Source organism: Thunnus thynnus, chromosome 17 (genome assembly GCF_963924715.1).
Source record: "Thunnus thynnus chromosome 17, fThuThy2.1, whole genome shotgun sequence".
NCBI lineage: Eukaryota > Metazoa > Chordata > Actinopteri > Scombriformes > Scombridae > Thunnus > Thunnus thynnus.
In genome coordinates, this window is record NC_089533.1 from 29466980 (window position 1) to 29611158 (window position 144179).

Below are 144179 nucleotides of genomic sequence, written 5' to 3' on the forward strand. Positions count from 1 at the left end.
GAGTCCAGATTTAATTATTCTTTTTTGTTGTACTATTGCAGTGGTGGTGTTAATTTTTATTCGATTTTTATGAATGAATCCTCTCCTGTTTACTTTAGATTTAATTGATTTAAGTGGTTAGCAGACAGACACAGTTTCTATGGAGTTTTGGGTAGGTAACAGCTCTAACGCCTGGGACACACTGGATGCGTGATGCGCGTCGCAGAACCTCTTGCGTTTCATTTCGGGGCTGCTGCGTCGCGTCATTTAGAGATTCAAGGTCTTGCCTATTTTTTCTACGTGACGCGTGTGGTTCTCAGCAGAAATAGACAGGGAACATGATAGAAAGATAGGGCTGCCAGTGGCAGAGGCGCCACAGCAGACACGCTTCCTGTGTGGACGCTGCAAGTGTGAGAGATGCAGCAGTTCAATGACGCACACGCACTGCTGGGGTTCATGCATCCAGTGTGTCCCACGCGTAATGAAAGCGCAGAGAAGCGTGTAGGACTGCAGCTCTGCCTCCTGCTCTCAACTCTGGGTTGTCATGATTTTAGTCTGCTAAGAACCATATTTCTAGATATGAGAGCAGCTCCATCCAAAGTGGTGTGTATGCCATCTCTTCTAATCAGACCAAGTCTTCCCCAGAAAGTCTGCCAATTGTCTATGGAGCCCACATCATTTGCTGGACACCACCTCGACAGCTAGTGGTTGAATGATGACATGCCGCTATACATGTCGTCACTGGTCGGATTTGACAGGGGGCCAGAGAAAACTATGGAGTCTTTGCATATGTACTAGGGGTGTGCCCGAATACAAATGCGTTATTTGGCAAAACACTAATAGTGTTTTGTTTTTTTGTTTCTTTTACGAATATTTGTTTCATACAAATATTTTAAAATGTATTTGTTTTTGGGAAGAAAAATAACATGTCAAATACCAGTGCACAGGTCAGTTATCGCAGTCTCTGTCCTCTGCTCCACTGTCACGTCTATCAGCAGGTCTCAACGAGGGGAGTCACATCCACCTGCTACATGACGCACATTTCCTTATTTGAAAATCACTTGGGTTTGTTACCCAGAGATAAAGCTGAGCTACTGACACATGTGAAGTGCTCCCAAGGTACTCTCCATAACCTGTTGTTCTCCTTCTCCTTTCCACAAAGTTTTGTGTCCTTTGAAGTTCTTCCCTACACATCGCACAGTGCGCTGTCCCCGTGTTTTGGGTGTGTAAGTAGGTAGAAGTCTGCCTGCAATGAGGCGATGAGTTAAGTTTTAGCTCAGTAGTCAGCGCAGTCATCTATGATCTGGGAGACTCCGGTTCGAGGCCCGGTGTGGGGACCTCCTTCATAAGGTAGTTTATTCATGAACACTTATTGTAACTTTTCTAAAATTAAAAGCCTAATAAAAACAACACCAGGATTTTTAAGCCTCTTTCCACTTTTGTTTGACAACAAATACAAATAATTTTGCTGCCTCAACAAGTACAGATACAAATACAAATACTGGGCTCTCTGCACATCCCTAATATGTACACACAGACTCAACATTAATTTTAGTGACCTGCGATTGGTGTAATTGGGAGTCATTCATGCCGACATGAATAATAATCGTACCATATTTACACTTATCCTTAGCCAGCAGTTTTAAATTTGATTCTATGTCGCCTGCTCTGGCCCCAGGAATGCATTTGACTATGGTCACTGGTGTTGCTAACTTCATGTTTCTCGCTATGGAGCTGCCAATAATCAAATTGGTTTCTCAACGGGTTTGTTACTGTTTGGGGAGAACCTGTTAGAAATGTGAACTGGTTGGTGGTGAGCCATGCCTTCTGCTTAGGTCTATGCTACCTTTGGACAGTCACCCAGCGACCCTGGCTTCCTGGCTGCTCGGGAACTACCGGGGGGAGTAGGAACTACGCAAGGTCAGCCCGCACCAGCTACTTGGGGCTGGCTAACTACATAAGCTAATGATTGGTTTTCCATGGTGCAGAACCCTGCTTCCAATACACTGAGCCTCGCCTCCAACACTGCAAATAAACTACATTTATTACACGTACCATTATCACTAAAGGAGCCAGAGGAATAGCTAAACATATGACACACCGAGCAAGAGAGAGCAGGGGGGGGAGAGAGAATCCATCGCTAACTGCTTAGCTAAGTTAGCTGCTAAGCTAACTGCTGAGCTAAAATAACTAACAACTGTGGGATTAGCGAAAAAAAGTCACTAATAAAAGGAGAGAGCTAAGAGTGCTTGAGCAAAACTAGTGTAAGTTTAAATATACAGCAGGTATTTATCCACAGTAATGAGGAATATTAGCAAAATTAACTGAGTTGAGAGCAGCAAAAATGCTATCAGTAAAAACAGTCGGCAGCTGGAAATGAGACAATAGGCTTACTGCAGCACATCAGCACATCAGCACCAATCTGAGATCTGACTCAGATCTGCTATATAGAGACTGTATAGTGCAACTGGGTGAACCTGGCCTGTCCATCCAGAATGCATTTAGGATCAGCTGTCCCCATTCCTTCTCTGTCACGCCATCACTGGCTCTCACCTTTGCATATATCTTTATTTTACACCATACAACACTACACATTCAGAAACCCGTTCACCAACACTGCTGATCTACTTAGTAACCATTTCATTTTGTTAACATATTTTGTTGAAATGTCTTAAAAATAAATATGATTGATTTTCCAGTACAGTTGTATGTATTTCCCATATTTTCAGTTATTGATAATGAATATTTATTGGGTACATCTGGCCTGATGCTGACACTAGCACCCAACAGTGTTGTCATGGTGTCCTGGAGTACTAAATGAAGTACTCTAGGCACCTGTACATCACTGCAGCAAAGTGAGAAGTTAAACCACTGGAGGTCAGAAAACAGGTGATTTTCAGGGGCTGTTATGTAAGTTACTCTTTTAGTAAGGAATTGCAGGAAATGGTTTTCTGAATTAAAATTTGCATTTTTTGTCTGTACAGGGTAACCAGGACACACCGGCAACCCCGGACCCATCCATGGCCCAGGCTTACCCATCAGCCCAGTTTGCCCCCCCTCCCCAGAATGGCATTCCAGCTGAGTTCACAGCTTCACATCCCCACCCACATCCACACTCCCACCCACATCCACACCAGCACCCAGCAGCACCACAAGACTACACCGGAGTCCAGGCCTCCGTCAGTGAGCATCCACTCAACATTTACCCAACTTCGCAGAGCCACAGCGAGCAGAGTGGGTCAGACACCGGCAGTCAGACGGTCACTGGCACAGCCACAGTAAGACATCATGGGAGAAGTTAGTGTTTAAGTTGGGGATAGCTGGGTGCCAGAGTCTAATGGTTGTATCATGTTTTTCTATTATTATTTATTTTAAACCGATATTGTCCTATTTGCATGTTGTAACATGGAAAATTGATAAATTTTGTATTTAGGAGCAGTAATTGTTTGTCTTATCTCTTAATGAGCAACCATTGGGTGCAGTGCCTATAGGCAACATCTCAGAAGTCCTCTCCTGTCAAGTAGCCTCACTATGGGGTTGCAGGGCAGTACTATTTGGTGGAAGTCAACTTGTAAGGATGAATCAAACCATGTAAATAGTGTTAAAACCGTGTCTACTTTTTACAGATTTCTCATGATTTTCATAAATAACACAAAAGGTAAAATAAGTGAAGTATGCTGACAGTCATTAAGCATGGTTCATATTCTGTATATCATGTAATAGTAGCACTGGTGATGATGTGGGAGTTGTAGTTATCTGCCCGTTAATTATACTGCTACTACAAGTAGTCTGTGGCCACAAATGTTCTTATCCTCCACATGGGGGCTTAAAGGTTTGGTGAAGACTTTTCTTTTCAGGGTTGTCCCTTGCAGGGTTCTCCCTGCTTCCAGGGAAATATCAAAAATACCAGAAATGCTCTTTTTCATCTCAGCTGGCAGGAGGGCATGTTTGTATCTGTGTTTGATTGACAACAGTTCTATAAGTCATGTGCAGACAGTGTGTTGCTAGCACTGGTACTGAAGAGTAAGAACCACACCAGCATCTAACTGGACTGAAGTGACATTTAGGAACATTTACATGCTGTTTAATGTGCTGCAACTAAGCAGCTAATTAGCTATCTAGCCTGCTAGCTGATGTTAGCGGTGTACTTTTCCCCAGTGAATGTCAAATCAAGTCAATTTTATTTATATAGTGCCTAATCACAACAGAAGTTATCTCTGCATTTTTCACATAGAGCAATTCTAGACTGTTCTCTTTAATTTACAGAGACCCAACATTGCCCCATGAGTAAGCACTTGGCAGCAGCGGAAAGCTAAAAACTCCTCTTTAATGGGAAGAAACCTCAAACCAGGCTCTAGGTGGGCACCCATATGCCTTGATCGGTTGGGTTGAGAGAGAAAGAAGGAGGGGGAGAGGGGAGAGAGAGACACAGAGAAGCACAAAAACAACAATAATAAGAATAACAACAATAATAATAATAATAGAAATATGAATAATAACAATAGTAGGGGTGGGCATCAAGCAGGATCATGGCAGCAGCCTGCTATCCATAACCAGGCAGTCCACAACCATGATCCATGGAAGCCCGCTATCCATAACCAAGCAGTCCGTGACCATGATCCATAGAAACCTGTGACACGAGAAAGCACAAAACCTCCAGGGAAGAGGCCATGTTAGTAATATGCATTAATGGTACATGAATGCGTACGGATGGAGACGGGGCAGAGGAGCTCAGTGCATCATGGGAAGTCCCCCGACAGCCTAGGCCCATAGCAGTATAACTAGTATGGGTGTAACCGAATCTGTTATTCGAAAAAGAAAACCAATAGTGTTTTTTTTCTGAATATTTATTTCAAACAAATATTTTAAAAATTATTTGTTTTCAGGAAGAAAAAAAACATGTCATGTACATCACTATCTCAGTCTCTCTCCTGTGCTCCGCTGTCATGTCTATCAGCAGGTCTCAACGAGAGGAGTCACATCCACCTGCTACATGACGCACATTTCCTAATTTGGACATCACTCCCAGAGTTGGGATGATCCCCAGAGATAAAGCTGAGCTGCTGACACACGCAAAATTCTCACAAGGGACTCTCCATAACCTGTTATTCCCCTTCTCCTTTCCACAAAATTAGGTTGTAAAAAATAGGCAATAAATGCCTTTGAAATTTTTTCCTACACGTTACACACTGTGCTGTCTCTGTTATGGGTGTATAAATACCTAGAGGTCTATCTGCACTGAGGTGATGAGCTGAGTTTTGGCTCAGTGGTCAGCGCAGCCGTCTATGATCTGGGAGACTCCAGTTTGAGACATGGTGTGGAGATTAGGGATGTGCAGAGGGCCCAGTATTTGTATTTGCATCTGTATTTGTTGAAATACAAATATTTGTTATTGTATTTGAATAAAAGTGAAAAGACGATTAAAAATCCTGTTTTTGGTTTAATTGTGCTTTTAATTTTAGAAAATTTAAGTGTTACAATAAGTGTTCAAGAATAAACTACCCTATGAAGGAAGTCCCCACACCGGGTCTCAAACTAGAGTCTCCCAGATCATAGACGACTGCACTGACTACTGAGCTAAAACTTAACTCATCACCTCAATGCAGACAGACCTCTACCTATTTATACACCCATAACACAAACAGCACAGCATGTTACGTATAAGGGAGAACTTCAAAGGCAATTATTGCTTTGCACTTTTCATTTATTGCCTAGTTTTTACAACCTAACTTTGTGGAAAGGAGAAAGGGAACAACAAGTTATGGAGAGTCCCTTGTGAGCACTTTGTGTGTGCTTTATCTCTGGCAAACACCCCCAACTCCGGGAGTGATATTAAGAACTGTGTCATGTAGCAGGTGGATGTGACTCCCCTCATTGAGACCTGTTGATAGATGTGACAGCGGAGCAGAGGACAGAGACTGAGATAGCAATTTAACCAACCTGTGCGCTAATATTTGACTTTTTTTCCCCCCCTGAAAACAAATAATTTTTAAAATATTTGAATGAAAAAAAATTGTATTGGATTTGTATGCCTATTTCCACTTTTATTCAAATACAAATACAAATACAAATAATTTTGTTGCCTTAACAATATAGATACAAATACAAATACTGGGCTCTCTGCACATCCCTAATAACTAGGGGCTAGTCCAAGGCAAGCCCAGTCAGCCCTAACTATAAGCTTCATCAAAAAGGAAAGTTTTAAGCCTACTCTTAAACATAGAGAGGGTGGCTGCTATGGAATCAAATAATGGTCATAAATATTTTGAGCTTGTGAAATGGTTTGTGAATGTGTAATAAAGTTTTTCAGCTGTAGAAATATTTTGTGCATGTGTAAAAATGTTTTGAAGCTGTAGAAATATTTTGTGTATGTGTCAGAAAGTTTTGTGCACACATAATTTGCATATCTAAAAAGTTTTTGTAGCTGTAGAAATATTTGTTGTATGTGTAATTAAAATTTGTGCAGGATTTTTTTCAACAGTGAGGTTTCACAAAGTCTGAGAGACAAATTTCCTACCTGTGTGTGGGAAACTGAAGCTACAACTACAAACTGCACGTTACGAATGCAAATTTTGACCCTGTTTTGATGTGTGAATCCCAGTTGGTCAAATGCAGAGTCAGTCTGTCCAATCAGAGGGCAGATGTTTCCATTGTCTTCAAACCCCTGCAGGTCTTGAAAGATGGACAACGACTGCGTTACCTTACAATAACAGCGAACTAACTGCAAGCTAAATACACAACACATTAAATGCTTACCATTAAGTTCTACAGCATCCTCAAGTACAGTTAAACCCACCTGGGTTGCAGGAGAACTTACACCTTCGTCCATCTTTCAAGTCCTGCAGGGGGATGAACGCAACAGAACCATCTGCCCTCTGTCTGGACAGATTGACTCTGCATTTGACCAGTCAGGATTCACATGTAAAAACAAGGTCAAAATTTGTGCTCTTAACTTGCAGTTTGTAGTTGTAACTTCAGAGTTGCACAACAGTTTGTTGTCTGTCTCTCAGACTTTGTGAAACCTCACTGTTGAAAAACGTCCTGCACAAATTTTAATTACACATACACAAAATATTTCTACAGCTCCAATTCACAAGCTCAAAATATTTATGACCATTATTTGATTCCATAGTCTGCCTCCTGGACCCAAACTGGAAGATGGTTCTACAGGAGAAGAGCCTGATAGCTGTAGGCTCTTGCTTCTGCTTTTGGAGACTCTAAGAACCACAGGTAACGCTGCATTCTGGGAGTTGATTCATGTATTCCTAAAGCTCTCAGTAATAACGACTTCATGATTTTTTAATGATAAATTCTAACTATTAGAGACATCATAGCACAGAGACAGCACTGGTGAAAGTTACAGCTGATCTCCTAACTTCATCGGACAAATTACTTCTCTCTGTACTTGTCTTGTTAGATCTTAGTGCTGCATTTTGCACCACTGACCATTATATTCTATTACAGAGACTGGACCATTTCATTGGCATTAAAGGAACTGCATTAAGCTGGTTTAAATTCTATTTATCAGATTGATTTCAGTTTGTAAATATTAACGATGAATCCTCCATGCATGCAAAAGTTAGACATGAAGTTCCACAAGGTTCTTTGCTGGGACCAATACTATTCACCTTACATATGCTTCCTTTAGGTAATATTATTCGGAAGCACTGCATACATTTTCATTGTAATGCTGATGATTAATTATATTAATCAGTGAAGCCAGATGAAACCAGTCAACTAAACTCCAATCATGCCGTAAGGACATAAAGACCTGAATGACAACTACAATTTTCTGCTACTAAACTCAGACAAAACTGAAGTTATTGTGCTTGCCCTAAACACCTTAGAAACATATTATCCAATGATATAGCTACTCTAGATGGCATTGCCCTGACCTCCAGCTCCATCGTAAGGAATCTGGGAGTTGTCTTTGATTAGGATATGTCCTTTAACTCCCACATAAAACACATTTCAAGGACTGCCTTTTTTCACCTTCGCAATATTGCAAAAATCAGGGCCATCCTGTCTCAAAAAGATGCAGAAAAACTAGTTCACGCATTTGTTACTCCTAGGCTGGATTACTGTAATTCCTTATTATCAGGCTAACCTAACAAGTCTCTAAAGACTTTCCAGCTGGTCCAGAATGCAGCTGCACATGTGCTGACAAAAACTAGGAAAAGAGATCATATTTCTCCAATTTTAGCTTTGCTGCACTGGCTTGCTGTAAAATCCAAAATAGAACTTAAAATCCTTCTCCTTACCAACAAAGCCCTTAATGGTATTGTACCCAAAAGAGCTGGTAGTACCCTATCACCACCGCCGTCTCTGTGCTATGATACGCCCTAAATCCTCACTGAAAGATCCTCAAATAAACTATCGTTATGTAGAAAGTCACACAACTGATTGGCTAAAATACCTGAATCAAGAGTAGGCTTTTTAAGAAGAGGTTTAATTACAGCTAATTTTAAGAACTGTGATACATAGCCTGTTACTAAAGACAGATTGATCATATCTAGTAAAGAAGTGCTAACTAAGGGTAAGACTTCCTTAAGCAGCCTAGTTGGGATGGGGTCTAAGAGACAGGTTGATGGTTTAGATGAAGAAATCATTGAAGTTAGTTCAGGAAGGTGGATTGGAGAAAAACAGTCTAAATATATATCAGGTTTTACAGCTGTTTCTATGGTTCATGTGTTTTGGGGATAAATCAGTGCCTGTTGAGGGCAGGAGGTGGTGAATTTTGTCTCTAATAGTTAGAATTTTATCATTAAAGAAGCTCATGAAGTCGTTACTACTGAGAGCTATAGGAATACATGGATCAATAGAGTTATGACTCTTTGTCAACCTGGCCAAAGTGCTGAAAAGGAACCTAGGGCTGTTTTTATTCTCCTCTATTAATGATGAGTAATAGGCAGCTCTGGCATTACAGAGGGCCTTCTTATATGTCTTAAGACTATCCTGCCAGATTAAGCGAGATTCTTCCAGTTTGGTGGAATGCCATATCCTTTCAAATTTTCACTGTTTGCTTTAATTTGCGGGTTTGGGAGTCATACCATGGAGCTAACCTTTTATTATCTTCTTTTTAAAGGGGCAATGAAGTTGAATGTCATTCGCAGTGACCCTGCGCACTATCAACAAGATGATCAATTTGGGAAGGAATAAACTTTGCATGAGAGTCCTCTGTTGTATTGGCACTGTATTGTATTTTGTATATTGTATTGCATTGTAGTCAATGCTAATGGAATTGCTTCCTTAAATTTAGCTACAGCACTCTCAAATAGACATCTAGTGAAGAATTTTTTTCTAATGGCATGCAGTGCAGTGGTAGGAATACAGAAGTTACTACGTAATGGGATTAAAATAGGATTTTGTGGAAAGACTATTAAATGTTCAGTTGAACTAAACTCCAAGCATGCCGTAAGGACATAAAAACTTGGATGACCTGCAATTTTCTGTTACTAAACTCAGACAAAATTGAAAGTTATTGTGCTTGGCCCTAAACACTTCAGAAACACATTATCTAATGATATAGTTACTCTGGATGGCATTATCCTGGCCTCCAGCACCACTGTAAAGAATCTGGGAGTTATCTTTGATCAGGATATGTCCTTCAGCTCCCACATAAAACACATTTCAAGGACTGCCTTTTTTTCACCTACGTAATATTGCAAAAATCAGGACCATCCTGTCTCAAAGATATAGGAAAACTAGTCCATGCATTTGTTACTTCTAGGCTGGATTATTGCAATTCCTTATTAACAGGCTGTCCTAACAAGTCCCTAAAGACTCTCCAGCTGGTCCAGAATGCAGCTGCAGGTGTACTGACAAAAACTAGGAAAGGAGATCATATTTCTCCAATTTTAGCTTCGCTGCACTGGCTTCCTGTAAAATCCAGTTAGCATAGTTAGCATAAGAGTGCTCTGTTGTATTGAGACATGGCATTGAATTCAATGCTGTTGGAATCACTTTCTTAAATTTAGCTACAGCACTATCAGATAGACATCTAGTGAATACATTTTTGTCTAATGGCATGTATTCCAGTAATAAGAATTCAAAAGTTATCAAGTAATGGTCTAATAAAATAGGATTTTGTGGGAATGCCATATATCAGAACAAGGTCGAGGGTGTGGTGATGTGATGAGTGTACAGTGATGAGTGTATTTACACTCTGAGAGAAGCCAATTGAGTCTAATAATGAGATAAACACAGTGCTAAGGCTGTCATTATTAATGTCCACATGAATATTAAAGCCACCTACTGTAATTACTTTATCTGTACAAAGGACTAAGTTTGATAAAAACTTCAAAGTAAAAGAGTAAAATTCAGAGTATTGGCCTACTTTCATACCGCAAATAAACTGCATCAGTCCAGCTAGAACCAGACAGAGACCCACCTTTTCAGGTCTCACAGGTTTGGTCCGCACCGGGATTTGAAAACTCAGGTTGTTTTAAATTCAGTGTAAAAAGTTAAAATATCATTCTCATCATACAATGTTCAATTCTCAGTGTAATCTTGTAAACCTTACTTCTTCTGGTGCACTATTGTTCATTGGTACGGTCTAGACCTGCTCTATGTGAGAAGTGCCCTGAGATTACTTTTGTTGTGATTTGGCGCTATATAAATAAAAATTGATTGATTGATTGATTGATTGATTGATTGATTGATTGATTGGGAAATATGATATGGGGTTTGCTTGATAGTCAGCAACAGTGGCTGCTGATATTATGTCATGTTTCTCAACAGTCAGTGGATTACATCTTACTCACTTCTAAAGACATGCAAATCAATCCCTGTTTGAAATATGTCCTATTTAAACCGTAATCACCTGATTATTCCAACATCACCAGTTACAGTATGAGGAAGATCAAGCTGTCAGTGTAGATTCAGGTGATGATGAAATCCACACAAAGCTCTTACAGCCCCTTCCATTGTATTTTCTACGACTGAATAAGAAAACTAAAAAACAGACCCTCCAGTGTTATTTTCTGAGTGTTATCTGATTATCACTCATACACTACAGCTCACCGAAAACAATTGCCACTGATCTCTGGAGCCATTTTTGAGTCACTGTTCTAACAGAATTCATATGATTTTTAATGCTGCATACAGTATGTGTGCACCCTTGCAGGTGACAAATTCTGCTAGTTATTTATTCTAAGGATTTACAACTCAGTTCATTTTCATAAATATTTATAACAGCACTGGCCTTAAGTGTCATAAAAAATGTATTATTTTGCATAGTAATACTGTTTTCCCTTAGCATTGCAAAAATCACTTAGCTTTCTTTTTTTTTTTTTTTTTTGGTTGGACTTTCAAACTTGATTTACCCATGCAGTATTTATCTGAATCAAAAATTAAGCTCCATGGATAACTGCATGTCTGGGGAAACCTGATTATAGCAGTAATTACAAACTAGCAACTTGACACCACTCTGTTTAAGTCAGTATATAGCAAATAGCAATCTGATGAGACATCCCTCATAGGGTTGTTTGTATGATCCTAATTGCTCATAACACACAGTGAATGAAAGAATGTAAATACAGTTATTGTGGGAAGATAGTTAAAGAATGGTACAGCTTGAGCACATATCATACACCTGTTTAGTGTTGCTGTTGTGATACCAACAGGAGAAACTATAAATCAAATGTGACCCAGCCCAGCTTGGAACAGCAGGGCTGCACCTCAAAACACCAGATATAATTTAAGGATGATATAAGTAAGAAGCCAACAACACCTGGGATTAATTCAGAGCCCTAGGGCCCTAGAGGGCTCGCGTCACTTAAAAATTGGGGGAGCAGAATTGCAAACCAGGCAGGAGTCTAAAACTCAGTTTGAATCAGATTTAATACAATTTTAAAATGAATACAAAGGATGGTACCACCCAAGATAAAACAGTAAGCCACTAAGTGAATAAATAATAGTATGAGTAGATCACTAAGGAATAAATACATATAATGTATAAATAAAGATGTAATAAAGTTAATCTAAAAAATGCTGCTTAACAGCAAGGTTAAAACCCATTAAAAAAGTCCAAGGTCAGTCCAACGACTCCTCTTCCATGTCCACGTCCATGTCCTCCCACACTGGCTGCCAAGCTGCTCCAACCCCGTAGGATGGTTTTCCTTTGCTACAGCTGATCAACTGCCGAGTGAAGCTGTGTTGGTGGACACTGGCTGCTGCACATAGTCCCATGGCAACTCCTGGGTCACTGGCTGGTGACTGCCGGACCGCCCCACACTCTGTCGCTGGGCTTTTCTCCGGACTAGCCAGTCTGCTTGTGTGTTTTGTGTCTTGTCGTTCCTCAGCCCTCTCTGTATGAGAAGCGCCCTAAACAATTGTGTGCAGTGCTGCCACACCTGTCGCTCATTCTTCAATTAGTGGCATGACGGGAGATATGTCTCTTCCAGGATCATTACTTCCCTGTTCGGTTTATCGTGCCAAGTTCAATACTTGAAACACACACACATTAAAAACATGCCTAAAGAAGTAATAGTTAACACAGCAAACCAAGTAAAAGGTGTCAATCAACACATGCAAAGTGAAATAAAAACACAGCATATGGATAAAAACTTTCAAAAAGTATTTTCTGACCCTGTCACAACCCCCCCCCCCCCCCCCCCCCCCCCCCCCCCCCCCCCGCTGCTGTCTGACCTTGACGAGAAATATAGTAAATCATAGGCACTTGAATCCTATCTTCTTCCCTTTGCTTGGCTACAGGGGTCTGAATCTGAGGGGCTGTGCAAAGTTTAAGGGCATTCCTGTGTAAAACATTCTCTTTGCCTCCTCTTTCTGGCTTTACCTTGTAGAGTAGACCTGTTCCCCCACTATCTCTAGTATTATTTGTCGTTCTGGGTCCCAGTTCCCATGCATTTTCCCTTGGCCTTGCCTGTTCCTGTTGTGCTCCCAAACTCTTTCACCTATGAGCAATGGTGTTGCACGTGGTCATAGCACTGTTTTGCCTGCTCAGCTGCCTTTCTTGTCTTCTTACGGGCTAGGCATAGGTTAGTTTTTGGTGCTGGACATGAACCCAGCTACCAAGGTCACCAGTCAGCCTGGTGTCCATTGCTTCCGACCCAACATCAACAGGCAGCCTCAAGTGCCGCCAAAACATGAGGTCGGAAGGAGTGAACCCTGTGGCACTATAAACTGTGTTGTTGTAAGCTTGTAACAGCTCAGGTAAGTGTTCAGGCCACCGGTGCTGTTTTTCTGCCTCCAGGGTGCATAGCATATTCAGCAGTGTCTGATTCATTTGCTCTACTTGGCCATTACCAACTGGATGGTATGGGGTAGTGCAGCTTATTGAGATACCATGCAAGTCACAAAGTTGTTTCATCAAATCAGATTCCAAATTTGGGCCTTGGTCTGAATGGAATGGGGCTGGGCAACTGAATGTTTGAATGATATGGGACTAAACTGTACGTAGGGTAGCCTTTGCAGTTTGGTCACGTATTGGCACAGCCCAGGCGTAACGGGTGAACTTTTCTGTCATTACTAGAATGTTCTGGTAGGTAACACTTGGCCTACTGAAGGAAAGGAAGTCTAGTGCCATTACCTCCAAGGGGTATGTAACATCAGTGGGAGTTAAAGAGGCCCGGGGTTCAGCTGGGTCTTTCTGAAGACTACAGGTGACACACCCAGATTGAAACCCCCGTACCTACTTGTCCATGTCTGTCCAGAAGAAGTGCCATCTCAGGCTGGTCAGTGTCCTCCCTGCTCCTGCATGAGCAGCAGCCTCATGATGCCATTGCCACACCTCTAGACACCTGGAAGCGGGACACACAATCTGAAACTGTAACTCATATGTATTAGGGTCAGTTATTCTACAGCACAGGACTCCTCCCTGGATACACAGTCTCTTGTATTGTCTCACCAGTCCAACCGCGCTGGTGGATAGCATTTTTTTGACACACTGACCAACTAAGGGGGCGGGAGGCTTACTTCTTGTCATTTGGGATGCCCACCGGCAGTGCATTTAGGGAGTGGGTGATTTTTGCAAATCCAGAGACAAAGCATCTGTAATAATCAGCTAGATCCAAGAATGGTTTAGTTGTTTTGCTGTTATGGGAACTGGCCAATCAGTAACAGCAGACACTTTATCTGATTTGATTTATTTATTTGTTGAATGGGTCAGTGTGCAGTTTGAAACATTAAAGATGCACTGCACCAGAGTTAGCTTGAAGCTAATTTGCATCTGTAGTCCCCGACAAAAAACATACAACAGCACAACAACAAACAGTAAAAAGCAACCCTCACCCCCCACCCAAAAAAAAGCAAAAAAAAAACACACAGAACACACCATACAAAATACAAACTAGAAAGCTACACACAACACATCACATACACCCACAATGTCAATTAGAAGTAATGTAAACTAAACTCAGTTGTGTGACTCATTGGTCATACAGCTGACTACAGTTCTTCATATCATCAGGTAGGGCATTCCACTGAGTTGTGGTTTTCACAGAGAAAGCTGACCTCCTAAATGCAATGCAACAAAATGGTATGGTACAATCTTTTAAAGAGGAAATTCTGGAGGATCTAATAGGATTTACTGACACAAAGTCACATAGTGGAGGTGCCAAACCATTTAAAATTTTATAAACTAGGCACAAATTTGAGAGTAATCTAAGATTCTCAAAGTTCAGTAAATTGTATTTCTCCAGTACCCTACAGTGATGGAAATGCATTGGCTTTTTGTCCAGAGTTTTTAAAGTTTGTTTGTATAAGGACTCAAGAGGTTTTATGGCTGTTTCTCCAGCCTGCCCCCAACATGCATAAATATCTTGGCTGCGTCCAAAGAGAGACAGTTTCTAATATGTTAACATGTTTCTTAAAGTTCACATTTGGATCCAGTGTCACACCAAGATATCTAAAATCAGTAACTATGTCAATTTTTTCACCTTTTATGAAAATATCAGCATTAGGAGGTTGTACCATAGTCTTAGAGAAAAACATACCCTTTTGTCTTGTTTACATTTAGACTCAGACATGATTGATCAAGCCAATGTGTGATCCTTTCCAATGCAATTGTTAGCTTAGAAGCAGCTAACTCGGCTGTTTTTGCATGTGTGTACACCATGGTGTCATCTGCATACATTTGTAGCTCTGCATCATGACATTGATGGGGGAGATCATTAATATATAAGCTAAATAATAGGGGACCTAACACTGACCCTTGTGGAACACCCATTGTGCACTTCATGTTACTGGACAGTGTGTCACCAACTTTAACACATTGTCTCCTATTAGATAAATATGAAGACATCCATGCCAGACGAGAAGTTAAATTTAGAGAGTTTTGATATTAAAACATCATGATTGACTGTGTAAAATGCTTTACGCAGATCTTTACAGCACCAACTACTCCTCCTTTGTCAAGTCTTGATTTAATTTGCTCTATTAAGTGCAAGGTAGCAGTTTCCGTGGAACGATTTGATTGAAAGCCAAATTGCATACAATGTAGACCAAAATTACTTGTATTAAGAAATGTTGTCAGTTGTTTGACAATGTTCTCAGTGACCTTTGAGAGTACTGGCAGTATACTTATTGGTCTGTAGTTACTGGCCTCAAGGCGGTCTCCAGATTTAAAAATAGGCGTGACAATGGCACATTTCCAGTCATCAGGAAAAGGGCTGTGTTTAAAAGACAAGTTAATTAAACGAGCAATAGGGGGAGTTAAAATATCTTTGTGTGATTTGACAAACTTAGCTCCAGATCAAGAGCTTCTCTGAGCTCTTGGATAACTTTGTTCCTTAAACCTTCATAAATCAGCATGTCAGTGTCTCTTCTAGTTTTAATTGCCTTCCTTAGTGCAACATCTCTAGATTTCATTATTTTCCACAAATTTTCATTAAGCCACGGTAAATTGTTTTTATTTTTAGATTTTATCTGTATCCTCACATTAAATCTTTCCCTCACAGAGTTGATTCTATGAGTAAAAGTATCACAGCCATAGTCCAGATCATCAGAGGACAGTACATCATCCTGGCCTAGCCCCACTGCTTGGGCCTCAGCAGCAGGGGCAACTTGTTTAAAGCTGGCAAGGGCTCCAAGTGGTTTTTACAGAACCTAGCAACATGGCCTGCTTTTTTACAACATCTGCAAATGGGCTTACCATCAGCGTCCCAGGCATTAGAGGAAGATGAGGGCACATACATGCATTGCAGCTGATATTGGATGGTGGCTCCATGTGGGGGACTCCTGGGTTTCAGCTCCCTGATTAGTTCCTGAATTCAATCTTTTAGCTGATCTTTTAGCTCAGTCAAGTAAATGATAAAAAAATTACACAAACTATAAAGTAGTTGTGCACACACAGTTTTCTTGTGTAATGAGCAGCGTTGGGATGCATTCACACTCAGTTTTACCTCCAAATAAAGTGAGTTCCACAATCTGGATGAAGTGGCTTGTTTACAACCTGTCAGATTATCTGTCTCACTCATATTGACTGCTCATGTCTCTTGCCCCATCTCACTTTATTGTAGCAATGTCATCGCATTTCCAGATCTCGATACAAATAATGGACAAAGTACAAAAATACGACTTAAGATGTAATCAACCACAATGATTCTTTAAGGACCTTATGAATTCTGTTGATATTGCGTTCTAGTGTGTTCCCAAACAAATTTTGCACTCACCACAAACCAACTGGTACACGTGAACCAGGGGCAGTTGCTCACTTTGCCCAGTTTAAATCCAGCCTTGCCAGTCATCAGCTGAAGACCAGTGTACATAAACACCTGCTAGTATACAGTAGATCTAAATTAAGAGGCATCCTTATTTATTTATTATATATTAAAATTAACATGTTATGAGATTTCAAAATAGATAGATAACAAATAGGACCTGATTTCACCTTCAACACCACAGCCCCATTGTTGAGTTTTACAGTAGTTAGTGGTTAGTGGTTACAGTTTAAAGCTGGCAATCAGTTATCAGCAGTGTGTTTCAGAGCTGGAAAATCACATTTCCAGCTCTGCTTTAATCTTTGAAAACTTTCATAATCGGCTTTATCAGAAATAGAGGTCTTTTTATGTATTGGGTGCTGTGAGTGTTGTTTGAGGATTCCTTTGCTGCAAGTAATTCTACCAGAGGAAAGAATGAGAGAAAGAAAGCATGTTGGCAGCAAAAAGAAGGCATACTGTACATCTGTAAGCCTCATTACTTCTCTCTCCAAGTCTGTCTGCTGCACTTCTTCCCCCACATCATCAAACCTCTCTCTCACTGCTTTATTTTTCTTTTCTTTTCCTTTTCTGTTAGCCACGTCTACTCTCTCTTTGGGTGTTTCTCCCCTGCATGCTTCAGCTGTTTGCCCCAACAGTAAATTTTATCCCCAAGATACCAAAACACAGACAGAGGATAATGACAACAGCTATCATATTTGGTCATCTTATGTACTACATACTTATGAGACATCTAACTGGGATGCACTTGTTTTTCAAATGCACCACAGTACAGGACAGAATCATCACAATAAATACAGCATAGAAAGGACTAGAGAGCATGACTAAACTTAAGGCTGAATGTTTAGAAAATATCTAAACAATATACATTTTTTTCTGACCTATACTGTGATTATGATTTTCTATAAATTAAACTCCAGATATATTACAAATATATTTGTGGGCAATTGATTCTATCTTCAATAAAACATTAAACTAGAGGTATAATTAAAATGACTCAATAGTTTTCAAATGTAATTATACTACTCAAAATTGATGATATTGATAAGTTACTTGTGCAGTTATAATAATGTGATACAACTAGCTAATGGTGGGTTGTGTATGTCGATTAAGTCTCACTACTCTGTTGATTCTTTTTAACAACAAAATACAAATATCTTTTCAAACCTCAACATGATGCAGAGGCAGAGGGCATTTTCAGTACCTTTTTTTATTTTCTTTGTCTAATTATAACTGTGGCTCATGTAATGTGAAAATTGTACTCTCATGATTAATCTTTCAGGCATAACTCAACTCCATGCAAAAAAAATGGGAATCCAATTTATCTACAAAGTACACAAAGAAAAATAATAATAGAAAGAATTCCAACAATTAGTGTAAATAGCTTGTTGGCTGATAATTCAATATTCTTGTTAATCTCCTATTAGTGGAATGGTACTGAAATATCATTTTATAAGTTTGTGTTGGCAAAGGAAAAAAACTAAAGCTTTGTATTTACCATCCATTTGAATTATTCACCTCATTCTATTATTTATGTTTTGAATTAAATATTGCCTGCAACAAGTTTATGTTCCTGGGATTCCATAATCGTATTGGCCATGAATGTAACAGCTTATGAGTAGCTTTCAGAATTTTGCAGTGTGCTGTGGATATTTGTAGTGGTTGATTTTGAATGACTTGTACTCACTTTTGTAAAAATTTTGCACATCAAGCACATTTTGTTGTCAAAGAAATGAAAAAAGTGGAATACCACTGCATTACGAGTGTTTAGAAAAAGTGAACTCGAGACTGGGAAAAGTTAAAACCAATTGTAAAAGGCTGAAAATGCATGGACTTATTTCCATAATGTTTTGCAGTTGGAGGTGGAAATTGACATCTCTCAGCCTCTCTCTCTCAGTCATGCAAGTGTGTGTACATCCACTAAGAATGACCTCATCTGGTTGGAGTGTTTATAGAGCGACGTCAGCCTCCCCTCACTCTGAGCCCCACACTGTGTGCACTGAGAGAGAGACCTTGGAAACAGGAGAGAGCAAATGGATTTTTATAAACTTGCGATGGAACTACATCATTTATGTACATGTCAAACATAACTAATGTTTCTGAAGCACATAAAACTGACAGACGGAGCTGAGAGACAAAGTGTGAGAAAAAAAAAAAGGCAGGAAAAGTAATAAGAAAGTCATTTTTATGTTGGAGACTGAAATTCTCCATAAATTAATGTATTTGTGGCCAATTTTATATTATGATGCATCCAGCCCAGCGGTGTCAGATGTGATTATTCTGACTCCTGGTCAAAGACCTTTGACCTCTTCCGTGTCAATGCTGTGACCAATTTTAGTCTAGTTTATATATACCATACATATTGTTGTATAATATATTGTTTCTTGTTAAATAATTTTATATCACCATAATTGTTATGTGACCACCTGTTATCACGACCTAAATTACATACTTACTTTAGTTTTTATCACATGACATGACAACTGAGCAGCTCCATCCTCTGAGGAGAGCCATGAGATGTGGTTGCAAACTCCAGAAAGTAAGTTGGACCTCATGTTCAGACTTCATTTTTCAAGCTGCTGTTTGTGAGGTAAAGAATGAATCTGAACCCCAAACTACTCCTAATGGCTGTGTCAGCACCCTGTGTGGTAGCTTGCTGCCATCCATGTGTGAGTGAGTGGGTGAATGTGGTTTGTAGTGTAAACGCGCATTGAGTGGTCGGTCTTACTCTTGCCACTGGGCATTGCATATATACTAAGAACACATGGCACGCATAAATGCAGACAATTGGCACAGCCAATACTGTTTTCTGAATATAATGTTATCATAAATGATAAAATCAATGACCAAAACTACGGGACACTTTGTCTTATGACCAAATACATGGAAAACTGAGGACATTCCCATCAGCCTCTGCTGTAGGCTTGTTGAGTGGTAATTACCAAATGTTAGCATGCTATTGCTAAACTAAGACTGGGAACTCTCAGTTTTTCTTCCTCTGTTTTTCTACTTTTTTCTGTCTCCTTACAACAGGTTCTAGAGAAAAGAATGACTTAAAATACAAGCTTTTTATGAAAAAACAGCCTCTTCACAAAACCACATTGTAACCACAGGTTACATTATATTGTAACTGGCCATCATTTCTCTTTGATATCTCCAGTGTGTCAGAAAACAATCTACATTCAGCCTGGCCTTCACATATCAGTTTCTGGTGCCAAAAGGGATGAGATAAGATGCTTTGTCTCCCTGTTTGTTTGTTTTATTTCTTCGCTGTGAGTGTAGGCGGATGTCGCCGCCGAGGAGCTCTGCACAGATGGCAGTCGCTGCTGTGTGTGTGTACATCCCTTTCCATATGTGCCGGTATATACCTAGGCGTTGCGTGGAAGACTTGCAGTCTGTTGGTCTTATGCTGCTTCTTTTCCAGCTTACACACACACACACACACACACACACACACACACACACACTCACTCACACACTCACACACACACACTCTCACTCACACACACACACACACACACACTCTCTCTCTCTCTCTCACACACACACACAGACACACACACACACAAGTAGGCTGTATTTTTAGCTGGCTTAGAGCCTGGGACTGTTTCTGAGCAAGAGACAGAGAAAGATAGAAAAGAAAGAAAGAAAGAAAGAAAGAAAAAGGAGGAATGGGAAACATTGTCTTCCTTATAGGATTGTAAATTTAGTGTAGCACTTTCCATGCTCAGTACATTTATTATTCAACCTAAGAAGGATGGAAACATGATCACTAGAAACCCCCAAATAATGTCACACTGTGTGTTGATTAAAACACCTCTTTGGACAAACCCCATTTTGACTGTTTTGGGTATTTGTATTAGATTGAATTGTAGCCTACCTAATATTTAATATACCTCTGTCTCTAAAAGGGGATATTAATTTTTGAACAAGAAGACTCGTTTGTAGATTTGATATACCTCTCATTTCTTGTTTTTGCTATAGAACACTTGTTTTGAAAGGTGCTATATACTGTATATATAAAATTATTTTTATTATATTGTTATTGATACACATGATTTGAAAAAGCATCTCTGAAGCCAGAAAAGAGACACACAAACAGTTATTGTAACACACACACACACACACACACACACAGCGTAATAGGAGACTGTAGAGTCCTCTGTTGTATTTAACAGCCATTGATCTCACTCACACTGAGAGCTAAAGGACAAACACAGACTGCTGCTGGTACTCTGTATATGTGTGCATGAGCATCTATTATGTCTCTGTGTTTGCATATTTTAACTCTTTCCTTTTCAAACTCCTTTTTCATCTCAATTGCTATTTATAACTTCTGCCTAATTCATGGGCTCCATGGATCAGTGGCCTGATACTGTGTTCCCACAGTTATGTGAGTTATTCATGTAAGAACTGACCAAACATTAAAGACCAACACACCCCTTTCACATAATCAAAAATATATTCAAACAGCTTTGGAACATCAGTGAAACTGAAGGGACCCTGGACAAGAGACTGTAGGAACATCAGAAACAGAGCTGACATCACAACCTCAAACTGAGCCAAGTTCATGACAACTGAGCATTCCCTAATAAAGACAGCAAGATTCAGTTTAAAGCTCCAGTGAAAGCTTAAAAGGGGACCTTGGTTTTGTTGTATTTGCAGATGAGAAAGCTTACTGCAGTAGGGACTCCTTTTGGTTAGTTTAGGCACTTGCATGGAGGGGAGCTGACTTAGAAGGTAATGTCACGTGGTGATGTTTTAAATAATGTCAGATATACAGAAAATATACTGATGGTTACTTTTCAAGCAAACATCATAGTTTCATGCAAGAGGATGTCAAGCATTCACGGCTGCTGGAATTGCCTTTGTACATATTTTATTTAGATACTTTATTGTGTTTTCCAGCAGACAGATGATGCTGCCCAGCCAGACAGTCAGCCACCAACACAGACTGTACCTGAAAGCACAGACAGCAAGGCCCAACCCAAGAGACTTCATGTCTCCAACATCCCCTTCAGGTTCAGAGACCCAGACCTCAGGCAAATGTTCGGCGTAAGTACAACAATATCTGACATACATGACATCTGTGAAATTTAAGACAGTTCGGGTCAGTGTTTTTATAATGAATTTTTAGAGCAGATGCTGGTCTAATGTATGCCTGTTTCACCCTGGGGGCTCCAATGAGAAGCAATGATGACATGGACACAGAATATGCCATTCAACTGTTTACTGAAGTTGAGCTTATGATATGGTTTCTGCAATACAGGCATAACAATAGAACAGAAATTAAATATACAGCCAACAGTGTGATAGAACATATTAATTCTGCTGTCAATGAATATTGCAGCTATTATATGTAAGTCACTATGAGTAATTACTAACACAATATCAAGAAATGTTTCCCTTCAATACAATTAAACAATGTATTTCAATACAAATGAATAGTGTACTTTGACAATGCAAATGAACTGGGTAGTTAACATGCAGCTTGCTGACTAGTTTATTTGTAGCCGGAATATAATGTCTACCAACGTAATTCACAATTATCTGTGATAATACTCCACAATCTAAATTTGAAGCACAATATATGAGCTATACACCATGAATTGTGTAAGAAGTTAACAGGTAAGAACAATTAGCAGCACTTACTTCTCTCATGCATGCATACCATGACTCAACTCAGAAGAAGGCTACTACAGTATGCCGGCAACACAGCTCAGGACCCAGGTAGGACCCAACAGCGGGGTAGGCTGCCCTAACTATGCCTGACCGGGGAATTTTGTACAGCTGTTCCCACATGAGTTAAGCTCATGTGCAACAATTAAATTCCCTAAGGTGATGCAGCTTTAGTATCTTCATCTGGAATGGATGGGAGTCGAATGAGATGAGCAACAGGCCGGAGGTAACTGTGGTTCTGGACCTTCATTTCAGCAGATCTGATGTGTCCATCTGCGCTTGGTATGAGTTTAACAATCCTGCCTACTGGCCAATGTGCACGTGGCAGTTGTGGGTCCGATATCATAACCACAGAATCCAAAGTAAGTCATCAACCTGTCATTGCCACTTGGAGCGACCTTGCAATGCAGGGAGATAGTGGCGTGTGAAGTGGGACCAGAAGTGGTCAGAGATGGTCTGGCTATGGTGCCAATGGCGTCTGGTCAGTGGCTCCGGTACATAGGCGACTTGAGGTAGTGTGGCATCCCGCGGCCCCATGAGGAGCATATTGGGTGTCACCAGGTCCACATTGGTGATGTCTGAGGATGTGTACCCCAGGGGCTTGGCATTCAGGATGTACTCAGCCTCCACCAAAACCATGAACATCTTCCGAAACCAACTGACTTCCAATGACCACTCGGAGAGCATTCTTAACTGATCTAATCTCGCGCTCCCATGCGCCACCGAAATGAGGAGCATTAGGTGGATTAAGCTTGAAGGTGATCTGATGGTCTGCTATTTGTCACAGTCTGTAGCTCTGTGGCTGCATAGGGCTCTCTCAGCTTTCTCTCCACACCATGGAAATTTGTTCCCTGATAAGAGAGAATTCCAGATAGCTGCCCTCACCTGACTGTGAACCTCTGTAAGGCCAGCAAGAAAGTGTTGACATCTAGACTGTTAAAGAGGTCTAGGTGTACGCAGCTGGTGGTGAGGCATTTAAAAATGACTCCCCATCATTTCTCCGTGCAGTGGCCCAACTTGACCATGAATGGCCCAAAACAATCAACGCTGGTGGAAAAGAAGAGGGGCTGATAGAGCCTTAGGCGAGCTGGTGTCAAGACGGCCATGATAGGTGTCACAGGCTTAGCCCTCCATCGCTGGCATTTTGCACAGGTTCTTTGGTATTGCTTAATTGCCTGTCTGCCCCACAGGACCCAATACTGTCATTGCATCTTGGCAGAAACCCTGTCAGGATCCAGATGGAGAAGGAGCTCATTAAACTCCCTAATGAGTAGTCTGGTGCTGGCATGATGGGGATCCAAGACGACCGGATGAATGTCAATTGTGCTTGGACCTTCCATGCTTCTGAGCCTACCACCTACTTGGATCAGACCTGAGGCCTTGTCAAATTCGGGCATGAGAGCAGCAAGATGATTGCTGGGTGAGACTGGCTTCCCAGCTGCAAGGGCTTTCATCTCCTCGGGGAAACAGTCCTCCTGACAGCTTCTTAAGAGTAAAGCCTCAGCCTCTCTCTCAGTCTGTCTTTGGAGCATGGTCATCTGAAGCCACCTTCCTGTGGAGGATGTGCAAGGTAGTCGCCACCAGTGCCTTCCAGGAGATGAACTGTGTGACATCTGGCAGGCTAGGATTGGCCTGTTGCACAGCAACACCACAGCACAGCAGATTTGGGGATTGCTGGCCACTGCTCTGGTGTGCTGTAAAGGAAGGGAGGCCCCTGATTCCATGGGCTTTACCTGGCCAGGTCTGCCAAGCATTTCCCTCTACTAATGTCATCTGCTGGATTATCAGATGAATCCACATATCTCCAGGAACACAGGTCAGTCAACGCCTGCACCTTTGCTGCCTTTGTCCCAACAAAAACCTTGAACCGTCAAGAATCAGTAACCACGTCAGGAAGGTGGTCGAGTCAGTCCACATAGTAGTCTGTCGGATGAGTAGAGTAAGCTCCTTGGCTGGCAAGTTGGGCTCCCGTCAATGCTGCACAGAGCTCTAAGCGTGGAATTGACAGTTGATGCCTGGGGGCCACTCTGGATCATGCCATGACAAAGGCGGTATGGATGATGTCTTGTGCTTCACAACAACATAGGCCACTGAACCATAGGCTACTTCAGAGGCATCACAGAAGATGTGGCACTCATACACTGCCTCTTTAGTGTCCATCTCCAAGGGAACATAACACCGGGGAAATGTGATGCTACTGAGATTGGAGACCTCTTGCTCCGATGCTGTCCAGGCTTGCAGAAAGTCAACAGGGAGGTTCGGGTCATCCCAGTTCCTCTGCTTGCTCCAGAGTTTCTGCACAATCACCTTCACTTGAGTAGTGAAAGTAACTAGCAGTTGCAGTGGATCACAATGGGTAGCTAGGACCATATATATGTTCCTAATTGTTGGGGTGTGCTGATCTTGAGGTTTGTGCTTGTAGCCCAGCACATCTGTGGGATAGTGCCACTTTAATCCTAGAGCTGGCTCCTGTGGGTCGGTGTGAGTGAGCCACAACTATGTTTGCAGAACATGCAGCTGTTGGGAGATGCTCCACAATGGCAGGCCAATTACTGGCCCACTGCTGAATCTCGAAACCACCTGCAGCCAGCAGTTCTTGCATTTTGTCTATGAGATGTTGAGCAGACTGAGCTGATGTCAGGCTCTGCAGACAATTGTCCACATAAAAGCACTACTCCACTGACTGCAGTATGTCCTTGTTTCCAGCTCACATGCTTTTGGACAGCAACAATTGCACAACATGGGCTGCAGGTGGTGCCAAATGGTAAAATCTGCCATTCATAGATGTCTGGTGGGTCTTCTCTCCATATGTTCCTCCATATAAATCATTGTAAGGGCCTATCCTCATGCAACAGCCTGACCTGGTGGAACATGGCCTTAATGTCGCCACTGATGGTGACTGAATGCTGCCGGAACCACAGGAGCACTTCCAGTAAAGATGGGCCAAGGATAGGTCCTGGGAGTAGCTGCTGGTTCAGAGAGGTACCCTGATGTACGAAGGAACAATTAAACACCAGACAATCTTTGTCATTATGGCTGATGAGGTTATGTGGCAAGTACCATGCTTCCCCTGTGTTTTCTGCAACCCCATTATCAATCTTTGTCACATACCCTGCCTCGACACAGCCACTTTCCAGTACTTCTGAGGTTCGGCATCAGTGCTTCCTTTGAAGCCCTTAAGGATGATGCATCTTGGATCCGGAGGGGGGAGGATTGTCACTCTTTCGGTCTTGGCCTCCAGGGTTCCCACCGCTTCCTGGTCTTGCCAAGATCTTGTTACCAGTTTATCACTTCGATATGGCAGCATATCCAACCGCCACAGGCATTCTACATGTTGGTAGATGTATTCTACATGTTGGTAGATGTCGTCACTGGTTGTTGGACCAACTGCAGCCCACAGACACTGCTGTGCTCGAACCTGATACTGCGGGAGTCCATCCGGTCCCTGGAGGGCCCAGCCGAGCTGAGTATGCACTGTTGCTGGTCCACCAGCGGGGCCTAGACGGACAGGCTCTGGGGCTGTAATCAGGTTAGCATGGTCTGATCCAACCAATAGCAGTGGGTGTGCCCTGGCGAAGGAATACAGTGGAAGGGTTAGGGTTAAGGTTAGGAGCTATACACTATGAATTGTGTAAGAAGTTAACAGGTAAGAACAATTAGCAACACTCACTTCTCTCATGCACACATACCATGACTCAACTCAGAACGAGGCTACCACAATGTGCCGGCAACACAGCTCAGGACCTAGGTAGGACCCAACAGCAAGGTAGGCTGCCCTAATTATGCCTGACTGTGGAATCTGGTACAATTTTAATTAACAGAAAAGAGAAGTAAAGAAGTGAGGTTTTAATTTTCTGTTGAATCATCTACTTCTTGAGTATAACAATAACCAATATCCTTACAAACTAAATATGTCAGGAGATTTAAAAATTGATCACTAACCATTGTCTTTTTTACAGCAATTTGGCAAAATCTTAGATGTGGAAATCATCTTCAATGAGCGTGGTTCTAAGGTATGTGGTGCTTTTTCCAAGCATGCCTCTAAATTCAGTTTTTCTGAATGCTTTTATGGTAACAGCTTCAAACATATCTATCATTCAACACTCTGGTTTAAATTTAGACATAGTTCTGCTTTTTTGTGTGTAAACCTAGACCTGTCTCTCAATGTACTTTTAGTAACACAGGAACCACAAAGAAAAATGTTCCTTTAAAGCCTCTCTATTAGTTGAGCAAAACTGAGCAAATTATGAATTTTAACTCCCATTACATCCCATTCCATTACAATCAGACTACACCATTTCAGTAGGGCTTAGATAAATACATTTCAGTACAACTGTACCATCACTGTAATGTATATTTTATGTAAAACCAAAGTTAATATCATACACCATACTTCAGTGGTAGGCAGATAGTGGCCCGTGGGCCAAATCTGGCCCCCTGATGATTGACTTTCATAGTTTACATCAAAACTTTTACACAATTTTTCACAAATCTACTGTTGATTAAAAATAAACACAAGGCTCCTGCCTCCCAAGTATTGTAAAAATAACTGTTACTTCTAATACCGCCCTGAGGAGATCCACGTCCTGTGATGACCAGCCAGCCTCACCCTGCTTGCAGGCCCTCACCTCTCTGAAAACATTGCAGTCAGTTTTAAAGTAGGCATTATTTTGATAAACTAAATAGTTTATTTATCAACAATATTAAAACAAATCAACACTCAATTTAAAAGGAAAATTGTAATAGCTGTCTACTCCAGGTTTACATAAATCAGCTCCATAAGCATCCTTGATAAACTGACCAGAGCAGCAACATTTTGACCATACACGGCTAAATGTAGACTTTGAACTGGGACAACACTTGGCCCATGATTGATGCCTTTCACAAGTCCATGAGAACACAAGAACAGACAATAATGTAGCAGCATTTTAGTGTTACAAAACAAAACGCTGAGCTACGGAGCAACACGATATGTACTCAATATGTCAGTGATATACTCAATGATAAACTGTAAACATTAACAAGGGACAACATGATTTTGATATTACTGACGGCACTGCAGATTGATGTTCAAAGTTAATGAAGTATATTTCCTCTCTATTTCATTACCAAACCAGTGGGTCATAGTTAATAAATACTGGTATATTAAAACGTCCTCTCCTCCTCTGACCAGACATCATGTTTTATACTGAGCTTGACTATTGTTTATTGAAGATGAAGTTCAATTTAAAGTTCTTAAATTCCTTTGAGCTGTTTAGAAAGATTATTTTCTGTTTTTCTGCTGACATGCATTGCTTCTCATTAAAACCGTAGTCTGTTTTTTTTTTTTTTTATTGATGATGCCAAGCCATAAAGAAGTTCATTTTCCTTCCACTCTTTTGGTAGATTTAATTTCCTCTTTTATGACTTCATCAGAGGAATGTATTTGCCAGACCACCTTGCAAGAGGAACATTTCAGTACTTGATTTATTACTAACTACAGTACATTCTATGAAATTGTCAAAACCCCTGCTGTAACATTATTATTATTATTATTATTATTATTATTATTATTATTATTATTATTATTATTATTATATGTGATTGACCCTCGAGGCCTGAAGGCTCTATCCTGTTCTTAATTGGATTTAGGAAAATGTGCACTCCAACAATCCCAGATAAACCTTGTTAACTGAGCCAAGCAACTTCTATGTCTCTTGTCCAAGTATGTTTTTTATAGTAAGTGTTGAAACAGTGAAATAACGGGATCCTCAAGTGGTAAGAATGCAAAAGTACAGCAAAAGACTCAATCTTGAAGCATGATATCTTGTATGTAGGCCTCAAGTGCATATTTGAAACCCATGAGCAGGGTTCCCATTTCAAAAAGAGTCATCCAGAGACTGAGCTTTTAGCCAACTCACTAACTTAAATTTCCAAATGCCAAATAAACATTCACTAACTAAAAATAAGAAGGCTGCTTTTTTTTTTTTTACTTCTGTCTGAAATTAATGACTAATTATTATGAATGAGTGGTATGTCTGCTACCATTAAAGTGCAGATTAAACTTCCCAACAGCTGCAAGGGACTGCATGATGTAAATGGTATCTGCACATTTCTGCAAGGGGACTGTACACCCAGACAATCATTTTAACATGTCTGCTTAGTGTAGTATCCGTGTTTGCATCCATTTTGGTCTGTATCTGCCCTTAACATTTCAACTGCATATGTGCCAAACTAGAATGGAAAGCTTGGCAGGCAAAGAGCAGTAACAGAACCATAAGGGGCAGGGCTTTGCAAGGGGTCAATTTCTTCTCATTAATGAATTTGCTGTTTTTCCAGACCTGTTATATTATTGGATAGGAGCTGATATTGGATATTAAGTCAGAAGTAGTAAATGTTTTTGTTTCTTTGTCTACTGTGCTCCTATGGAAACAAGCCATTGCTCACTGTAATGTTGAGTATAATATGTACAAAATAATCTGCATGTTGTTCTTGCCTCTTTCCGTCCTGCATGCAGGGTTTCGGGTTCGTAACATTCGAACATAGTGTGGACGCCGACAGGGCCAGAGAGAAATTACACGGCACCGTGGTAGAAGGCCGTAAAATAGAGGTGCATGTTCTCAAATATTTCTTTCAACTTTTTCCTTCTCCCCGTTCTCTTGTTCCGCTTTGTGTGTTTGTATATGTGTGTTTGTGTATATATGTATTTGTGTATGTGAGCGTTTGACAGCCTACCACCACATTCCATTGTGCTGTCTTTCCCATTACATCAAATAGTCAAGTCATCAAAGCCTCATTATGTTCCTTTCCTTAACCCAAACAAAAATAAATGTTGACATATAAGTAGCCTAACATTACTGTGTGTGAGAGACCTTGCTCGTTTTATATTTTGTTTGTTTACTTTGTTGTTACTTTTTTTGTTTTACTTGATTTTGTACTGAAAAGAACACTGGCCTCACCAAATAGTTAAAAGTGAAAATCCACACACAACCCAGGTATCACAGATATATTTATATTTGTGTTTAGAAAGGTGCAAAGATTGCTTTGGATTTTGGTCATAAATGTTCAAAAGCAAAGATGTTCTTATGTTTATAAAGAAAAGAGCTTTCCCCCCAGAAAAAAGTCCTCAATTCTTGCTTATCCATGGACAGAGGAAGTACTTAGGAATTTGAGGACACCTGGAGAGTGAAATGCAAGGTTCACAACTAACCTGATTCAGTGGCATGACCTTACCTAGGTGCTATTTCAGTTTCTTGTGTCCACTCAGAAACAGCAGCTAGACACCAACCTTGAAGCATAACTCTGTCCATTTTTCACCTGACTTTCAACATAATGATTTTAATTCCTTGAATTGTGACTTGTATGCAGAGCTTTAAACACCCAACAGAGTCCATATTATCTTTTTTCCAACTGTGAACCATATTGTTGAGTCTATACTAAAATATGGGCAATGTGGACTTTACCACATGGGCTGCAGCTGTAATGTGAATCACATAAATCTCTGATGGTTGGGCAGAATCAACACTGTTTAACAATCACAAGTTGGGGATTTTTTGAACCACCTTTGGGTTTACTTCCATTTATTGCATTTTTCTATCGTTGACCCTTCATAACATTCAATGTGTAAATCTGTTGTACCTACAGATAGATTGATAATAATTTGTTACTATGATTGTACCCTGACAAAGGCTCTCCCTGGCAACACAGCAAGTCTCCTACATCTATCCATCCAACCTTTTTTCACCACTTATCCTGGTGGCTGTGGCAGTGGGCTAAGCAAGGTAGCCCAGACATGTTTCTTCCTAGTCATTTCCTTCAGCTCCTCCTGAGGGAACTTGAGGCATTTCTAGGCCAGATGATATATATATTCCCTCCAGGCTGTTCTGAATGCCCCCACAATACCTCAACAGAAAGCAAGAAAGGTGAGGAAGAATCCTAAGCACAGTGCCAAAACACTTCCACTGGCTTCTTTTGATGTTAAAGAATAGTGGTTCTACTCTGATCTCCTGCCGGGTGTCTGAGTTCCTCACTCTATGTCTAAGGGTCAGCCTAGCCATCCCACAAAGAACACCCATTTTGGTTGCTTGTATCCAGAATCTAATTCTTGTGGTCATTACCCAAAGCTCATGACCATAGTTCTTGCAAAGTTCTAATTATTTTAAGGTTGACTGGATGTTGCATAATACTCCCTTGGCCCCAATGACATTGGATATAGATTGACTGGTAAAGCCAGAGGTTCGCCTTCAGTCTCAGCTCCCTTTTCACTACAACAGTTTGATACAGTGTCCACATTAAAATGGATGCTGCACCGATCCATCAGTCGATCTTGTGTTCCATCTTGCCCTCACTTGTTAACAAGACCCCACTTGTACTGTCCATCACTTGGGACAGTGACTCTCCTCCTGCCATATTTGAGTAGCAAACAAAAAGCAGCCAAGGTTCCTACCACGCCTTCTTCTATATTATAACTTTCATGCCACTTTGTGGTTCATATCCTACATACTTAATAATCAAAACAGCAGTCTCTGCTGAAAACTTCACCTACACATTTCCAGGTTGCTCATAAGAAATTGCCACTTCTAGCAATACTGGAGTCAAGTCAAGTATTTGGATATCACATACTCTATAATCTCACAAAGGGCCTTACAGGTCAACAAAAGCACCTGCTCCAGGTGACTCTCTAAAAACAATTTGTTATCACCAGCCATTCTGAGGGCCCAAGCAACCTTGTGGGTTCACACAGGTAACATATTCTACCTCACCCCCTGTGCCTGCTCCCTCAACGAATTCTGTTTCTTTCTGAATGACCTTGCAAACACAGGGATGAACGCATCTGCATTCGCAACATACAAACAATCCGCATGATGACATAGTCACCTTGCTTGCATCTTGGCCTCTGCTCTTTTTCAGTCATTTCTGACACATGGCTTTGGTCCTTTGTTTCTTCTATTCCATCAAATCAATGGAAGGATCCTATCAACACCCATTGTGAGTAGTTCTTCCAGGCTTTCTCATTAATGTACCTCATGCTGGTCCTGTTTTCTTTCCCTCAACACTACTCCTGTCCTTCTCAACAACCTAATGTTTATCTTGTGGCTCTTGCAGCTCATAGCCCTTATTCATTAGCCACTACACCACTATCTATTCAATTGCTGTGGTGCAAAATGTTTTTGCAATTGACCAAATCTCTCCTCTTTTGGCTGCACTACACATTCTTTTTGGTTTTATGTAGACCATACAAAGCTACTCCAGCCCTTCACATCCTTGTTGCACATCAACCAAGGTCAGACCAATAAGGCCACAATTTACCATCATGATCTAAAGAACTCATATCAGCAAAATTCACTTTGACAGTCCCCTTCAGTCACAGTATGCTCAGTATTTCCAGACCCATTGAAGAGCCAAAAGCTAAACTGGGCAATTATTTCTCCACCAACCTTGACACTTCAAAAGTACAGACTCCCGCTCTGTGAAGCTTCAATAAGTTAAAGTAAGGAAGATACTGGATTCTAAGGTTTAGTCCAAGGTCTACTACCTTCTCTTTTCATTTCAAACATCCCTTTTCTTCCCACATACTGCACCACCAAATACACACAACTTTACCCGTGTCACTCTTCTGCCTTGAGGAATCTCACATATCCAAAACCATTCAAATGCAGCATTGTGTTTCAACATGGATCTTACATTTGTAATAACAACAATTTCCTTTAAGTTTATAATATCTTCTAATCGAACTTGACTCTGGAGTTTTGACATCTTTGCTTCATCTGACTCTGATGGCCAGCTCTAAACTCAAAATCCATGTCAACCCTCATCGGTGTCAACTCCTCTCAGCCTACATTCCCCCTGTCCAACTGTCAACAATGTACTCCACATCTTTTATCTGTATCTTTTATCTTATTGAGTGGCTTTCCTATTGAATCAACACCATGATCAGACAGCTACAGAATTTTGCACCAGTACATGTAGCAAGGCAGAGAAAGTAGTGTGGCAATGACAATAGATTAGGAAGTGGTAAATTGTCCATATAGCATCAAAGATTAACATGATTTTAGATTATATTCATTTACCAACAAGTCCTCCAACTTAAACAACAAAACTACTAAACTAATGTTGTTTGTAACTGCCCTTTAGAAAGACACCATTTGTCAGTGCCTTACAAAGCCGTTACAGCCATGGTTGAAAAATAAATCGATGATACATGATGTGACAACACTATGGTTAAGGTCTGGTTAGGATTAGGCACAAACATGATTTGGTCAGCTTTAGGGACAGATCATTGTTTAGGTGTGCTTTGTTAAGATTAGGGTTAGGGTTAAAATTACTACTTTGGTAAGGTTAGGGGACCTTTGTCATCATGGTTACTATAGTTACCATGTAATTAAAGTTAGGGGATGGGTATAGTCATGGTTAATAAAAAAATGTTGACTAGTCATTGGAAACAGGAAACAAACAGCAGTCTTTTGTTGACCAATCCATCGAACCCAGCCTCCTGCCTATGGAGACTTTGTCACTCAGTAATATTGTAATAAATCATTTGAGACATTTTTGGTCCAAATCAACCACTATGATGAATGAAGACAAGACAAAATGGCTTGAGTTATGCTTTAAGAAACTGGCTAACTGCTTGTATAGAGAGAGCTGAAAGAGAGAGTTTGTGCAATGGAATGATTGCAAAGTTTTCTTGGCCACCTGAGTAAGATGCTGCTTATTCCTTTCTCATCCCCTCCTCCCCCCACCATCCTTCCAATGGTAGCTTGTTTAGGGCCCCATCCAACACAGTTACAACGGTAACAGTACACAAACAAGTGGGCGGGGCCAAAAGGTTTGGGAATGGTAAGTGTGGGCGAGCAAGCCATTCTGCCAGCATTTCCTCTCTCTCTTCCTCTCTCTTTGGAACGTTTTCAACGCTAAAACTCACGTGATATTTCTTTTTGAATTGTGGTTGAGTTGATGCTGTATAATGACATACATATTTTATTGCGTGTCGGCGTGCGTGTCCATTCACTAAGTGTTCTCTTGAAGCGTGTGCGAGCGATACTGATTGAGATATGAATTAGTTTGCACATCTATCTGAGACTGTTGGAAACCCATTTATTAATTTGTTTTATTTTATTTTGGAAGACAATGCACCCTTATTTTAATTTACCCTGTTAGCCATTGTTTGAATTTGGAATGATTTGATTGGTTGATTGATTGACTTGGTTGATTGATTTCAGTACATCTGTTTTCTTTGGTTGTTTTTTAATCTTAATAATTATTCTTGCAATGAATCAGAGAGGCTGTTGTCCAAATGTGAATGCTTTGTGTTGCTTTCGTCACAACAGTTCTTCTCGCGTTTTAAGGTTGACTGGATGTTGCATAATGCTCCCAACATATTATATTCTCCCTTGTCCCCAATGACATTTTCTTTGTGTGTTTTTAACTCCTCCTTCTCCTCCCCACCGCATGCATCTATACATTTACAAAACATTTTGCCATGTGCATCTGTTGTTTCTTTACTTTTGTCTGTATATGTTATTGAAATGTCACTGTAATTGGGGAGAGCATGCTGGAAAACGTCGTAAGATAGAAAATATGCAAATGATAAAGACAACTGATTTGTTTTGGATGTGTTTTTTTCAGTGTTTCTGAATGCAATTTTGAAAACATACAAATGACATGAGTGTTTGTCATGTACAGTGTACTGCCTCTGTTTTGGAACATTTCCTTTGTTTATAACATTAGGAGACTATGCATGCAGATTTACTCTTACAAGTACAGCACTTACTACTGATGTATAAATGTCATAAGTCATGGAGCTCTCTCTTTACCTGCTGTAGGTCAACAATGCAACTGCCCGAGTAATGACAAATAAGAAGACTGTCAATCCCTATGCAAATGGTAAGGCCAAGTCTGTATCTTTATCAATGTGAGCATGTTGCCATGCTAGCATTAGCATTTAGCTCAAAGCACTGCTGTGCCTAAGTACAGCCTTATAGAGCTGCTAGCATGACCACAGACTCTTGTCTTGTTGAGAATTAACCCAAAACAGGGAGTAAACATCAGGATATTACATTGAATTTTTTAATCTGTCTCTCGCAAGCCCTTCAACTCTATATAAGTGTAAATTAAATCACTGGTGTATCCCCCTATAACCAAGTGCATTGAGTTGCCTGGTCTTACAGATATGTTCTGTATAAATGTTTTGTTGTTATGTAATTAGAACATATAATCCAAGTACATTAGTTTGCTGTATATGAATGTAATTTGTAGCAGACAATGAAAATTATCTTGGCAACTGACATGTCAAGGAGGTATAAGCTCAAAAATAAAAAGGCTTTGTTCTCTCATTAAAATTTCATGTGACCTTACTGTTATCAGAACATAATGGGCATATAAACTAACGACAATAAAAAAAATGTTCCCTGTTCTGTCTGTCTCCCTCCCTCTCTGTCTTTTTCTTTGTCTTGCTGTCTGTCTTTTTTCAGGCTGGAAGTTAAATCCAGTGGTCAGCGCTGTCTATAGCCCAGAATTCTATGCAGGTAGGAGGACATGCCCTTCTCCATCTGTCACCATCTCCTTTGTCGTTATCTTCCTCCTCCTTATTCTTTTTGTTCTTCAGTTTCTTCGACGTCTTCATTTTCTCCTCCCCCTCCCCCTCATTTTAACCTCTGTCACCTCTCCCTCCTCTGCTGCTTTCCTTCCAAGCAACATGCAACCAGGCAAAGTCTGTTTATAGCCTGAGAACTATGCTGAGTCGCACAAACCCAACAAGAAACTGTCATCTCTGCTGCAAAACAAACACACATTCTGCAACCCCCACTGCCACCCACAAGCCACCTTTAATCTCGGCCATCCCCACATTCACCTCGCCCAACCCCCAACTTGCATTCTGTCATTAACTATGGCCATTAAAGAGAAAAAAACCTGGATTTTGTGATAAGAGGAACAAAGACAGATATAAGAGTGTAGCAGGGGAGAAGAGGAGTGAAGGAAAGTAAAGGACAAGAGAGAGGGAAACCTAATTGTCCATTTCTGCAAGGACATTAAAAGGTATGAAATATATTTTGCAAATTAAAATCAATATTTTCAATTTCTCCAGACAGTTGTTTGCCTAATTCACCCCCACATTCTTTTAATTACAAAATAGCTTTGTATTGATTTACCTTTGTCTCACCTTTCAAGTACCCAAAATACCATTGAGGCGTGTGTTTTGTGTGTATGTGCACATGTGCAAATAGTGTACAAGCTTTCCAGGCTTCTTGTGCATTAGATATTTCAGCTATTAAGTTATTAATAAGCCATGATTGCAGCCACACACGACAGAGGACAGGAGCTGTTCTTGTGGTTAATTGATTCAGATGTTTTGATAGCAACAGATTAAGATTCACAAGGCACTATGGAAGAATTTCTATGGAAGAATGAATTTCTTGGTCTATTGTCAGCTCTCTGTTGGAATAACACTTTTATATACACACACACATATATATACATATATATATATATATATATATATATATATATATATATATATATATACACATATATATATACACATTTAATTTAACAAACAAAGGTTATTTAATTTAACAAACAAAGGTTATGATATTGTAACCCTCGTTCTATAAGCACAGGCAGAGCCCTCTACTGGACTCTATGGGTAATACTCTCCTCCAATGACATGCGCACAATTGCCCACTGAAATTTGCATGTACGTAGCTGGCCAATCAGGACACACCTACCGATTCTGTGTGTCCCAAACAATATATAAGGTAGCTCCTCACGGCAGTTCCCATCCTGAAACCACTTCAGCTGACAGTGTGGGAAAGGCAGCGTCCAGAGGGCTCCGCTTGTGCTTAACAAGGGTTACAATATCGTAACCTTCATTCTATCTCACACAGGCTCTGCACTCTACTGGACTATATGGGTACAGTAGGTGGAGCCCGATGAATGTTCCTGCCGCAACATTTCATCGGACTGCCTCACTGAGCCTGACTGGCTGTAGGTTAGTCACTGTGGCCTTTCTACTACTTTATAATCCCTGCCACTCAAACAGAGCAGTAGGGGGCCTTACCCAGCCCGGTTAACATGAATATGAACTGGGTGTAGCCTCACAGGGGTCACAATCATACAACAGACACCCTGCACACCCCGTTCTTCGAGTTATTTTGCATCATGGATAAATGTAGGCGTATAATTGCCCAGGGTAGGGGGGATGGAGGGTCAGGTGTGCCACAGATGACACTCATACCACCCTTTTAACAAGTCCTGAGTCGCACCTGCAAGCATGACGTAGTCTGTCATGTCCAAGAGATAAAACCTTATGAACGGACAAGGCCTAGTCCAAGACACTGCCATGCATATGTCCTCAACACTTACTATGCCATGTGTGGAATGTGCTCGGACCACAGTGAAGGGCGTAAGCTTGGGAGAGACACTCACAAAGCCAACTAATTAGGCACTTCTTGGAGAGGGCTTTACTGGCCACTCCCTCTCTATAGGACATGAACAGCTGTTCAGTGCACTGAAAGGGGGCCATGTGTTCATCATAACATGCCAATGCACGTGCTGGGCACAAAAGGTGCAGTTTTGCCTCCCTGGCATCCCCATGCAGTGAGGGACAAACTGCCTGTAGCTGAACAGTTCTCAACCTAAATGAACTCCTTCTGTTCTTAGGAACAAAGGAGGCGTTTGGTCTGAGAGTAGCACCACTGTGGTCCCTACAAAGCAGCAAACAACTGGGGTGAACTGACAGGGTGTACAATTCACTCTATTAATTGAGGTAGTACAAGCAGAAAATCTGTCTTGACTGACAATGCCTTCAGAGAGGAGCACTCCAGAGGCTCCAAGGAATCAGTCACCAAGGCCTCGAGCGCCAAGACTCAAGCACCAGACATGCATCACTGGCTGTTGTCTCTTAACCCCCTGTAAGAAACATTTCACTGCGCATGTCAGGGGGTCCAGTCTCATTTCCTCGCACCAGCATTGAAATCCTCACCACTCAGCTTTGTTGCAAGCAATGGTGGATCCTGCTCTCGCTGCTTGTATGGTCTGCACCACCTGTGCAGACAGTCCAGCCCACATCAGCCTGTCCCTCTCAGGAGCCAAGCCTGGAGAAGTTGGCCCAATGTGGGCAGCATGCCTATCGAGCCCGCCTCCTGGGACAGAGCCCCCCACACATGGGGAAGGGACCGGGGCTGGGCTGCCAACATCTGGGTCATCTCCATGTGCCAGAGCACCAAGCGGCAGTCTGGGACTATCAGTCTCTCTTGTCTCTCTCTCTCCAGCAGATGGGGAATGAGACAAAGAGGAGGAAAGGTGTAAAGCAATCTCCTTGGCCATGGTGCATGTGCAAACACATCCACACCAAGTGTGGATCATCCTGCGACAACAGGGAGAATCAGAGTGGGCAGTGGGTGTTGTTTCAACTGGTGAACAGGTCCACTTCCGCTCTCCCAAAACTGGTTCCAAATCTGCTGCACCACCTCAGGGTGCAGCCGGTGCCCCTGTTCTCCTGACCCGGAATGTGGAGGGTTCTCAGACACAGGTGGTTTTCTGAGGCCCACACCAACAGGTTCTCTGCAGAATGGATTCTGCCCTGTCTGTTGATGTAGGCAACTGTGGTGCGGCTGTCTGTTCTTACTTACATGTCTCCCCTGAATCAGAGTCATGAATGTGTTGGAGAACCAAGAGCACTGGAGGAGGTTGATGTGTCATTTTTCCCCTGAAGGCCACACACCACCTATGACTCTCCCCAAACAGGTGCCCCCCCCCCACCCTGCCAGGGACACATCTGTGAATACCACTATGTAGGAGGTCACTCAACCCAGTGGTGTTCCCATAAACAGATAATGTGGGAACCCCCTATAACACAGGTCCTTCTGCACTGATGGGTGGTCAGCTGGGGGACAGCAGCCAGGAATCTGTGATATTCCAATTCAGCCCTCTGTGGGGTGGGTGTCCTCTCTGGCTAGAAGAAGACGCAAGTGACAGATGACGGCCCAGCTGCGCCTTCTCCTCTTTCAGCCTCTTGAAGCACTGAGTAGGAGAAGACATGGACCTTAAGAGCCTGTCTGGAGCTATGGGAGCTCCCAGGAGGTCGTCTCTGTCTTTCCTATGTAGGGCGGTGAGTCCCAGCCACACGTGATATGAGCCCACTGTGGCAAGCAACATCACCCACCCTGCGGCAGTAGCAACACTAGAATCAGGTTATTAATCTGGCTAATGGTGCGTCATAAATGTACGTCATTTTAAGTTTTCAGTACACAACAAATGACAGAAGGGGGCAGGGGGACAGAAGTGTTAATATTTGTTCTGAACAGTCACACTTGAAGGTGTCAAAGTGAGGGACAAGATGCGATGACTTGTATAAACGAGGATAACAGCTTACACTTTGGACAGTCTCTCCTTGAAGGCATTCATGGTGTTGCATTTGATTGTACACCGGATGGGACTTGGGTGAAGAATAAAAAAGAAAGCTCAAGAAAGAAGTTAAAATCCTAATTTCACATCTCTGCACACCTGGCCAATTGCTGAGTGACTTCGTGTGATTGTCAGATTGTGAGAGGGATTTCAATCTAACCCTACAGATGCGACTGGATCACTCAGAAGTGGGTGTGGTTTTGCCAATGCAATGAGAGTTGTGGACTGGTAACCTACACACACACCTTCCTCACCCATTGTGAGATCAGGAGGATGAGGACGAAAGAGAAATAAATACATTAGATCTCAGTCACATTCTTTGGAATTGAAAACCCACATTTTTGCCCACTGATAACTGATGATATATGATATTGCTCTGCTCGCTACCAGGTCAAGTGTGATTTTATCCAGTTGTATGCAAAAGTTTGGGCACCCCTTGACAAATTATATACCTTTTATGGTATAAATTGAACGAAACATTCGTGCAAACACTCAGCAACCATGGGTTCCTCTAAGCAGCTGTGTAAGACTCTGAAAATGAAACTTATTGATGCCCACAATGCAGGTGAAGGCTACAAGAGGATAGCAAAGTGTTGTCAGCTTGCCGTTTCCACAGTGCAAAATGTAATTAAGAGATGGCAGTTTAGGGGAATCGTGGAGGTCAAGATGAGATCTGGAGGACCAAGAAAAATCTCAAGATATACTCCTATGCTGGTCAGAAAGGCAAATCAAAACCCCCGTTTGACTGCAAAAAACGTGCAGGAAGATTTCACTGAATACCAGCAAATTATGCAAGCAAACATCACACCATCTGTAAAAAAGCTGAAGCTGAAAAGAGGATGGCTTCTACAACAGGATAATGATCCTAAACATACCTCAAAATCCCCCATGGACTACCTTAAGAGATGCAAGCTGAAGGTTTTGGAATGGCCCTTGCAGTCCCCTAACTTAAACATAATTGAAAATCTGTGGGTAGAGCTGTGCATTCAAGACCGACCAAGAATATTGCAGAACTAGAGGACTTTTACAAGGAAGAATGGGAGGAAATCCCAAATACAAGAATTGAAAGACTTTGCGCTCACTACAAAAAGCTTTTGCAAGCTGTGATATCTGCCAGAGGGGGTGTTACTAACCACTGACTATGTAGGGTGCCCAAACTTTTGCACATGCCAAAATGATGTTTTTATTTATTTATTTGTTCAATTTATGACATAAAAAGAAAATATGCATTAACAATCAATCAATCAATCAATTTTCATTTATATAGCACCAAATCACAACAAAAGTCATCTCAAGAAGAGAAACCTCAAGCAGAACCCAGGGTTTCCTGCAAGATGAGAAAGCACAAAATACTCTGGGGAAGAAGCCAAGTTAGTAACATGCATTGATGGTACATGAATGCATACAGATGGAGAGGAGGAGGAGGAGAGAGGAGCTCAGTGCATCATGGGAAGTTCCCCGGCAGTCTAGGCGCATAGCAGCATAACTAAGGGCTGATCCAAGGCGAGCCTGGCCAGCCCTAACTATAAGCTTTATCAAAAAGGCAAGTTTTAAGCCTACTCTTAAACATAGAGAGGGTGTCTGCCCCCCAGACCGAATCTGGAAGATGGTTCCACACGAGAGGAGCCAGATAGCTGAGGGCTCTGCCTCCTATTCTACTTTTAAAGACTGTAGGAACCACCAGTAAGCCTGCATTCTGGGAGCGCAGTGGTCCAGTGGGGTAATACGGTACTATGAGCTCTTCATGACATGATGGTGCCTGACTATTAAGGGCTTTCTAAGTTAGGAGAAGGATTTTAAATTCTATTCTAGATTTTACAGGAAGCCAATGTAGCGAAGCTACAATGGGTTTTTGTTAGTACATGTGCAGCTCATTCTGGACCAGCTGGAGAGTCTTTAGAGACTTGTTAGGGCAGCCTGATAATAAGGAATTACAGTAATCCAGCCTAGGAGTAACAAATGCGTGAACTAGTTTTTCTGCATCTTTTTGAGACAAGATGTGCCTGATTTTTGCAATATTGCAAAGGTGAAAAAAGGCAGTCCTTGAAATTTGTTTTATGTGGGAGTTAAAGGACATATCCTAATCAAAGATAACTCCCAGATTCCTTACAGTGGTGCTGGAGGCTAGGGTAATGCCATCCAGAGTAGCTATATCATTAGATAATGTGTTTTGTTTAGAGCCATGCACAATAACTTCAGTTTTATCTGAGTTTAGTAGTAGAAAATTGCAGGTCATCCAGGTCTTCATGTCCTTAGGGCATGCTTGGAGTTTGTTTAACTGATTGGTTTCATCAGGCTTCATTGATAAATATAATTGGATTCAATATAATTTGCATAACAATCAAAATTTATGGAGTGTTTCCTAATAATAATACCTAAAGGAAGCATATACAAGGTGAATAGGATTGGTCCAAGCACAGAACCTTGTGGAACTCTGTGTCTAACTTTTGCCTTCATGGAGGATTCATCATTAACGTGTACAAACTGAAATCGGTCTGATAAATAGGACTTAAACCAGTTTAATGCAGTTCCTTTCATGCCAATTAAATGTTCCAGTCTCTGTAATAGGATGTGATGGTCAATTGTGTCGAATGTGGCACTAAGATCTAACAAGACAAGTATGGAGAGAAATCCTTTGTCCGATGCAGTTAGGAGGTCGTTTGTGACTCTCACCTGTGCTGTCGCTGTGCTATGATACGCTCTAAATCCTGACTGAAAATCCTCAAATAAACTACTGTTATGTAGAAAGTCACATAACTGATTAGAGACTGCTTTCTCAAGGATCTTAGAGAGAAATGGAAGGTTAGATATAGGTCTATAATTAGCTAAAATGCCTGAATCAAGAGAAGGATTCTTACAGCTACTTTAAAAGACTGTGGTACATAGCCTGTTACTAAAGATTCTGGGAGCGCAGTGGTCCAGTGGGGTAATACGGTACTATGAGCTCTTCATGACATGATGGTGCCTGACTATTAAGGGCTTTCTAAGTTAGGAGAAGGATTTTAAATTCTATTCTAGATTTTACAGGAAGCCAATGTAGCGAAGCTACAATGGGTTTTTGTTAGTACATGTGCAGCTCATTCTGGACCAGCTGGAGAGTCTTTAGAGACTTGTTAGGGCAGCCTGATAATAAGGAATTACAGTAATCCAGCCTAGGAGTAACAAATGCGTGAACTAGTTTTTCTGCATCTTTTTGAGACAAGATGTGCCTGATTTTTGCAATATTGCAAAGGTGAAAAAAGGCAGTCCTTGAAATTTGTTTTATGTGGGAGTTAAAGGACATATCCTAATCAAAGATAACTCCCAGATTCCTTACAGTGGTGCTGGAGGCTAGGGTAATGCCATCCAGAGTAGCTATATCATTAGATAATGTGTTTTGTTTAGAGCCATGCACAATAACTTCAGTTTTATCTGAGTTTAGTAGTAGAAAATTGCAGGTCATCCAGGTCTTCATGTCCTTAGGGCATGCTTGGAGTTTGTTTAACTGATTGGTTTCATCAGGCTTCATTGATAAATATAATTGGATTCAATATAATTTGCATAACAATCAAAATTTATGGAGTGTTTCCTAATAATAATACCTAAAGGAAGCATATACAAGGTGAATAGGATTGGTCCAAGCACAGAACCTTGTGGAACTCTGTGTCTAACTTTTGCCTTCATGGAGGATTCATCATTAACGTGTACAAACTGAAATCGGTCTGATAAATAGGACTTAAACCAGTTTAATGCAGTTCCTTTCATGCCAATTAAATGTTCCAGTCTCTGTAATAGGATGTGATGGTCAATTGTGTCGAATGTGGCACTAAGATCTAACAAGACAAGTATGGAGAGAAATCCTTTGTCCGATGCAGTTAGGAGGTCGTTTGTGACTCTCACCTGTGCTGTCGCTGTGCTATGATACACTCTAAATCCTGACTGAAAATCCTCAAATAAACTACTGTTATGTAGAAAGTCACATAACTGATTAGAGACTGCTTTCTCAAGGATCTTAGAGAGAAATGGAAGGTTAGATATAGGTCTATAATTAGCTAAAATGCCTGAATCAAGAGAAGGATTCTTACAGCTACTTTAAAAGACTGTGGTACATAGCCTGTTACTAAAGACAGACTGATCATATCTAGTAAAGAAGCACTAACTAACTAACTAAGAGTAAGGCTTCCTTAAGCAACCTAGTTGGGATGGGGTCTAAGAGACAGGTTGATGGTTTAGCTGAATAAATCATCGAAGTTAGTTCAGGAAAGTCGACTGGAGAAAAAGAGTCCAAATATATGTCAGGTTTTACAACTGTTTCTAAGGTTCCTGTGTTTGGGGATAAATCAGTGCCTGTTGAGGGTAGGAGGTGGTGAATTTCATCTCTAATAGTTAGAATTCTATCATTAAAGAAGCTCATAAAGTCTTTACTACTGAGAGCTACATGAATACATGGATCAATAGAGTTATGACTCTTTGTCAGCCTGGCCAAAGTGCTGAAAAGGAACCTAGGGCTGTTTTTATTCTCCTCTATTAATGCTGAGTAATAGGTGGCTCTGGCATTACAGAGGGCCTTCCTTTATGTTTTAAGACTATCTTGCCAGACTAAGCAAGATTCTTCCAGTTTGGTGGAATGCCATATCCTTTCAAATTTTCACTGTTTGCTTTAATTTGCGGGTTTGGGAGTCATACCATGGAGCTAACCTTTTATTATCTTCTTTTTAAAGGGGCAATGAAGTCGAATGTCATTCGCAGTGACCCTGCGCACTATCAACAAGATGATCAATTTGGGAGGGACTAAATTTAACATAAGAGTCCTCTGTAGTTTTGGGACATGGCATTGAATTCAGTACTGATGGAATTGCTTCCTTAAATTTAGCTACAGCACTATCAGATAGACATCTAGTGAGGACATTTTTGTCTAATGATGTGTAATCCAGTAATGGGAATTCAAAAGTTATTAAGTAATGGTCTGATAAAATAGGATTTTGTGGAAAAATTATTAAATGTTCAATTTCAATCCCATAAGTCAGAACAAGGTCAAGGCTGTGGTTAAGACAGTGAGTGGGTTTATTTACACACTGAGAGAAGCCAATTGATTCTAATAATGAGATAAATGCAGTGCCAAGACTATCATTATCGACGTCCACATGAATATTAAAATCACCTACTATAATTACTTGATCTGTACTAAGGGCTAAGTTTGATAGAAACTCTGAGAATTCAGATAAGAATTCAGAGTATGGGCCAGGAGGACCGTACACTATAACAAATAGAAGTGGCTGTAAAGTTGTCCAGGTTGGGTGAGAGAGACTAAGAATAAGGCTTTCAAATGAGTTATGATTAAATTTAGGTCTAGGGTTGATGCTTAGGCTTGAATTGAAAATGGCTGCAAATCCACCTCCTCGGCCAGTGTCTTGAGGAATGCGAATGGTAATATGACTGGGGAGTGGATTCATGACACAGCCAGGTTTCAGTAAGACAAAATAAATCAATATGATGATCTGAGATTAAATCATTTACTAATACGGCTTTAGATGACAGAGATCTAATGTTCAAGAGTCCACATTTAATTCTCTTATTTTGTTGTACTATTGCAGTAGTGGTTTTAATTTTTATTAGATTTTTATGAATGAATCCTCTTCTGTTTACTTTGGATTTAATTGATTTAAGTGGTCAGGGGACAGACACAGTTTCTATTTGGTTTTGAGTGGGTAACTGCTCTAACGGAAGCACAGAGAAGCGTGTAAGACTGCAGCTCTGCCTCCTGGTCTCAACTCTGGGTTGTCATGGTTTTGGTCTACAAATAAACTCAGCCATATTTCTAGATATGAGAGCAGCTCCATCCAAAGTGGGATGTATGCCGTCTCTCCTAATCAGACCAGGTCTTCCCCAGAAAGTCTGCCAATTACCTATGAAGCCCACATCATTTGCAGGACACCACCTCGACAGCCAGCGGTTGAATTGTGACATGCGACTATATGTGATGTCATCACTGCTCAGATTTGGCAGGGGCCTAGAGAAAACTACAGAGTCTGACATTGTATTTGCATATGTACACACCGACTCAACATTGATTTTAGTTACCTCAGATTGGCGTAATTGGGAGTCGTTACCGCCAACGTGAATAACAATTGTCCCATATTTACGTTTATCTTTAGCCAGCAGTTTTAAACTTGATTCTTGCTCTGGCCCCAGGAATACATTTAACTATGGCTGCTGGTGTCACTAACTTCACGTTTCTGACTATGGAGCTGCCAATAGTCAGAGTTGGTTTCTCAGCAGGTATGTTGCTGAGTGGGGAGAACCTGTTAGAAACATGAACTGGTTGGTGGTGAACCATGGGCTTCTGCTTAGGGCTGTACTTCCTTCGGACAGTCACTCAGCCACCCTGGCTTCCCGGCTGCTTGGGAACTACTGGGGGAGTAGGAGCTACGTTAGGTCGGCCCACACCGGATACTGGGGGCTGGCAAACTACATTAGCTACTAATTGGTTTTCCATGGTGCGAATTTACGCTTCAAATTCACTGAGCCTCGCCTCCAACACTGCAAATAAACTATATTTATTACATGTACCATTTTCACTAAAGGAGGCAGAGATATAACTAAACATTTGACAGGAGAGTGAGAGGGAGAGAGAGAAGCCATTGCAAACTGTTTCACTAGGTTTAGCTGTTAAGCTAACTGCTGAGCTAAAGATAACTAACAACTGTGGGATTAGCAAGAAAAGTCGGTAAAGGAAGGAGAGAGCTAAGAGTGCTTGAGCAGAACTAGCGTATGTTTAAATATACAGCAGGTATTTATCTACAGTAGTGAGAAATATACCAAAGTTAACTGAGCTGGGAGCAGCAAAAACAGTAACCACAGTCAGCAACTGGAAATGACACAATACGCTTACCGTAGCACGTCAGCATGTCAGCACCCCATTATTGTTTTCAGAAAATATTGAAAATATTCTGCTTTTTTCCATATCCTAGAGAGATTGTTTACATCTTTTCAATTAAAAAATCACCAAAATATGTTATTTGCAATCTTTGTTACTGTGTGACATGACGTGTGTGTGTTTTTTTTTTTTTTTTCTTTTTCTTTTTTTGTATACGCATCATTTGATGATGTATTCCGATTGATTGGTTCTGCAGACACATTAGCAGCAGTTAAACTGTGAGATTGATGACCAAAGATTTTACCACATTTGTCTGACCATTGTTAACTTTCATCTCAACAGCCCAACATCACACAGTGTAAGGGACCTTTAGACAGAAAAAATTATTCTGATGTGTATCTTGACTTGCAATTTGCTTATAAATCCTTGTGACTTCACTTGGTCTTGTCCTAAAGGGTTTGAGACTTGATTTGGGATTTGCCCCAAAAGATGTAAAAACAGCTCTTTTATCAACTCAGTAATGTAATTAATGCTGGTCTTTTTGCCAGCATAGTAGGCAGTAGCACAGGCCTGTAGTAAATATGGACAGACTTGACTCTTTAGTGTGAACGTAAACGCTGCTAATCCTTAGTAAATATTATCCCAGGTGTTATACAAGTTCTAATGATTGCAAATTGTTCTGTGTATGCCAAGTACTCCCTTTCATTTAGGTTGCATCAAAAGCAGAGTAGAATAGTGTTAGGAAGAGTCATTAGTGTGACTTGCAGGGTCACCAGGCCACTGGGTCATAAAATCAAGGTGACAAAAGATGAATAGGAACAATTACCAGCCTTACTCCTCTCCTTGTCTCTCTTTGAGAAACTCTTATCCTTTGGCTCAAACCTTCCATTTTTCATCAGGTCAATGAATGATTCACTGTTTCTATTTGCATTTTATTAGATCCCCTTTTTGAAGAGATGTATAATTAGGGTTGGAAATGGCACCTCGATCTCTTTCTCAACCTTCAGTCACCCCAGCTCTCAAATTAAGCTTTGTGTCAGTCAACCCCCATTAAGATTAATTATAAGTTAATAACAATACCACTGCAATAGCTCCATTCCATTGCCACTCTCACTCTTTATTATTTCTTTCTTTCTCATCACATCTTTTCCACAACTGGAAATTGGATAACATTTTAGACATTCTCTCTAGGATTCAAATGCCAACTACAGGTGTACAGTTCTTTATGCTATAACATGCACTCTACCTCAATAACCTGCCTTAAGTGGACATTTTGTGTTCTTTGGTGGGGTGTGGGGTGTGACATCAGGGCAGATGTGCATCATTTGCTGTTCTGTGTCTCCAGTACCAGGTTTTCCCTACCCAGCAGCCAGTGCAGCAGCAGCATATAGAGGTGCCCACCTACGAGGTCGAGGACGAACCGTCTACAACACATTCAGGGCGGCTGCTCCGCCGCCCCACATCCCAGCTTACGGAGGGTGAGCATTCTTTCTCACACTGTCTTATTCTGCATCTTTCGTCTTTCCTTTTCTCCTTTCTTTATCCAATGACAAGTCTTGAATCTCTGTGCTCAGAGTCAGCGAAGCGGTGCATGCCAGCCTCGCCTCAGAGCGATATCACACTCCCCCACTTTCATAGCATGCTGAATTAGCCAACAGGCATGCTACAAGACATGTGCCTTTGCACGGACCCATGGGAGATGACTGTCAATTTGGCCTTGTACTGTGGTGTCACTGAGCAAGGGTGTGTTCATGATGGAATGGGAGGTCCTCCACTTTGTATCCACTTCTAGAGTTTACGCAGCTGGCAAAAAAAAAGAAAAACAAAAAGCCATCTTCCTAGCCCCAGCAGCAGCTCTGGCTGACCCTTCGTAGCTTAATGTTCTGGAGAAAAGCCAAGGAGAGCTGTGTATTGTGGGCAGTCAGATCTGATTTGCCATTATTCTGTTGGTTCTTTTTTATTTATTTTGCTCTTTATGACTGCAAGCAAATGGACACTAAGGAGGCTGGCAAGGGAGTCTGTTTAAGGATGGATGCAGTAACTGCTGTAACTGCTTGTGAATGAGGAGAGAGTTCAAAGTGACCAACGAGCATCATATCTTTCTCATTACAAAGTTTGAATGCAACATCTGAATGCATTGCTGTAGCTAGCTAACAACTGGGATTTTTAATAATATAATATTAATATATATAATAATGTTAAGGATTTTAATATTTAACTTATTTTAAAAAGTTCTGACAATTTTCCTTCAACATTTTTTATTCCCAAGAAAAACAACGTTCAAGCTTAAAGGATAGTGTTGGATTTTCTTACATCATCTTAAAAAACTCCCATACTCAAATGTGTGGTTAGTTTTGGTTTCATTACATTTCAAATAAATATGAACTTAAGAAGTAAGATTTATAAATGCATTTCGCAAATAAAAAACATTAGTCCACAAATATGATATTGTACAATGTCTCAAGCAATTTAAAACATTTGATTTTGCATTTACATATCTATTTACAAAAAATTACAAAAATCCTCAAGTAAATGCTGATTGTTTCATACTTTCCAAGCATCTGTACTGTATTTACCATTTATTTTTTAAGATGAAAATAATATTTATAATACTCATTTGAGACATTTGTAATTCAAAACATATGTTCATATGTGAATCAGGTATTTCATGTACAAGATGCACAACACTTATACTTTACATGTGAATTTTTGAAGCTTTCAGTGAATCCTCACAGAAAAGCTGGTTCAAATGATGAGTCTCAAATAATAGTGGCCAACATGAACCGATAAAGGCCAGTTGCTATCACCAGTATTGCTTACCAGGACATTTGAATGGAATGGAGCCATTGTTAAAGTCATCAGTTCCACTCGTGCTTTTGCAGGTAGTCATCATGTCTGTTGTGAAAAAGACTATTCAATCAGTACAACTGACTCATGTCATATTCCAACCCTGTCTCATAGTAATTATGTTTATATACAACTAACTTGCAACAGCAAATACATTTTGTAGCAAACATAATGCCGGCTGGATTACGTTTTCTCGTAACATAATGAGGAAATGTTGTTAATTAACATATCTGGCAAGTCACAAAAATATTGAATGCACCATACAGTGTTAAGTTTTCCACCAAAATATCCGATCTTGCAGTACAATATGTAGGAACATCCACATTTATGTAAAAAAATTGTCTTTTTTTTTTTTTTTTATCAATCTCTCATCTGAAGTAGTGTGTTACAATACAGGGATCTAATTCTCTGCTTTAGATTAAAGCAACAGACAACAACATATTGGTAAATGCATATTTATTGAACTAAAATGGTTAACAGTGAATAAATGAGGTATTAATGCAAACAGATAAATGAATGATCAACCAGAATGAATGTAATATGTTATAAATGGTGTATTAGGAGTTATGAATGGCTGATGAATGGCTGGTGAAATGTGAATGAATAATAGCATAATTACCAGAGAATTAGTTGAGGCTGAGGTAGTTTAACTAACCAACTTCTCTTAAAATTTACTGGAGAATTCAATTCAAATGACACCAACTCTTAATCACAGAAGCAGGTGGAGATCAGGAGATGTCATATTTTTTCATAGAGGGGATCTTTGGGTGAACTGTTAACCCAGTAGGCTGTTTGCTGCCTCAGGGTTGTTGAGAAATCAGCTGTTTCAGCAGGTGTGGGGTTTCCCAGCGGAGTTTCTGCTCATGAGCGTGGAGGGCTTTAAGTCAAAGTGTTTTAACAGTTTCTTTAGGTGATTCGCTGAATCACCACAGGGTTTGACCGTTAGACGGAGGAGACAGTCTGATCTGATATGGTTGTCTCTGGCAACAGCGTTGAAGATGTCTTGATCCATGGAGAGCGAGTTGTTTTGCTTTGAAGCCTCTGGACTGACTATGCTGACTTTCTTACTAAATAACCAAAATAAAACTATACTTTAAGACATTAAGCATGAAAGGCTTTCAACGTAAAGTTTGTTTCACTGAAGTTACAATACTGTACGTAGCTTAAAAGAAAAAAAAGTTTGCTTAGGAGATCACGTGATACAAAAGAAAAAAGTACAGAGAAGTTAAAGGGACTTGACGTGCGTCTCCTTTGAGATACAAAAAGGAAGAAGTGCACAAAGCCTTGGGCAGAGGCCTTTTTTATTCTGGCCTGCAGCAGGGGCGTGTTATGGGTGGAGATGGATTTTGTCCTGTGCAAAACAGAAAATCATTTGTCTGAGAGAAAACACATGATCTCTCTGACTTGATTACAAGAGATTAAATTTAAATTAAATCTTACATGTTTCACCATGGTCATTCACATTTAAAGATGAATTGCATTGTTCAATACATTACTCAAATGTTCAGAGACACACATCTATAATGCAATCACTATCACAATACCTGAATTGAATCCCCTGATTGGATTATACAATAATTATAATGCAATCTTTGTTGACTATACTTCTATTAACATATTCTCATACACAAAGGTTAAACAGCAATTCATACAGTCTAATGAAAACATGCTATAGTTGTTTTACAAACCTACTAATGTTAACTAAATTCTGTTTTATAACTATTAATGGTAATTCTTCACTTATCAAACTAATCCTTTATACACATCAAATTTCTACTAAGTTATATAGAGTTTAATAGCAATTTAGTGGATATCATCATCAAAAAACATACTGTATTTGCAGAGGCCTCTTCTTCAGTGTTCAAAGCTGTATAAAACTTAACCACTGGATGGCACTTGTGGTACATGTAGTGTATGATAATTCAATCTAAGTATTAGGGGTGTGTCCGAATTCAAATACGTTATTTGGCAAAGCACAAATAGTGGGTTTTTAATTTATTTCGTATAAATATTTTTAAAATTATTTGTTTTCAGGAAGAAAAAAAAAAAAGTCAAATACCAGTGCGCAGGTAAGTTACATCACTATCTCAGTCTCTCTTCTCTGCTCTGCTGTTACGTCTATCAGCAGGTCTCAACCAGGGGAGTCACATCCACCTGCTACATGATGCACATTTCCTTATTTGGACATTATTCCTGGAGTTGGGGGTGTTCCCCAGAGATAAAGCTGAGCTACTGTCACACGCAAAGTGCTCTCAAGGGACTCTCCATAACCTTTTGCTCCCTTTCTCCTTTCCACAAAGTTAGGTTTTAAAAAAAAGGCAATAAATGAAAAGTGCAAAGCACTAATCACCCTTGAAGGTCTTCCGTACATGTTACACACTATCTTTGTGTTATGGGTGTATAAATAAGTAGAGGTCTGTTTGCATATTTGCGATGCACTTGGTTTTAGTTCAGTAGTCAGCACAGTCGTCTATGATCTGGAAGACTTGAGATTGAGACCCGGAGTGAGGACCTTTGAAAGTTTATTCATGAACGTTTTATTGTCCTAAAATTAAGAGCGTAATAAAAACAAAAACTGGATTTGTACACCTATTTCCACCTTTTTTCGAATACAAATACAAACATGAATATTTTTTCTGCCTCAACAAATATAGATACAAATACAAATACTGGGCTCTCTGCACATCCCTGCTAAATATGTGTATCTCAGATATACTTTATCACAGAGATTTCAGAGTTAGTTAGTTAGTTAGTTTGTGACCAATAATATATAGGTTACAGGATGGTTATATATTTTGTAAACACTGAATCAAACTTCTGGCAAGCCAAGCCTTCCCTTAATTTACGACTTACATCTGGCAAATGTCCTTATCTGAAGTCACACCAGAGTGAAAAACAAATGGAGGAGGTTAATCGTGTTGGTGTGTGTGGGTGTGTGTGTGTTTGTGTGTAGGCATGGTTAGAGGGAGGGAGATAGAGAATTTGATCCCAACTCATCAAAACAAACTGATTAGGTTAAATTGTGGTAAAACAGTCTCTCTTTTTTTCAGTGAATGTCCTTTAATCCAGTGTTTCCTGAGATTTGAGTTGCCAAAGAATGTAGTTGTTTTTAGTTTGTGTCACAAATTTCCTTTTCCCTGACACAGTTGGGGAGTCTCTGGAGGTAAAATGGGAGGAGTTTGTCCTGTGACCGTCCTGTGAAGAGTCAAAACTGACACTTTAATGTGGAGAAAGGACTCTCAGTTTACCTTTGAAGGCATATCCAAACCGAAGTTGAATATACATCCATATTCTTGAGGTGAGAGGTTATCATTGATTAAGCCCAGACCTCCTTTGGGCTTTCACAGAAATTGGAAGAAAACAAAAGGGAGGTGTGCTGTGTCCCCCACAAATATCTGCTGGTAGTGACTACTGCATTATCAAACCTTTTCATGGACACTGACATGTTCAGACACTGGCAGTAAGTTGGTTAAGGTTATGGAAAGATTATGGTCTATGTTTAATATAGAAAAAGTCCACAGCAACTTGAATCATAACCTTTTTTTAATATTTAACCTTAACAAAAATGCTTTTGTTGCCTAAAACTAACCACACATAGGACTCAGGAAGTGAACCTTGGTCTCTGGCATCAATGCCCTGCATTTTATATGCCCCTGATGCACTCCAACCTCCTCCCTGTGACTCTGCTGTGGTATATAAATGAGCCTCTGATTGTTATCCAGGCAGTGATTGTGTTTCCTGGAACAATGTAATTAGAAAAAACAATTTAGTAATATATAAATATAATTTGTAGGAGTCAGGGTTGATATTTTCTGCTTTGCTCCTCTCAGATTAACTGTTAACTCTTCTTAACAGTTTTCATTATCTAATTCTTTATCAGTTATTCTACTTTGACGTTTTGTCAATCGCTGTTAATTAAGGGTCAGTGAAACTTAACACTTCCTGCAGATGTTTCAAACTAAAAGCGTACCAGGAAAGGGACGGCTTCTTCCATTTGATGTGCTGGATGGTTGTTTCATGTGAAACCTCTGTGCAGAAAGTACTGACTGTCACTGACAGTATCTTACCGCTGAACAAAAAAACGGCAAAGTGGAACTGACTGAAATGAATCAGTAGGTGAATTTTAATTGTTAAAAGAGAAAGTGAGAGCAGCAAAGTGGTAAGTATAATATGACTGTTGCTGTCCTGACATTGATGTAGAAATGTATGCTGACAAATGGAACAATTGTTGCATTAGCAGCAAAGAGCATAAACCACACATTAAACAGAAGCAGAAAGAACATGAAGGCTTCTTACTAAAATATGAAATAAACTTTCGAATAAAGGCTGTCTTCTCTCTTAAGGCAGATGCTACTATTTGATAATGTAGGGAAAATTATTTAGTAGTTTTTCAAATGGAAAAAAAAATATATAATACACCCTTTATCCAATACAGATAGTATAGAGATGTGTGGGTGCTTTTGAAACAAGTCCTGTTTTCCAAAGACTCTTGGAATGAACAGTAGATCCACTCACCAACAACACAGTCACAGTGGCAGCAGAAGAAACATCACACAGGATGAGGAGGTTAGGTGTTTGGGTGAACACTCGAGCATGGTCTTGACAGAGAGATATGTGTTGCAGATTGTACTGTCTTTAATGCTGCTGCACCACTTAATTGCCCTGGTGGCAGTCATATTGTGATTTATTAATGTGGACCATGATGTATTTTTATTAAAACTGTCTGTCTCAAGTGGCGAGGAGCAGACTCCAAATAAATCCTCTGACACAGCTAGGAAACCAAATTTGTTCTGTGTGTGTGTATGTTTTCATAAAGTGTTCTTCCATGCCCATTTAAATGGGCCTGACATGACAGCCTATAGTATCAATAAGCCAATATATACATATAGCTGTGCTGCAGTCCTGCGGAATACATTTCAATGAGTGAAACAGCTCTCTGGACCACCCTCACATTTGAGAAGTTATTGATTATCAGAGATAGCACAATCGGTGGGAAACCAGTCTAATGGCTGTTGAAATTGGAAGCTCGGTCCTCTGAGGAGCTCTTCATGTTAAATGGAGCTCCATCATAATGCACTACTGACAGCAACATCCTGCTCATTTTATTGGAGGCCATATGAGGAATGCTTTGTCTCTCTCACACACACAAACATGCATACACTGCACAGAGAGGGATGTTTTTAATCTCAGCATTAATGTCATATAGTGCTTTCATATCACGAGACAAGGGATTCAGCTGCAGACCAGAGGACAAGGAAGAAGAAACACACTTATTACGAAATTATGATTAGATGACTCATCATGCATTATCTCAGCAACTTTATCTCCAATAGTTGTGTTAAGGTGAGGTGCCAGGTGTTTACAGTCCAGGATTTTGTTATTGTGCTCTCAGCTCACTGCTGATGTTTTGAAACTTTTTCAAGTTTAGAAATTGTTTGACACAAGAAGATCATTTGAAGATCAGTGTTTTTGGACCTTGACCCATACTAGACTAAAGTCAGGATATCTCAGCCTCTCTTAGATCAATTTTAAACATTATTGTCTGTTTCAAGTCCTCCAACTTTATAGAAGTGCTTCTCTGAGGTACCCCTCCTTAAAGTTCCTGAAAATGTATTTTATCAATCAGTTTCTTAATATGAGTCATGGGGTTTTTCATGGAGATATTATTTTCTGTCAAATTAAGAATAGTTTTGATTATATCACATGACAGATTTCTGTATTTGTGTTTTTCGCTGAGCTGTTCTCACTGGTTTTACGTGGGAAGGGTTTAGTTGGAAAAAGTGTGAGTCCTGAAAGGGGACTTTCATACACCAATCAGGATGGATTAACATTTGAATCAAAATCTGTTGACAGTTGGTGGGTTGTTTGTTTTTGTTTGTTTGTTTTTGTGATAAATATCTGAATAAATCTTAATTGATTATTTGATTCACTCATAAATATGTTATGAAGAAAAACTTTACCTCTTCTTTGCCCCTACCCAACATCCTCAAAATGCTTGTGGAAAATGGTATGCTGAATTACTCATTATGAGGAACAAATACATTGACTAAATACATTGCAAACAGAATTAATTAAAGCCATGGTTAAGCTATGATAAAGCTATGATTTTGAGTTTGATACAATTATCAATATAATGCAAGGATTTTTTCCCTATTTATTTGTAGTGGCATCAGGTCATCATGCTAAAAAAATCACGGAACACTTTATTTTCCTTTTCATACAAAACTCAGTATAAACCTGCTGCTACTGATTAGCTGAATAATAACTCTAAACAAAACCCGGTGAGAACCTTTAGGACCTTCCCAGCCTCCTTGCCCAGCCATCTGAGAGCGGAGGGGGTTGCCTGCTGTATTTCCCCTTTGCCTCTGTCCCTCTTATGTCTATTTATTTTTTGGTTGTCTTTTGGATTGTGGAGATGGGGGTTGGTTGGTAGCTAGCCCAGTGCCTGCATGTCAACATGCACTAATATGGATGTTTTTGTTTTATTGTGTGTTTGTTTGTCTGTTTGTTTGTTTGTGTTTGCATCCTCTGCAGTGTTGTTTACCAGGATGGATTTTATGGTGCAGATATTTATGTAAGTATTATTTACTGGTATGACATTGCATGCTACATGATCTCTGGTCTCTGCCCTGTTGCTACGCACATGCAAGCCCCAACCCTCCATACTCATACACGGCTTCACCTCCAGCTGGCAGATAGCTGGACATGTCACAGCCTGGAGTTCAGCACATCGTCCCTGCAAAGAGTAGACTAGACATCTACAGACAATGTGAGCAAGACACAAGAGCTGCACTCTAACCAAGAGGAAAATTTAAAAAAAAGTTCTTTACAGGTGCAAAACATGTAAATGTAGAAACACAGATAGCACTGGAACAACCACCACTGGGGTGAGAAAATGAAGAGACTTTAAAAGTGGAAAAATTCCTTGGAAGCAATCCTTGCTGTCAAATTTTCAGTTCAGTAAATAGAAAGGGGCACTATATTCAGGCTTTTACTTCAACGCACTGTGTGCAAACCATTCACTCATGTCTTTGGTGCAGTGCATTGTAATATGAAAGATAACTGGCAAACTTACAAATCTTGATGAAGATAAAGCAGAGAAAAGTGTGTGAGAGAATGCATTATTTGAATGTGCAAAAGTTAACTGCAATAATCTGGAAACATGTCCCAGTCTTGTGCTTGTATGAGAATAATGGTGTGAATAATAATGAAATAATGACATGATAACAATGTGGCTCTGAGACCGCAATGCATGTAACATTTGAATATACAAAAATGAAATTACTTAATGCAAAGATAGAAAAAAACTTGCAAAAACTGGTAGTAGCTACTTGTATATCTAAGCAACTAAGTAAATACAAGGAAAAATAAAATATTGCAGTGTAGATTAAATGGCTAGCATGTATTTTATTATTATTTTAAAATCCATTAATCTTTTACAAAATAATCTTGACACACAGTTTACTAGCTTTATCCCCCAGAGTAGAACCAATGGTCATATTTGGGATGGGTATGATTAAAAAAATAGAACTATAATTTTGCACTTTTATTCTGAAAGTTAATAATAATAATTAAAGTGTACTAATATTTGTTTAATGTATTTAAAGTCCATCTTTTGCTGCAGCAGACCAAAACATTTCTACCTTGAGAAAATTATCAAACATATTTGACATGTTTTGGTTTCTTGATGGCTCCCCCTAGTTTTATATTAATTCAAGGGAATACTGTTCTTCATCTACATAGATAGAACTTGTTTTTATACAGCCAATCAAATTGTTGCATAAACCAGTAATGTGGCGTTACACTGAGCCTGATAGCACCCTGGTACACAACACAATAGCCACAGACTCTGAACAACAACCTACGTTACCTTTCCTACTAAAGTCTCCTTCTTATCTAATTTACAAATATGAACATGTCTTGTCCTACACCTTAGCTTGTTGAACGAACCACCAAACAAACATTCACTGAGGAAAAGTACACCGCTAACGTCAGTTAGCAGCTAGCCAATTGGCTTTTCAGCTGCAGCACATTAAACAGCATGTAAATGACCTGCAAATCTTACTTTGGTCCAGGTGCTGGTGTGGTTCTTACTCTTGAATACCACTGCTAACAACACACTGGCTGCACATGACTTGTAGCTACAGTAATTTGTTAACTTTGTCTTTCCTTCTGCACAGTGTAACACTGACACTCTGGCAGCCTGCCAGCTGCTGTCAATCAAACACAGACATGCCAATCCAGCTGCTGTCAATCAAATGCAGATACTGACACGCCCCTTCATCTGCTGTCAATCAAACACAGATACTGACATGCCCCTCCAGCCACTTCATACGAATAGGAGGATTTAATTTGTTCAAAGACCCTTTTTCTTCCATTTAATAATGAAAAAAACATTAACAATACATTTAAAAAAACATGCTGACTTTACATGATTTCAGTTGGACTTTAAAGACATAAAGATACAAAGTAAGATGGATTAGGGTTAGGTTCATGAGAATGGTGGAAAAAAATAGGTTGGTAAACTCGGCATTAGAGCAACGTTATCTTATCTATCTATCTAATTTAACTGTATATGAACATTCACATCTCTCTACCCACATCTTTGTCACTGTATGCCTTTGATTTTGGAAAATGTATTAATTTTCACATTATTAGGTCTTTCTTTTAAAAAAATTTAAAAAAAAGTTTTACTGCCTACCCACAAGGACTTTTTTAAACACAAAAAACAGTAACTTAAGTGTTGAAAGACATTTGAAATCTGTATCAAACACATTCTAGTTCATAGTAAGTTCATTTTTAAATTTAAAAAAAAAAACACCAAAAAATAGTACACTTGACTGCTGACCATTTGGCAAATCATAAAGTAGTCATCTTTTGTTTTTGTCATTATCTGTTTGTTTTCCTGGCAGTGTAGTTGACTGCTGTCTGCATCACAGCTGAATTTAGGCTTACAACCATGGAAACACATTGAATCTCCTGTATGAATGAATGAATGAATTGATCTCCTGAATGTTTACATATTAGGAGAATTTAAGGAAAACAAGTATTGCTAATAAATAGATAATTAAAAAGTGCTGCTTATGACAATTTATGTGGGCATGAATGATTTACAATGCATGCTGTGCTAATGTTTATGATAACTTTATTATATCATGGATTTATATACTGGTTTTCAAGGTTTTATAGTTAGAACAAACACAAAATACATATTATATAAACTTAGCACAAAAAGTAAGGAAATTTGTGTTTGGTAGATTATTTCTTTGTTGTAACAATGCTTCTTGGCAATAACTTATATACCGTTGGAAAGCCTGTTTATTTCCCTTTTAAATGGTGCCACATTTGTAAGGAACATGCATTTGTGGGATGAGCAGCAGAGCTGAGTATGTGGGTTGTGTCCATGAAAAATTTGCCAAATCTTCTCTGCCATTGTCAAACAGCTTATTCTACCATTGACTCTTGTTTAATGTTTGGTGGATCGGATGATTAAGGTTTGAAGAAACAAGACATATTGGCATTTTAACAATTTATTCATTTAACAAACAGGAGACTCCGTAGCATGTGATAGAACCATACACAGCCACAACAGCCTGGCACCTCCTCCTCATGCTGGTCACCAACCTGGTCACACACTGAACACTTGTGGGATCAGCTTGGGCGTGCTCTTCGTGCCAGAGTGACCAACACAACCACGTTTGCTGACTTGCAACAAATGCTGGTTGAAGAGTGGGATGCCATCCCACAGCAGAGTGTGATCAGGCTGGTGACCAGCATGAGGAGGAGGTGCCATGCTGTTGTGGCTGTGTATGGTTCTTCCACATGCTACGGAGTCTCCTGTTTGTTAAATGAATGAATTGTTAAATTGCCAATATGTCTTGTTTCTTCAAACTTCGATCATCCAATCCACCAAACACCAAACAAGAGTCAATGGCAGAATAAGCTGTTTGGCATTGGCAGAGAAGATTTGGCATATTTTTCATGGGCGCAACCCACATACTCAGCTCTGCTGCTCAACTCACAAATGCATGTTCCTTACAAATGTGGCACCATTTAAAAGGGAAATAAACAGGCCTTCCAACGGTATAAGATTTATTGCCAAGAAGCATTGTTACAACAAAGAAATAATCTACCAAACACAAATTTCCTTACTTTTTGTGCTAAGTTTACATTATAAAAAAAAAAAATGAGGTCCAGTAACAACAAAGTGAATCATTCAGACACTTTTAACCTGCTCATGACCTGTCATTTAAGTGGAGTCTGTCCAGGATGGTGCCATGAAAAAGAAATCAGCCACACTTACCAAAATAGTTTCTGCTGAACTGTACTGAGCTCACTGTGTGAAACACGTCCATGGTGTTCATTGTAATGGCTTGCTCTCTAATTGTTTATTTGTAAACCAGCACTGCCTGCACTGTGACAGAAACACCATCAGAAAGGTGAAACGACAACATGATTAAGAAAATGAAGAGCAGAGATGCATAAAACATGCAGCATCACTGGTTTAGTCTTTTAACTCTAATTTTAAAAAAAGGATTTTACGTAAGCAGTATGTAGCCTACTTACTGCAGTGAACAGTTGAACCACAAACACCTATATGGTGGAGGCTTCAGGGAGATGCAGATTAATGATGCTGTGTGTGTGTGTGTGCATGTGTGCGTGTGTGTTTGTGGAGGAGGTGCTTCGACTGCTCCCATAACATTCAACCTCCTTGCCTCCCCATTAGCCCCATGCCCCTGCCACAGGGATTGATTGCCACGCTGCAATCAGACCATGTAATATTCATTAGCAAAGGGATCAAGAGCCCCTGTTGCTGTGTTTATGTTTATTGAAGAAGCGATACTTTAGGTGTGTGTTCGGTAAATTCATCCAAATAGCAGATTAGATGAGCTAGAAAAGAGCTTGGCCATGCCAGAGAGACCTGTGCTGTGGAAAATGTTGAAGAAAAAAAAGGAAGATTAGAGTCACATCTTCCTTCATGTTAACCTGTTGTCTTAATAAATGCACTATAATGTATTTTTCTACAGCACTTTTTTCATCACTGCAACAACAGAGTCATGTCATTCTCACCAGTCTCTAACAGAAAGACCGATTACATCCACTAATTAATTCCACTTTGTCATTTTTTGATTGCTGTTAAGGTACCGTTAATGACACATAAGACTTAGTCATAGCCCCGAAGATACAAAAGGAAAATCTGCTTGATTAATAAACACCTTGTCTCAATACTAGATGCCCTTATTGCGACATAGACAGCATCATCTTAAAAAATAAAGGAAAAGGCAGTATGGGGTACTTATAACAGACAGCACTGTACACCAAACAGTATGACAATGTGAAATTGGCATAGTTTGGAAATGTAGTTTAGTCATTAGTATGACTACACTTGCATTTACACAGAGTTGCTACTCATGACAATAACACACTTTTTCCCATTATTTACTTTAGACCTGGTGTCAATCGGATATGCAGCTATGTAATGCCATCTGGAATCCACCAAAACAGGTTCTTACAGCTGGAGGACAAATACTAGACAGAGGCAAGAAAGAAAAGTTTGTGTTCTACATGACCCATCTTGACTCCAATTATATTATACATGTATTATTCCACAAAGTGACAGCCAATGGTTCCAGGAAGAGAGCAAATATAAGGGTGATAAAGGTGACTCAACTTGAAAGGAGAGAACATTATCCTGTTGGTCAGAGCAGTGGCCTGTGGATCTAAGCATGTTAGTTTAACACATTACCTTAATGGTGGACCAAACCTAAACCTCTAATGTAAAGAATGGAAATGACAGCTCCAATGCCTTCTCAGCACCCAAAGAGAGACAACTACAGGATCTACATCATTCTTCGTTTTCCATATAACATGCAACATTTTCTGTATTTGATCACACACACAATGCCACACTTTGAATGTTTTATTCATGCTGGAGAAGCTGTGTGAATCCCATCCAAACCTTCCTGCCACAACAGATAAATACAGACAAAATACTATAGGACACTACACAATATTATAAGAAATTACCCTGAAAGCTTGTGCTGCTTACAATAATTTTAGTAGAGAAAAGAAAATGGTGGATGACAGGGACTGGGAGAGGTGGAGTGTGACAACAGTACAAATATACCTCAGCCAACTGAAGGTTGGGGTGCTGCAGCACCCTCAGCACCTGTACATCCTGCAGCTATATGCATGGTGCTTTAATATTAAAAATCTTTTAGCAGGGACATACTGTCACCCTTTCCAGTTGGCTTTTAATGAGATAGGAGTAAAAGTAGATCAGACCTTAAAAACAAAGATCTTGATAAATATTTTAAAAGCAATAGAGCCCGCTTTACTCATTTAATCTTATATGTGAAGGAAAATATATATAAACAAGCTGTTAAACATCAAACTTTATTTGTATAATAACTTTAATACAGATTAGTGCAATTCAAAGTGATTTACAGCTGATAATAAGACAGTAAAACAAATTCTGAATAATGCACACAATAAATAAAAATGAAAATAATGAAAATATAATAAAACCAGTGAAACAGATTAAACAATAAAATAAGACAATATGAAATAAAATAGAGTTTTTGTCCTGTACTTTGGAATAACTAAAAGACTTGTGCCAGGGGACCTGAGGGGCCATACTGGTTCATACATTGCAAGAATGTCAGAAAAGGTGGACAAATCAAAGAATTTTGAAATCAATCCCAAAACTGACAGGCAACCAGTGTTTCAGAGAAAGAAAAAGCTGCACTTTAGCGATATTTTCCAGATGAAAAAGGCAGATTTGAGACATACCCCACAAGCCCTAACGTTTAGTTCTGAGTTAAACTGGCTCAGGGTAAGTCCTGGAGACATACTAGAGACACCAAGATCTTCCCAAATCTAAGTCCCCACCACCCAACCACAGAAACACCCAATGGCACTGGCATCCAGAAACTGGCCAGTCTATTCCAAGCATATCAAAGACCAGCAGCAGCTCCTCTGTATACCTTCTGTACACAAAAAAAATATTTGGTGAAAATTGACCTACTTATGAGGAATATAGTATTCCATAGAACATGTTGTCAAGTTAATGAGCTCTCCCTAGATCACTTAAGTGAAACACATCAATTCATAGTGTAGTGCGATGTGGCTATCTAATGGCTTTTAACATTGAGTTTCATTTATGGTATCTTAACGATGGAAATAAAGTGGAATCAAGTGGAAATAATTAGTAATGAAAACAGTAGTGGTATGAAAAAGAGAAACTTGGAGTGGTGGAGTGGTGAGTATGACATGACTCTGTTGTAGACGGAATAAGTGCTGTGGAAATGTGCATTATGCTGAATTTTCCATGTGAGTCATTATAGCACAGGTAATTCCAACACCCATCATGTTTTTTACCTTGCTTTTATTATTAGGAACATGCCTTAAATGAATTATGTTGGCCAGAAGACTCAGACATTATTTGATCACTAGCTTTGATGTAGGTTAAAGTTGGGAATGTTGTCTGTAGTCATTGAGAACTGCAGTGTTGTGCAATTAGGCATTGCCACAGCATGAGTGTAGGCCTGCAGCTTTGTTGCCAAAAATATTGAAAGTCAAGGAAGATGGAAGGACAGAGAGGAAGAGGAGTCCTGCTCACCCTTTATTTCCTTCAATGAATCAGCAAATGTGATGGATAGCAACATTCCCTGCATGAGATTGTGTGTTGAGTGGCCAAACCTTGACCATATGCACATATACACCGACTGTTACTCTCCTTTCCAAACACAGTGCACACACACACTCACACATGCATGCACGCAGAGCTGCAGGGTTGCCATTAGTCACTCAGTCAGGAGTGACAGTACACAGTGGCTGGTGACTAACACGGGCCAACCTGTTCATCTTCCTGCCATGGCCCATCATCACACATACTAAGTATCAGTTACTCACCGCCACAGTTTATAGTGATAATAATACATTGCTGATGTCAGGACAGACATTCTCTCTCAGTCGTAGAGCGTGGAAGGGTGGAAGGTGAAATGATGTGAGAAGTGCTGGAGTTGTCAGTGAGCTTGGAAGAAAGAAAAATGGCTTTTGTTTCATGATAAATTAAAGCAGTGGCTCTAGACTGCTGGCTTTCAGTGAAAACAGAATGACTACAACGCTGTGATGCCCAATATACAGATGTTGCCATCTAGATATACATTTTAAAAAGACTCAGACATGATTAAAACTCATTGTTAACTATGCTCCACATTGCAAAAGTAGTGGATGGGAAAAATAATAAAATAATGTAGCTTATATTAAAGTCTTACCCATGGTGGCAGAGAGAGCTCAATACACTGCAACAAACTCAAGCAAATAGACAAAACACATTCACTCAAGTCTCGCTATGAAGTCCTGAGTCAAGTCCCAAATCAAGTAGTGATGGGTGGACCGTTTCTTTAAACAGAATTAGTTCCTTTGAGCTGATACATGTAAATGTATTGAACCTTTCGAGTTTTGATACTTTTTGCAGAATATGGCGTCAGTTTCACACTCTGTTATAGTAAATGCACGTTCGACACCTAGTGCTGCCTGCCCCACAAAACTTCTCATCAATGCATTACCAGCCATCATGTACAAATTCACATTAATAAAAATGAAATATTCATCCTATTTGTATGTGGGTAAGCTATGTAAGCTCCAGGGCAGCCAACTTTTTACGTCAGCTTGGAGTGAGATTTGTTCCCATGGGGAAGATAATTCCCCTCATGATAAAATAAGCATTAGCAATTCCTGGTAAATTGCTGTTGTATTGTATTTATTGTGACAATGTACAGTTTTAAACCTAAATGTTAACATTTGATGCACTGCACTAGAGTTAGCTTAAAGCTAATTTTCATCTGCAGTCCCTTACAATTAAAACATATAACAGCACAATAACATACAATACAAAGTAAAAACCACACAGGACACATTGTACAAAATACAAAGCTACACGCAACAGCACATCACATACACCCCCAATGTCAATTAGAAATTAATAATGTAAACTGGTCAAATTAAAAACAAGATTATTTGAGAAGATCATGAGATTAAATTTAGATTCAGTGGTTACAGAGCTCAGTAATTTTTAGCAGATTTTTTAATTTGGCTTTGAATGTATTCATTGAACTATAGTTCTTCATATCATCAGGTAGGGCATTCCACTGGGTTGTTGCTTTCACAGAGAAAGCTGACTGTCCAAATGCAGTGCAATGAAATGGTATGGTACAATCTTGTATAGAAGATATTCTAGAGGATCTACTAGAACTTACTGAGCGAGTGTGCACAAAGTCACATAGTGGAGGAGGGGCCAAACCATTTACAATTGTATAAACTAGGCACAAATTTGAGAATAATCTAAAATTCTCAAAGCTCAGTAAATTGTATTTCTCTAGTACCCTACAGTGATGGAAATGCATTGGCTTTTTGTCCAGAGTTTTTAGAGTTTGTTTGTATAAGGACTCAAGAGCTTTTATGGCTGTTTCTCCAGCCTTCCCCCAACATGTGATGCAATAAGACATATAGGAAAGAATCATAGCATGCATGAATATCTTGGCTGCGTCCAGAGAGAGACAGTTTCTAATGTCTAAAATTTGATAAGTTGTACTTTATGGTTTTAATAATTTTCAACATGTTTCTTTAAGTTCAAATTTGGATCCAGTGTCACACCAAGATATTTAAAATAAAGATTGGCCCACTTAGCCTCTCTCTGGTCTTATGAACCAACACCATTTTCATAAGACTTTTTCTCTTTGCTATTTTGTGTTTATTGGGTAGCATTTTTGATATACACTCCAGATATTATACATATTTTTCTTCAAAACATAGGATAAGAAAGATCTATGCTCCTCACTAAGTCACTCCCATCATCCGACACTCCCCACTTTAGTCTCTCAGGTCTATCCAAATCGTAATATCTGAATACATTTTCATTTTAATACAGACCTAGAACCCGTTTAGCTCTGACAAACTACAGCCACTCAATATAAAGAAAGAATAAATTAAATAGATAAAAAAACGTTTATAAGCCAACCAGATGTGGTCAGGTTTTAAATGTGTAGGTCAACATTAGCCTACTATGTCCTAATCAATCAGTATGTTTACATTCACTGTAGTAACCTAGTTACTGTAAATCCTTGTGTACATGCAACAAGTCAGTAATGAGATTTCTCCATTAAACCTGACCTTATTCTGGAAGTGTGGCTCACTGATTTAAACACAATACAAAAAGTCAGAGAGCAGCATCTTCTCTCACTAATAATAATTAGTGAGAGAAGATCCTGCTTTCTGACTTTTTGTGTTGTGTTTTTGGTATGAGTGTCTGTGTCAGAGCAGACTGATAGCACAGTGAGAGGAGGACAGACAGAGCAGAGCTTTCTGTACAACGTGAAAGTATCCCAATTTAACAAATATTTAAATGTGCAGTGCTGGAAACAAACTTATTTAGACTTCTACAGGCTGCTTTGTGTTTGTTTCATTGTTAGTCAGACTTTAGATTAACTTATTTTAAATATGAGGATGCATCGCTTTGTGTAATGATCTCTGCTTTCATCCAGCTGCTCTGCTGTTACTTTTTCTGTCTGCAGTCTTTTATCCTGCACACGGTCCCATGCAAAAAGCCAATACATTACAGAGAAACAGAGAAAGCAGTTCTCCAGGAGGAAAGTGCTGTCTTAATCTTGTTATGCTCTGCGCCTCAGCATGTCTGAACTTGAAAAAAAAAACAGCGGTTCCTTCGCTTAAACATCACAAGGAAGCAAAGACAAAAAGTTAGCATGAGAAAAGGCATGTGTGGCATGAGATCGTGAGATCTGTGTCAATTGCGTGAGTCTCATGCTCAATGCGTGAGAGTTGGCTCAATATGATGTTACAGAAATGTCACTGACCAACAATCTGGCATTCTTTTTGAGGGGCAAGTAGCAGACATCCTAGTTCGAGAGAACTGTTCATTTGGTCTTGTTCAGTGAGTGTAGCTGCCAGGCTGTCTGGACTCGATTTAGATTTGATTGCTTCTAGTTCACTCATACGTCCCAGTTCAAGTGAACGTTTCATTTGATCTTGTTTAGTGAGTAGGTGCCAGGCTGTCTCAACTTGAGTCACTCATTGACGTCCTTGTTCGAAACCATTCAATTCAATTCAATTTTATTTATACAGCACCAAATGACAACAAAAGTCATCTCAGGGCACTTTTCACATGGAGCAGGTCTAGACCATGATTCCTACTCATTCACTGGTTTCCCTGCTTCCTATCTTTTGAGCAACTGCACCACTGTATCAGGCAGTGTGAGCAGCATGAGTGGGAAAAGTCAGGGATTCAGGAGCACTCGGTACAATCAACAGGCTGACCCTGTACATTAAAAAGAGTGAACAGTAAAAAGAGTGGTTCAAAAAGATTTGTTTGTTCATTTTTGCCCATCACTAAAGTCAAGACCAACAAGACCAAAGTCAAATTTTGTTTCACACTGTTTCAAGTCCTAAACAAGTCCTCCATTTATTATAAATGTTAGAGTAACAGTTAATTTAATAAATTTACAAAAATTATCAATGCTTTTTAAAGTTTTTGTTCATTACTTTCAAATACACTTTACAACATTTGAAAGCAAATTGATCCACTGTAGCCTACCATGGTACAGTATCTTATAACCCATTTACACCTGGTATTAAAATGTGATCTGTTTCTGGATACATTATCTGAATAAGAAAACATGCATGTTAATGCAAGCTGTAAATGCACTCAGAGAGCATTGTGATCCGAATGCAATCAAATCAGCCAGACAACATCTGGAGGTGCCATTTCATAAAGAAACTGCTCGCACAATGATAAAAAATCAATAATTTATTTTATGTGTAAAAAATGACAGTTAAAAAATGTGACAAAAAGTGAATATTTTGGTCTAAGAACTATTGTCAGCACAACTTACATACCACATGATTCTACACTGTAAAAAAGAAAATTCATAAAAAAACGGTAAAAAGTCTGGCAGCAGTGCCAAACACTTACCGTCAAATAACAGTAAAAAACCTTTAGTTTTTAAAAAAAAATATGGATATTTGGACCTTCTCTGCATTTTTACAGTCGAACCATTGTAAAATAAAAATAAAATCTCATTACAAAACATCGCTAGAATGTTAAACAAATGTATAAATCTGCATACAAAATGAAAAAGACTGCAGAAATACCTGAAAATGACCTAATTTAAATGAAGACTCTTGTTTTCATGCAGTAATCTTTGGTAAATTCATAGGATTATTCAAACCATCCACAAGAACTCCCCATCAAAGTACAGATTTCTGGATGTAAAACAAAGAAAAATTATGTAAAATTACATTCTAATTCTCTTTAACACCCATAAATGGTATCTTGAGAGTTTTAGGCATTTATTTTATGTGATTATCCAATCTATTTACAGTAAATCCCTGGTAAATGTTGGTTTTACACTGTACAAAAAAATAAGATCATGTGATAATAGTTAACAAAAACATGATTTTAATAATCATTACTTTATATGAACATTATTTGACAGTAATAACAAGCAACTCTCCAGTATATTTACAGGCTTTTCTCATAAATGTATGGGGTATACATTATATAAACATTTTTCGACAGTAATTAAAATAAACTCTCTAATATATTTACAGGATTTTCCCATTAATGTATTGGGTTTACTTTATATAAACATTATTTGATAGTATTTAAAAGCAACTATCCAATATATTTACATACATTCCTCATTAATGTATGAGGTTAACTTTGTATAAACATTATTTGAAAGTAATTACAAGCAGCTCTCCAATATATTTACAGGCTTTTCCCATAAATGTATGGGGTTTACTTTATATAAACATTATGTTTGTATAAACATTTGACAATAATTGCAAGAAACTCCTCAATATATCTACAGACATTTCACATCAATGTATGGGGTTCTGAATATACAAAAACGAGTGGGGCTGTGTAAAAGTACCTTTATATCAACTTCTTTCACACTGAATCATTATATACATTTCTCTACTGCCATTTTACAATCCATTCAATGCAGATCCCTATTTGAGATGTATGAGATTTCAAGATGTTTAATAACCAGAATGTATCATAATATTACCTTTTACTGCTTGCTTTACAAAGTAATTCACTATTTTTAGTGTTATCCTTAAAGTTTCAGAATTAATGAACCAATAAACAGCCATATTGAATTATAATGTGGGTCTGAAGCTGATCAACCCAATAAGATCTCAAACAGAGTACTTACTAGAATGTATTTATTTTTCTCATTCAGATTACTTCAACAGACATCAGTGGAAGCAAAAACAGTTTTGTACATTGTATCAGTGTAATGTCTTACATGTTGCATTATAGAAAAAGGGAAACTATGGCCAATTTAGAAATTCATACATGTTATTCGCATGCTCTAAGATGGTTCAAAATGTTAGTGAACATGAACAAATCTCTCCCAAATCCAAAAACTATTTTGCTAGAATTCAAATTTGTGATGTCATCTGATAATGTCTGGAGCTTTTCCAAAAACAATGAATTGAGAAAGATGTGATAGGTGACACTGAGAACACCCAGGGGGATGTTCTGTATACAGAATACAGTAAGGTTGGGCTGATGGGCAATGCCATTGTCCATCGCCAATGGCTGAAGGTCATCAACCCCTGAGCCTCCACCATCGTAACATTGTGATTTAAAAGCCCCCCATTGTCTGTCCATTTTTTGTGTAGATTAAATTACTCATATTGGCTTTTTACTCACAGAGCTTTTATTTCACTTACAGTAACGCAACAACTGTAGTTGTCATCAACTCAAGTACTTCATGTGGTTCACTGTCTCTCCTCTGCTCCACTCAGAGGACACACTCTCACAGATGCAAGGATCGCTCAGCCCCACCTGCGGTGAAACAGGGGGGAGGAGAGAAACTTAGTGCAACCATAAATGACAGCAAAATGCAGTTATTTATCCTACCCAATATCATTGTCCATCACGATGTTTCACTGTGGACATCATTATATGTCAATTCTGTAGACATCGCCCAACCCTAGTATACAGGTAGATTTTCTGTTTCAGATATGAAAGGTTATTATAGAATAAAGCTTATTTGGGTATTTAAAATGTACTACAAAATTAGTTTCACATTCATCATCTAGGAAGCAGCTCCAGACTTTATTCTGGATGGCATCACAAATTTGAGTCTTAAGTCTCTGGTTTGTGGCTTTGGGAGAAAGTAGTTCATGTTCACAAATATCAGAAGTGGGAGTAAGTTACATATGTGCAAGTCAAAAGCAAGTCTCAAGTCTTAACCTTAAAGGCTCAAGTAAGTCCCAAGTCACTGTGTTTAGACTCAAGTAAGCCAAGTCAAGTCACTGCTAAACATCAAGCAAGACAAGTCAATTAGTCACAAGTCAAGTCACCATGAAAGAAGACAAAGACAAAGGGGTACGATGGCAAGCCATGTCATAAGAAAACTGCACGTTAGTTAGTCTCTAACACTAGGGATGACTATTATTAGGATTCATAAATACCACTTATGCACCTTGATTAGGGGTATAATGATTCTCCAAATCCATGGTTCGGTTCATACCTTGTTTTTTGTTGTTGTTGTTTTTTTTTGGTGGGTGGGGGTGGGGGGTGGGGGGGGTTAAATCAACTACAATTTGGAATGTCAACATAATACTTAAGAACATTATGCAGGTTAATTAACTTTATAGATTAATTTAAATTAATTAACCAAGTAAACAAAAATAAATAATCCGATCTAACATGTTTTCCAGGATCTAGTGTTCATAATTTTGTATTTTATGCAGTATTAATGTTTGTGGATATGTTGTATGACTTCTGCCACCAGGCTGTGCCTTTGAGTAAGGTGAGAGTTTTGAAGCAGAAGTAGTAGAAGAAGAGGAACTTCCTCCAGTTGCAGTAGTTAGCACAAAGCTAGTGGGTTTTAACAGCAGCAAAAATATGCTGGTCGACTGTAAGCTACATATCATGATTCGTTGTGGTTGTAAAGTGCGCCAATAAAAAAAACTTCAAGTTATACTACAGCCCAGCATCAGCCTGAGTCTCTGCCTGCAACACATGACTATTTTGGTATATTTACTCGCCAAGTGGAAAATCTACCCGCATTTGGCGCTTGCACAACGAAACAGTATTCTATCTGATGATTACTTTTTTCCTGCTGTGGATTGTATAGATTAATACATCCATTAATTTAGAACACTGAAATTGTTCAAACGTCAAGCATCATCAAGGAAAGATACCATCTTGTTTGCCTGATCTTGAAGGATTGCATTTGTCACACAGTTGATTAGAGAGAAGGAGAGACCATTCTGCTGTGGTTGAGTTACATTGACTTTGAACTAGTGAGGGACTGCAGCAGAATACTGAAGCTCTGTCATGAAAAGCTGTCAATTCATAAGCTGTCTTGTCTAAATCAGAAACGGTCTGGTAATATTAAGCTCAAGAGAAAGGTACGGGAAACTGCTTTCAACAAGCTTTCAGCTCAATCTTGTCTTGCATCATGTTCTAGGTCCTGCTAGACATTGTCTTTAAAGCCTGGGTCGCGCACACTACACTAGAAGCCACCCTATCATGTCTCAAAACGTTAACTGTTCGTGCTCAATATCTAAAATAATGCAAATAGGCAATTCAGCTAAAAAAAACTGTCAAGTCTTTTCGAGTCATCTGCCTCAAGTCAAAGTCAAGTGGAGTCCTCAAATTTGCGACTTGCGTCCAGTCATGCAATTTGAGTCTCCCACCCCTGACAAATATTGACTAAACTTTCCTTGGCCATGGAAATAGGGGCTAAATTCAAAAACAAGAGCTAAATTCTTTCCAGAAACAAATAAGCTAATACATAATCAGTATTAACATACAGATGTGAATCTGCATGCTAAAAAAAGTCTCAAGTTCACATGGCAGATTGAAAGTCACCCACTTCCTTTCAGAATTCCAACGATGGCTATGATCCTCTGCAATAAGCTTCAGCAAGCCTTGTCCTGAGAATACAAAAATAGAAAATATTTATCATGCTCTCAAAAGTGCCTGCACACTAACAGGTGGCAATGTTGTTGCCTGTATTTTCAATGTAGCTCTTTTAGTGCAGGGACATTAAAGGTTTAAAAAGGTCTGAAATTAAGGTTGGGGCCAGATCAACTTGTTCTTAAAATGTGATCAACAAAATCTTAAAACCATTTGTAAAACTGACTGGTATCCTGTGTTGGGATGCTTAATTTGGAGTGATGTAGTAGTCTCTATTTGGAACCAGTTAAAACCAACTTCAGTTTTTGACTTGCAATACAGTGATTGAATTATGCAGAATATACAGTTTAAAATAAAAAACAACAAATATACACATTATATATAAAATAACATGATTAATCCCTATCATCAATACAATTCTCAAAATTGCTGATCATCTAGCCTATGGACAGAAACTGAAATCTTGGTGCAGATGGCCAAAATTAGTTTAACATAATTATGTATGGATTTCTGTATTGTGAATATGTAATTTATTTATGTAGCAGTCAAAGTATGTATATCCATGCTTCACTGACGTGCAGCTTTGGGAGAAAATAGACTTGAAGCTTAAAAGAAGAGAGCAGCAGAATAGAAGGTCCATCTCCTGTGCAGCATATGTGCTAGGGCTGTCACTTTCTCCCAAAATAAAGTTTGAATGAATTCACAGTGCTATGGAATTCATTCAAATTATATAGAACATTAGCATTATGTAATTTATAGGCAAAAAATAGGAAGTTAGGTGAGGTTGTGTAGCTGCCGGTGCTCTGATTCTTTAGCCTTGCTTGGGTGAGAAGCCAACAGGTGACTCCATTTGTTGTTATAGTAACGTTACTGTAAAGTAGTTGCTTCATACAAAGTTGGCAGACAGCCTTATCTTTATCGATAATTTTGCCAATGATAGAGTAAAATCCAAAATGCTTACACACAGCGCTTCTGAGGTGCATTAGTGTTGACATGATATGAGTTTCCTCTAGTTTCCATCACGCTCTCTCTACCTAGGCCTATGTCATGCAATAATTCCAACATGACAGTGCGGTTTAGCCACTGATCTATATAATGAGTGAGCTAGTGCACTCACCTGGTAAACAGATAGTAGGCCTGAGTCATGCAGTGTAGCACCCAGAAGCAGTTCCTTAAGCTCCACTTGGCTTTCCCCTGGCTGAGAATGCCCTCCTGCAGGGTGGTGAGGCTGGGTATGACCATGGGGATGTTGAGGCCCAGAACCTTCCAATAACCATGCAGGACGTATGTGAAGGCTGTGCCTGGGAAAACCATGCCAGAAACAACTCAGCAAGAGGCTGGGGGATGCAAAGTTCAAATAATTATCATGATTTAAATACTTATTTTATCAATAAATTTGTGATACATTGATATACTAACATTACATTAAAACATACGTATTTTGAGGTGTTCTATTATTTTCCAAATGTATCACAACTGTATTTCTAACTCTAACCCCAACTATGGATTGTTTCAGCTTTTGCCATCTGGTAAACGGTACTGTAGCCTCAAAGCCCAGACCAGCAGGCTGCGAGACAGTTTTTTCCACCAGACAACCGGGCTTATGAAAAATGAACACTAATTGCCTGTCTGCACATTACACACACACACACACTCAAACAGCAGTTTACACACACTTCACTATACATATCACTACCACACTGTAAATCTTACTGCATTGTGTTTCTTTTTTAAATGTTATATTGCTGTTACTGTGCTGCTATATTGCTATTTTATTGTTATTATTGCTAGTTGTTGCTGCTGCAAAGTCGAGGAACACAGACACCAACACTAACTTCGCTGGTAGGCGGTGGGTTACTGGTAACGTATTTACTAGCAGTAAACAGGAGCAGCTGGGTGGTCTAATGTTTCTTTTATTAATAGTGTTAACGTTAGTAATTTATCAAGCTAACTGGCTAAACTCATTAACACTAGCATACTAGCTGACACTCAAAGTCTTTCTCAGGTCACAACTTGCCACAGCCTTTTATTTAATGTTTGCAGGACAGCATAGGAGCTTAAACATATAATTGGTCAACTGACAAATGTAACTTATTTAACCTTACTATGACTGATGTGAGATTCTTATTGAAGGCTAACCTTAATAGCTTCATTAGGACTGGCATAACGTTATGTTATCTGACGCCACACAGACTTGCTTAATGCATATGAAAAGCAAATGCTAACAATAGTACTGCTGACTCCACATACATTTTAAAATTCTGACACTTATGCATCATCAACACTTTAGTTATGTCAAGTTGTAGTTAACTTAGCATTGCTATCTTACTTTCCTTTTCTGCTGCCCTTGGTGTTAGCTCAACTCATGACAAGTTCAGTTGATATCGCTCTTTATATGAAACTTCATATGAGGAAAAACAAAATGATTATCTTACCTTTAGTGAAAGCTGAATGTGAATCATCATCCTCAAAATCAACAGGCATGGGAAATGACTTGTGTTACTTTACGCAGAGAAATTGTCTCCCTGTAGTCTCTGCACTTATTCAGCTTATACTGCCTCTGCTTTTTGCTCTTTATTCCCTTCGACCTGTAGAAATGTTGGGGTGACCTAATGATTTGAGGGAGCAGTAGGACTGCAATGAGGGCTTTGAATTTTGTTGAACATAGACTGACTGTTTGGGTCTTAATATTTAGAGAAGAAAAATTAGATCTACAAATGATTGCACCATTAGGAAAAAACACATGGATGCTACATATGCAATTTCAAATTGTGGTCTAACATAATATATTGGGAGACAGCTTCCAAAATTTTTAAAGTGGATTTATAGCCTTTACTATAGCACTTCAGTTTTTGAAATGAAATTACTTATCTTTTTTAAAATAAGCATGTGTTACACATGTCAATATGTATGATAACAAAAAACACAGTCAAGGCAGCATCTCACAAAAATGACAAATGAAGTCATCAGCCCTCACAAATAAGTGTATATGACTTTTTTAATGATGCACAGCAGCAAAAAACAGACACATTTCAGCCCTAGGCTTTCTTCAGCGTTACTGAAACAATTGTCGGTGTGACCCCAATTTAACAGCAGCCAGGAACTTGCTGGTGATTACTTATTTTGCAAGCTGGATTCGCAAGATCTCAACATCACGAAAGAATCCATCATGTCAGGCTTCAAGTTATGCGCTTGTATCCGAACCACCGATGGTTCGGACCAATCAACATCACGAACCCAGCTGCCTCACAAAGTAAGATGGTGATAGACGGTGACAGACAGATGGTTCATCCAATCACCTGCCAAGTATTTTTTGCCCCGCCCTTTTCCAAACACTTTCCATGGACTACTTCGCAGATGGTTCTGTTTAATAAACCATCTGGTGCATCAGGTCAGGTGATTACAACCAGCTGCTATAAATCATCCAAACAGGTATCATCAAAAAATAAGTACTAATAAAAAAATAAGAAGAAGAAAATTTAAGACTATTTAAGCCATCCAAGGGGATATATCACATTATGTGATTGCAACAACCAGATAGTGATCAGTGATTTACAAACAAACAATAAAAGTAGCATGGAAGTGAACATATGTAACCTCATCATGTTCAGAATCTCCATAGAAAATAGCCTGCAATTGCATGTACATAAATACGAACAAACAAGAGACAAATATTAATCAGAAGAATATGAGTAAGAAAAATAGTAATAAAAAAAATTAATAGGAAGAAATATAACATATTCGGTGATTACAACAGCCAGATGAGAGACCAATATCCCTAAATCCCCTAAATATCCCTCTGAAGAAGAGTGTCGGATAGATATATTGGATAGTTGATTGTAATTACTGTCAAATACTGTTTATATACAGTAAATCTCATACATTGATTGGAAAAGTCTGTAGATATATTGGATAGTAATGATTATTAAAAATATGTTTTTGTAAGCCATTTTTACATGATCCTATTTTTTTGTACAGTATAAAACCAATATTTACCAGGAATTTACTGTAAATAGATGAGATAATCACATACAATTAAAGCCTAAAGCTCTCAAGATACCATTAATGAGTGTTAAAGGAGGGTAATTTGAATATAATTTTACATAACTTTTTTGTGTTTTACATCCAGAAATCTGTGCCTTTATGTGGCGTTCTCAATGATAAATTGGATAATTCTATAAATTTACAAAAGACTACTGTATAAAACAAGCCTTTATTTATATGAGGTAATTTTAAGATATTTCTTCAATGTTTTTCTTTTTTGTGTGCAGGTTTATACATTTGTTTAACATTCTAGCAATATTTTATAATGATTTTTTTTTTTTAAAATTATTTTACAACAGTTGGACTGTAAAAATGCAGATAATGTCTACAGTTAGTATCTGTATTTTTTTTTTTAAATCTCTGTAGAATAACGAAAGGTTTTTTTCACTGTTATTTGATGGTAACTGTTTGGCAACTTTTGTTGCCAGACTTTTTACTGTTTTTTTACTTTTTATTTTATTTTATTTTATTTTATTTTTTTACATTTTTTTTACATTAAATTTAAAGTTTTGTTGTAAAAAAAAATAGTCTATCAAACTAACAGCAACAGTCAATTCAGGAAGAGAGAGTGTTTTATATGAGCTAATCAGGTACCATGGTGTGGTCCTTGGTGTGGTCACACGTGTATCGCGATTTACAATGTACTTGTATCATAAACATACACACAGACAAAGCATACACATGTCTACACATGGACATACATGCGTCCCATACTGTTCTTAAACTGTGGGGGTGGTTTGACTCATATTGTGACATTGTGATTGGATCTAAGCAGGTGTAAATGCAATCAATACAGTTGGATTACATTATTAGGTGTAAATGGGGCCTTATTCCAATGACACAGTTACAACTATATGTAATTTCTGAGCTGAATGTTTTTCCGTTGATTTCCGTTCCCCAGAAATACTAAAATAAATAAGCACACAACCTAAAAATCTATAGCTTACTTTCCAGCATTTTTGAAGAGTAGTCGTCTTCAACAAATCACATGTGCTGGTGTGTTCATCCTTTTCTATTGGCCATAGGAAACTTCTATGTGTCTGATATGAAGCATATCTTTATTTGTTTGTGTCTCCTATATTTACTGTGTGTTTCTATTTGCCATGTATGTGTTTTGTGCATAAATATGTTTCTGATGTTTTCTCTATTTGCTTGCTTTTGTCCAGTTTTAGCGTGTTGAGCTCTCTTGGGCAGCACACTTATCGACAGTAAGGCAGCTAGTGGTTCTTTATAATGATAACATGCAATGCACCATTCAGTGTTTTTTTAACATCTGAAAGAAAAAGCAATGCTGGAAAGGCTTAAAACAACACTGACTTATTCTCAGTTTATTATGTTGAATGTGTTACACATCTAGTAGAAACAGATACCTAGATTCTGAGTTTAGGATGCATATTGGGATTTTTGATGAATATCATTTTCCAAGAACACATGCAGAAACATAATGATGCAGTTCCACTGAAATAAATGACAAACAAGTAGGAAAATTCATCTACCAGGTTTATTTCCCCAAATTATTTTGGCTACATAAAAATTAATGTACAAAATTAAAAAATAATACTGCTAATAATAAAACAAAAACAAAAAGTAGCCACTTTTTAGAAATAAATTCTGATTTCTGAATGAAAATTCTGAATGAATTCTGATTTTCATAAGTACAGTGGAAGTCTTGGGTGCTATTTTTTCAAACACAGCTTTTCAAACTGAATTAATCTTATCCAATGAGGTACAACATATTAAAATAGCTATAAATACATTTAGTAAGCATATAAAGTAGGTATTGACACAGCATATTCAAATTAATTTCTATCTTATAAACACACACAAAGCTCAAGCTCATTACCTTATTCCAGTCGTGTTTTACAATCAACATTACAAATGATATTATTCTTACCAATGATCAAAAAATAAATAAATAAAAACGAATAAAATAATCAATATTATAACCGGTTTTAGCAACATTAACTTATTGTACCCAATGAACACCATCTCAGCACCATACTGTAGGTGCAAACCAGGTTTGAAACTTCTCTACCAATTCAGTGCCTCAGGAATGTGTTGCAACTGAATTGGAATGAAAGCATGTGGGTTTGTCAGTTTTGCCAGCAGCTGATTTCACTTCCAACCACATCTACAGTTTGTCTCCAACCGTGTATTCACCTCTGGCTTCACAAGATTATGCAGTAGCACAAAAACAAAGTACAGCATTAAAAGATTCCAATCAACACTCTGTGAGATTCACAAAGGTATGACTTCTTGCGGGGCTACCAGAGTTCATGTTATTGTACCCACCCACTGAGCCTCTTTTTCATTTGCTCTGCTAAATCACTGTTTATTGTCTTATTCTTTAGTCTTCCCTACTCAAACCCCTTTTTCTTTACAGCCCTCTTCTACAATTCTGTACACACTGACACACATCTTACTGAGCACCTTGTCTTTAAGTGAAGTACTGCTGCCAACACCACAATTCAGACCCCCAGAAACTGTTTTGTTTGTCTTACTATGAGGCTAACAGCAGATCAGTCAGTAAGGCTCTAACACAGGGCCATATTATTGAGAACACTGAGGCCATATCTGCTATATTTTGTCTGAGAATTTGTGGGGGTTATATTCTGCAATTAAAAATGTTAATATGGTGAGTAGCTTATAGGCTGATTCCCAGTTTTTAGGCTCATTGTTGTGTATTTAGCCTTACAGAAAAACACATGTGAATCTATCATACATATATAACACATACATCATATAACACATTTCACATGATAATAACATGGAAAATCACATTTTGGTTGATGTGGTTTATGACATGTGCACTGGCATTTCAAATGTGATGAATTCACATACTTTATATGCATGATGTTTTTCAACATCTCACATGTAAAATACAATATTTCACATATGATATGTATGTGAAATGTGCATGAATTTGACGTGTGCTGTTTTTGTAAGTTTGAACTTTGACTACTTTAAGGCCAACATACAGACAGGTGACAAATTAAAGGAAAAACAGGCCTGAATACTTGACATTTTGCTGGCATGGTTTGGGTCCACTTGTCCCCTTAGAGGGAAGGGTCACCGCAAATCAATACAAAGTTGTTCTGAGTGATCACCTTTATCCTATGATGAAACATTTCTATCCTGATGGGAGTGGTCTCTTCCAGGATGATAATGTCCCAATTCATAGGGCACAAGGGGTCACTGAATGGTTTGATGAGTATGAAAATGATGGGAATCACTTGCTATTGCCTTCACAGTCACCAGACCAATTGAACATTAGACAGTGCTCTCCACCACCATCATCAAAACACCAAATGAGGGAATATCTTTTTGAAGAATGATGTCCCTCAGGCTTGGCATTGATTCTACAAGTCACTGGAACCCTTCTGGAGGGATGAAGGGACCAGGCATTCAGGCCTGTACCAGTTTTTCCTTTGTCACCCGTCTGTATAAAAATGAATAAACAATATTAAGAGTTAGTATCACTCCTCCAGAACTGCATGGCTGTCAAGCAGCTTTATATTAGGGAATAAAATTTATAGAAAATATGAGTAAGACAGCTAAGGGGGTGGGGGGGGTCATCTGTCATGGGACAGATCTTAAAATGATATCTATTTTTGGTAATGTCAGACACAAAAAAATGGTAATGTTTAGACACAAAACAGTGTTAATCAAGGTTTAGTGATATTGGTATTTCTGTTTTAGAGAAGAGTATTATTAACAGTGAATCTTTACTCTCTCTCTCTCGTGTGTGTGTGTGTGTGTGTGTGTGTGTGTGTGTGTGTGTGTATGTGTGTGTGTGTGTGTGTATTTTCAGGGTGGTTACGCTGCCTACAGATATGCCCAGCCTACTGCTGCCACAGCTGCTGCATACAGTGACAGGTAAGACACTGTGGGCCCTATTTTAATGATGCATTTAGTGTGTGTCCAAATCCACTTTTGCTAGTTTAACAGTGTAAAAAATGGTTGCAGCACCAGACACATGATTAAAATGGGTTGTCTGTAGTCTCGTAATTAATCATGGGTATGTTTTGGGCGTAACATGCAATAAACCAATCAGAGTGTCATCTATTTGCTATTATAATGGCACATTTGCCAAGTAGAAAGAAGGAGCGCCTCTCTTCAGAGGAAACGGATCTGCTCATGCGCAAAGTGAAAGGGTATGATCCATTGCGAGCACACTGGCCCCTGCTGCTCCTAGACCCTCCTGTGGCCAGCCTCAGACCACTAGTTTAAGATCCTGTTCATTAATTTGTTGCAAATTTATTTTTGTTTGTTTTTTGAATAGGTTTATTTTTTAATTACAGCTTTGGTGCTCCTTAAAATCGTTTTGTTCAGTCATGGAGTAACAGGTCAAATCAGCAGGGTTTTAATTGCTGAAAGTATGGAAACCTGATCACTGTACTCTCAAAAATGTTAAAGAATATTTGTTAAATATTGCTCAAAAATTAAATCATTAATTTTATGTTCATCTAAAAATCATCATACACAGTTGTCGGGACTTGATCAGCTCTCCAAGATGCTGATCCTGCTGCTGGCAGCAGCTTGGAGCTGTCCAGAGTTCTTTAGTTTAATCATTTATTTCCCTTTGTGTTCCTCATGTCATCATGTATTGATGTATCAGGAAAGTCAATCCGTGTCTGATCCCTTGTTGAAATCCTTTTGCTGGGTCTTGACAGGCACCCTCACCCTGACGGCTCTGTTTAAATACCTACGTGTATTGCCATGATTTGGTTTTGATAAATATTATGACTAACCATTATGACATGTATTTTTAAAAATATGTTAACGTACACAATAACAATCTTTCACATTATAATCCTTTTATTTTAATCTTTTGTATGTTTGTGCACTGCTGCAGGTTTGTGTGTGTGTAACAAGCAGCCTGCACGTGCATTCTACACCCGCCTATGTAGGTGCATATTACTGTCTTGATAATGCACCCTTAAAATAACAGTGAAACACTGTGCCATTGACGTCAGACCAGGTTTTTGTTGGTCAACTGTGCATTTGCTTTCCGCTGCCTCAAGATAGCAATGCACCAACAATACGCCTGACCACACCTCATTTTAAGACCAACACGCCCATGGGTGTTCAGATGGGGGCAAGTGCATTTGCTATTCAAACAACGTGGGCACTGGACAGGAAAACGACAACTGCATCAGTCTTAAACTAGCAAAGACGCGCTGCGCTTGGCACCGCTTTGCGCCAGGTGAAAGATAGGGCCCTAAGTGTAACTGGCACATTAGGAGATGCACAATTCATGATGTTTTATGTTCAAGACAGGATACAATGACCTATGGACAGTCACATAAAGTGTCAAGTCAAGTCAAGTCAATTTTATGTATATAGCGCCAAATCTCAACAGAAGTTATCTCAGGGCACTTTTAGAGCTGGTCTAGATGATATTCTTTAGGTCTTTATGTCCTCAAGGCATGCTTGAAGTTTAGTTAACTGAGTGGTTTCATCTGGCTCCACTGATAAATATAATTGGTTATTATCTGCATAACAATGAAAATTTATGGAGTGTTTCCTAATAATATTACCTAAAGGAAGCATATATAAGGTGAATAGTATTGGTCCAAGCACAGAACCTTGTGGAGCTCCATGTCTAACTTTTGCATGCATGGAGGATTCATCATTAACATGTACAAATTGAAATCAATCTGATAAATAGGATTTAAACCAGCTTAATGCAGTTCCTTTAATTCCGATTAAATAATCCAGTCTCTGTAATGGGATGTGATGGTCAGTGGTGTCAAATGCACTACTAAGATCTAACAAGACAAGTACAGAGAAAAGTCCTTTGTTCGATGCAATTAGGAGGTCATTTGTAACTTTCACCAGTGCCGTCTCTGTGTCTCTAAATCCTGACTGAAAAATTGATTACTTATCACTTATTGAATTAATTACAGCTACTTTAAAGGACTGCAGTACATAGCCTGTTACTAAAGACACACTGATCATATCTAGTAAAGAAGTGCTAACTAAGGGTAAAGAATCTAACTATATAAGGGGAACAGATGAGAAAGAAATTATTGACACTGTTAAAAATCTTGAGAGTAAGAAGTCCACAGAATGGAATGGAATTGACATGTCCACGGTTAAAATGTTATTGAATGCATTGCAAAACCTCCGACTCATATATGTAACCAGTCTCTACAAGCAAGAAAAATGAAAACAGCCAAAGTCATACCAATATATAAGCCTGAAGACAGACATGTACTATAAAACTACAGACCTGTTTCCTTGCTTCCATAGTTCTCAAAAATACTGGAAAAAATATTCTATACAAGATTAGATGACTTCATCACAAAATATAATGTACTGTGTGAACAGCAATATGGATTTAGAGCTAATAGGACAACTTCATTTGCACTTACAGAATTTGTAGAAGAAACAGCAATGGCAATAGAAAATAAAGAATATGCAGCAGGGGTATGTCTGGATCTCAAAGAAGCATTTGACACAGTAGACCATGACTTATTATAGAAAAAAATACAAAGACATAGAATTAGAGGGATAGTACTCTCTTGGCTAAGCAGTTACCTAGAGAATCAATACGTTCAGATACAAAATTTCAAATCACAATTACTGACGGTTACTTGTAGGGTTCCTCAGGGCTCAGAGTTGGGACCATTGTTGTTTATTTTACATAAATAACATATGGGAAGTGTCCAAAACACTGAAAACTATTCTATTTGCAGATGATGCAAGTTTCTTTGTTGTTGGGACAACTTGGATCAACTTTTGGATACCGTGGAAAAGGAACTGAAAAAGCTAAAGAGTTGGTTTGATGCAAATAAACTAACACTGAATTTAAGTAAAACGAAATTTATAATCTTTGGTAATCATTCAAATAACTCAAATAGGAAACTCATGATAAATAATGTAGAAATCAAAAGAGTGACTGAAATTAAATTTCTTGGAGTGATAATAGATAAGTTATGCTGGAAGCCACATATTAATTATATTAATGTTAAAATAGCAAAATCAGTTGTGATACTATATAAAGCCAAAGATCTTTTAAATCAAGCTTTGTTACACACCTTATACTGCTCCTTTATACTCCCATATATAACTTACTGTGTGGAATTGTGGGGAAGTACAGTGGAAACGGCCTATAATGATCACAGTTACAGTGATCAGCCGCTTATATGGATCAAAAAGCCCAGGACATAATCATTCCTATACAAATACTGTTTAAATAATTTGCTTAGAGTAATCAAGTAGTCCACTTACAGTGTTCATTTTGGGTCTTTTCATACATGAAAACATATGGAAAAAATTTTTGATACTGCGGTAATTTTCTTTTTACCTTACTCCCATGATAAACGTATGATGTGTATTTAGCAGCTGCAGCTCCATTATAAGGCATTGCAGCGCACCTCCAGACAACTTTGCAGAGGTGTGTGGGTGTGTTTATTTGTAACCGCTGTGAAACAATCAGAAAATAACCTTTTATTCCTCTCATCTTCTCCCTAGCTTGCGCAACCACTGCTTTTCTCTCTCTCTCTCTCTCTCTCTTTTTTTCTCTGGTCTTTTTTAAAATGAGTTGGGAAGCCGTCAGCGAAGCCAAAGCAAAGCCTATAGCTACTGACACGTGCGAAGTGCTACCAAGGAACTCTCTATAACCTGTTGTTCCCCTTCTCCTTACCGCAAAGTTTGGTTATAAAAAATAGGCAGTAAATGAAAAGTGCAAAGCAAGAATCACCTTTGAAGTTGCTCTCTATATATTACATGTGTGCTGTCTCTGTTTTATGGGTGTATAAATAAGTCTTTCTGCACATTGGCAATGCACTCTGTTTAGCTCAGTACTCAGCACAGTCATCTATGATCTGGGAGACTTGAGTTTGAGACCCAGTGTGGGGACCTCCTTCGTAAGACAGTTTATTCATAAATACTTATTTTAACATTTAAATATCCTAAAATTAAAAGCATAATAAAACAAAAACTGGATTTTTATACCTTTTTCCACTTTTATTTGAATACAAATACAAATATAAATAATTTTTCTGCCTTGACAAATATAAATACAAATACAAATATTGGGCTCTCTGCACATCCCTAGTTTCTAGAGCTGAAGTGAAATTTGAGGGTGTTTTATCTCCCTTATGCCCTTCCCCATTTTATTAATAATAAATATATTCATAACACAATGAATAATTTGTGTTAAATTAGTAAGCACTGGTGTGTAATGTTAGTTTATAATTCCATGGAACTTGCAGATGTCTGTACTTTTGGATTTATTATTCATCTTCCGCCTCACTTTCCCCAACTTCCCCAAGTTTTTTTCTGAGTTGAGTTTGGATTAACAATCTTGGATGGCAGAGACACCATCCATCTAATTCAAGAGCAGGGTGTAAAATTATTATAAAGATGGCTTTGGCTCTAGACAATAGAGCAGCTAATATTTTTGCAGAGAAAGTAGGTATACAGTAGGTCCACTTGAAAAGAAGCGATCATGCTCATGAATGATGACACTGGCTCTATTTGCCGAGAGTGAATTAAGGCAGAGCCGAGATTAGAAGTGGAGAGGATTTATTCCTCTGCCTCAGTGCTTTTATTCAGAACAGACGGCAGAAAGTGATACATGAGCAAAAGAAAAAGAGGTTAAGCCAGTGGTCCTTGCCATCTTAAACCATTTTATGTCACAGACTCAAATTGACATAAATCTAGGTAACATGAGCAATAATTAGAGAAACGGTAATTGAGTAAATGATTCGCATTCTAATCATATAAAAACTTGGAATGCTCTATATTTGGCAGTTTTGGCTTTGTAATGCATGCATTATATAATTCACAATAATTTATAACTTGTACATGTCATTATAATGGCCTTACAGTATGTGAAATTGTTCCTTGTGCAAGACAGACAAATTTGGAAATTGAGCGGAGTTTTTACTGCAGAAGGCTAGAATATAAAAGAGAGTGAATTTGGCTCTGTATCTGTTTATACAACAAATTTAATCTATATCTCATAATTGCAGATTTATGCAGAGTTGATCATTGTGTTGTAGTGAGCATTTCAATATTTAAATACTGTTTGACTTGTACACAGGCACTAAGTTAAAATACAATAAGATAAAAGGTGAACAGACCTCTATAGGCCTTAAAGGGCAAAAATCTTGTTTTTACTGACTCGCAGTGGTTTAACTTCTCAGCTTGCTGCAGTGATGTACAAGTGTACTTCAGGGTATGTCAGGACACCATAACATCACTGTTGGGTGAGGCTACAGGTGCAACACAGCACACTTCTGACGACACCCCTCAGTGATACTGGGCTTTTATATTTTTATGGTGCATGAATTTTTATTTTGGGGGGAAAAAAATATTTCACCCCATTTTTTGGGAGCTTGGGGGTCCCTGATAATATATCCATCATAAAATTTGTTGACCAGATATGTACTATAAGGGTACTCAAACACCAAGGGCCCTATTTTAACGATCTAGGGCGCATGGTCTGAAGCGCATGGCGCAAGTGCACTTAGGGTGTATCCAAATCCACTTTTTCTATTTTAACGGCAGAAAAATGGTCGATGCGCCAAGCGCATGGTTCAAAGAGGTTGTCCATAGTCTCCTAATTATTCATGAGTGTGTTTTTGGCGTAACATGCAATCAACCAATCACAGTAGTGTCATTTACCATTCCCTTTAAGAGCCAGGTGCGCTTGCACCTTGGCGGATTGCTATTTTGACGGCGCATTTGCCAAGTAGTACGAGGGAGCGCTTCTCTGCAGAGGAAACGGATCTGCTCGTGCGCAAATGGAAAGGGCACGATCCATAATGAGCACACTGCTGCTCCTGGACCCTCCTGTGGTCAGCCACAGACCACCAGTTTAAGATCCTGTTCATTAATTTGTTGCAAATTAATCTTCGTTTGGTTTTTGAAAAGGTTTATTTTTTTAAATTACAGCTTTGGTTTCTTTAAAATCGGTTTGTTCAGTCATGGAGTGGCAGGTCAAATCAGCGGGGTTTTAATTGCTGAAAGTATGGAAACCTGATCACTGTAATCTCAAAAATGTTAAAGAATATTTGTTAAATATTGTTCAAAAATTAAATCATTAATTTTAATCATGTAAAGAATCATCAACACAGTTATCAGGACTTGATCAGCTCTCCAAGAGCTGGCAGCAGCTAGAAGCTGTGCAGATTTATTTCCTTCGTTAGTTTAATCATTGTTTTCACCTCATTTCTTCCCTCATGTGTTCCTCATGTCATCATGTATTGATGCAGCAGGAAAGTCGATGTGTCCGATCCATTGTTGTTACTGCGATTACTTAATTCTGATAAATATTATGACTAAGCATTATGATATGTATTTTTTTAAATATATTAATATACACAATAATAATCTTTCACATTGTAATCCTTTTATTTGTTACCTTTTACATGTTTGTGCGCTGCTGCGCGTCCTGTGTGTGTAACAAGCAGAGTGTTTGTTGTGAACCTGCCTGTGTAGGCGCACATTACTGTCCTGATAATGCACCCTTAAAATAACAGTGAAACACTGCGCCATTGACTTTAGACCAGGTTTTTGTTGGTCAATAGCACATTCACTCTCTGCTGCCTCAAGATAGCAATGCGCCAACAATGCGCCTGACCACACCTTACTTTTAGACCAACACGCCCATGGGCGCGCTGATGGGCACAAGTGTCATTGCTATTTTAACAACATGGGCGCTGGACGGGAAAATGACAACTGCAGCGGTCTTAAAATAGCAAAGAGACTTGCGCTGTGCTTAGCACCGCTCTGCGCCGGGCGTAAGATAGGGCCCCAAGGGTTTCTATAGTACATTCGATAAGTGGAATAAGGAGAAAACAATCATTCTGACAAACATCAATCACAAATGGTTTCAATAAATCACAATATGAAGCTTTAATGTCAAAACATCGAACAAATGTGTGTCTGTGGAGGGGTTAGCCTGTGTGTGTAGGTATTTGTGCGAGTGTGTGTGTTGGCATCATGGGTTGTTCTCCACCGGGGTATGCATGGAACATTATCCTCTGGTACATCATCAACATCTTCATCCACAGACTCAGTCTCATTATCACTTGTACACACACACACACACACACACACACACACACACACACACACGTTACTCAGGGCTGCAGGAGATAGAATCGGTCGTCCACTAAGAAGGTCAGTAGTTTGATCCCCAACTCCTCCTGTCTGCATGTCGAAGTGTCTTTGGTCAAGATACTGAACCCCAAATTGCTCATAATGGTTGTGCCATCACCATGAGTGGTAGCTTGCCGCCATCAGTGTGTGAGTGTGTGTGTAAATGGGCAGAAAGTTATCAGCAGAAACATTGTAAAGTGCTTTAGATAAAAGTGCAATATAAGCAGCCATTTACCATTTACCATTACTCTACTGACTGACCCCTGACCTCGTACCTGTGTCTCAAACCTGATTCTGGCATCCACATCCACAGTAGATAGTAAACTAAATGACTATAGTGATAACTATTCATCCCAGCATATCTCCACACATGATATTGCCCTCACAAGAGTGGTCTAATTGCACAATATTGCCCTGAGGCAACAAATGAAAAAACACTGTTTTGGTATATAAATAAATAAATAAACAAACAAACAATGGAAACAGAATACAACACTAATAAAATAAAATACAGCAGTCTGGTATTATTAGAATTAATTAGGTCATTCAATTTGTTGCTAAAAGATGATGGTAGAGAAAGTGGCAAGAACATTTATATAACACATATCTGATTAAAATGTATGTCATATACAGAAACAATGACAGAGGACAGAGGCCTTTTTAAAGTATGGATCAAATGACTGTGTAATATGAGAGGGACTTGCAGTCATCATGTGGACACAACCTTGACTCCAACGGGATGATAATGTTACCCTGTGTTTGCTAGATGCGTCACTGGGCAATTGTTTACTAACATATTCAACAGAACTTCATGAGGTGATAATATATCAGTGTTTTCATTGTGTTCTGCTGTCCTCAAATGGCACAAGAAATCAATTAAGGCAGGTTTAAATGAGCCCTGAGCAAGAGCTTACAAGAGGGCCGTTTGTATGTTTCACCGAGGTCTGCGGTGGCATTGAGGGCTTGCTTATGTACCTCTGTAGCCTTGATGTGACCATCTGTGCAGGGCCACACTGGCACCATGTGGGTCATGTTCAAGCCATGAGGGTGACAGAGGGGAAGTAACAACAGCTGCTTTCATGAGCCCTGACCAGAGCCAGTCTGCCTCATGTAGCATACAAACCAATGCAAATGCAGTGCAGTCACTCATGCAGATATGCTCATGCAAGCAAATTATGAGCATTCACAAATTACTGTACACATGCACATGAACAAGCATCAACTTTTTAGCCCTTTTCCACAGCAGAAGCTTTTCCAGGAATTTGAGAATTAGGTACTCACTGCATTTTAACACATTATGTAATATCTTTAAGTCATGTATTTGGATGTCTTGATTTCATTAAAAAGAATGCTCCTACCAACCTTTTATCTTGACCTTTAAAAAGACAGGCACTTATACCAACACATACACACCTCACCTCAAAGACTTCCACCCAAAACAAGTGCTGACAGTGTTGTGAATCTTATCTTTGAAAACATTTGGCTTTCTTCCTGGTCAATCCAGATATCTTAACACCTCTTTAGCTAGTCGAGAGAATAAAGTGAGATAGCTGGAGAGACATGGAGACATGAAATACAAGTAGTAGCCCTGTCAACCCTGTTCATTTTGCCTTAACTCTATCTGCTGAGAGTGAGATGAGATAATTGGTATTAAACTCATGTCTGTGTGTTATGTATGGAGTGAAGTCAGAAGGTGGTTAGCGTAGCTTAGTATAAAGACTGCAAGCAGGGGGTAACAGCTAGCCTAGCTCTATCCAAAGTTCAAAACCTACCAACACCTCTAAAGCTTACTTATTAACAAGGTGTATCTTGCTTGTTTAATCACAACACAAGTATTGGTGTTGGTAGGTACTGTAAAAATCCACAGTTTGTGGATTTAAGAGGGAGTTATATGCTATAAATTGCCAGCATGGCTAGCAAAGAGGAAAGCCAATCATGTAATCCTTTCACCGTCTGTACAAAGTGTCCCAACAGCCCGGCATGTTCCCCTTCAGGATGAATTGTAATTGTTTGGTGATTTAATCATGAACCATCAAAGTGTTGAGCTGGACCCTTCAAGTCCCAACATGTTCTGCTTGTCTAACAGGGAAATTCCTCCAAAATGAAAATATAGGGTATTATTCTGTAAATTATCAAGGAAAATTAAATTTTAAGGTCATGAAACATGTTATGTACTTTAAATGGTTGAAAGAAAATATATGTTTATTTTTGGAAATCTTTCTTTCTAAATTTTCTCTCTATCCCAAAACCATGTGCATCTGACCAAGCTCCCAACCATTTTGTAGAGCTGTTGAAAATGTTGTTTCCCTGTTTATCTTTTCACCTCAGGGTCATTTTAAAATGCATTTGACTCAAATTGCATTTGAATGAGTGTTGTAGTTTCAGCTTACCACACACTCTCTCACATATGCACTGTCACACACACACACAAACACACTCACACACACACACACACACACACACACACACACTGATGATGTTAGGCTCTGCACTGTGAGATAAGATAGGTCAAATGCGGTGCTGAACTGAGTGTGGGTGTTGAGAGGGCTGCATGGTGAATAGCAATGTCCAAAACTAATCGGGATTAACTTCTAATCGCTTCAACCACTGGGCTGCTATGCAAATCAGCTCAATTATGGGCACAGGCCCTGGCCCCTGATTGGTCCTTATCATGAATGGGCTAGGACAGAGAAGGGAGGAAGGGATGAGGGGTGGACTGGTTGGCCACACCATGGCTGCTCACTAGGAATAAACACTGGTGCCATCTATTTCTGGTTGAAAATAGAAAACTTATTTGCTCCCTATTACTTGATTGTTCTATTTTTATTGTGTTTTGTGGTTGTTATGTCTTTCTCTGTTCTGTGTGAACTGTTATTCTTGGTTAATTTTCCCTTAGTGTTTCCTTGACTATTTTATCACAATCATTGACATAGTAACATTGAAAGGGTCTCTATACAGGAAGTGGACACAAAACGGTGAATAAAATATTGGTCCACTCAACACTGGTCCAAACATATCTCAAGGTTGCAGTGGATAATAATGTTGTAATTTCTAATGAGTTCAATATTTCTCCGACAGACCAAAAAGCACACTTGTACATGCATTCACACTCATATTCATGCACACACACATGCATGCACACAAAGAAAAAAGTTCCAATATAACTGGCTGACTCTCTGTGGGAGAATGACCCCTTTTGATTTCAACCTTTAATGGGCTTTCCTCTTCCACCAAAAAATTAATTGAACAATTATTACAATTGACAAAAATATAATACTGATGGTAGGTCACATTTTTGAGATACAAAATCAAAATTATGATACAGAAAGTCATAAAGACTGTAAACTATCATGACTATACAGTATCTCATCATTTTGAGGTAGTCAGAATTTTTACTAACAGTGTCATAATTTTGGCTTTTTCTCAAAGTTATCACATATATTTCCCAATTTTAACTTTAAAAGTCTAAAATTTAACTCATGTAATAAGTATTCCTTAATACCCCACAATTAGAATCTCATAATTTTTCAGTAATTTTCAATTACTAATATTTCCAGATATTGATTCAGAAAGTCATCATTTTGACTAAGTTTCTTGTAATTATCAGTTAGTATCTAATTTAGACTGTTAACCATAAGCCTCTGATGAGCAAATTAACTATACAGTATACAAGTATGTGCTGGCCAAAAAGACAAAACATCTCTGCAGAGCTTCAGTGTTAGATAATCATTCTTGGTGACTTTGGCACTATCATTATGAATTTTATATTTATCCTAATGTCTTTTCATTGATATAGTTCAATATTGAATTGTCTTTGTTCAAATAAGGTGTAAGCTATCTACAGAGTCAACACAACAGCAACAATTATGGACCAAACTGTGGAACATTTGTATTGTTTTCTCAAAAGCATTCAATAACTATAGCCTTCAAATTACCTGAATACTTTTTTCACTCAGACAAACAAAACTCTGTGGATCTGCAGCACTTTCTACAAATGTGTAATGTTGAAATACATCTATATTCAGCCAACCCCACACTAAACAAGACTAGGTCAAAACTTTGTATATGGCTGGACCATATATAAAAAAGTGTTACCATGGTTACTGAGCTGGGACTCATATAAGCCGCAGAGATGGAACGGAACTGTCACTTAAATTAGCGAGGCTTATTGAAATAATCAATCAATCTTTATTTATATAGCGCCATATCACAACAGAAGTCATCTCAAGGCACTTTTCACATAGAGCAGGTCAAGACCGTACCGTAAATAAGCCAGGCTATCCCATTAGCCAGCTTGATGGAACACCCCCCCAGATCAGTTCATCGGATCATGTTCTCACCGGGATGACAACATGTTGACCAGCTGATCATCTCAGGAGTCAGGCTGCTAGCTGCTGAGATGACCGGCTGGTCTCACCCGGCCAGTGGCTCTGAAACAGACCCCAAAACATCAGAGCAAATATACAAATAGGTGTTATTTGGCTAAACTGACCACATATTGGGAATCTAAATGGTTACTTTCTCACCTTAAAAATATTAAAAGAAGACATATTAACAGTCCTACAGCGAACATTACAACAGCTCAATCTCCACCATCACTGCTGGTTTGTGCAAAATGCATTCTGGGATACTTAGCTTCAGCCACCTTCGGCCGACCAATAGTGTCATTTCATCGCTCAGCCAGTTAGGCAGACATTCGCATCTGGGGCTGGCCCTGCTGTTGCAGACCAGCCAAAAAAAAGACAAACTGTCAGAAATAAAGTCCATTAAAAGTTTGTTTACATAATATACACATTTCTAACACTGTCAACAATTAAAAAACAACTTATACACAATAAAAAAGGGATTTCACTTCACAGACTGCCATAAAAAGATAATCATGTGTTGCCTGTTGTTAGTGTTTTTATCTCTGTGTTCTGATTGACATGAGTTATTGTGTTAGTGTGTGCTGGAAGGCTTTGCTTTTGAATGTCAAATGAACTACTGTGCCCAGCAGTTTGTTGGTAAAGTTGACAGTGTGTTTTGAAAATGTGGACTCAGTATTGAGCCATGCATGGAAATGCGAGGATGTAATTTGACCTAATCATCTTTTGTTATCTTGTGTGTTTCTACAGTTACGGACGAGTATATGCTGCCGACCCCTACAACCACACACTCACTCCAGCAGCCACATACAGCGTTGGTGCCATGGTAAGACTATCATGCCTGCCACATGTCGCTGTTTTTCGTCCTGTATCATCAAAGTGTGTCCCCAAAATACATGTTGAACTTGAGCTGCTCTTTTGCTGTGCATGTCATGTCTTCTATTCATATTTACATTTATTAGAGCTGCACTAGGTGCACAGACAGGAGAGGAGTAAGAATAATTAAGGCTAACTGACCAATTATCACATTTTGTATTGTTAACGAGGGCAATGGTAACATAACCCTGATAATTAACTCTAGTAGCTGAGTTTAGGTGACCATATCCATATTAAAACATTATAAAGCAGGCCTTTCATATTATCACAGTAAGGGTAGCCCTATCAAGTCATACCGTGGTAACCAACATATTTTCATAATTAACTCAATATCTTCCCCTAACACAGTACTATCTGACACTTCACTTTGACCCTGTAGGCACCGTAGGGCTTAACATACTTAGAGTACGTTGGAACTGACCAAGTGGAGAGTACGGCCTCCATTGAGTTTTGTTCGGGGTGGGTCAATCATCCACCCAGCTGGATGTGCCTGGAAAACCTCTAAAGGGAGAGGGCATCCGGGAGTCTTCATCACATATCTAAATCACCTCAACTGACTAATTTCAATGCAAATGGAGCAGCACTTGTACTTAGAGCTCCTTCCCTGTCCTTTACAATGAGCCAGGCCACTCTGCAAGGAAAATCATGACCACAGGTGAGCGTTCAAATGTAAATATACCAGTACGTTGAAAGTTTTGCCTTCTGGTTCAACTCAGTCTTCACTATAGCAGACCAGTACAGCTTTCACATTACTGCTGATGCCACACCAACCTGCTAGTCAACCTTGTGTACCAACCTATCCTCACTTGTGAAGGATGGACCCTGACACTGAAAGAGTTATATCATCTACAAAAAGAAGAGATCCAATCCTGAAGTCACCTTTTCCATTCCCCAGCTGTGCCTTGCGAATCTGTCCATGAAAATCACAAACAGAATCAATGAGAAGATTCAACCCTGGCAGAACGCATGCCCCACAGGGATCATGTTTTACTTTTTGCTTAGAATATGGACACAGCGCTCACTCCTATTATACAAGGCCCAGATGGCACATAGCAATGGCCCTGGCAGCCCATACTCTCAAAGCAGAGACACAGGGGCACACCCTACTCTAAGTCTACAAAGCACATGTAGACCGAATGAGCAAACTCTCATGAACCCTTTAGTATCCTTAAAGGAGTAAAGAGCTGGTCCACTGGTCCATGACTAGAATGGAATCCACATAGCTTCTTCCCTGAAACAATAGGTTAGAGTCTCCTTTACAGCACTCTGGTACGGGCTAGGATACCACACTACCCAGCCTCCTTTGCTGGGTAGTGTGATATCCCGATAATTGGAGCACACCCTTGGAGCACACTGCAATACTCTTCACTGAGCTTTCTGAGTTTCTAAAAAGAAAAACCCATTGGTCTGTGCCCAGTTTGCTCATTTTGTTAATTCATCCATTAGCATTGGGATATGATTGCATTTTATGGAATTTGAATACAGTATATCATATAATTGGCTTATCAAATCTGAATCTTCTCAACCGCATTACTGAATCTAATTAGTTTTAAAGACAACTTAAACAAAAAGATCTGTAGTCACTGCATTGAATGGCAGCCTAATCGATATTTACAACTTGTCGTTACATCCTAAAATTGAGGTGAGCAGCATGAGACATGATATATGACAAATCTAAACTTAAGGAACATGTTAACCAAGCAGCAATGACTGAGTGCTGCATCCAAAACTAAGATGTACCTCTTTACCACCTTCATCTCCTGCAGATCCTAAAAATGGGATTTGGTTCATAGATGTCACCACTCCAGATTCTCTCAAAAATCCATCAGCTATCCCAGTCTTCCACTTGAGGTCACCAAGGTGTGACACTGCCTAGTGCAGCTTTTAAATTAGGGGTGGTGCTGAATCCAAATACGTTATTTGGCAAAGCACAAATAGTGTTTTTTTTATGAGCATTTATTTCATACAAATATTTTTAAAATTATTTGTTTTTGGGAAGAAAAAAAAACATGTCAAATACCAGCATGCAGATTGGTTGCCTCACTGTCTTTCCTCTTCTCTGATGTTACATCTCTCAGCAGGTGTCAACTAGGGGAGTTATATCCACCTGCTACATGATGCACATTTACTAATTTGGACATCACTCCCGGAGTTGGGGGTGTTCGCCAGACATAAAGCTGAGCTACTGACACATGCAAAGTGCTCCCAAGGACTCTCCATAATCTGTTAGTCCCCTTCTCCTTTCCACAGTTAGGTTGCAAAAAGTAGGCAATAAATCAAAAGTGCAAAGCAATAATCACCTTTGAAGTTTCCCCCTACATGTTACACAGTGTGCTGTCTCTGTGTTGTGGGTGTATAAAAAGGTAGAGGTCTGTCTGCAATGAGGCGATGAGGAAAGTTTTAGCTCAGTGGTCAGCACAGTCATCTATGATCTGGGAGACTCCAGTTCGAGACCCAGTGTGGGGACCTCCTTCACAAGGTAGTTTATTCATGAACACTTATTGTAACACATTAATTTTCTAAAATGAAAAGCATTATAAAAGTAATAAAAACAAAAACAGGATTTTTAAACCTCTTTCCACTTTTATTCAAATACAAATACAAATACAAATAATTTTGCTGCCTCAACAAATATAGATACAAATACAAATACTGGGCTCTCTGCACGTGCCGAGTGGGGACCTCCTTCGTAAGATAGTTTATTCAAAAGCACTTATTTTAACACTTTAATATTCTAAAATTAAAAGTGTAATGAATACAAAAACATGATTTTTATGCCTATTTCCACTTTTATTTAAATACAAATACAAATAATTGTTCAAGGAGACTAGGGAAGTATTTTATTTGCTCTTTGCTAGTAATGTGGGTTTGAGATGCACTGCATTATCACATTTTTTGTTAATGTGGACCTAAGATACTTTGCATGTTTACGCCTTTGTGCTTATGCTGTCAAATGTTCCCCTGACTCCCAATAAGGCTGGTTTAAGAGACCAGATCTTTATTTGTATTTACACACAAAAGTAAGATAGGAGATTCTATAATATGGGCTTAAAGTAAAAACCACATCACTTCAAGCTTTTTGACCAATTAGCATGACAATTAGCATGACATTGGCATCTACTCATCACTAAAGGATAAGTTCAGATCCTTTCAAGTCTGTCTTAATGTAAAAGATGTACATCTTTCAATGTACATCTCATATGTACATTGAAAGAGTGTCGCTGTAATCATTCCTCCATACTAGCTATGAAGTAATCCCTTCCCTGGTGCTACTCCACTGTAATAGATTTATTTATGTACATATTTATTGGGACCATGTACAGTGTTAAACATAAATGTTACCATTTGAAGTACTGTACCAGAGTTAGTTTATAGCTAATTTTAATCTGCAGTCCCTTAGGCAGGTCACAATTAAAACATATAACAGTGTGAGACAACACACAGTCCTCATTTTGGATTTGGCAAAACAGATACAACAACAGATCTTATTTCTTTAAAGAAGAGTTAGTCCACTGTCAAAAACAGCAGAAGCAATACATACAAATATAATTAAAATGAATGTTGGATTAGACTTTCTTTTGGCAGATTAAGATTATGAGAACGTTGATTTGGATCAGAAACAGAACAATGTGATCAAGACATATCTATTTTTGACTGAGGTCTTTGACTTACCAAAAAGGAATGACATATTGGGCTTCTGGGCCTGTCTCTGGGGTGACCCGTTTTTTAATCCATCCATTAGTGTTGGAGTTCCATAGCATCTCATGGAATCTGAATTCAGTATTGCATCTAAGTCAATTTAGCTCAACATTTTCAAGTACAAAGTAAGAAGAAACAGTTTTGAGTGGCAGCGTAACTCATATTCACAACATTTGGTTATAACCACAAAAAGTAGTGAGCAGCATAAGTTATGAAATTTATTTCACACATTGTAAAAACAGGTGTAGCCCACTAACTGCACTTACTTTTCACAAGCTACTTGCTCCAAGCTAGCTCCCCAAACCTGACTTTGATGTGACACAATCAACTAGATCATTTCTGTATAGAAGAGTCACCACTTCCTTGGTCTTGTTGAACAAACTAAAACACAACAAACGTGTGCTGGTTGAGTAATGTAACCCAGTGGTGTTTCTTTTTCCTCACAAATGATCTTTACCTGAGTACAGACACTGGCTTACAGAGAGCATATTGACCAGAGAACAGACAAAAGTATAATTTTATCAACTGCAAACTGGATCCTAATATAAATAGAGCTGACTGTCAAAACCCAACCAAACCATCCATACCTAAGAATATCTGCTATGGCTCAGCAAGAAAACATTGTCCATGGAAACACAAAGAGAGGCAAAGTCACCCACTTGATTTGTCTAACTCACACTACTGGAGCTTCATATTAAGCTTTTAAAGAGGACTATGGATTTTATGCTCCATCTTTTACAGTTGAGAGACTTTAGGAAGCGATCACTTCACAGCCAGTATGGACAGGAGGAGTGATTACAGCAACCAATAAGTCTTTCAAAGTACCTAGGTTATGTGAGTATTGTATTAATACAGACAAAACAAAATCCAATCATACATTACATTTAAACATTTGTGCCAGCTATAATTAGTTTTGTCATTGTGTATTTCTTGAAAAATCTTTGAAAATGGTACTTTCATCATGTGCAGGACTATAGAATGCCAACTTAAACACCTTAAAAGATAGCTCAGTAAGTGTGACATCAATCAGCATTATAAATAAAGGAATTAGAAAAAAATATATTTGGCTGCCATTTTGTCTTTGACATAGGTAAAGAAGATTAGAAAGGAAGTATCCATTGAATAGACCTACCCTAGAGTAATTTTATTTTGGAAATTAGTCTTTTAGGTCATACAGTGGAAACCAGTGCATTGCTACTCACACCCATAAATTAAATTTGACCAACTGCACTTCACAATCTCCACATACTCTTCCTTCATCTCCTCCATACTGCCCCCCTCCCCCACTCCAACCTCTTCAGTCACTGTGCATGAGCTTTTCTGCAGCGCTGACATCTCCTCACTTAAACTTAATTGAATTTGTCTGTGCTGCTAACGGCAGTCCAAATGCCACATTAATCCTGCCTGTAAAAGGTGATGAATGTCTTCATGCCTTGGCAGCCCAGTCCATGTTAGTTATTACATTTCTAATTTGGTGGATACCACCTCACCCCACACTCCCTGGTAATGAAATAATTAGTCATTTTGATAATTAAATCCCTTGTGGTGCTGCAGCCACAGGGAGGAGGCGAGGGCGGGAAGAAATGAGTAAGAGTGCTGGGCGGACTGGAGGGAAAGATTGTCGAAACACACTGATTAGTCGCAAACACCAACCTCCAAACTGAATCAAAATCAGGCTACTGTGTAATTAACAAATTGTATAATGCATGTTTGCCAACAATAGAAAAGTACTAGCGTCAAATAGCATTCAAAGTCTTAGTTAAATATTAATACAATAAAACAATAGATAATGTTAAAAGTGCCACACCGCATTTTAAAAGTGCTTCATTCCTCCTGCCACCATATGCCACTGCAACAAACAAAAACTATGGTTAATAGTTATGATGACATTGACATACATATATGTATACAGTAGTGAAACAACCATCAGTCACCTCCTCTACATGGATGACATCAAGCTGTATGCCAGGAATGAGCGTGACAGTGACTCACTGATCCACCTCACCAGGATCTAGAGCAACGACATCGGAATGTCATTCAGACTAGATAAGTGTGGTCGGATGGTATTCAAGAGAGGGAAGATGATCAGAACCAAGGGGGTTGAACTACCAGAAGGCAGCATTGCAGATGTTCAGGACAGCTACAAATACCTTGGGATCCTGCAGGCAAATGGGAACCATGAGGGAGAGTAAGGCAGGTCCTGAAAAGTCGGCTGGATGGGAAGAACAAGATACCCCGCTGGTATAATAAGCTGGCCAAAGGAGGAGATAGAGGCCACTGATATCAAGACAAAGAAGCTCCTCACAATGCATGGAGGGTTTCATCCCAAGTCCAGCACCCTGAGACTGTACACTAAGCAGAACAAGGGAGGCCAAGGACTGGTGAGCGTCAGAGCCACTGTCCAGGACAAAACAGCCAAGATCCAGGAATACATCAGGAAGATGGCCCCCAAAGATGAACTGCTAAGTGAATACCTCAAGCAGCAGAAACCCGATGATGCAGAGGAGGAGAAGGAATCATCATGGAGGGACAACCCCCTACACGGCATGTACCACCGACAAGTAGAAGAAGTGGCTGATATCTAGAAATCCTACCAGTGGCTGGAAAAGGCTGGGCTGAAGGACAGCACAGAAGCACCAATCATGGCAGCACAAGAACAGGCACTTAGTACAAGATCAATAGAGGCAGGGATCTACCGCACCAGACAGGACCCCAGGTGCAGGCTATGCAAAGGTGCTCCTGAGACAGTTCAGCACATAATAGTAGGGTGTAAGATGCAGGCAGGAACAACGTACATGGAATGCCATAACCAAGTGGCTGGCATAGTGTACAGGAACATCTGCACTGAGTATGGGCTGGAAGTCCCAAGGTCAGAATGGAAGACACCTCCTAAGGTGGTTGAGAATGACCAAGCTAAGATCCTGTGGGCCTTCCAGATCCAGACTGACAAGCTGGTGATGGCTAACCAACCAGACAACATGTTGATCGACAAACAACAGTGGTGATAGATGTAGCAATCCCAAGCAATAGCAACATCAGGAAGAAGGAACACTAGAAGCATACCAAGGGCTGAAAGAGGAGCTAGAAAAGATGTGGGGAGTAAAGGCAAAAGTGGTGCCAGTGGTAATCAGAGTACTGGGGGCTGTAAGCCACAAACTGGGAGAGTGGTTCCAGCAGATTCCAGGTACAACATCTGAGGTCTCTGTCCAGAAGAGCGCAGCCCTAGGAACAGCTAAGATACTGCACAGAACCCTCAAACTCCCAGGCCTCTGGTAGAGGACCTGAACTTGAGGAAGACACACCACCACCCCCATGGGAGGGGGGTAAGAGAGGAAATTTTTTCAATAAATCTACTTAGGCTAAACTACATTGGCTGTCACCACTGGCAGTTTCATCTGAATGTCATGTCCTGCCGACCTTCTTGCTTGTCTTGCTCTGCTAGTCTTTCAAATAACCACTAAATTAGCAGCAACCCAAAAACACCTTCTCAATAACTGCTGTTTCATGGAGTTGGGTCCAGAACACCAAGAAGTCTCAACAGTGTGTTCCAGAAGCACCCACCTCTTTACCTGCTGCAACACACTCTCCGTACCTGCAACCACACACTGCACCCTGAAGCAAGTCAACACTGTTCTGCATCAGTCCCTGAGATGCACACTACCTGTGCTAGGAAAAGCTACCAGAAAAGGCTTTTACAGAAGACAAGAGCATTTCCTAAATGTTCAAAAGGACTAAATGCTAAAATTCAACAAGTCCTTAAAATTAAATGATAAAATACATTGCTTGCCCGTGCACTCCCGAACAACACATAAGCATTGATCTGACATCCCTATTGATGGGACATCAATTTTCTGTGCCCTCCAGAATAGAATAGCATAGAAAGCCTTTATTGTCATTGTATTGTAGATACATCAAAATTAGGAGAAAACCATTTCAAAGATAAGAAAGTTTGATAATCTGAGGACCCGTTGGGATATTTTTGTTAGGTTAAGGCACAAAAACCTAACTTGATTATGTTGAGGGAAAGATCCTGGTTTGGGTTAACCTCATTAAAGGTAGGGGACCTTTGTTTGCATGGTTACGTGGACACAGTAATAAATTCTTGGTGGTCAGAGAACAATTATGGTCATGGTTAAAATAAACTACAGAGGTCTTATCTACTTGAATGTAAACATATGTTTGTTTTGGGGCATTAGCTCAAACAACTTGCTGTCGTTTTCCTTGGGAGGTCAGTCTCCAAAATCTCCATCACCTCCAACCAGTGAAAGATTTTGTCAGTCCTGCTTCACATTCTGCTTAAAATCACCCATTGATTACATTTTTTGTTTCATCATTTACTCCACTTTTTCATGGTTGTATTGACTGGATTTCTTTCATATAGCTGTTGGCATGTACCCCTGGCATGAAGCGTCTCGCTGTGCTTGCTGCATGATGGTTGCTCCGGTCATGGGTCTTTTTCATCCCCCATGGGTTTGCACTGGAATAACGGTAATGTAATGTTGAAACTCTAGTTGTAGTTGGTGCTGGACTGAGGGGGCTAACAAGGATTTATGTGTGTTTGTGTGTCTGTGGGTGTGTGTGTGTGTCTGTGTACATTGGTGTTCCTATGAATATGTTGCAATCTCTCGTGGGTATATGCCTATGTGTGTGTTGTGGTGTTTGTCGGTGCATATATGTGTGTGTTTCAGAATGCGTTCACCCCGCTGACAGATGCCAAAACTCGGAGCCATGCTGACGATGTGGGGTTGGTGCTCTCCTCTCTCCAGGCTAGTATATACCGGGGAGGCTACAGCCGCTTCGCACCCTATTAGCAACACCTCCAACCTATACTCAACCTTCCAACAGGACAGAAAGAAAGTGCGTGTGAGTGTGAGTGTGTGAGTGAATGAGAATGACAAAGAGAGGAGAGGAACTAGCTATCATAGGAGAGACGTTACTGAGGCGTGGGTATTGCAATACATGCAGTTTGTGCATCATTTCAGCATCTCCTAAGAGAGAAGTACAAAAAAAAGGATCAAGAATAAAATGACAGCTGATATTTTTCATCTTATACCTCAGATATTTTGTGCTGTGTATTTTGATATTGTGGGTTTTTAATTTCTAAAGATTTAAACATAGATTATCAGCTGTAGAGGTTTTTCCATGGTACTAATAGAGAGCTGCTAGAGTTAGGACAATTAGGACACAAAGGAAATATTTATCAGATTCAAATTGTTAGGGCTTGTATAGAACTCCAACCCTGTAAGATAGGACATAGTCACATTTTGGGGTTTTTATGTTTTGTAAGAGTGTTGAAGTGACTATGCTAGTCAAGTGATGTTTTTCTTCTCTCAGATTCCTTTGGCACTTCCTCTGTCAGTTTAGCAATGATAGATTTTTTTTCTTGGTTTTGGTAGGATTAAAGAAGCCTTGGAAAACATGGAGATTTTAAAGGGCAGGGTGGGATGACTTAGAGAAGCTAAGTTAGAGCAGCCAGGATTGCCATTTTTTAAGTCAGTTATCTGGAGATCATGACTTTCTTATGTGGTTATTTTGAGAACAAACTGTTTACTTGTGACTACAACTTAACACAACATCTCAAGTTCTCAAAATCTGTTTTAGTTGTGCTCATTTTGCCAAACCAGTATTCTAAGATAACAATCCTGCTTTTTTTGGTACTCTGGTACTGATTTTTAAAACCACATTACATTCATCAAGTGGACACAAACACGACTTCAAATGAATGTTAATGTTGCTCTGTATCTGCTGAATGTGTAAATACACAACTGTTAGCTCACTTTTGTAACTTAAAATAAGGTGATGTCAGATTTCAGCTTGTTTTCCTGCCCCCAAGTGACAAACTAAGAAAAGAACTGCTTATTGCATTAGAACAATGTGAAAATACTCACTTGCAAGTAAAGGTTCCACATTCCAAATGTTACTGAAGCAAAAGTACAAGTAACAAAAGTAAATATACTCATTAAGCAGAATGTCTCCTGAGTGTCATATTATAAAATACTGGGATTAATATCACTGATGCATAAGTATTAATATGGAATTAATATTTCAGATGAATAAACATGTCAGCAACATTTTAATATGTAGCTCTTGGAGGTGGAGTTAATTTATACAGTGTTGGGTTGTTCAATCAACAACACTGCCTCATATGTTTTGTAAGTAAAATTTAAATATGCAAAGTAACTAGAGCTGTCACTGCAGCACTTGCATAAATGTATTTAGTTACTCTACACCACCACAGATTGCACTGTGTGCATTGTAAGGTTTTCTTGTTTCTCTAATGATGGCATCTGCGCTCGTTAGTCAGTCATTTTGGGCTAATTAAGTCATGATACCAAGATAATATGGGGACAGTAGCTGTAAGCAATCCCAGCTGCTCTCAGCTTCCATAGATATGCATAGGTGTGTAGTTTAGTTTAGTTTTAGGGAGAGAATGATGTGAGTCAGCACGTTATTCAGGCTGTAGATGTATTGACTAAATAATGTGGTTATATCTTACATCACTTCAAGCCAAAGGTTCGGATTGACATATCTGGTGTGTTTATGTGTATAGTCAAGATTGTAAAATAGATATGAACTATGAGATAGGGGAAAAAAGGATTGCCATGGCAACTAAACTGTTCAACCATTTAATTGCTTAGTCCACATGCAGAGATATGGAAAAGAATTAGGGCCATATGAAAAAATAATAATTCTGAGTAAAAGGCAGAATTCTGGAGAAAAAGGTCAGACTTTACTCACAGAAATCTGACTACAATTTAATGTTTTGTGGCACTAATTCTCTTCTGTTCTGAGTAGTGTTGGTCGTCCAGACATAGATGTTTTTTTATATAAACTTCCAATATATTCATTGGTATAATTGATGATTTTTATATTACAGGAGAGATTTAAAAAAATATATATAGCAGTGGCCAAAGCTACTATGTCTATTTTATCTTTTTGTTAATTTGGTTTTGCCTTTTTTTCTTTCATAATTAAAATTTAAGGGGGGTAAAGTATAATAATCCAACAATGTATTATATTTGAACTGTGCAGTGAAGATGTTCTCTTATATGAAATACACAATGGTATAATGTTTTAGATTTAGACACGTAGATCAGTTGTTAGGGCGAGCTATCTCATTTTCTATCAAATCATTCTGATTTTTATTAACTCTTTACAAATAATGTAATCACTATGTAGATACTCTCATTCACCTTTTTTTGTCAATTGTACCATTTTGCACATGCAACTTGTAATTTTCACATAAACCTGAGACATATCAGTGCTGTAGTTGTAATTTTTCTTCTAAACTTTTTTTTTATCAGTTCTGCAACTTCTGATTCTTTTTCTTTCCTCTCATGTCATTCTTAATGTGACATTCTTTTTGTTGTTTTCTAGAACTCAACCTTTACTCTTTGAAAACTAACTGTTTGAATATTACAATATTAAATAAATATGAGAAATAAAGGATTTGTGAACAGGCTAATGTATGATGTAAATAGAAGTTAATGGAATAAATCTGTAGTGTATTTGAAAAGCACTACATGGGCAACAGGAGCTCGGCTACGGCTGCATTGCAAGTCAGCCTACGGGCCGCTTCCTGTGCCACATTCTGTTTACAACTATTCCCAATTAGTGGTGTCGTTACATATCTCCCTTTTTGTATTTATAACAAATTAGATAGGAAAAACTCTCAGATGCATCACATTATTTAAAAAAAAGGCAGCAGTAAGAGCCTCTGGGCAGTTTGGCTCAGCTGGTTCAAACTTTCGTCTGTGTGCTGTGTGTGAAGACCATCGGTCAGACTGGCCGACTCTTAGTCTTCACTTTGCTGAATGTCTGACTCCGCAACTACTTTATACAAGCACTGCTTCCAGTAGGTGTTGTGGTTCAAAACAAGGCTTCCTACCCCATCATTGTATGTGCATGTACTATGGTTCTTCCACTTATCAATAACCATCAATAAAGTTTTGTTTTCTCAAGTTCTTCTTGTTTGTGTACTCTTTTAAAAGTTATTTTTAGGGTAAAGAAAGGTTAGCTAGCTAGCCCGGTAGCATTTTGTTTCTCTTGGTATTACCAGCTAACCTCAATACTGTATGTCCTGGACCTGTCCAATTTCTGGGGACCTCTAAGTAAGTCTGATTTGATCTATGTGTTATTTTTGATTTTTTGTTTTGTCAGCAAGTTCCATGAAAAGACCAAAAAAAACAAGTCTTAGTGTTAGTCCGTCTCTCAATACTTTCTGACTTCCCTACCCTGTTTGTGACTCAGCTCCAAGTCTAATGGTTCCTACCAAGTGGCAACTACCACGACTTGACGCTGAAGCCAATGTGGAAGTCCCTTATAGTGCAATACCACCGATGGCCACTAGATGCTGGCTCTAGCTGACTCACATTCAAAAAATGTCAACTCCTCTCTAGAAACACCAAGTCAGTCATTTTTGTTAACATGTCAACAAGAACAAATTCAGGCCCTCTAATAAGTATGTTGGTGGTCATTTTTGAAATTGTTGCTCTATTAACAAGATTTGAAGACTTACAGTAGCTTTGATGTCTGCCATGTGGGCGTTGATTGACAGCTGTGATTGATAGTTGGCCTACCTGCTGCTCTCCTGGCTCTGGGACTCACACTGAGTTGCACTATAGTCGCAGTATTTCATTAAGTTTAGTGTTACTTGATCATGATACCTGTCCTGCTAGCATCATTTAAAGTAGCATCAGTTAAAGTAGCTATCATTAGCCCAAGTAAGCTTGTGTTGGCTTCAGTCCGAACTAGCGGGGCGTGTTTCCAGAGCGTGAAAGGCAATACCCCACACTATTTGAAAGGTCCTGACTCCAAACAGAAAAGATGGAGCCAAGCATCCATAACTGCAGCTCTTGGCTTCAAACCGGCTCCAATGCAAACTCGTGGGTGATGTCACACTGTCATAGCCTGCTTCATCCATCTTTATATACAGGCTATGGTTCCTACTGAACCAATTTTTATTTAAAGCTGCAATCAGCAATGAATGGGCCTTTGCACCTCATGCGTGTTGAAGACAGTGTGGGACCGTTGGGCCCCTGGCACTTTCATGCTAAGGCCCTAATAATAACAATAATAATAATAATAATAATAATAATAATAATCTTTACAAAAACAATAGGTTCCTTGCACTTTCAGTGCCGGGGACCGTTCGTGCTCGGGCCCCAATAATAATATTTACTTTAATTACAAGAGGGCCTTCGCACCATGCAGTGCTTGGGCCCTAATAATTCCCTCAGTTACGAGAGGGCCTTCGCACCATGCAGTGCTCAGGCCACACTTTCAGTGCCAGAGCCAGTTGGGCCCCTGGCACTTTCGTGCTCGGGCCCTAAAAATAACTAAAATATATGGTTTAGTTTTTCTTTAAAAAGGTTCAGTAATTTCCTAAAGCAACAGGTCACTGTAGTTTTAAGCATACATTACTCAAACAGGAGAAAATAGTGCATTTGTAGGGGTGGATGAATTCACATTTGGTGTTGTTTAGTGAGTATTTCCGACAGTAGGTGAGTCTAAATAAACTACAGTGTATGTGTTCATGGTTATGAAAGAACATGTCACCCAGTGCAATAATGTGGCTCACTGATATGTTTTTCATACTTTTGGACAACAACAGAGGTCTATGGCACAGAGACAAGATGACAAGGTATATCAGGCTTTGGATATGCACACAATACTTGTTAGTAGATCAACAATGTTGATCTACTAACAATTGCAGCCTAGTCTCCTGAGATTGAGCCTCATAGTAGAGCATGAAGGCTTGGGCTCATATTGTGCCTCAAAGCAACAATCACTTTTGACATTTAACCTTTTCCTTAACTAAGCAGTCTTTGTTGCCTCACCTGGGCAGCAGCCCAAGAGTGATATGAGGGCTGGAGGTCACGTTCTCATTGTTTCTGTTGGGAATTGGGGGTTTTAGAAACCTGGGGGGAGTTTACATTCTAGAAGCTGAGCATGTACACAGATATGAATGACTTCAGTTTTTTAAGTTGCATGCCTAAGACTCTCTTCAATGTTGATTTTTGTTTGTAATTACTGTGTTAAAATCTGGACTTTTTGTATTTGTTTCAACCCCTGATGTTGTATATTAAAATAAAATTGACTTTTAATTTAGAATTTAGTTTTGATGTCTCTTGTGCACATTGTATACTCTACATTAGACTATATGAATAATTTTGTTCATGATAAATGTTTTCATGTCTTTAAAGGTTAGAGGTACACTATTTTCAATGTGTTTTGATGAATACATTTCCTTGTTGCTGTGCTTTTAATACATTCATTGAGCAAATGGTTTCCCAACCTCCAGTGCACCATCAGACAAAATGAAGGAGGGACAGCAGCCATTATTCATCATTTCATCTCGTTGGAAGTGAAGTACTTTGGGATCAAGTGAAATATGCATGTCGTCCCTGCTTTCTAATAGAAGCAAAGAGAAGAATTACTCTCGAACTCAATGTGATTATAGTAATTAGAAAATTTTTGCCATGGGGTTAGGCTGAAAGATAAGCAATATAAATGTTTAAATTTGATGAAGTGTTCATATTACAGAAGGTAATTATGTCTCGCTAGTGTAAGAACAGGTGATCAATAATTAATGCATAGCAGGTCACATGTCATGGAGATATTATTCAAACTGCGTATTAATTCTGCAATTCAGGTTGAAAATGTTAAGAGAGACAGAGACAGTTTTTCTTCACTTCTTCCTCTCTGATAAGAGACACAGAGCTTCTCTGGGATTTGACTTTATTATTGTTTCTCATACATGTACATAGTACATAACATCAACTATGTAATGACTGTGTGCATGCAAAGCCTTGCCTATAATCATAAACGTGAAGTATATATTTTTATTCTATTCTGCAGCAATCTGCCCACAATAGCATAGTGTTTATTTAAACTTTTTAAACATTTTCATTTTTACTTTGTACATGAAAAAATTTACTGACTGATTTAGTACACTGGATTTTTATATTGTGACATGACATTATACGGTATTATTATTATATGGTATTATGTCTTTAAACACTAATATAAATATCTTTGAATTAAAACATACAGTAAGTCTTATTTTTGGGTCCTTTAATGTCCCTGAAAAACAACTATTATGGGTTATGGTAGTAATGTAATGAGACAGTAGACGTACCAATATTTGTTTAAGATTTTAATAAAGAATCATAATATGATCAAAGGAGAGCAGAGTGGCCAAAAACCGAACACCGGTAAAGGTACTATTAATGTACAGATGGGTGACAAATTAAAGGAAAAACTGGTACAGGTCTGAGTGCTTGACCCCTACAGTGAGGGGATCCGGTGACTCTGTTATGCATTGGGGGGCATTTTGCTGGCATATTTGGGTCCATTTGTGCCCTTAGAGGGAAGGGTCACTGCAAATCAATACAAAGTTGTTGTGAGTCATCACCTATCCTGTGATGAAACATTTCTATCCTGATGGGAGTGGTCTCTTCCAAGATGACAATGTCCCAATTCACAGGGCATGAGGGGTCACTAAATGGTTTGATGAATATGAAAATTATGTGAATCATACTCTATGGCCTTCGCAGTCAGCAGATCTCAACCCAATTGAACACCTATGTGAGATTTTGGACTGATGCATTAGCTTTTTGTCCAGAGTTTTTAGAGTTTGTTTGTATAAGGACTCAAGAGGTTTTATGGCTGTTTCTCCAGCCTGCCCCCAACATGTAACTCTGTACCAGAGTTATCTTATAGCTAATTTTCATCTGCAGTCCCTTAGGCAGGTTACAGTTAAAACATATAACAGCACAATAGCAAACAGTACCAAGCAAAAAATGATGGGAGTGAAACACCAAATAGCAAGAATGGTGTTACTCAGCCTTGGCATTGATTCAACAAGTCTCTGGAACTCTTATGGAGGGATGAACACCATTTTTCAAAAAGATATGTGCTCATTTGCTGTTTTGATGATGGTGGTGGAGAGCACTGTCCAACATATGATAGCATATGATTCACATCATTTTCATACTCATCAAACCATTCAGTGACCCCTGGTGCCCTGTGAACTGGGGCACTGTCATCCTGGAAGAGACCACTCCCATTTTTTGCTTTGTACTGTTCGCTATTGTGCTGTTATATGTTTTAATTGTGACCTGCCTAAGGGACTGCAGATGAAAATTAGCTATAAGATAACTCTGGTACAGAGTTACATGTTGGGGGCAGGCTGGAGAAACAGCCGTAAAACCTCTTGAGTCCTTACACAAACAAACTCTAAAAACTCTGGACAAAAAGCCAATGCATTTCCATCACTGTAGGGTACTGGAGAAATACAATTTACTGAGCTTTTACAATTTTAGATTATTCTCAAATTTGTGCCTGGTTTATAAAATTTTTAATGGTTTGGCCCCTCCTCCACTATGTGACTTTGTGTACACTCGCTCAGTAAGTTCTATTAGATCCTCCAGAGTATCCTCTATACAAGATTGTACCATACCATTTCGTTGCACTGCATTTGGACAGTCAGCTTTCTCTGTGAAAGCCACAACTCAGTGGAATGCCCTACCTGATGATATGAAGAACTATAGGTCTATCAATACATTTAAGGCCAAACTAAAAAAATTACTAAATTATTGATTTCTAATTGACATTGTGGGTGTATGTGATGTGCTGTTGTGTGTAGCTTTGTATTTTGTATTTTGTATGGTGTGTTCTGTTCTGTGTTTTTTGTTTTGTTTTGGGGTTTTTTGTTTGTTTTTTTTTTTTTGTTTTGGTTTTTTTGGGGGTTTTTTTTGTTTGTTTGTTTTTTTGGGTTGTTTTTTTTTTCTTTTTTTGCTTTGTACTGTTTGTTGTTGTGCTGTTGTATGTTTTGATTGTGGGGGACTACGGATGCAAATTAGCTTCAAGCTAACTCCGGTGCAGTGCATCTTGAATGTTTAAAACTGCACACTGTCCCAATCAATAAATCAAATCAAAGTACATAAAATGGTAACATTTATGTTTAACACTGTGCATGGTCCTGATAAATACATAAATAATAAATCAGGATAGAAATGTTTCATCATAGGATAAAGGTGATCACTCAGAACAACTTTGTATTGACTTGCAGTGACCCTTCCCCGAAGGGGACAAGTGGACCCAAACCATGCCACCTAAAGCATAACAGATCCACCGGATCCCCTCACTGTAGGGGTCAAGTATTCAGGCCTGTACCAGTTTTTCCTTTAATTTGTCACCTGTCTATATATTATGAAGAACTCCAGCAGAAATCAATTCGTCAAAATAATTATCTGAGCATGAGGTGAAAGTATCTACTGGAAAAAGTATGATTTTAAAAAAGTAAAGTTTAATGATCAGATAATCAGTTAGACAATTAGATACAGTATATATCAGACGAAATTCTCATCATCTTGATCTCTTAAGTATAACCACAAAAAAGTCCCAAGTAAATTGTTAAAATAATGTCCTGAGAGGACAACTGTCATTTGGCAGAAAATATTGGGTATTCTGAGGCAGTAAGTAATCATTTAATTAAGTTATTCAGAAAGAATCTGGACATGTTACACTGCAGTACTGCAGTTCAGTTTGGCAGAAAGTTTGTCCCTTCTGCCATAGCAGCACTGAACAAACCTCACTGACACAGTTTATAGATCATACACTTGTATATGTGTTGGGAAACAGGCAGGCGAATGAATGTTATGTGTTTATGTATATCAGTATGTTTCGGTGTGGCTATCTGTGTTTCTGTGAGGAATATGTACAGGTGGTGAAAACAAATTTCTTGCAGGACAATAAATCTCAGATCAATTTAAACCAAAGTAAATATTAATTTATTGTAGGAAACATTAATGTCTATAACAGATGCTTTCTACGAAATGAATCTGAAACTACAGAAATATATATATATATATATATATATATATATATATATATACATATATATATATATACATATATGTGTGTGTTTTTTTACAGGTTTTTTACAAGCCCAACCTTCCACCATTTGTGGTTTATGGTGTGTTTTGGAGTTGATTTGCTAGTCCCCTCTCACTATAGTCTCACATGAGACCAGACAGGCTTAGGGTCATGTACAAGCTGTCTCGGCACGTAAAGACCAACCAACCCCTGCTACTGTGTAATGAAAGCTGCAACCAGTACAAGCAGTATATCTATTGCAAGCATTTCATACCAGCAGCGCCAGACAGCTGTCATGGCAGCAACTTCATTGAAAGGCACAAGACCGGAGAGGATGGGGGACTTTTGTCAATGGCCTATGTTCCTTAGGGAATACAAAGGCCTAAACTAAGCTAAACCCAGTATTTCTTCCCTAGAATTTTGTTCCTGGCAGTGTGGAGAGGGCTTGGAGCAGAATTTAGCCATGTTGGGAAATAAAGTTTACAGAGAGTGTCAGTTGAACCATTAAAGGTGCAGTGTGTAAGATTTAGTGAGGATGCAGATTGCAACAAACTGAATCTCCCCCACCCCCAATCCTTTGTTCTGTATTCTCTTTCACTCTGATATTCCAGGTTTGTTTTTGCCTGTACGATCCTAGAATAAAGACGTTATTATAATATATATCATTATATATATATATTATAAGCCAACATTTAGCAAACCTTCACGCAATAATACTGTTATGTAATCTTGACCCCTTCCACTATGTAGTTCACTCATGTTTATGTCTATAATCCGTAGAGGCTGCTTGAGGGTTACACAGTGATAGCCAGTGTTCAGACAGAGCCTTATGGCTGGCTCAGTGTGTACATGCAGGTTATGATATTCAGTGCTGTAGCTCTATCCAGTGGTCAAACAGGTTCATTACAAACACTGATCCTTAAACTACAACAGTTATGTGAGGTTCAGAATTGTGTATCACCTTGATGTTGGATTAAATCTTGTCCCCTCAGTGAGTACTAAAGGACCAGCATAATCACTAGAGGATCCAAAAGAAACCCTCACTTGGAAGAGATGATGCAGAATTTTGTGAAAGGTGGTGTGAAATCCTAAACCACTGTGCTCTGGATTTAATGCTCCTTACATCACCAAAAAAATAATCTATCATGTGTAAACAAATGTTGTAGAACTCCAAAAAAGATATAGAGCACTCTTTAAATAAGAGTAACTAAATGAACTACAGACAAACATACAAACAAAAATTCAGAAGTCCCACTCCGAACTCCTTTCAATTCCAGATGCAGAAGTTTAAAAGAGAGATGACTGACTACAAGGAACAGAGGATTTAAACCTGGCTAAAAGAAAAATCACAGCACTCCCATCAGTGCAAGCAGAGAACTCCTGAAAACATTATTACATCAGTGTCAGAAGACTCCTAAGCCACCACCTCTTTGTCTTGGAACTCAACAAAGCCCAAGCTTTTCGCAAGAACTAGAAGAAGACACACACAAAAAAGACATGTAGAAGAGAGAAAAAAAAGGGACAAGATCTAAACGGGTAAATCCATCTCCTTTTTAAGGTTATCCTGTACAAGATGTATTTTACCACCAAGTGCAATCAGATGCAAAAGCTGAAGTGTTGAACAAAGGTTTAATATGTGCGTTGAGAGTTGATCTTTTTTCAGACAAAAGTGGAGTTGTACAAATTCCTGAGAAATGTAAAATTGAAAAGCTTCTTTTGTGCAAATGAATCTTTACAGCCAAATTCTGGACTAAGAAAATTTAAACTAAAAATGCATTTTGTCCCTATAACAAACAATGCCTCTGGCAACAGCTTTAAAAAATAGTCAAAAATGATAAATTTTTCCACCCTATCTCAAACTTCACTTTACTTGAAAAGTGGACAAGTGGACAGCACAAGAGTATAAATAAATTTTCAATAGAAACCCTGGGACACCATTATTCTATGCATTACTTAAAGGCATACTATGTAAGATTTGTCAGTTGCTGTTTTTAAATACAACATTCAAATTTAGCCCCTCCTCCCTGTGGGAAGGTGCACTGGATTTGGTGTGAATGCAGCCAAAGCGCACGCTTCATCCTGTCCCCTGTGGCTTCTCTGCTCTGTGTTAGTGTGTGTGTGTGTATGTGTGTATGTGTGTGTATGTGTAGCTCAGCCCTGCCCTTGGTCAAACAGTCACAGACCAAATAGACACATGATCCTGTTCACACCAGGCATTAACATGTGTCCCGGGTGATCCGATCACAAGTGGACAGCTCTAAATACAGGTGTGAATGCACCCAAGACACACTGAGGACGCATTGAGATCTGATCATTCAGACCACATTTGGTCAGCAGTGTGTACGCAATGAGTCCTGAGCCACATTGAAGGACCACCTAATCAAGTGACATCCTCTGTGTAAGTGAAGGTACATACTCATTCACACACCAACAACATCATATTAAAATGCAAAACAAGAAGAAACCACAACAGGCAAAATGGATACTCCAGCAATATTTTTAAATATCTGGCATACTAAGCACGGGAAATGCAAACAACGCATTTGGTCTTTGCAAATGGAAATGATGTACATGTTTATTTGCATATAAAGTGGAGAAGTGAGATGCGATCACAGGTTGTCACACGAGACGCATGTGGAGACTGTTGTGGAAATTTTCCATTGTTGCTCAAGAACCACACAGAGACATAAAGAAATCATTAAACATTGTTACTTGTTCAAGCAGTTGTAGACACTGTACAATCCCTCACACCATCAGTAACAATAATACAAATGTCCAAACACAAACAAAAATACAATCATCTTGTATTTTTGGAGAGAAAGCATGTTGTTCAGCTGGCCCTTTCCCTAAAGCCAGCCCTTTCTCTAAAGATCGTGAACCCAAACTAGACAGCTTTATACCTCTCCAGAAGCAAAGCTAAAAACAGTCTGGTCCCTAAATGGACACTTCCACAATCTGTTACACCTTCTTACAAACAAGTATGGTCATACAATCTAACAGACCTCATGGTCAATCCACAACTTCAAACATGGCAATCCTTCAACTTTAGCTTGTCTACGTACCTCCACACAGTCTATAAAACAGTAGGCTTAAGACAAAGATAACACCAGAGGTCAGCAAGCAATCCTTAGAAAGAAACAGGTTCAAGAGTTCAATTAGCCTAGGAGTAGGATTTCTTCATCAACATGTATACCCAAAATGACAATGACATTACATCACATTCAGTTGATAACAAACATTGACCCCTTAGTTTGAAAACATCTGTAACATATATACAAAAGATTTATAAAATGATAACCTACTATTCAATTTTCTGTCACATGACGCATACTAATGCCAGGTGTGAACTGACGTACCTAGGGCTGTCCACTTGGGATCAGATCACCTAAGATGCATGCTAATGCTAGGTGTGAACAGGGCCATAAGTTCTCTTTAGACATACATGACAATGAAAGAAGAGGAGAGAGACAGAGACAGCGATGTAACCTTGTTGCTACGTTTTTATAGAGTCTCGACCTCACACCCTCTGCGCTGTAATTGGCTGGGGGCTACACACCCACTGCCCAAAGGCTGACACCCAGAAGTGCCCCAAACGCAGCAAAATGATAAGAAAATAAGAAAACACAGGCAGAGGGCAGGGTCTCTGCAGATAAATACACTGCCACACACTTCAAGTGTGTCATAAGTGATGATTGAGAAGGATTACTTTTGGATGAGTCTGTACATTGTTTTGTTTTGTTTTGTTTTTTTAGGGAAATCCTACATAGTATGCCTTTAAGATGCACACATTACTGTTAGACCCACCACACAGACCAATTGTTTCTGGGATTGGTTCCATAATCGAGATATCACGATTTCTTGATCACAATTTACATCCCTTAGTTAAAAATCTCCCATCAGTCTCTGAAAGATACAATTGACTTCTGCCATTAGATTAATTTGAATTAATTATTATTAGATCACTGGGATGCTGCTGATGATTGCCAGGCTGCTGCTAACGCCACCATTTCACAACATCCCCATAAGCCTCTGACAATGCTAATAATCAGAGACTTGATTATCAGAAATGTGAGAGTTAGAGAGGCCCATACTCTGTTTTCCTAGTGCCAAAGTGCTTGCCACCCTGAAGTAAATAACATTATCATTCATGTCTGCACTAATGACATTCCTAAGCAGCACTCCAAACTGTTTAAGCGTGATTTCATCCACCTGTCTAACAAATCAAACCATTCAAAAAAATCCATATTTCTGGACCAATCCCCAGATATGGCAGCGGAATGCTTCAGCAGGCTGATGAGGCTGAACACCTGGCTGTCCTCTGCTAGTGATGCTCTCAGTGTTTAACATCTTCTGGTAACAGGGGGAACTTTTTGGCCCAGATGGAACAAAGATGGAGTTTGGATGCTATCTGCCAATTTAGCAAATGGAGTCCACCGTTCAGGCGCTCCTCACAAAAACCAATCATGCCACCCCACAACTTCGGGGTGACTGATGTTCCTCAGGTCCCAGTCCCTATCTTTTTGGTTCCACATCTGACACTGGTAACTTTTCCATCAGACCCAGACCAGACACAGACATTTTCAACATCCCTGTGATAATCATTTCACTAACTGAGACCACAACGAGAACATTAGATTTCAATAGTTTAATTGAGATAATGAAAGAGAGCTGATATGTTGATGGATGGGTTGGAGAACCTGATGAAGGATTAGGGATGGAGGGATGAAGTGATGGGGGGAGGAAAGGGGTGAGGTGTGAGAGTTGAGGAACATAGAATGGAGGGTTGAGGGACGATGATGGATGTATGGTATGTCGACTGGACGACGACTGTCGACAGTAGGGAGGTAGGAGGGAACAGGGGGGAGAGGTTGAGACTCTGAGTGGGGGAACTGTCTCTCCAGTCCATCGCCTGGATAGAGCCCCCTGTTTCTGTGTTAAAACAGAGGAGAGAGGATGGTTGATGAAAAGAGAGGGGTTAGGGTGGGAGGGACTTGCAACTGAGACGAGGGGAGAAGAACGGATGGGGTGTACCTAAATACTTTATAGTACGGAAGTGGGATGTGTACTCGGCGTGGTCTCTGTTCCCGAACCTTGTTTATAAATCTATAAACTTCATTTATTGGTACCATATGAGATTTGCAGTCAAACAATCTGGTGCGTGTCCCAGGAACCTCATTACTGTTCAGCCTCAAAATCGCCTGAAGCCAGCTCTTTCTACAGAGCTGACATGAGCAAAAAAAATTATATGTCAAGGCCACGTTCGACTACATTGTGTGCACGAAATAGCATTCACTAACCAAGACCATGCCAAAAACAATATGGATTTCGTTGTTTAATTGAGATAATGGAAGAGAGCTGAGATGTTGATGGATGGGTTGGAGAACCTGATGAAGGGATTAGGGATGGAGAAATGAAGTGATGGGTGGAGGAAAGGGTGAGGGTCGAGGGATGAGGGGTGTGGGTCGAGGATGATGGGATGGAGGGTTGAAGGGATGGTGGTCGAGAGTCGACGATGACTGTATGGTATTTTGTCAATTAGACGATAACGGCTGATGGTGGGAAGGTAGGATGGGACAAGGGTGAAGGTCGAGACTCTGAGTGGGGGAGCTGTCTCGTCAGTCCATCAGCTGGAAAGAGCCCCCTGTTCCTGTGTTCAAACAAAGGAGAGAGAATGATTAATAAAAGGGGTTAGGGTGGCAGGGACTTGGAAACTGAGACAAGAGGGGAGAGGAACGGATAAGGTGTGCCAAAATACTCTGTTGTGCGCAAATTGGAGGCGAGGCATGGTCTTTGTTCCTGAACTTTGTTTATAAATCTTTAAACTTAATTTCTGTGCGCACAAGATATAATTTGTTCCCACATTTTGATTATTTCATACAAGATAAGTGTATATACAGAGAGCCTGCACAACAGAGCAGCCTTTCTACCGGGGCCATGAAGTGCAGTGCACCCACTGCACTTTATTAAGTTTTAATATTTTTTCAAACAAGAAAGTGACCATGTAGATTCCCGATATGTGGTCAGTTTATACAAATATTGCCTATTTCTAAATCTGCTTCAATGTTTTCAGAGATGTGAGGAGCTGCTGTCCGGGTGAGACCAGCCAGTCACCTTGCAGCAGTAGCCCAAGTGCTGCGTCTTCATCCTGGGGGAAACATGATCCGATGAACTGATCTGTGCAGTTCTTTGGTGATTTACTGCTGGCTCTAATCTCTCTGCAGCATTTTTATATATGATATGATTCCTTTTGGAAGATAAATTTTATTCTCACAGATGAAATCAGAAATTGTAAATGCCTAGGTTGTCTGAATTTAGACGGAAGAATCATGTTTTTACTGGACAGAACAACAACACTGCCTCTCAGGTTCTATATGTGGTGACATCTGGAAATTTCAATAAACATAAATCTATATTAAATTCCATTTTATTTCCTTAAGCGTCCTCCCGTCATCGTAAGTTTGTACTCCTGAGTCAAACTTGCCTAGTCCTCAACACACCTGACTGTACTGTGACAAAATAATCTCAACTCAAAGCTCCACTAACACTTTACCTCACAAAAAAGTAACCTCACTGACAGACAAATGCAGTAAATTGTGGAATTCAGTCTTTAATATAGCTATAATAAAAACCCAAACTGTTATGTAGCTTAATAAAATAAAACAGAATATAATATAGACTGATCTGTTCATTTTAATATATTTGTATTTATTAAAATGTGGTGATATCTGTAGCTACATATAAAGCCAGCAGTGCTAGAATGAGTTTTGAAGTAGGGGGACATCCAGCTTTAGAAAACATGATAGTCATGATGGGGCCGACGTTATTTCAGCTATAACTCTAACTTAGCCTATCTCACCTCATAAATAGACTCATACTTTAGTAATTAATGTTACACAACAGTGTTTGCATTGCAATGTGTCTCAAGAATAAAACATGAGACGCTACTTTTGTTGAAAAGAAAGTTGGAAAAGAGACTATGATAAGCCCTGCATGCCTGACATAAAAAGCTAGAATATCAAGTTATAACCCACCAGTCTGATGTGCGTAGATGTGTGTGTGTGTGTGTGTGTGTGGTTATTCTGCAGAAGCCAGGGGCCCGATGCATAAAACTCTGTGTAGATTCATGACTAAAACTGTGTGTTTGCACAAAGCAGAAATATGCAGACACATTCTTTTCATCAGATTTATAAAGCTGTGCATACACATGGTTCTGTTTTATAAATCTCAGTCATTGAGGAACTGGGCACACGTGCACGAGCCTCAATTCCACTCCCACAGTGAGCCATAAATGGATGAAGATGCCCTGAACCAGCTGTTTTCTTATCAACGTGATGCCTGCTCCACCAGTCTGTACAGCTGTCAATGAAAGAAACAGAAAATAAAATGTGCCATTTCACCGATTATGTTGCACCGGTGAGGTTCTTCAACAGCAGAACAGCTGTAACTACGCGCAACCATAACGCCAATTAAAAGGCGCATTTATTAAGGTAACCTTGATTGATTACTTTGTGTGATTAATTTTATCATTTTAATTTACACAGGAGTCAACATTTTAGTTTGCTTTTAATCTTTTAATTTTATCCTTACTTATATCACACCTTGTAAAGTCAGTTTAGATATGAGCCGCTGAAAATATGATTACATTTCTGAGATATCATTGCCGATGATGGTTTACAGCTCCATGGGATGAATTGACCATATGGACACTATAAGGACCATGCGTAATGGTCACACTTAATGACAACTGTTCTGCTGTTGGAGAACTTCGCCGGTGCAACACAATCAGTGAAAGGGCGCATTTTTTTCCTGTTTCTTTCATTGACAGTTTCACTTTACATTCAGACAAACTAATGTGGCTGCTACAACTGCTGATTTCATCTGTGAGACCAACATTTATCTTCCAAAAGGAATTATACCATCTCTCTATATAAAGCAAGGAATCTCTGTCTGTCTGTATGCATATATGTGGGATTGTCCTTCGCATATCTCAAGAACTGACAACCCAGAGTTGAGACCAGGAGGCAGAGCTACAGTACTACATGCTTCTCTGCGCTTCCATTAGAGCAGTAACCCACCCAAAACCACATAGAGACTGTGTCTGTCCCCTGACCACTTAAATCAATTAAATCCAAAGTAAACAGAAGAGGATTCATTCATAAAAAAATTAATAAAAATTAAAACCACTACTGCAATAGTACAACAAAATAAGAGAATTAAATGTGGACTCTTGAACATTAGATCTCTGTCATCTAAAGCCGTATTAGTAAACGATTTAATCTCAGATCATCATACTGACTTATTTTGTCTTAGTGAAACCTGGCTGTGTCATGAAGAACATGTTAGCCTAAATATATCCCCTCCCCCCAGTCATATTAATACTCACATTCCTCGAGACACTGGCCGAGGAGGTGGAGTTGCAGCCATTTTGAATTCAAGCCTAATCATCAACCCTAGACCTAAATTTAATCATAATTCATTTGAAATTGTTCTTAGTCTCTCTCACCCAACCTGGAAAACTTTACAGCCACTTCTATTTGTTATAGTGTACCATCCTCCTGGTCCGTACTTTGAATTCTTATTTGAATTCTCAGAGTTTTTATCAAACTTAGTCCTTAGTGCAGATAAATTAATTATAGTAGGTGATTTTAATATTCATGTGGACGTCGATAATGATAGTCTCATCACGGCCTTTATCTCATTGTTAGACTCAATTGGCTTCTCTTACTGTGTAAATAATCCCACTCACCCTTGACCTTGTTCTGATTTATGGGATTGAAATTGAACATTTAATAATTTTTCCACAAAATCCTATTTTATCAGACCATTACCTAATAACTTTTGAATTCCTATTACTGGCTTACACATCATTAGACAAAAATGTCTTCACTAGATGTCTATCTGATAGTGCTGTAGCTACATTTAAGGAAGCAATTCCATCAGTACTGAATTCAATGCCATGTCTCAATACTACAGAGGACTCTTATGTTAACTTTAGTCCCTCCCAGATTGATAATCTTGTTGATAGTGCTGCAGGCTCATTGCGAATAACACTCGACTCCATCACCCCTTTAAAAAGGAAGATAATAAAACATAAGAGGTTAGCTCCATGGTATAACTCCGAAACCCGCAAATTAAAGCAAACATTGTGAAAAGGATCTGGCGTTCCACCAAACTGGAAGAATATAGCTTAGTCTGGCAGGATAGTCTTAAAACATATAGGAAGGCCCTCTGTAATGCCAGAGCTACCTATTACTCAGCATTAATAGAAGAGAATAAAAACAGCCCTAGGTTCCTTTTCAGCACTTTGGCCAGGCTGACAAAGAGTCATAACGCTATTGATCCATGTATTCCTATAGCTCTCAGTAGTAACGATTTTATGAGCTTCTTTGATGATAACATTCTAACTATTAGAGACAAAATTCATCACCTCCTGCTCTCAATAGGCACCAATTTCTCCCCAAACACAGGCACCTTAGAAACAGCTGTAAATCCTGACAAATATTTGGACTGTTTTTCTCCAGTTGACTTTTCTGAACTAACTTCAATGATTTCAGATATACCATTAATCTGTCTCTTAGACCCCATCCCAACTAGGTTATTTAAGGAAGCCTTACCCTTAGTTAGCTCTTCTTTACTAGATATGATCAATCTGTCTTTAGTAACAGGCTATGTGCAACAGTCTTTTAAAGTAGCTGTAATTAAACCTCTTCTTAAGAAGCCTACTCTTGACTCAGGTATTTTAACTAATTATAGACCTATGCAATTTTCTACTACTAAACTCAGAGAAAACTGAAATTATCGTGCTTGGCCCTAAACACCTTAGAAACACATTATCTAATGATATAACTACTCTGGATGGCATTACCCAGGCCTCCAGCTCCACCATAAGGAATCTGGGAGTTATCTTTGATCAGGATATGTTTTTTAACTCCCTCATAAATCAAATTTCAAGGACTGCCTTTTTTCATTTACATAATATCGCAAAAATCAGGCATATCCTGTCCCAGAAAGATGCAGAAAAACTAGTCCACGCATTTGTTACTTCTAGGCTGGACTATTGCAACTCGTTATTATCAGGCTGCCCTACCACGTCTCTAAAGACTCTCCAGCTGGTCCAGAATGCAGCTGCATGTGTACTGACTAAAACTAGAGAAAGAGATTACATTTCTCCCATTTTAGCTTTGCTACATTGGCGTCCTGTAAAATCTAGAATAGAATTTAAAATCCTTCTCCTAACTTACAAAGCCCTTAATGGTCAGGCACCATCATGTCTTGAAGAGCTCATAGTACCGTATTATCCCACTAGAACACTGCGCTCCCAGGATGCAGGCTTACTGGTGGTTCCTACAGTCTTTAAAAGTAGAATGGAAGGCAGAGCCTTAAGCTATCAGGCTCCTCTCCTGTGGAACCATCTTCCAGATTCAGTCTAGGGGGCAGACACCCTCTCTACGTTTAAGAGTAAGCTTAAAACTTTCCTTTTTGATAAAGCTTATAGTTAGGGCCGGCCAGGCTCGCCTTGGACTAGCCCTTAGTTATGCTGCTATAGGCCTAGACTGCTGGGGGACTTCCCATGATGCACTGAGCTCCTCTCTCCTCCTCCTCCTCTCCATCTCTATGCATTCATGTACCATTAATGCATGTTGTTAACTTGGCTTCTTCCCCAGAGTTTTTTGTGCCTTCTCATCTTGTAGGAAACCCTGGGTTGCAGGCCAAGCCTTTGCAGTCCTTCACAGTCCTGTTCAAGTCCTTCCCCGGCTATTACTATTGCTGCTGTTATTGTTATTGTTATGATTGCTGTTATTCTGTCCGACCCCCTCCTCCCCCTCCACCTCCCCCTTTCCCTCCCCCCTCTTTCTCTCTCTCTCTCAACCCAACCGGTCAAGGCAGATCGCCGCCCACCAAGAGCCGGGTTCAGCTTGAGGTTTCTACCCGTTAAAGGAGAGTTTTTCCTTACCGCTGTTGCCAAGTGCTTGCTCATGGGGGAATTGTTGGGTCTCTGTAAATTAAGGAGTATGATCTAGACCTGCTCTATGTGAAAAGTGCTGTGAGATGACTTTTTGTTGTGATTGGGCGATATATAAATAAAAATTGAATTGAATTGAATTGAACTGTTTATCCAATCTAATTCCTACCTGGTAGGTGGATTGCTGGGGAAACAGGGAAATGCAATGTTGATGTATGAACTTCTTTGGATGAGTGGTTCTCAAGAAATATATAAAAATACCTCATAAATAACGTTGATTTGCTTCTTTTGCCCATGGAGTCAGTGAGCAGAAATACGGTCAGCGGCATTGTACCATTGCAACCTACATTGTGGTCAGAGGGGTTAAAGAGATGTTAAAGACGTGAAAATGTTTAAGAGACTTTAGCTCTACTTTTGAAGTGTGTAATGTTACTGTGAACGAAACCTGGCATGTACTTTCAAGACTTAGTGCTGGATGTCTCAGGCACGATCAGAAATATATAAACATACCTCATAAACAACGTTGCTTCTACAACGTTGATTTGCTGCTTCCCCTGCCTGTTAAGTTAATGAAATACAGACAGCGCCACCCTGCCATTTCAACCCACATTGTGGTCAGAGGTGGGATTACATCCATAGTGATTAGAACTACCATAGAAATTGAATTGAAAAAGTTTAGAGAGTTAAGCTCCAAATCCAGTTCTTCACATGCAGGAACTTTGTACTGTAGGATTATTAATACTTAATTGAATTACTTAATTCATTGTGGGCACTACCTCCTTTTTGGTTAGGATTTGTTAGTGTCAGGAGAGAGCATTAACCCTTGTTCAGTTTAATCAATGAATCACTCATAATTGTAAATTCTTGTCCCAAACAGTGACCTCTGTTTTCTGCAGCTCAAAGAAACAACCAAACACTTTTAGGATAAATAAAAGCATTAATTAATAGCTTGAGGATACATGATAAAGCACGAGATAATATACAGACAATAATAAATAAAAAGAAAGTAAAATAAATAAATAAATAAATAAGGTCTATAAAAGGTAATAAAAATAATAAAGAAAATCATTCAGCAAGAATAGCTTGAAGTGTGTGACTTGAGGCTTAACGTATTGCAATGGGGAAAGCTAAGGATAAGCTAATTCAACCTCTCTAAAGAAATGATCTTTAAATTTTAAAGTTATTCGACATCAACACTTGATCAGAAAGTTATGTTATGCCTTACTGTTGAGGTGTTTCATCGTGATAGAGGTGTCATCTCGGCAGGTCCAGTGTCGTTTGGTGCAGCATCACCAGTGGTGCTTGGCTGTTACAGAGCCCGGATCAGCCTTCAGCCTGTGGGTGCATCTTTGTATGTGCTTAGGTGTTGAACACTGGTAAAAGCCATTCAGGCTGCTCTGAAAGAGTCTTTAAACTGGCTTAACTTCTAGTTTGCAGTATTGCTCTCCGAAAGCAGGTAGATGTCCAGTTCCAAGCGTTGCTTTCTTCTCCAGGAGTTTAAGTTGAGGATTCAGGCTTTGGTTGGCTTGTAGTAACTTGAGTTGAGTGTCAAATAAAGTTTAATCTGACTACGCTCAAATCTTCAGTGGTGTTTACTTCAAAGTAAAATACTGTACATGTTTACTTCAAAATTAAAATACTGTATGTGGAAATACGAGACTTAATGTTACAAATAAAACAAACAAATTAACTTGTTGCAATAAAAGATTACATACGGATATACTTGGTTGAAATACACATACAAGAGATGTCTTAAGAATTTTCTCAAATTCTTAGAGGTCAGCTCAAAGAGGAATCTCTTTGAGGCTCTTTTTTAAGTCAGCAGAGTTTGTGTGTGTTTCAAAGGTTTTTGTGCCGAATTGTTGATGAATATTCAATTTCTTTGTTCTCGGGAGCTAAAGGTGTGGCTGGTGTTTTCAGCCTGCATGTCCTGAAGTAAAAGAATTTTGGGGAAGTCTAATTCTGAGATTTTACACTCAAGTCACTTCAAGTCACTATGGCCTAGTATTTCACATTAAAGCTGTAAAATAAATTATTTTCATATGTTCAAGCATATCATGATATTTTCTGATTAATAATGGTCCTGTCAGCTTGAATCATGTTTGTAAAACCATTCAAGAAAACAGTGAAGCAGTTTACATATGTTTCATAACAAGTCTAAGCATGCAACCTTCATTGATTCAACTTAAACTATTTACATATCTCAAACCATCTACACTGAAATAAAGTTTAATACTATAGTGAAATGAACTAAAGTTAGGCAACACTTATGTGATTAGATTACATTCAGAAACATATTTAAATATAAGTTCAACATAACTGTCACTTCATAATATAAAAGCATTCAATGTGACTATTGTTTAACAATAAAAGAAAACTTGAAACTGAAATCCTTCAAACATTATATCTTTACATTCCTATTACTTCAGAAAATTCACTCTTTTAATACAACTACTTATCTAATTTAATTATTAAAATATGATTGACTATGAGTTTAACAGATCAAAAGTTAAACACTTCAGTGATTTTAAAATGCAAATACATGGTTACCAAACATTCACTAGAAATGCATTTCCTGTGTTTAAGTGCATTAGGCCACGCCTTCAAAACTTTGCTAACCAATAACAGACAAACCATAAGTGATATCCAAAAACAAATGAATAAGTTTTGTTTGGGGTCTTCTAAATATTTATATCTAAATATATTTATATATATATAAATATATTTAGATCTAAATATATAATTTGTACCAAGTTTTGTGAAGATTGGATGAAATGTGTGCCAACAGAAGCAAAACATGTTTATGAAAAAAATCCAAAATGGCGGAAAACTTTTAAGGCACAAATGGGCGTGGCCTATATAAGTCTCATCAGCATCATCCACGGAACATGCTGACCAAATATTTTTTTAATAAGACTTAGCGTTCATGAGTTATTAGCCAAAACGCAAAACATTTAATAACTGACCACATGGTGGCGCTATTGGTACCATATTTTAATATGTTAAGCATTTTCAAATGGGACACCTGCACCTCAAATATGAATAGTCAAGCACTTTTCATTTTTGAGATATATTATATTTGTATTTCTTTAGTAGATAGTCACACAACTATGAAAGTTATACCATTCGTCTTGTATTTACATGACAAATAACATGATATAAGTTGCATAATGATTAGACATTTAATTTACATGAATTTCAGGTGTGGCTCAGATTTGTAGGGAGGCTTCACAAAGTCTTCAGGAATGTGAGTTAGTTTATGGCTTTGGTCTGTTGAGATAAGAGAGAGGAGTTGTTTTTCTCCGGTCCAAATGGCCTCAGGGTCAGTTTATGCGTTTAGTTTAGGCCATAAATTTTGGATGTTTGATCAGAAATAATTTCTTAGGAGGTCTTTCTGAGTCTGTTGAGCATCACTGATCAACCCCCACTTAGAGAGTTACAAAGGTCAGTTCTGCAGGCTGAGGGTCCACTCTTACTAATTTAGGAATCCAGGCGAGTCTGTCTATTCTTCTTAGGAATCAAAGATTAGTTTAACAACAATTAAAGAACAAGTGGTTGTCCTCCTACAGTATGTATGTTCTAGACATGAATTTATTTCCTTGAAAATTGATCTGGGGCATAATAATTCAGTAATAGTAACTGGTGTCTACAGACCTCCCTCTGCCCCTCCGGAAGCCCTAGAAAAATTGAAAGAGTGAATTAATTGCACCATTGATTGATCATGAGATGATTATCCTTGGTGATCTCAATTTAGAATGGCTTACCTTGGCATCTTATAAAGAACTTTTTTACAGTCTAAATTTCACACAGCTTGTTTCATACCTCACTCGCCCCAACCTGAAGGATTCCTCCAAGTCAAGCTTAATTAACTTAATATTAGCAAACAGACGAGAGAAATATCCTGCCTGTTGTGTTTTTGAACTTGGTGTAACTGACCATTGCCTGATTGTATGCATTAGAAATGTAAAACTAAGGAAAACTAATTCACACATAGTGGTCAAAAGAAAGTTAAAAAACATAATGACCAGGGGCCAGATGCATAAACGATACGTATGCACAAAAAACATGCATACACCATTTCCCACATATAAACTGGTATTAATAAACACAGAATGTGCGATGAGAATGTGCGCACCTCATGCATTCTTCAGACCAGGTGTACACATGTTTTTCTAAAGCGATCTGAGGGTGATATGATGAGGTGGAGATTAAATATAAGGTGAGAGAAAGAGTCTTTCAGTGAAACATTGTTTAGGTTGATAACCAGCTGCGTGATTTGGGTCTTTTTTTTGTGTGTGTGTGTTTACACAGAGATTTGTAAAATGCCAATCAAAGGCACATTTATAAATGTAACATTGATTAATTACTTTTTTGTGATTAATTTTTATCATTCTTTTAATATACAAAGGAGTCAACATTTTATTTTGCTGATAATATATTTATATATATATATATATTTATCCTTAGTTGTGTCACACTAAGTCAGTTAAGATATGAGCACTACAAACTAACAATGACGATGGTTTACAGGACGATTCTTTACAGTTCCCTGTGGTGAATTAATGATATGGACGGTGTAAAGAGCCACAAAGCTGTGCATAATGGTTGCATTTAATGATAGCTGGTCTGCTGTTGGCCATCGGTGGCACGTCTTCTTTCCAGATGTACAGACTGGTGGAGCAGGCAGCAAATTTATATGAAAACAGCTGGTTCTGGGCATGTCTTCATCCATTTAGGGTTAATTGTGGGAGTGGAAAAGAGGCTTGCGCACATGCGCCCAGTTCCTCAGTGACTGAGATTTATAAAACAGAACCATGCGTACGCACAGCTTTATAAATCTGATGAAAAGAATGCATGTGCATATTTCTGGCTTTGTGTGTACACACAGTTTAAGTCATGAATGCATCTGGCCCCAAGCCTTTCTACGTGACCTTTACTCCAGTCCAATCACTGACACTCTCAAAATCCCTGATCCTGAACTAGCTTTAAGTTATTTTACGAATGTTTTTAACTCAGTTCTAGATAAGTGTGCACCTTTTAAAACAGTGGCGGCTGGTGACTCAAAAAATTGGGGAGGACAGGAAGAAAACCAACATGGAATCTTATAACAAACTGCATCAAACTATATCATTGTCCCCCACCTGATGAAATCGGAGGGGTGGGGGGACAATTTTATATGCCAATAAAACAATTTGCTTTCAAAAACAAAAATCCCTGAGTGGTGAAAAGGCTGCTTCTTTATTTAGCATATACATATTGTTTCTAAACAAAGAAGTGCTCATTTTGGCCATGAAGTGGTTCATGATGTGTCATTCTGCCAACAAAGTGAAATTCAAATTCATAGTGTTGTTGTATTGTGACTCCAGATTTATGTTCTCATCCAAAAGAGACAACATATCACACGATTTACATGTATTTCCTTTGTATTTTCTTAGTATACAGAAATATATAAAGTACCACAAAGTTTATAATCTGATACAGGTTCAGATCAGTGCTGGATACTAGAAAGACTGAACACTAAAAACATTCATAGATCTAAAAGTTTAGGTTCACATCAGAAAGTATTAATGCATGTATCAAATACATGACTTACACACTCTTATCTATATAAAAAATATAGCCTACAAAGCTGACATGTTAACACTTGTTATTCTAGTTACTTTAAGCTTATTACTCAATATACGACTCAGCTTAAAAACAAACTGAAGAAATTGTCACAACAAGCAGCCAGACCTCATGCACACTCATTCACAAATCACACAATATCAACAGGTTACTGAAGAACCACTCAGTTAAAAACTGGATCAATCCCACATGAATGAGTGAGTCCAGACAGCTCACTGTAACTTCAACAAGCAAACTACCCACAGCACATTATATGATTTCTGCTGCATTCTTGTTAAGGAGATAAATTCACACAACAGCCACAGAGACATTTAACCATCAGAGATGAAATCAGCAACCAAAGAGACAGAGAGAGAGAAGCTTTATCTGATTCACGTTATCTGACATCTTCTTCTTTCTATCATGGAGATGAAGTACCCATGTCATAACGTCCATTTGTGGCTGTTGGTCATCTTGTTTGTTAGTTAACAGAACTTTGTGGCTGCTGGTTAACCAGTCTGATATCATTAGCAACAATGACAAACAAGCTAACTCTCCTGGTTGTTTCTCCGGTTGCTTCTCTCTCCAGCCTCCCCGGCGGCATCCTGCTGCTGCTGCGCTGCACAGTCCAGGTCCATCCAGCTTAACAACAGTCCCTAACAGTTCTTCCATCGATGTATAAAGAGTCCTTCAGGCTGCTACAACAAGCTAACTGTTGGCTAACGGAAGCAGCTATTTACTGCTCCATAAAAGAAGTGAAACATGATTTCTTTATCTTATCGTGTCCTTCTCCTACCAGTTTGTCACACTCACGTACTTCACAGTGGTAGAGCATTGAAGATGAAATCTGGAAACTATCATTGGACCAACGCAATGTCAATATTGCATTCTGGTTGTTGATTGGTTAGGGAGGACGTCCTCCCTTGGAGCGTCTTTTTAACGTGTTTTGGCCAATCACAGATTAGCATGAAAAAAAGTGAAGTACATTAAATTGATGTAGGAGACCCCACCCTGAGGAGGACAGCAGGAGCCCGTCCTCCTCTGTCCCCCACAAGTTTTAAAAAGACAAGAACAAATGACCCTTTGGTCTTTGGTTTTGGCTTGCCTTCAGACAGTTGAGGAATAAGTGCACTGCTGCTGTCAGAAAAGCCAAAACTAACTATTATCTCTACACTTTTACTAATTCCTGTTATAACCCCAGTAAATTCTGGAAAATAGTCAAATCTACCTCAAACAATTCTAGCACTCCTCTACCTGCCTATGTTGTTAATGGCCTAACTCAGATAACTGATAGCCATGAAATTTGCACTGCTTATAACAATATTTTTTGCTGCATCTTGTCAGTCATTTGACAGTCTTAGTATTGGTCCCAACAGTTGTGTGGAAGAACATAGGTCATCCTTCTCTAATACTACTGCTGAAGTAAACCATTCAAGCAAAACACTTGAGTCACTTGTTAATGAATAGTTTAAATCATTTTTATCCACACATTCTATACTAACATTTCAGTCTGGCTTCAGGCCTGAGCATTGCACTATTTCTAGTTATTAACAATATAGTATCAGTATTAGATAAGAAAAACACTGTGCTGCTGTTCTTATTGATTTAATGAAAGCTTCTGACACAGTTGACCACTTTCTGCTTTTATAACAACTTTCTTTTGTCTCTTTCTTTGGGTTTTGACAATGCTAGGTGCCTGTGGTTTCAGAATTACCTTTCTGATAGGTCGCAGTGTGTCAAGATAGGTAATATTCAGTCCTCTTTTCACCCTATTACAAAAGGAGTTCCCTAAAGTTTTGTTCTTGGACCAGTTTTATTCATTAATTATATAAACAATATTACCTCTTCATTGTACGATCGTAACTTCCATCTATAGCAGAAGACGGCATCCTTCACTCCTGTGCAGATACTATTTATGCTGCTACTCGAAATCTACAGCTTAATCTCCTTAAAAAACACCCTCATAATCTGAAACTGGTCCTAAACTGTGCAAACACAAAATGTATATTGTTTTTGAATACAAGAAATATTGAATATGTTAGTTTTGAAATCTGTTCTGTTAATAACACCATACTAGAGAGAGTGCAATACTACTGTAACTCAGGTATTTACTCTACTCAAGTACTTCTTTTTACAAAGTAACTATTTTTTCTTGATTACAGTTTTTGGCTACTCTACCCACCTCTGCCAGCCTCCATTAATCTTATATGTCTTCTGTTCTCAGCTCAACAGTAGAGAATGGGTTTATCAGAGCGTTTTTCTTGGAAACCTTACAGGAATTGTGCCATAAAACCAAAGCAATGATGTAAAAAAAGGCTAAAGGGCTCAGCTGTGTGATTTTGATTATGAGCTTTGAGCAACCCTTTCATATTACACAAAGTCATTAGATTCAATGTTAAAATACAAAATCATGATAAATGTTGACATCAATCAATCAATCAATCAATTTTTATTTATATAGCACCAAATCACAACAAAAGTCATCTCAAGGCACTTTTCACATAGAGCAGGTCAAGACCGTACTCTTTAATTTACAGAGACCCAACAATTCCCCCATGAGCAAGCACTTGGCAACAGCGTTAAGGAAAAACTCCCCTTTAACGGGTAGAAACCTCAAGCAGAACCCAGCTCTTGGTGGGCGACCATCTGCTTTGACCGGTTGGGTTGAGAGAGAGAAAGAAAGAGGGGGGGGGGGGCAGAGACAGAATAACAACAATCATAACAACAACGACAACAGCAGCAGCCAGGAAAGGATGCCAACATGAATGTTTAAAAACATAAACATGAAACATAAACATTCAATGATTTAATGTTTCAGAAAAATTGTGACATCATACTCAAACTGCATCAGCCTGGATGAAGAAGCTTAAAAGGGGCCCACAGCTGTTTTTGCCCTGGGGCCCCCTAGCAGTTAATCTGGCACTTAACAGCATAACTGTTTAAGAATATAAAACTGCAGAGTCATAATTTACCCCAGATTTGACCCTATGATACCTTTGTGACACAGTTTCAAATAGAAGTAAGCTTCTTGAAGCTGAACTGCAACTCAGAAAGCACCTGTACATTGCAACCTGATAAAAGAGCACCAAATCTGAAACCCTGAGCAGTATGAAAACTCTCCTGGTCTGGTGGGTTTTTTTACATTTACAATCCACAAAGCTCAATAGTATTTCTATAAATACTGTCTGGTGCAAAAATACAGGAAACTTAGGCTGGTTTATTTCGTTTATTTGAAATAACAAACTTTGAAACAGATGCATATTAAGAAAAATGCATATTAAGATTTACTATGCCCCCTTAGACATACTACTACATACTTTTACTTTTCCTTCATTTCCCCACCATATCTATTCAAGACTGTTCAGTTGAGTAATGGCTGATTCAAACATAGCATATTTAGAATAAACCCTTTCAAAGACTAACTGAACCCCATCTAATAATCCTGCTTGCCCTGACATCATGCTCTGCAGCAAGCTGCACACTACAGCATTTCACATTGTACTATAATAATACATTACAGTTGGGTGTGGTCACAAGTACAACAAACCATACCTGGACACACCCAACTGGGATGATGGGATGAACCTTTCAGGTCATAGAGGTCAGTAAAGAATTTGCCTTGTCTTCTTCCCTAATGCCTTACATGTGCCAGGGATTTCCGAATCCACCCACCAGGAGGGCTTTCAGTCTTTTTCCAAACAGAAAAACATCTGCCAATTCAAGCAATGGTGCTTCAGTTTCTCATGTCTTGGCATGAAAAAGCTTTGATAGGATTAATTTAGCATTGCTTAATGTTTTGTGACACTGGTGGTATCTTAGCTAGCAATGCACTACCACTAAACTGACCACCAACCATTAGCCCTAACCCATGGCTATGTCCTGAAACATAGACATTTCAGTTACCGAGCCGCTCACAAAATTCAGTGTATGAAGATGTTGTAAATTCAAACTCACCGGATGGTAAGAAATCTTTTTGGTGACTTTAAATGTGGAAAAACTCATATCAGGTGGGTGTAAAGTGACGAAAATAATGTTTTAGTTTCACAGTGAAAAGTCTCTTCAATTCAATTCAAACAGAATATAAAGAACCAAGTATGACACATGATTGCTTCATTACCTCTCAACTGAAGTGTTGCTTTGCAGCTAAGTGCTCAGTACTGCTTCAGTGGCCGGGAGATATAATGAGACTACCATTAGTATTCCTGCAATATAACTTCTAGCCACCAGGGTTGGCACTGAGTGCTCTGTCTAAGGGTCCTTTCTCGGTCTGAATAATTATGTTTTAATATTTGTTACTTAACACTTGCCTGACAGTTTCTTTCATCATTAAATTCAATAAGAAGATTCTCTGGCTTCTAGTGGATTTTATTTTCATTCATTCCTATAATAAATTAATGTAATCTGTGATTTGTAGTTTAACGTTAATGGATCAGGGCTATTTAGCCATGTGCTTCCAAAAGGTCTGAAGGCATAGCTTAAGTGATTCAAAAATTGAAAATAAGAAGCACCAAGCCATTTTAAATAGAAGAAGCTAAGAGATAAATCCTGGAGCTTCTTCACTTACAATGTAAATTTTGTTTTCACTCTTCATTCTGCAGCACAGACCACTAACTAACTATTTTTAAAGAGATTTTTCTTCTTATAATTCTTCATTTCAACTGTTTCAATCAACAGTTTTATCAACATCCAAATATGAAGCTTGCCAGTTGTAACAGTCGAAATTGTGAAATGTCCCTTTAAGACTCACTGTATTGTGTGTTACGAGAGAAGCAACGTCATCAGACAGTGCCTTGTATTGTTTGAGTTAGTTGAGCGACGCACAAGCTGTGAAATGGATGCATGTTATTGAGCTCCTGTTTTCTTTTTGCCCCTCAACTCAAGAGTAACGTTTGGCTACGTGTGGCTTCTGTTTTGTTCATGTATGATAAAATAGTAGCCGTTCAACCAGGCCTGGTAAGTATGATGTGAATGTTAGTAATAAACGACGAGCACTGTGGAAACCCCAGTATCAGTGTGGCTGTGAGTTTTTGACTCGTTTTCTTCTACTTCAACCAAGAAACACGGACCCAAACTGTTCCATTCAATGCACTCCAGCTTTACAAAACTGTTACAAATCACTGTTAAAAAATAACTGTGTTTTATGGTGTGACAAGGCTGTGGTTAAGGTCTGGGTGTAGGTTTAGACACAAAAACCAATGGGTTAGGGTTCAGGAAAGATCATGGTTTGAGTTAAAATGATCACCAGAAATGTGGTTATACTTCCTAAAAGTTATGCAACCTTTGGCGTCATTGGCAAATCTAGACATCCACCCAACCCGCCTCCTCCTAACAAGGCAAAATCATCTTATCAAGTCACTGTATATTGACGTCATCTGAATCGCGTCACTTTGCCAGGTCACAATTACTATGCCCACTAGCTTCTATGAAAGTAATTATAGGTCGTTTTTGCTGGCCTGAATTTTAGACCTATACTGTTGTTTTTCTTGTGAGGTCAGGCTAAAATGATCCAACTTCACGTGCTTATTATCTTCTCCATAAGGGAGGTGGTACAAGCAATTTATCAAACAACTGTTGAACATCACAACATAAACTACGTTACATGTCTTTGACCTCTGTCAACTCCCCTCTCATCCACAGCTGCTGTTTTATTTCTTATGAAAAGCTTAAAAACACTGAATAATCACATTGTACTTTTTGTGTCATGTCCTGCTTTCTACACTCCTCACCTAAACCAGAGTATTTTCAGTAGGTGAGAACACACCTGACATGGACAATCTCCTGCTGTGTGCTACATGTGTGAAAGGGCAACTGCAGAAAAAGGTCCGAAAGTGATTCTCTGGACGTTGTCCAGAGTTCATATATGACAACGGCTTAAGGCTTGTGCCCCGAAAAGGGTCCAAATGGGGTTCAAGCATGAGCACAGAGGGTCTTGAGCACAAAGATGGCAACACTGTATGAAGTTTCCAATCATGGTAGCCCACATGTACCAGTGGAAGCTGAGGCCTCTGTCAGTCTGTGTTCTTGTGGACATGACCCAAATACATTCCCCTTTTTCAGTCTGCATTTAGCCAAGAATGCTCCAAATACCCAAGAAGTGTTCTGGCTCCATCCATTTTATCAGGTATGCTCTGGGAACTGAGATTTGACAGTAATGGCATGCTGGGATACCTTCATCAGTAGGAAAGTATCCCAGAATACATTTCACATCGACAGCCATCATGACATGTAATCAGCGATGGCTGAATACATGTCAGTGAGAATGCTGTTGTATTGAAAAATTAAGCAACCAACTCAAAATTGACACCAACTTGTCTTACTCGAGAACTTGTTGTAATGACAAAACAACACATCCTCATAAGAAAATAAAAAATAAAAAAATAACAACAGTATAGGTCTAAAATTCAGGCCAGCAAAAACAACCTATAGTTATGTTTACATAATGCACTCCGTTACAAATCGCTGTTAAAAAATTATTATGTTTTTTTGGTGTGACAACACTGTGGTTAAGGCCTGGTTAGGTTTAGGCACAAAAACCCCTTGGTTATCATGGTTTGGTTAAAATGATCACTTGCTAATGGGGGCATTGCTGGGTCTCTGTAAATTAAAGAGTACGGTCTTGACCTGCTCTATGTAAAAAGTGCCCTGAGTTAACTTTTGTTATGATTTGGCACTATATAAATAAAACTGAATTTAATTGAACTGTAATGTGGTTTATACTTCCTTACAGTTACACATCCTCTGTCGACATGGCAACAGTAACCACGACATTAGGGTTTTTAAAAAAATGTGGTTTGAAACATGACATTTACAGTTTGAAACAGGAAGCGAATGGTGGTGTCCTTCAGCAGGATCTACTATCTATCTAGCCATCCACCCAACCTGCCTCCTACTAAAAAGGCAAAATCATATTATCAAGTCACCTTATATTGATGTCATCTGACTTGCATCACTTTCCCCGAGCATAATTACTACGGCTGCTACTACAGCACAAACGTAACTAGAGGTCATTTTTGCCGGCCTGAATTTTTAAACCTATATTTTTGTTTTTCTTGTGAGGACAGGCTGGAAGAAAGGCCTTAGCTCACTTAACCCTTAAGTTCAAAACAATCCTAGCTTATACCTGCATCACATCTCTTTTATAGCCTAGTTTTCCATCCATGTCCAGGGCCTCATTGTCACTTCTTTATCCTGGAATCCTTGACATGACATGTTTCACACATCACTAACATGAACATATTTGCCTTGTAAACATGGTATTTGAGGGTGATACAGAAAATGTATAACATAAATGACTGAATGGGTACCGTAGAATGTAAATGTAGAATATTTCTTACTTTTAGTATCATTAGTGGCTGCCTTACAACTTACTGTGCATGAAAGTCACGATGTGTAGAACTTTTAAATATGCAGCAGGTAAGTAGGTCAGGGGAGTTGACGGACTTGTCAACAAACAGGATTTATCTGAGGTCAAGGGAAGCGGTGTGGCATGCTCTTGAGGGATTGCAATGTGACTGACAGAGACAGCTGAGAATATGGAGTCTATTTTTTGATAACCTTGCTGAAAGGTTGCTGGTTATGAACCTCATGTGGCCTTCCCATTTTTTCTTCCATTCCCTGTTTTGTCTCTTAACCTCTTGTTGCTATTGCTCGATATAGTACTACAGGTAAAAAGTCATGTTATGTAAGATAACATATATTTTAGAAATGATCTATCACACAGCACCTGGTCAGAATATTGGTAATATGTAAATGCAAGCTGATCACAAGTAGCAGATGTCCACGTACACAATGCGACACATCGCCACCTCTGTGGTAGTTTCACCTGCCTGGGAGTAGTAGTGGGACACAGTGCAGGAAGCCAATGCTGAAAACTCAAACTACTGTAAGTCACCCTCAATTTTGACTAAAAGTGACTACAATAATTAAGAAGCCTGACTTCCAAAAATGTTTAAGAAGATGATACTCTGGGAATGTCCATTGTCTCCAGATCAACAGAGGACGCTGGGATGTGCTTTTTGTCTTTCCTGCCACATTTCTTTCTTCTTTTATACCTGCTTGAGCCCTTGTCCCCTACTTCCTGTGCACACTCTTTCCAGTCTGTCTCCAGAACACTCCACACCTTGCTACACAAGACAACAAGCAGGCACAGAATGATTATCATCACAAGATAAATCTCTTTGGCAGTCATTCCTTCCTCTGTTTCCTCGCCACTATCTCATCCAATTTTTTCCACCTCTACAGGTGAGGAAAGTTAGCATTTTGCCCCGCAGAGGAATATACAGTGTTACATACAGAGGCATCATGTGTCTGTAGGTGATGTGATATAAAATGTAATTATCATATTTTATAGTTTAGTGAAAAAATGTTTGGTGTTTACCAAAGGAAACATGTGACTGAGGATCTTGTTGAACAAAACCAGCAGGGGGCAGTATTAATTACCTTCCCTGAAACTTCTCTCCCTCTTTGCAGCTTTACGATGTTTTTCTCAGGAGTGCAATCATCACTGCAACACCCCTCCCATTCAAATGCCACACATACACACAGCCATACATACTGTACAATAAAAAAGACCATCTCTCTTTGAATGTGGTGAAGAAACCAGAACAAAATAGGGTTGTGCCGGTGTTTTAACTGTCTGACTGAAATGAACATCAGTCAACAACATCAGTGGTGGGGTTTTCCCTCAAGAGTGGCAAAACTTTACATCTGACCAATGCATCTGTAACCACAGGGTGTACTGACTGACTTTTAAGGCTGTCACCAGTTTTCACACAGACAGAAAGGTCTGCAATGTTTGTGCATTAATGAATCTTAAGTCTCATCTCCAACAGACTCGTCATATTGGTCATGTAACATTTCCCTGTTTTTACTTTTTAAAAGCAATATCTACAGCTGTTAGTCCAAAACTATGGTGCTTCAGTAACACTTTTTTTTAAGTCCCATTATTGATCCTGTATAAGCAGTATATAAACTGTGAATAAATAGTTTATGACTCACTATAATGTAGTTGTAAGCAGATATAAGTGTTTATTAATGTATTTGTTAACAACTATAACATAACTCCTCCTACGGACACCCATAAGTGGAGGCGGGTGTATAAACAGATAATGAATGATAATACAGTAAAACACAGTTGTAATAATATAAAATATGTCTTCATAGGAGAAGTTGAAATCCAATCCAATCCTGTACATTAACTCTTAAAATGTTCTTATATTTGCTTATAACTACATTATGCTGTGTTAGATACCGATTATGTATGGATATATACTGCTCATAAAGTGTATAAAGTGTTACTAGGGGTTCTACACAGTGGTGTTGTGTAGTTATACACTTTCTCAGTGACTATTAGGGATAATTGTTCTCAGCATCTCTGCAACTCCTTACTACTAACAGAAAAATTGTGGGTTACATATTAATAAGAGCTGTTTATACCTGCATTTCTCAGGACTCAAAACTATACCCCAGACTCCAGAAGGCTCGGGGCCTTTCTGCAGTAAAAGACTTTCTTCACTGCAGGAACTAAATTAAATGTAACATAACATGGGGATGAGTTCCTGGAACTAAATACATGTTCAAAGTACTTTCAGGGGATGCTGGCTGTGCTTTTGATCATGATCAACCATGCAGATGTGATGCCACATTACAACAAGGACGTCTACAACAAACACAACAATAACCAGGACCAGGACGAACCAATGACTTAAAAAGAACAGTGGAGAATGTTGTTGCACAAACCAACATGTCCAGGCTCCCATTAGTGTTTGTCAACCCAGTCTCACATCAAATTTGTAATAGCTATGTCAGTCCACAGAGCAAAATGTTTCACAATAAAGGCTCTAAAATTGTGAGATGCCTATGTTTTTTAGCCTGACTGTCAGTTATGACGGAGATTTTTGCAGGCTTTCTATCATGACTGGTGGTTGCTATGGACACTGCTGAATCATTGTCTTTGCATTGTGTAGATATCTGAGCTGTTCTGTCATTTGTGTTATTTTATGTCACTGTTTAATGATTTTCTTTCAATGAAAAACATATATTTTAGAGCACCCCAGGGATGAATTGAATTTGAAATCCAGAATTTGATGTTTTGTGATTGGCTGACTGGAGGACCCGCCCAGAAGTATTTTCCTCAATGTCACTGTGTTCTTTAATGATATCGTTAACATTTCTCAACACAAAAAGATGTAAGTGTCCTTGATAACTCAAAAATACGATAGGTTAATGTTATAGCCAGAAATAGTGCTGTTCCTGGCACCAGATCTGTTTCCCCTGCGGTTAACATAGACTTTTCAAGTATGTTACCATAGTAACTGCTCTGAGATCAGTTCTAATTGCAGGAAATTTAGCCATTAATTTACTGCCATTAACATATCGGTAGCATTCAGTTTAATACATGCATGATGTGGCTGAACAAATATTTTGAGTGCATAACAAACAAGCTCCTTAAACAGTTAAATGCTGCACAACTCCCGCCACCACTGAGCACCGACCCAAAACCCTTTTTCTAGAATACTAGCTAAAATGTATACGTATGTATGTGTATGTAAATGTGTATGTATCTAAAATAAACCAATATCTTTACTTTTTCTTGACATAGATCATAGGGATGTGCAGAGAGCCCAGTATTTGTATTTGTATTTGTATTCGAATAAAAATGGAAAGAGGCTTAAAAATCCTGTTTTGTTTTTATTACGCTTTTAAATTTTAGAAAATTAAAGTATCATAATAAGTGTTATATATATATATATATATATATATATATATATATAATAACAAACAAGCTTATGAAGAAGGTCCCCGCACCAGGTCTCGAACTGGAGTCTCCCAGATCATAGACGACTGCGCTGACTACTGAGCTAAAACTTTACTCATCACCTCATTGCAGGCAGACCTCTACCTACTTATGCACCCAGAAAACAGAGACAGCACAGCATGTAACATGTAGGGAAGGCCTTCAAAAGCGATTCTTGCTTTGCACTTTTCATTTATTGCCTATTTTTCACAACCTAACATTGTGGAAAGGAGAAGGGGAACAACAGTTTATGGAGAGAAAAATTAACTCCCAAAAGGAATTATAATGCACTGGCACTAGTTTTTTCTTGATGGAAAAAATAAAGGGAATGTATACAAACATGATGATGGAAAAGAGGCTATTTCAGGGTAATATAGTTACAGAGGCATTAGGGCTGTATTCATATTTCCCAGTATTCAAGAGAACTAAGGCACCATCATTAAATTTAAGAGGATTAACGATAAATCCAATATTGATATAGGTTTTAGGTAAAGTTTAGGAGGGAAGGATCATTAGGATCATATACTAAAGCACTTACTTTAAAAAAATATAAATAGTAGTTGAAGAAGTAAGTGGAAAAAGGAGTGTTCAGACCTGCCATTAAGTCATTAGGTGCTCAAATTAGTAATGAATATACTAAGATAAGTATTTTTCCATTAATTAAGGAATAAATACATAAATAAATAATATAAATATATATAAATAGATAATAGTGCTTCAAATTATATTCTTAATAAACACGTAGCCATTAATTCATACAAATAGACATGAAGAAAAACATAGAAAATCAAACAAAACAAAATTAAGTCATGCAGAGTAGGATGACTTTATTGTAGCAATGTTATTCCACATTCTTTTTGTTTTGAGTTACAAAACCACCTTTAATTCTTTAAATAATATTTAAATACTAATTTATTGTTTGTTAATCCAATGATATTGGAAGTCTGCAGAAAAATAAATAAATAAATGAAAAGAAAGGGGGGGGGGCTGGAAGGTTAGGGTTAGGGATAGGAGAGGGGAAAGTTAAGATTAGAAGGAAGGGAGGGAGAGGACAAGAATGAATACGGGGGGAGAAACTGGGGAAGGGGAAGGAAGAGGAGAGAGAAGGTTAGGGTAAGAATAGAAAAGGAAGATGGTTAGGATGAGGGATAGGGAAGCTGGAATGTTAGGGTTAGAGGTGGGGAAAAGAAAAGAGGATCAAGGTTCTTAGAGAAGGACAAAAAAGAAAAAGAGAGGATAAGGATGAGGAATAGAAAAGGGAGGAGGTTAGGATTAGGGAGTGGGAGTTCGAGGGTTAGGGTTAAGGATGGAGGAAAGAAGAGGAGGATCAAGGTAGTGGGAAATAGAGAGGGTTGGGATGAGGAATGGAAAAGGGGAGGAGGTTATCTTTATGATTCTTGGTTTTGGGATTTTCTGTCAGCATGACATAGCCCACTAAATCAGCATCTGTTTGATTAGCCAGTGCAAGCGTACAAAGACTGTGTCTTGGCATTTGCTCCCAAAAAACGCAACACAGAGGAATAAAAATAGACAAAAGTAAGGTAATAATAATAATAATAATAATGAAATACACAAAGTAATGTTAAAATTAAATTGAATTTTTTAAATTCATTTATAGAATTGAATAGTCATAGTTTTGAAATGGGATATAAAACTTGAAATGAAATATTGACTGTACAAAGGAAATATGGACTGTGCTATGGACAAAGAAATGTGTATGAAATGTAAAGTCTGATTTGATAACCTTGAATGTCCTCATCCCCTTCATATAGTCATGATACAAGATTTGATACACACACACACACACACATACACACACACACACACACACACACACACAATGTGGGAGTGCTTTATTGGATGACGTGGCTCAATATTAGTTGAGGTAAACGTTATGTTTTAGGAAAGATGATTTCATATTAACTGTAAAAAAAGCAGGGGCCTGGATTTAGCACAGAATGAACATCAGTGCCATTTCACTTACCAACCAGACATACGAAAGACTAAAGACTTAGTTGGTCCCACATATCTCAAATGCTCTGGTCCGTAAAACCCAGCGGAAACTCAAAGAGGAATCTTCACAAGGTTCTGAAGAGTTCAAGTTAATGGAGGCCTTGGGTTACAGTTTGTAAAGTTCTTGCAATGTATAATCTCACATTAAGGTTAATTTTTTGTAAATTTCTGCCCAGGTTCAATATCACAACACATGCCTCAGTGAGATGTGATTACACAATGAATATTCCATTGCTTTTGGTTCTTATTTCAAGGCATACTAGTTTTCCTAACCAAATGTTTTTAGTGATAACCCCAGAGTAGGGTATAATTAGTTCCTGGCTATATCTCTCATTGTAAACTGCAGACCATCTGTAAGTTCCAAGCTAACAGGGCTAGCAGGAGTGTTAGTCGAGGGCTGACTGAGCGTTCCCACTTCTACAGTTACCACTACACCACTGGTAGTATTCTGGCTCTATGATATTAGCGAAAAGTGACACTCTGTCCTTAAAGGAAAAATATGGTTCAATACAACATGGGTATTGTTTTCATAGCCCTAGCAATCAGTTCTATCAGCTGTGACAACATTGTACTCACCAAAGTAACTGCTGAGATCTTGGAGCATGGTGACATCATAAAAAATAGATCCAACAGGACAAGAAACATGAGCAGTCAAGACTACCAGAAAAGTTGGAAACAAACCAGCAATTTATCCAGATGATCTCAATCAATCAATCAATCAATCTTTATTTATATAGCGCCATATCACAACAGAAGTCATCTCAAGGCACTTTTCACATAGAGCAGGTCAGACCATACTCTTTAATTTACAGAGACCCAACAGTTCCCCCATGAGCAAGCACTTGGCGACAGCGGTAAGGAAAAACTCCCCTTTAACGGGTAGAAACCTCAAGCAGACCCCGGCTCTTGGTGGGCGGCCATCTGCTTTGACCGGTTGGGTTGAGAGAGAGAAAGAGAGAGGGAAAGGGGGAGGGGGGACAGAAGAAAAACAATGACAACAACAAACAACAACAAGCACAAGCAGCAACAGCCAGGGAAGGATGCCATCAGGACTGTGAAGGACCGCGAAGGTTCGGCCCGGGAGTCAGGTTTTTCTGTGAGATGAGAAAGCACAAAAAACTCCGGGGAAGAAGCAAAGTTAGTGACATGCATTGATGTTACATGAATGCATACAGATGGAGAGGAGGAGGAGGAGAGAGGAGCTCAGTGCATCATGGGAAGTCCCCCAGTAGTCTAGGCCTATAGCAGCATAACTAAGGGCTGATCCAAGGCGAGCCTGGTCGGCCCTAACTATAAGCTTTATCAAAAAGGAAAGTTTTAAGCCTACTCTTAAACATAGAGAGGGTGTCTGCACCCCGGACTGAATCCGGTAGATGGTTCCATAGAAGAGGAGCCTGATAGCTGAAGGCTCTGCCTCCCATTCTACTTTTAAAGACTGTAGGGACCACCAGTAAGCCTGCATACTGGGAGCGCAGTGTTCTAGTGGGATAATACGGTATTATGAGCTCTTCAAGATATGATGGTGCCTGACCATTAAGGGCTTTGTAAGTTAGGAGAAGGATTTTAAATTCTATTCTAGATTTTACAGGAAGCCAATGTAGTGAAGCTAAAATGGGAGAAATGTGGTCTCTTTTTCTAGTTTTAGTCAATACACGTGCAGCTGCGTTCTGGACCAGCTGGAGAGTCTTTAGAGACTTGTTAGGGCAGCCTGATAATAAGGAATTGCAATAATCCAGCCTAGAAGTAACAAATGCGTGAACTAGTTTTTCTGCATCTTTTTGGGACAGGATGTGCCTGATTTTTGAGATATTACGTAAGTGAAAAAAGGCAGTCCTTGAAATTTGATTTATGTGGGAGTTAAAGGACATATCCTGATCAAAGATAACTCCCAGATTCCTTACGGTGGTGCTGGAGGCCAGGGTAATGCCATCCAGAGCAGCTTTATCATTAGATAATGTGTTTCTAAGGTGTTTAGGGCCAAGCACAATAACTTCAGTTTTATCTGAATTTAGTAGTAGAAAATTGCAGGTCATCCAGGTCTTTATGTCGTTAAGGCATGTTTGGAGTTTGTTTAACTGATTGGGTTCATCTGGCTTCATTGATAAATATAATTGGGTATCGTCTGCGTAACAATGAAAATTTATGGAGTGTTTCCTAATAATATTACCTAAAGGAAGCATATATAAGGTGAATAGAATTGGTCCAAGTACAGAACCTTGTGGAACTCCGTGTCTAACCCTTGCCTTCACGGAGGATTCATCATTCACATGTACAAACTGAAATCGGTCTGATAAATAGGACTTAAACCAGGTTAATGCAGTTCCTTTAATGCCAATTAAATGTTCCAGTCTCTGCAAAAGGATTTGATGGTCAATTGTGTCAAATGCAGCACTAAGATCTAACAGGACAAGTATAGAGACAAATCCTTTGTCTGATGCAGTTAGGAGGTCATTTGTGACTTTCACCAGTGCTGTTTCTGTGCTATGATGCGCTCTAAATCCTGACTGAAAATCCTCAAATAAACTATTGTTATGTAGAAAGTCACATAACTGATTAGAGACTGCTTTCTCAAGGATCTTGGATAGAAATGGAAGGTTAGATATAGGTCTATAATTGGCTAAAACACCTGAATCAAGAGTAGGCTTTTTAAGAAGAGGTTTAATTACAGCTACTTTAAAGGACTGTGGTACATAGCCTGTTACTAAAGACAGATTGATCATATCTAGTAAAGAAGTGCTCACTAAGGGTAAGGCTTCCTTAAGCAGCCTAGTTGGGATGGGATCTAAGAGACAGGTTGATGGTTTAGCTGAACAAATCATTGAAGTTAGTTCAGACAAGTCTACTGGAGAAAAACAGTCCAAATATATGTCAGGATTTACTGCCGTTACCAAGGTTCCTGTGTTTGGGGAGAGAACGGTGCCTGTTGAGGGCAGGAGATGGTTAATTTTGTGTCTAATAGTTAGAATTTTATCATTGAAGAAGCTCATAAAGTCGTTACTACTGAGAGCTATAGGAATACATGGATCAGTAGAGTTATGACTCTTTGTCAGCCTGGCCAAAGTGCTGAAAAGGAACCTAGGGCAGTTTTTATTCTCTTCTATTAATGCTGAGTAATAGGCGGCTCTGGCATTACAGAGGGCCTTCCTATATGTTTTAAGACTATCTTGCCAGACTAAGCGAGAATCTTCTACTTTGGTGGAACGCCAAATCCTTTCCAATTTTCGCGATGTTTGCTTTAATTTGCGGGTTTGGGAGTTATACCATGGAGCTAACCTCTTACGTTTTATTATCTTCTTTTTTAAGGGGGCGATGGAGTCGAGTGTTTGTCTTAGTGAGCCTGCAGCACTATCAATAAGATTATCAATTTGGGAGGGACTAAAGTTAACATAAGAGTCCTCTGTAGTATTGAGACATGGCAGTGAATTCAGTATTGACGGAATTGCTTCCTTAAATTTATCTACAACACTATCAGATAGACATCTAGTGAGGACATTTTTATCTAATGGTGTGTAATCCAGTAATAGGAATTCAAAAGTTATTAAAAAATGATCTGATAAAATAGGATTTTGTGGAAAAATTATTAAATGTTCAATTTCAATCCCATAAATTAGAACAAGGTCTAGGGTGTGGTTAAGACGGTGAGTGGGATTATTTACACACTGAGAGAAGCCAATTGAGTCTAATAATGAGAGAAATGCAGTGCTGAGACTGTCACTATCAACGTCCACATGAATATTAAAATCACCTACTATAATTACTTTATCTGTACTAAGGACTAAATACGACAAAAACTCTGAGAATTCAGATAGGAATTCAGAGTACGGGCCAGGAGGACGGTACACTATAACAAATAGAACTGGCTGTAAAGTTTTCCAGGTTGGCTGGGAGAGACTAAGAACAAGGCTTTCGAATGAGTTATAATTAAATTTAGGTCTAGGGTTGATGATTAGGCTTGAGTTGAAAATGGCTGCAACTCCTCCTCCTCGGCCAGTGTCTCGAGGAATATGAGTATTAATATGACTGGGAGGAGTGGATTCATTAAGGCTGACATATTCTTCATGACACAGCCAGGTTTCAGTGAGACAAAATAAATCAATACGATGATCTGAAATTAAATCGTTTACTAAAACTGCTTTAGATGAAAGAGATCTAATGTTCAAGAGTCCACATTTAATTATCTTATTTTGTTGTACTATTGCAGCAGTGGTTTTAATTTTTACTAGATTTTCATGAATGACTCTTCTTTTATATACTTTGGATTTAATTGATTTATGTGGTCGGGGGACAGACACAGTCTCTATGTGGTTTTGGGTGGGTAACTGCTCTAATGGAAGCGCAGAGAAGCGTGTAGGACTGCAGCTCTGCCTCCTGGTCTCAACTCTGGGTTGTCATGGTTTTGGTTTACTAATAAACTTGGCCATATTTCTGGATATCAGAGCAGCTCCATCCAAAGTGGGATGTATGCCGTCTCTCCTAATCAGACCAGGTCTTCCCCAGAAAGTCTGCCAATTATCTATGAAGCCCACATCATTTGCTGGACACCACCTCGACAACCAGCGGTTGAATTGTGACATGCGGCTATACATGTCATCACTGGTCAGATTAGGCAGCGGTCCAGAGAAAATTACGGAGTCCGACATTGTTTTAGCAAATGTACACACCGACTCAACATTAATTTTGGTGACTTCTGATTGGCGTAATCGGGAGTCGTTGCCGCCGACATGGATGACGATCGTACCATATTTACGCTTATTCTTAGCCAGCAGTTTTAAATTTGACTCAATGTCGCCCGCTCTGGCCCCAGGAATACATTTAACTATAGCTGCTGGTGTCGCTAACTTCACGTTTATGACTATGGAGCTGCCAATAATCAGAGTTTGTTTCTCAGCGGGTGTGTCGCTGAGTGGGGAGAACCTGTTAGAAACATGAACTGGTTGGTGGTGAACCGTGGGCTTCTGCTTAGGGCTATGCTTCCTTCGGACAGTCACCCAGCCGCCCTGGCTTCCCGGCTGCTCGGGAGCTACCGGGGGAGTGGGAGCTACGCTAGGTCGGCCCGCACCGGATACTAGGGGCTGGCTAACTATATTAGCAGCTGATTGTTTTTCCATGGTGCGGAGCCGCGCTTCCAATTCACTAAGCCTTGCCTCCAGTGCTGCAAATAGACTACACTTATTACACTTATCACTATCACTAAAGGAGGCAGAGGAGTAACTGAACATTTGGCACACCGAGCAAGAGAGAGCAGGAGAACGAGAGGGAGAGAGAGAAGCCATCGCTAACTGCTTACTTTGAGTTAGCTGCTAGTGCTAGCTGCAGTGCTAAAACATTTTTTTGGTGGTCAAACTGAGTGCACATCAAATTTATCTAATAATCTCTCATTGCAAAGGAAAGCAGTGAGTGCACACATCTACAGTGTTACAGTTTCATTTGCTAGATGCTTTTATCCAAAGCAACATACACATGAGAGTTAATACAATACAAGCAAGGATCTAGTCAGGGGAGAACAACGCAAGTGCCATAAAGCTAAGTTCAGATCCGTTAGGAAGTAGGTGCCAATGGGCAGTGCACAGTGGCAATGCATAGAGTGCATAGACGCATATAATATATATACATGTATACACATTCACACATACACACACACATATATATATAAACTTAGCACAAAAAGTAAGGAAATTTGTGTTTGGTAGATTATTTCTTTGTTGTAACAATGCTTCTTGGCAATAAATCTTATATCGTTGGGAAGCCTGTTTATTTCCCTTTTAAATGGTGCCATATTTGTAAGGAACATGCATTTGTGGGATGAGCCGCAGAGCTGAGTATGTGGGTTGCACCCATGAAAAATATGCCATATCTTCTCTACCAATGCCAAACACCTTAATCTGCCATTGACTCTTGTTTGGTATTTGGTGGATTGGATGATTGAAGTTTGAAGAAACAAGACATATTGGCAATTTAACAATTCATTCATTTAACAAACAGGAGCCTCCATAGCGTGTGGAAGAACCATACACAGCCACAACAGCCTGGCACCTCCTCCTCATGCTGATCACCAGCCTGGTCACACTCTGCTGTGGGATGGCATCCCATTCTTCAACCAGCATTTGTCCCAAGTCAGCCAACGTGGTTGTGTTGGTCACTCTGGCACGAAGAGCACGCCCAAGCTGATCCCACAAGTGTTCAATGGGGTTGAGGTCAGGACTGCTGGCAGGCCATTTTATCCTCTCCACTCCCAAATTTTAGTCTCTGATTAACCCCGCTCTGTGGGGGCGAGTGTTGTCATCTTGAAGGATAGAGTTCGGTCCCAGACTTTGGAGATATGGGATTGCCACTGGTTGCAGAATCTCATCTCGATATCTCTCTGCATTGAGATTGCCTCCAATAATGACAAGCCTCGTTTTTCCAGTGAGGGAGATGCCGCCCCACACCATCACA

The 144179-nt window shown here is 39.0% G+C and overlaps 2 protein-coding genes and 2 pseudogenes across 2 annotated transcripts; 3 read left to right on the forward strand and 1 right to left on the reverse strand.

Annotated features, from left to right (window-relative positions):
• The first annotated feature begins 1753 nt into the window (after positions 1 to 1753).
• On the forward strand, positions 1754 to 102449 carry rbfox1 (RNA binding fox-1 homolog 1). Its single transcript, XM_067570434.1, has 12 exons — positions 1754 to 1899; positions 2964 to 3257; positions 21564 to 21710; positions 26294 to 26347; positions 28831 to 28923; positions 34136 to 34196; positions 34784 to 34837; positions 46919 to 47051; positions 54955 to 54994; positions 78243 to 78307; positions 90664 to 90739; positions 99177 to 102449. Exons 2-12 carry the CDS (start codon positions 3000 to 3002, stop codon positions 99297 to 99299), a joined length of 1104 nt encoding a protein of 367 aa, XP_067426535.1. The 5' UTR covers positions 1754 to 1899; positions 2964 to 2999; the 3' UTR covers positions 99300 to 102449.
• Positions 102450 to 116408: 13959 nt separating this feature from the next.
• On the forward strand, positions 116409 to 118129 carry LOC137200799 (uncharacterized; annotated as a pseudogene).
• A 7-nt stretch (positions 118130 to 118136) lies between these two features.
• Positions 118137 to 119096, forward strand: LOC137200967 (uncharacterized; annotated as a pseudogene).
• Positions 119097 to 142128: 23032 nt separating this feature from the next.
• LOC137168007 (uncharacterized) lies at positions 142129 to 143054 on the reverse strand. Its single transcript, XM_067570418.1, has one exon. The coding sequence runs from the start codon at positions 143015 to 143017 to the stop codon at positions 142133 to 142135; it is 885 nt and encodes a 294-aa protein (XP_067426519.1). The 5' UTR covers positions 143018 to 143054; the 3' UTR covers positions 142129 to 142132.
• Between the last annotated feature and the right edge of the window lie 1125 nt (positions 143055 to 144179).

Excerpts from the sequence above, each read along its gene's own strand:
- LOC137168007 (XM_067570418.1), bottom strand. The coding sequence starts at position 143,017 with ATGGCTTCTCTCTCTCCCTCTCGTTCTCCTGCTCTCTCTTGCTCGGTG.
- rbfox1 (XM_067570434.1), top strand. The coding sequence starts at position 3,000 with ATGGCCCAGGCTTACCCATCAGCCCAGTTTGCCCCCCCTCCCCAGAAT. Across the intron at positions 34,197-34,783 it reads TGTCAATCCCTATGCAAATG|GCTGGAAGTTAAATCCAGTG; the intron begins GTAAGGCCAAGT and ends GTCTTTTTTCAG. Across the intron at positions 34,838-46,918 it reads TAGCCCAGAATTCTATGCAG|TACCAGGTTTTCCCTACCCA; the intron begins GTAGGAGGACAT and ends CTGTGTCTCCAG.